A 115,160-nucleotide genomic window follows, 5' to 3' on the forward strand; every position below is an offset into this window, starting at 1 on the left:
ACAGACACTGGTTTGGTTTAAGGTTTCATACATGCATATTCACCTCAACAGGTGTTGTCACTACCTTCTCAATACTCTGTTTCTGTGTAGATTGTACCTGACTCTCCTGTTGAACGTCTGCTGGGGGAAAGCAACTTAACTGCCTTCATCATTTTTATTAGTAGGCCTACATGGAGTTTGGGGGTTTGTGCTATTCCTGATGTAGCTCCTTCTGTCTTCAGCCTGAGTAGAGGTTGAATCAACAAGAGAAATTGAAAACACCTGTATGGGTGTACAGGTACTTCAGTATTAATAGTGCGCGTTATTCCTGCAGTCTAAAAGGTAAACATGGTTTAGCTTTGAGCACACAGGACAAAACTGTGCAGCATACAGAACATGACAGCAGGTCTTTTCTGGCTTACATCATCTGTATGTTCAATTCCTGAAATTTCTTGAGAGCTAACAGCTCAAAATGCTTTTAAATTAGGCCCAATAAATCATTTTGACTCAAGCAAACCCAGAGCACGGCTAAGCAAGCCAGCATATACAGGTCAACACAAATAACAGCTCTGTGACACTTAAACCCCCTGACTTTTAGGTGATGGCGAGGCCGTGCATCACTCCATCAACACAAAGCTTGAGAGGAGGCCTGAAGAATTTTCCAATTAGGTGGCGTGAGCGTGTCTCAAAGCTGCAGATGAGATGCACAGCCACATCGCTGCAACTTAACATTCTTGACAGCCACTTGGGTGAACTTCCATCTGTCTGCTGTCCATGCACCAGAGGTTTTGTGACAGAGTGGCGACAGTGCAGTCACAGATGCCGTTGCGAGGAATGTCATCACTGGCTTCAGAATATCCACGTCCTGCTGTCTGCAAAAAATATAACTTCAGCCTAATGAGACAGAGGACGGGAAGGCTCAGGATTTGATTTGTGTCTGTGTGTATCCATGGTGTGTGTTTGTGTGTGAATTTACAGCCACTCTGTATCTTGGAGCCATCCTCATTATGTTGCCAGGTTCTTGTTTTGTTCCACTTAACAATGGTCATCATGCAATTGTATCTGAGTGGGAAACAGCTTGAAATGCATCTTAAAACGCTGTTTAGTTATTCACGATTCACAACATGAATAAAGTAAATGTCTAAAGTAAGTAATTGCTTTTTAACTACTTATCTACTTCCACAGTGGGAAACATATTGGCTTGTGTTGGAAACACTGTGCCATGCTATGGGCTGAAATGCATCCAGATTATCTGATTATCTTCCAGGAGGTTTTATCACTTGGTCATCATGGGGAATAGTCTGTTGGGGAATAGTTTGTTGCCCTCAGTTTGTTATGAATGTAACAAGTCTGACCCAAGAGCAAGGTGTAGGCAACAAGACAATTTACTTTCTTCTAAACAGTTCCAGTACTGAGGTCTGTTTTTTCAGCCTTAGTTGAAAATTCACCAAAATGATGAAACATGAGGCAATTTGCCAGACTTGGTGCTGACCATGAACGCCACAGTCTCCAGTCCAAATACAGCCAGGGCCCTTTGTTATATGTCTTCTCTACTATAAGCTCTTTATAAGATCTCTCTCTCTCTCTCTCTCTCTCTCTCTCTCTCTCTCTCTCTCTCTCTCTCTCTCTCTCTCTCTCTCTGTCTCTCTGTCTCTCTGTCTCTCTACCTTTCATGAGATATTCATATTTTTTCACCTCTAGACTGCTCCTAGATCTGTTCCTAAATGTGTTTAAGGAATCAAAGACATTGTGGTTTTCTTGCTCTCCAGTGAATCATATTAGCAACAGGTAAGCAATCAACAAAGACCAAAAAAAGGGAGTATGCAGACAAAACACAAAAACAAGGTGGGGGGCGGGGGGACACTCCATACTCACAACTCAAGACAGATTACATAATTGGTTACGTGAAGGTTAAAATATTGTCAATTGATAATAGAGCATATCCATTAAACGTAGGTTTATTTACTGAACAATAGACTATGAATAACAGGAGTCGGGTATATCAGAGTATCCCAGTCATACTTACTTGGATGTTGATGTGAGTGCTGCTTACAAGTCGGAGACCAATAATTGTGACTATATTATAACATGGACAAAATATAAGGCTGAGAAGCATGTACACTGATCCAGTGGTTATGAGAGCCAAATACTGAATGCAGGTAGGTGCTTTTCTGTGGAGATAATGCTTTAAACATCTGAATCATGCAAGATAAGTGCACACACATCATAACATAGCTTAGGTGTGCAGCACTGTGATGTGTTTCAATAATGCACCCTGTCATCTTCTCTAATCTGGGATTGACTAATCCCTCGATGTTCCTGATCCGGCCAGGCAGGCAGGCAGAGAGACACAGAGCAAGACCTGGAACAGAGGGTTGTGGACTCTGGGGACCATGTGCACCACCATCATGGTCCTCTCCACTCTGGCTCTTGTATTCCGTCAACATTTCTTCGCCCGAGCCAAGACGTAAGCTCTGTTTGTTGTTGTTGTTGTTGTTGCTGTTGTTGTTGTTGACCTTTATTGAAGCAAGGCTTTGCTAGTTGCCCATGCTGCTTTTTATGCTGCTGTAATTCAAGTTTATTCAGTTTTATATAATCAAACTAAACCTAAACAGTTGTATGTTGTTAACCCATTATCTCTACTGGAAATTGAAACCTTTTAAAGATAACACTTCATAACAGAGATGTTGACTGGAGGCTTGTGTCAGATTTGAAAGCAAAATTGTATCAGTTTTGAAACAGTAATGTCTTCTAAATTAGCTAATATGATTGGATATGGTTATGCTGACATTCACTGTGTACATACAGTTTGTGTTGTAACTTTTTACCATTTCAGTTAATAGTACATTTACTTATTACTTGCTGATGAAATTGTATGTTATCTCTCTGGTGATAATACAAAATTCCCAGTAGAATCCCATCCATCTAAGAAAAGTCACAAATTAACATTTACCCAGTATTTTATAATAATTAGCAAAAAAATCATTTTTTTTTATTATTCTAATCTATAATAATCGAAATTCTAATTAAATTATATTATCTGTCTGGAGCCCATATTCATTACATGGTTTTTATTTTTAATCATGCATATTTTTCCTCTCTAAAAAGTAAGCTAAAATATTAAAATCCATGGTTAATATGTGTGTAATTGTAGAATGTAAACTCATCAAACCCCCAAACTTTCCAGAAATATTACGAGGACATGACCTCTATGTAATGCTGGGCTGCTGCAGAAAGCAGAAATGATAACAAACAGAATTACTCTTTTCTTTTTATAAATTTGCTCCACAAAGTAAATTTAATGAACCTGCATTGAGAGCTTGTCAAAACAAAAACACCCCATCCTCACCAAATTTTGACCTTTTTGTGATCCATTGCAGCTTTAATGAGCACCCTCAGGCCTGTGCTGTGTGCATATGCTCTAACTAATTAAGACTAATAAACTACGTGGTTAAAATGTATCTTGCTTAATTGAGTCCGGAACCTAATAGTCAAGGACTTTGATTTAAATGTCTGATGTGTCTCAGAATGCCCACTCCTGATTTAATTTATGAGCTTTAAAGAAAACCTGCCCAATTAGTGTTGTTTTGTGATCACATGAGAAACAAAACCTTCACACTTCTCCTCTCAAGCCGGCTTTTAGGCATAAGCAGTGTTGAGGATCATTGATTTACGTTCCGGCTGGTACAACTTTAGCTCTCAGATTCAGGTTGAAAGTTTCACGTTTTATCTCTTTTTTTAAATTTAGTAAAATGGTTTTGCCTTCCTCAGGTGTTCTAAATGTGCAGGTGTCTTTATAATGTTTGAGAATAAATGGCTTTGGCTTTAGATGTCATCATGCTCAGTATGTCAGATATTGATCTCTGAACACAATTATGTGTAATGAGGTGAGGCGTCTCAGTTGGAGATCCATGTCTGATGCCAGAGCATGACAAAGTAAGGGCCACTACATGACTCATTTTCCAAGAGTCCTCCTTGCCTTCAGATACTCAGCCCGCAGGCAGGGTCTGTCCACGGATCTTAAACTCATTACAGCGCTCAGCATCTACAGATGAACAAAGCAATTATGTGGTGTGAATAACACCACGGTGTGGGGCTTGAATTGATTCCAAGGTGACTGTGTGCCGGGAAACAAGCGCTTATTACTGTGAAATGTTTTTGTCTCCCTCAGTTAGTCAGCCTCAATGTGACTGTTTTGTCACTGAGGGGAATCTCCAAGAGTGAAATGCTATTCTGGGCTGACTAGAAACTGGTAAATACTGATTGCAAATGCCAAGATTATTATGTTGAGAGCAGCGATAACAATGACAGCTTCAAAACGCTGATGCTGGGTTAAGATGTCCTTTTTGAAGTTGAAGGTTGTTTTACATAAATGCCAGAACAAACACTTTAATACAGGCTAAACCCGAGGCTGATATTTTGTTATACTACCTGTATAATTCCCAGTGCAGCATTATTGCATTTAGGTGTGAATCATATTAAAATCCCTCCACAGGCATTTTTCAAACACATCAAAATATGTGTAAAATAACTTTTAAAAAATGAGATTTCAGAACGAGCTTGACATAAAGCTGTGATGCTTAATATAGCTTGTAATTGAATGTTTGTGATGGACTTGTTTTTCTCAGGAACACATTTGCCAAAGATCCAAACTGATAATTTATCTAATTATACAGGTACGTGAGATAAGCAAACAGATAAGAAATGATTGTACTATAGTTATGGCTGAAAGCATAAATGCAGCATGAATAAGCTGCACTGTAGAACAAGGAACTATGAATAACAATGAGAGGGGAAATGAAGAAGAATTTCCTTTTTTTTCACAACAAACAAAACAGCTAACTAAGCTTATGAACAATCACATTTATAAATGGAGAAATGTAATACCATCCAGATTCTGTTTTTATCAACATACTAATGAAAACACATTCTCCAGGATAATGCTGGTGATACTGTGTATTTTTCCGACTGACTACAAATCCCACGAAAAGACCAAAATCAAAAATAAATCAATCCCTGACTTGTCTTTTAAGTCAATGCCTGATATTGCTTATTCCTCTGTGCCATGAACGTCCATCCAAAAAGAAATTAGTGAGCCACACAGTTGCAGTGGGTAACTGTTCATCACCAAATGTATATTAATCCACAGTTGAAAGTAGTCCAAAATTCCTGTTTACTATCTTAATGGTTTTATTTATAATCTGATCAGTCAGAATAATGCAATATTGACTGATAGATTATACTTTTAGTCTCAAGCAAATGTCTAGTTTTGTTTTTAATACCATGTTGAAATTAATGGAAACCAGTGGCAGCTTGGAAAGAAGACAACAATTATTAAAACTTGCTGCAAAATATATTCATCATTACACACAGATTGAGCTTTTACAAATGTTTCCAGTCCTGACTGGATTAAAAGACATCATCAAGGAATCTAATTTGTTTTGTGTGCACTCACACAGTAACTGCACTGAGTTCATTTTATAAACTGCAGTAACATCATCACTGCTGGTCCAGAGAGTGATTGTGTAGAGTAAACTGCTTTCACTTTGCATTTATATTCAAATGATGATGAGGTTTGTTTATGAAATGTAAAAATGAAAATGAGACACACGCACATTGATCCACATCTCTCCTTCATAATTCTTAATTGACAGCGGATTACTGAGCCTAACCTGGAGGGATTATCCCACCATCATCACTTCGCTCATCATCTACACAAGTGTTTCTCTCCTTCACCTCATGTGTTATAATGTTAATCATTGCTCTGACCACTCTGACCTCTGCTGACCTCCATCACTTTCTTTTCTCAGCCATCCAAAAGAGGGGGAGGAGGAGGCGCCTAATGTGCAGAGCAGCAACTCTGAGAAGTGACATGTGCTACCAGTCATCCAGCTCAGGTAAAAAGTAATAGATATAATGCCATCTGGTTTCATCAATCTCTCATAACCAGGTCACAGGTGCTGTTTTTCTGTTTTTGTGACAATCTGGGATGTCTGGGATGTCGACCCTGTGGTCTGCAGCTTGAAACACTGTTTACTTCAACAGAGGACGACGCCCTCGCACCATATCTTCTTTAGTGGCACATTTTAATTGTCTAGTGGTGACGCTTTTACTTTGTACTTTGTTTTATCTCTGAATCACCAACCACATCTCAAATATCGTTCAGAAAGGTCAGGTGTTCTTCTCTCGTCTAATGAATGAGGTGAAGAAACAACTGAGACAGTCAGTGTTTTGAAAATTAGACATTGTTATTTTTATTTGAGTACTTTTTAATTACAGGCAAAATATCAAAATCATCAGTGTGTACGGTCAATAAAGTTAACAGCTTGTTCAGTAGATCTGTACAATCTAATGCAATCCTGTACAACAACCCCTGCAATACATCCAAAAAGATACACTATTTACTCCTGTTTAGTAGCAATAAATTGAGTTGTTGTTGAGTTCATAGGCAGAAACTAGTGAGCATCTCCAGATGTGCCTCTCCAGCAGAGGATTTCAATGCAGTGCAAATGTTTATTTCCATAACAAATTCAGGAAAAAGGCAGTTATCCAGGGGTAAAGCAAATAGGAAATTATTTTAAGGTGTTTCTGTTTTTTTTTATTCAGGCCCTGTATTTACACTCTTACCTTTATCTTTGGGATTCTGTCTGTGAGTGGGTTTATATTTCAAAATGTAAAGAGATTCACCACAAATGCACTATAAATAAACTGCAGTTCTCCACACATGCACACTTAAAGCATTTCTGACATGTTCAGGTTTGACATAGAGCAAAATGGCTTAAATATTTTGGTATGATTTTAATAACTAGCTAATACAAAATTAAAGCCCCCATTTGGTCTAAAACATGAATTTGTCTTATCACTTATGTCATATCTCTATGTCTTATCTTTTCCCTTTTTAACTGTATATCATGCAAAGATATTCAAGCACAGCCCCAGAATATAAATGTAGCCCTGGAGATGTGCATGATAGATCTCCTTTAAAGATATGCTTTTTTTTTGGCTTTGCTTTATTGCTACAGGTACTATTGGACTAATAATGGGACGGTATTGTGGCCACAACATTTTCACTGCTACAGTTTATCTTACTAGCAGAATGAGTTTGTTCATGGTTACCACCCACAGTGTGGCTGGCTGTGTGTTGAAGAGTATCCGTTTCTAGAATCAAGTTACATTGTAGGAAAACTGTGTTGGACACTTGAGGGGGTGGACGTGGTCAGTGCAGTGACCCAGCACACTGGCTTGGTGACACACTGTGTGGAGAAGACATCATGGCTAGGAGGGGAGACAGCCGGGTAGCTGACGAATATTTGCCAGAACACTGGAGGGATGTGCGAGAGTGGAGCATAGAGAAGAGACAAAACCACAGAGTAAGATTGTCCTCACACACAACGGCCTGAACAATTTGTGCTCTTGTTTTCTAGGAAAAGCTTTACCTCAGACTGAACTCACAGGTGGTGTGCATTGTTTTCTCCCAGTGCAGTCAATACTAAGTCAATCTGTTATGTATTTTATGTACAATGCCTTTGGGTATTGTCCAGCAGATCAATCAATGCCACTGCTTATCTCTAGACTGTGCTTGTTTAATGACTCTATTAGGTGTGTGTTTTTTAAGAAATCACACATAACCTGAGTGAAAAAGGCATGATGAACAATTAATGCGAAAATGATAGTTTGACTTGCTGTGTCTCATTGGTTTTGGAGCTGTGATGATAAATGTATCTACAGGAGCGCCTTCGTTAGTCAAGGGATACTGAGCTATTTTCAAACTCTGAAAAGTATACAGGGGTAAAAATATAGTGCCTTTTTAGATTTCTTCAGGTACACCATCACATAAACAGTTATTTTGAAGTACAGAACAGGTGCGTATTCTGCACATAAAGTCATTTCAAGACAATAGAGGGGATTCCAGGTGGTTAAAATAACAAGTACCATTTATGTGAAACAAAAATGAGAAACAAAGAGTTGCATTCACGAGGAAGTCTGAACTAAATATTGTGAATCTCAATGGACGCTTCTTAGTAGATACTTCATCATACCTGTTCAGAGGTTTCACCACTCCAGCTCTTCCAGCTGCTGGGGAAAATGTAATTATCACTTGCTTTGGAAATGTGAAAAGTAGTAATAGTAGTTTTTAGTGTAGGATTTATACAGAATTGGGACAAAAAATAGCTTCAATTGGGACAAACTCCTTTTTGGGCCTCTATATTCATTATCTACTAATATATCACAAAATATAGCTGCAATTCTAAATTCTGCAAAATCTATCTCTTTCTGTCTGTCCTCCTTATTAACAGAATTATGTGAGATCAGGCCAGGTGGTCTGATAAAGCTGTATCTCTTTCTTTATGACCACAGTTTCTATTAAGATATTAATTACCTTTCTTAATGAACAACACAAATTGTTGTTTTTTGCATGACACCATTATTATGAGGCAATGTTACACCATGCTGTGCTCACAGTACTGTAAATATCACAGAAACAAGGACAAATCTGCCCGTGGGTACAGACCGGTCTCCAGCTGTGTGTGAATCTTGATATTAAAATCCAAAATTATATGAAACTTATTTCACCAGGTAATCTCACTTAGGTCAAAACCTTTTTAGTGAGAGAGATCTGAGAGAGATAACAAGCAGAGCCAGGACCAATGGAAGGAAAATCAGCTACCATAGACATCACTAAATAGACTTGAGGTTAAAAGTGCAAAATCCTCTAATGGGATGAGACATTCAAGTCTTAAAATAATATGTAATTAATGCCATTGATAAGGTTCAGTAGTGGAATGTCTTCCCAATTTCAGTATTTACCTGAGCCATAGGTATATCTAAACAAATATGCAATATTCAAATGTCAGAGTCATTGTTGAGTTATTGTTGTTACCTTACATGCTGCAACTTGATGACATCATCAGAGAGGACAATGTATGTTTCCATAGTGACGCGGATGATACACAACTGTGCATCTCCACTGAACCAAATGATGTATATGATATCAGGGAGGTCAACTTGCCAAATATTTTTAAAATGAAGCTAAAAACTACAGCCTTCAACTAGCTTTCTCTCAAGTCATCTTCACACTGCTGTACTTCTTTTAGAAGGTTGTCTTTTACTTGACTTTTTATGTTCTATTTATTCCATGTTTTAACTACTTTAATGTGACTATTGTACAATTATTACTATTTTGATTTTCCATCTTATTAATGTTTAGTTTTTTTCTTTTAATGTCATTTTCATGTGAAGCACTTGATGCAGGTAATTGATTTGGTTGTTATATAAATAATGTAATCACTGTAAGACAGACATGAAAATTGTGAACCCTTAAAATATAATAAGGAAAGAAAAGAAAAGTGTTCTGAGATTAAGAGTTATTTATATGTCCTTTGATAAATAAGTAGTAAAAAAATAAAATCAAAAATCAAACTGAACAACCTGTCTATTAAGGGTTAGTGTTAGGGTTTATAACATGCTTCCTGGAGATTACTTGATATTTTCTCAACCATAACTGGTTCTGCTGTTATCAGGAGGAACATGAGCCAATTCCACTTTTCAAAATGATGAAATACTTTTACTCATTTGTCACCTTCCCTTTTCTCCTTTCCCTCCCTTTCCATCTCTCTATCTCTTCCACACAGATGTGGGTTTTAGATGTGCAGGGTGTCCTGGGGTCCATGATGAGACAACTGGTAAGTCGATCAGGTTCCTGGAAAAACCCTTTTTGTTGTTTGAATTCAATGTAAACCTATGTCCTGTGTTCAAATATTGGTTGTAAGATGACTGGAGATCAGCTGATTCTAGATGACAGTAATATAATTAAATCATAGTCTCTTTGCCATTTATACAAGTGTTTGTGAAAGTGTTCCTATTTAACATATTGTGTGCAGTGAAGTGTCAAACTAACCTACCTTCTCTTGTTCCCAGAATGCTTCTATGGAGAAATATCCTCATTATGAATGTGGAAACAACCCAGAGTGCCCTCCTCCATCTTCTTTAAACCGCATCAGGTCTTTCTCCAGTCAACCAGCTGATCCATAGAGACGAATCACATTTCTCTGTCCCAAACGGACACTTTGAAGAGACTTAAAACTTGTCTTATTGATTGCTTTAAATGTTTGCTGAGCTTTTATTGAAGAACCAACAAAGATTAGGCACCTACAGCACCGCAAACTTGTCATGGGCATCAAAACTGGAATAGGACTCATGCCATGGCTGACAGAACTCATGGATCTCTTCTCTTAAGCTGTTGTTTGACATTCAGGAGAGGAAAGTAATTTCACACCAGAGAGTATAATTACTCAACTGTCCCTTTAGCAATAAAAAGTAGAGTAAAAGGAAACTGTTTCCAACCTCTCTGTAATTGACTGCTAACTTTTTTGTCATTACTCTGCTGCCAGACCTAAATTAAACAAATGTTTTCCTTGAAGAACACAGCCTGTTGCCTCTTTATTTGAGGAAATATCACACCCATATCGTTAGTGGCACAAAAACAGCAAGCAGGGTCATTCCTTTGTATCACTGGACATTTTCATTCAGTGGAAAAACCTGTGCACGTGAGTTCTCAAACATTTCTAGTGAAGACAATTACGCCCCTATGTGCAGGATCTCAGTAATTAATGCTGTTTTTCATCTTTTTATGAGTCGGGCCATTTCCTTTGTCGACAAATGAGATCTTGTTGTTTCCTGCCTGATTACATAAATGATTGGATCCTTGTTGATATTAAGGTTGTTTTCCTGTTCGTTGTCGTGGGGATACCAGTGTGCATTCAATTTACATTCCACTGGGACCAACATGCTACAGAGTTATTTTAGAGCAGAGACCAAAACCACCACTGTGACAGGAATATGGCCAATTGATATGCATCCCCTCTACAAAGAACTCTATTATCGTAAATGCCTCTGTTTGTCATCGTGACAACTGTATACAAGTCCCTGCAGCCGTAGTAACATACTGGCAGAAGCCGGGGGAGCTAATGTTCCTAATATGTCCCCAGGAACATCGCCTCTGCCAAGCATGCACTCTAAATTCGCCTGTGTAATCAAGGCGGTATATAGGACATGAATATCTGCTGATAGTGGCAGCCGCACTTCCATATCTCGCTGTTGCCTCCTGCCCTGATGAGCCTGTCTGACTCAAATTACAAGGTGAAAGCGGGGCTTTTGTGCACTTGGTGAAGTGGAGCAGCTTGGGTAATGAGTATGGTCTTCCTGCACACACTGGCAGACCATGGGAGTTAATCTAATGACGGGGAGAAAGCCATGATTCCTAATGGCATCACAGAGAGAGAGAGAGAGAGAGAGAGAGAGAGAGAGAGAGAGAGAGAGAGATCGGGACTGATGGAAACTCCAATACTGAGACCCTTTCCACCCCAATCTCACAGACATCTCCCCACAAGACTTTGAGATTCAAAATCAAATATACAAACCTTGAATGAGGATGAGGAAAAAATGTCAAAGGAGCAGTGAATTGATTGTCTCCTGAGATTCTGAATATAGTGATGGTTGACTGTTGGCAGGATGATGTCAACAGGATGCATTAAGCCATCAAGTCAATATTGTGATCTGTTTTAAAGTTATCTGTCATGATCATAGTAGCCTACAGGCACATTTTAATGTATATGTTCATGTTATGATATCATAAAGCAGAGGTCAGCAGCAGGCAACCATCTGCCTTTTTTTAATGCCATTCATTGGTGAGGGAACAACATCTTTACAAGAACAGTGGAAAGTTACACCTACATGTTTTATCAGTTTACATAAGAAAAGAAAAACATTTTAGGGCAGATGTTATTTTTAATGGCGCTTTACAACAGCAAATGTTCATTTGGCAAAAGAATGGCTCATATACATTAATGCATGTAACTGACACATAATAAATAGTGGTTAGTTATGGTTAAAAATAAGTGCTGCTGTTGTTGTTGTTTATGAAGATCTTTTAGACAAATGATATCATCAACGTTTTGTTAGGCTGCAAAGCCTTTGTGTTTATGAGAAACAATTATTTTTCATTGTCAAACAGGGTTTTACTGACATTTAATTTTATTTCGGCACCTGGGCTTTTCATCCTGGCACAGCAGGAGACTAAGTGACCTTGGTTTGTTTCTCCTCTGGTGATTATTATTTGATGTTATGTCATTTACATGAACACTACATTATTATTTACAGAGGATTTGTGAAAAATCATGTAAAAGCTTTTACGCTATGAAAGTAAAACATATGGAGGTGGTAGAAAGTCAAATGATGTGGCAAGGCCACATTAATTTTCGTAGTATGTTTTCAATTATCCTCAATCATTTGGAAAGTTGCCAATAGGCCGATACAGACGGTAGGACAATAATCACATTAGGACATGTTTTTATCTGTTTGGCAGAAATATACATACACATTGATACATTTTTGGAACATCTAATTTGCTTCTATTGTCTAATGGCTTGATATGATTTGTTCTGTTGTGCTCTGTTGTTATCAAAATGTCTACATTTGTCTCTTCTAAATATTAATTATTCTATTACTTCTCTCTTTTGTAGGTACCTGTGATTTGTGCATGTTTGCTTTTTATTTAATTGTTAGTTTGAAAGCATATGAATTTATGAGTGTAGCAGCATTCAAAGTTATTTTGCTTGGATTGTGTGTGTTCAAAACTGTTCGGTTGCAGTTCTTTTTAATGAATGTTGCATTTTATTCAGTTAAATTGAGTTAAATATCACTTTTTCGGTAAATGAAAACACAATTGTCATGTCCATGTAGAATTTTGAAGAAAAACTGGCAACGAGAAAGTAGCATTCAGAGATTTATTTAGTCTTTTTGTCCAAATATCACCTCTCTATTCTTCTGCTGTCCCAAATGCATTTGAATAAATGTGCTTTTGCAGTCATACAAACAGTCATCCTCATAATCAGCAGCAGGTGGATACAGCGAGTAGCGGCCTCCTGCAGTGCAAGCAAAAGTCTGATAAGATGCCACTCAGAGGCAATTAGTATGCACCAGCAACAATAATAGTTCTCCAAACTCTCAACCAGCCCCCACAGACATCCACAGTTGAAAACGCCCACATAAACACACACGCACACACTGTCTCTATAGAGGACTGTTTTATAGGTTGAGGTTTTGTCGGGAGGATTCAACGGTTTGGAGAGGTTGTGAGAATATTAACATGTTCTCTCAACCAGCATGATATGTTTGTTCTCCTCTCTCAGACCGGCAGGATGCCACTTCAGGTAACAAGCAGCGATATACAGAAGAGCTTCTTCTAACAGGTCACATACAAGCATCATGAGAAGTGACCCTGTGGTTGACACTGTGATGGAGGTAATGAGATGATGGAGAACCACAAAGGCATGCTGCCTGATAGCATGTAGCCACTGCAATAAATAGCTAACACACTATTAAAGATTTTGACCAGCAACAGAAACATAATAACTGTAAATATTTAAATATCTGTACATCTTTAACCTGATCATTGTAATAACATTTTTCTTTGATAGATAGGTTATATATCTCTTCATCTCACTGAATAAGGAAAACAGCTTTTGTGCTTCCATTAAGTTGGATGTCTAAAACATTACTGCATGCTGAAGCATTATGATTTCCATCAGTTTAAACTAAAGGCCGGAGCAGAGCTGTGTGTCCATATACTCTTGGCCTTGTAGTGTACCACATGTGGGTCAGACGACTAAGGGTTATGAATTCAAATAATTTTGTTTAGTGCAGTTTGTAAGTTTGTTCATGCATTCAAATGCACATCAACAAGCAATTTCCTCACTAACGCTGTAATGTCACAGCTTAAAAGTTTAGTCACAGTCTTGTAAGTGTTTAAAGAAGAATCACAGCTATGCTAACACACTAACACAGCCAGTAACAATAATCATTCAGCTCAGTCAATTCGGTTTGAGGATCCAACATTAAAAGCTTGTGTGTACACCTCCGCAATGACACTATAGAAAATCTTCATGTATGTTACTTATCAGCATGCCCGATGCTAGGCAATCTCTCAGCACAGTGTATATTTAAACAGACATGCTTTACGTGCTTTTGGGGCTTTTAGGAAATCCACTGGCCTAACAGACCTGTTGTCAGGATCTCCACAACCTCCCATGAAAAAACAATGTTTTGGTCAGAAATGATCTTTATGTAGTGGAACATGCTGTGAATATGGTTTTCAGGTCAGAAATGATTAATTAATCTTGAAGGGCATTTGCAGAGAAGTGACTTTTGCCTGCCAACACATTACACCATCTGCAGCACACAAGACCACATCGCAGTGAACGTGCTCCCTGGACACATATCTCATACCCACTGGCCGCAATATTCAATGTGTTTCTAAAACAACACTGCATTTCAAGGGTTACATGGACTCCCTCTAATCGAGTCAGGCAAGTTAGTTCAGTCATTTTGCAAGAATGCATATCAGCCTCTGTGACACATATCAGTGCTCATACCATCATGCTAATCCAGCTGCCTCTGTTTGAATCCCCTACGATCATGCTTCAATAACCAGGCCATGAGAATGGGGGTGACCCAATAAGCCATGTCCACTTACTGTATAATGAGGAGTGATTCCCCTTTTGCAGAGGTAGAGGCCGGGGCTTTCCCCTTGTCTGTACCTCTTGACATAGCTTCAGTTCAGCGAGTGACTCAGCCCTCTGGATGTCTCATGGCTGCTGGGTGGCAGCTGGGAAATTAGACTGAGTTGGATTGAAAACTGGCATAGTGGGTCCTCTAAAGTGCTTTTTTTTATCTGTCAAACTCGTCTAACAACAGTAAATTATTTGCAAGCTTAGTTATTACATGTTGAAGCCAAAATTATTCTATTGTCAAGTCTTCTACGGTCATAAATTGAGTTTCTTTGGGTTTTTAACTTCAAATCTAACATCACCACAAGGTTGACATTTATGGTCTAAGAGTAAAATTTCTGGACAACTGTTGGATGGATTACTATATATCACGACGACTTGTTATAACTTTAATACTCTCCAACTTTTCTTCAGTTATTGACTTCAGGTCAAAATCAATTCCTGCAAAACTACTGTAATGACAGCCAGGTTCAACTAAGATGGTGAACCTGGTAAACATTACACCTGCAAGTGCAAAATATCAGCATATTAGCATTCTTATTTTGGGCATGTTAGCATAACAACATTAGAATTTAGCTCAAAGCACCTTAATACCTAAATACAGCCTCAAAGAGCTTTTGTGGACTCTGTTTAAAATTACATTTTCAATTTTCTCAGTAGATAATCTTCAGCAAATAGAGAATATTTTTGCATGGAATTATACAAAATAATATGATTCTCCATGAAGCATCCTGGCAGCGACATCTTTATTGGTTTTAAATGATACATTTCACAATTTGTGGCTGTACATCCCTCATGGTTATCACCATTAAACCTATCATTTCAGAGCAAGAAATGTTTCATTGTTTGCCAGCAAGAGACAGGTTTGCATAACTCTTATATAATTATGGCAATGCCTTGACAAAGGGGGTGGGCATCTGAAGAAACAGAGCAGAATTAAGGGGCAACTGAAGGAGAGCCAGGCAGACAGGCGAACCCTTTCTGCAAGCCATCAGCGTTAAGCGACCCAGGCGGGGAATCTGTCATGTTGGATGCCAATGCTAACTAAATGCCGAGGTATATGACATTCCTTCCTCCCACTCAGTTATCTCTCTCTCTCTATCCCTGTGTGTGTGTGTGTGTGTGTGTTAAGGGTGTGGGGTGATGACAGGCCAGAGGAAGGCTCAGTGAGTTATATGTTATATAAGCAATAATGAGGTATTGACTATTGATATGCACTGAGTTGACATCTGTGGTGAACTAACAACAGATAATGGCTGCTTATCAGTTATTAAGTGTGTGTCAATGGTCTCATGTTTGGAAGATGAAACCAGATGGTTAGGAATGCCAGTGATGGCAATTAGTGCATACTGGGGCATGTGTGCAGAAAGTATGCTGTAAAAATATTGTTTTCATGGTTCTTTTGAAATGAAATCTCTCAAAATTATAAGCCCAAGTACATATGGGGTGGCAGCCCTGTCTCTTGAATCCTGTGAAAAACACCATATGCAAGGACGGCCTTCTTCCCCCCTTCAAGGCCAGGCAGCAATAGAGCTCACAGCTGGAGGTCGGTGGAAGTGAAAATCTACTGTCTCCATTCATAGCTCTCCCGCTCCTCAGCTGTGCCATTTTCAATCAATAGCTTTTAGGAAATCAGCGTCTACCCTGCAGTTTGAAATGAAAAGCCTCTTTTGTTGTGAAGGCTATAGTGTGTGTAATGATCTCACACTGAAAAAACATGCACATTTTTCAGAGGCTTTTTCTCCCATTGCAGCAAATTACATAATATGCTTATGTTCAAAGTAGAGCCTGAATGGCTTTGAGGAAAAGCTGAATTCACAACCCAAGAAGGAATTAAGGTGATGCCTACCTATCCTTTGGTGTGAAGTGGATAAAAGCAGTGATGTGTTCTGTGGCACAAGACTAGCATGTGAATAAGATCTCATCTTGTTCCCCCTCTGGCTCCAGGTGTTTACTGGGACCACTAATTCCCATCTGCATATATGCTTACCTCCTCCTCCTACTCCTCCCACTCTCCCTTTTCTTTTTTGTAGATCATGTGAAAGTGCCTGGAGCATAACAAGAATGCAAGAATGACTTTGATTTGACCCTTAGAGAAGTCAGACAACGACTTTATTATCTTCTCAAAGCAATATACTTGTCAGAGCATAAAGACAGAAGATAAATAGTAGTGCCAGTTATGGTCTTATAGTGGCACTGATAATGAAAATATAAAGGCATGCTTTCAATGTACATCATGCAAGCAGTGTAAAAGTAATCATATCCTTTAATTAAGTTAAAGAAGGATTATCAGAATCAAAACTAATATATCTTAAAGTTGTAGGTGCTCAATACAGGGCACTTATAATAAATTAAACCCCAAAATAGATCATATTTTGTCATGCTGTATGCACTTAAACCAAGTATTATAGCCAATAATACAAAGTCTAGTTTCACACACTGGAGTAAAAAGTACAACATTAGTAGTATAACATATATAACATCTCAAAAAATAGAAAGTAAAGGGCTAGTGCCTCAAAATTAATATTAAGTGCTTACAACATGTATTAATATGGCAGATATATTTTTCTTGAGTATGTCATTAGTGGAGATTGGCTTAGTGTGCAGTTTCTGTTTCATATTGCGTAATGTTTGGTCTGAGTATTTTCAGAAAAACATTCAGATTTCAAACCAGTGCATTGTGGCATGGTGGGCATTAGCTGCCCCTTTCTAAATCTAACATCGCCATCTGTTGGTGAACTGAAGTACCTGCTCCACTCATAACTATAAAAATGATCAATTAAACAGCAGTAGTGTTACACATAACACTTACTGCACATACATGGAAGCAAAGACAGTGTGAAGATGAATGCACAAAGCACTTAAGAACAGACTGCCCATGCTGAGTGTTGACTGTTTATTGGTGTTGACCATTGAAATTACAAGAAAATGATTAAACATTCATTGAATTCCTAGTTAAACATGTTCCCAGGTATATTAATGATACAAAACATTATTAGAGTTATGTTTTGTATCATTAATATAACTGCAGTGAAAAACATGTTTTAGATTATTTGTCATGGTGATGCTGCTCAGTGTGTATTAACTGAATTAAAGAAAACAAAAAACACATAAAGCATGACAATATACCAATCACCATAATACAAAAATATAATTTAATCACCACAACACATCTGTCTTATCTACAGCACTACAACCAGGCAGTGATTTTTCAAGAGAGACCTCATAATAACAAGAAACATTCATAATCAGACAACCAGCAATCAACAGAGAATTAATTACAACAATATGAGTCATAAAACATCAGATGATAAAGCATTATACAGTACATACTACACATACTAGTGTAAGTACAGACATTTCTTTTAAAAAGTATAAAAACAATAAGTTTGTTATCAATATTTAAATATTTTTTAGCACTTGAATCATTTATCATATGAGCTGAACTGCTATTATTGTTAACGCATAAGCAGTTTTTTTTTAGCTGTCCAGGAATTTTTAACTTATTTGTACAGTATGTTGCTGGTTAATTTAACTACACATGTTATTGTTTCCGCTGTTTTTTGTGTGTAAAATCTTCATTTAAAAAGTGTCGAAATATGGTGGAGCAAAACTTATAGTCTTTCCTTCTGAAATATAGTGCAGTAGATGTATAGAGAAAAGTTAAAATGGACATAAAAGCAAGTACAATGTACATGTACTTGGTTACACACTTCTATAACTGCATAGTACTGTTGGCTGTCTGTCTGAGGGTACTTTTTGAGTGGGCAAACTGCAGCAGCCACTTACATATACATATGAGCATCAATTTCAACTCTGCAAAGCAAATGTATTTTAATAAATCCCAAAATATACATTTGCTCGTCTCTGTGTGACACTTATAGTCACTCTTATCAATTCATTTTCAGTTCATTTGCTCTAGTTTTATGCCACACAGTTATCACCATCTCCATGTGAGGGATTGAAGCTAAACTAATCTAAAATTATTTGAACTATAATAAACTTATGAAACTTACTAAATAATCCCTCAACTAAGTATTTCTGCTTGCAGGCATCCTTCTGCCGAAATTTGTGTGGACAGATTTCCAATTATGTATTTAAGGACACCATGATAATCAAATTAGTTTTTATTAAAATACTGTTCAGTTGTAGTTAGCAGCCCATGTGTCCATTTGTAGGCATGTGGGGAAACTAATTAAACCCTGAGAGATACACGTTGTACTTCTGATCATCTGATATAATTTATTGCTTCAAATTTTGAACCAATACTCATAAATCATGCATGGCAAAATCCATTATAGAAGAGAAACTGCTTACTCAGACCAGAAGACAATTCAACTGTTATATTTGTGGCTTACTTAATTTTCAAAGTGTATTTTGTTCATCATTGCCTCTCTATATGTATTGTTATATATATTTTTACTTTTCGCTTGTACTTTTCAAAGTATTTATATAAGAATCCAGTCATGGCCAAAAATATTGGCACCCCTGCAGTTGACATCATGGTAGGAGACCATTACTGACAAAAAGAAAAGAACACTTCTGGCACCGGATGCCTTGACTGTGTCAATGGCATCATGAAATTTCATGACAACTAAAGATGTATTGTAATGTAGTGCCCAGTGTCACAAAGCTCTCTCTACCAGAGGTCAGAGGTCATTGGTCATTGGTCACAAAGTACTAGAGAGTTCTGAAATGGCCAACAGATCTGAATTCCAGAGAACACCTGTGTAGAAATCTCAAAACAGCAGCTGGGAGACGGCATCCTTCAAATCCGACAGATCTGGAGCAGTTTGCAAAAGAAGAGTGGTCCAAAATTCCAGTAGAAAGGTGTAAGAAACTCGTTTATGGTTACAGGAAGCAATTGATTTCAGTTATTTTTTCCACAGGGTATGCTACCAAATTATAAGCTGTGGGTGCCAATAATTTTATCCAGTACATTTTTGAGTTCTCTGTGAAATTTTATCAGGTTTGACTTATTTTCTCAGATTTTTGTGTTGTTCCAATGCAAACAAAATAAATACACGTGAATACCAAAGCATTTGTAATTGCAATGATTTTCTGGTAGACGTGGTGCATTATTTGACAGAAGTGCAGAGTGTCAATATTTTTGGCCATGACTGTGCATGTTAAACTGGTCATGGTAATAGTTATGTACTGTTCTGTCAAGAAATATTACATTTGTGGTAGTCAATATAACATTAGGGGAGAACGGGGTTGGTTGTCATATTCATCAGATCTCGGGCCTTAGAGGGCGCTGTTAAAAAGTTTTGGTACTGAACGTTTCAGAATTTAGGTGAGTTACTTCAGAGGTAATTTCTGGAGTGAACTGCTTGACATTGTTGTTGTGTTTTTCATGTGAAAATGTAAATATCCAACTCTTCAGTGTTTCTCTTCTGGGCTTTTACACAATGAGTTTATAATAAAACAATCATTACCATTAAAAAGTATGAAGAGATAGCCATAGTTAGATAGGTTTTTTTCTGAACTATGCCAAAACATGTGGTTGTTAGCTTTGCTGGTAGCAAAAATGTTGGCATATACATATGTGGTGTTATATATCTAGTTCTTTCTTTCTTTTAAGAAAGCAAAATGAGCAGGAACTTTGTCAGGAAGACAAACAAGGCCAGACTCCACCAGATGTGATGCTCAGAGCAGTCAGAGAGATGAAAATTAACAATATTGTCATATAAAGACAAAAAAGGCACTTAACGGAATGTTTTTTCCTGTTTATGTTCTCTTGGCGCAGGAGATGTGTTAGGTTGTTGTATTTCAATGAAACTAAACATTTTAAATATTTTTTTAAGACTCTATACATTTTTTATTTTTCTCCATTAAAATAACACAGGGGCAACCAACCCCATAGTGTGTGACAACCATCCCCATTGTGGGGTTGGTTGTCACAAGATATATTTAACGGCCCATATCTTTTGAACAGAATCAGCTGAAGGTGAGTAAGACCACTCTATCCCTACCTGACACTTTAGGCTTTCATTACAAATTAAAAGGGAATTTATTCAGTTTACAGTTTATGAGGAATTCAAAGGAAAGTAAAAAGTGTGACTACCAACCCCATTCTCCCCTATAATAGTTAATGAACACTTAGATTAAACTATTGTACAAAACAAAGATCAGTAAACAAACTTTTTTAATAGAAATTTTCACCAGGGACAGTTGTACATGTCACAGAAGGAAATACATGTAAATAATAAAATTAATGATGGCTGAATTGCATTTAGCTGCTTCAGTTTCAGGTTCCTGATATGGGGCCTGCCGGCAAAATATCATAAAACATTGCTTTTTAATGTGACATACACGTTTATAGCGAAGTGAATCATCACAGCAGCCACAGACAGTGTTGCTTCATGACCACTCAGCAGTTTTACATGTAGGAGAGAAGCCGTCCTCTCTGCTTGCAGCTTCATGACCAGATATTACTTCATGTAGCTGAAGTTGTCTAATAGTTTAACAGCATCTTCTAAATGAGTTCCCTTAGTAGTATATTATACTATAAATGTTGTACATAAGATTCAAGGATTTAATTTGTTCACTCAATTCACCACTAGAGGGAACTATAACACTTCACTTCAATGTTCTTTTCAATTAAAGTTCAATGTATACTCGAGCCAAGTGGATCTGCGTCAAGCAGGAAAAAACTTCCACAACAACTCCATGAAATTGGTCGTTTATGCCTTTAAAAATAAAACTATGGTGCCATCAGCAAGGGGATCATCAGCTGCAGCCAAGTGCGCAACACCACCAGCGCAATCGCCTTTGTTGCAGGGGAGCAACCCAGGGCAGGTCACAAGAAGGCGGCTGCAGGGATCCTGGCAACAGCCCAGGACTGGCAGCTCTCAGTGGACCTGGAGAAACAGCTGAGATTCCCACAGAACATTGTCAGCACCACCCTTAAGCCAGATATCCTTCTGGTCTACAACAGCAAGAAAGTCATCATTATGGAGCTGACAGTGCCATGGGAGGATCGCCTGGGGGAGGGTCACGAAAGGAAGAGGACCAAATATGAACATCTGGTGATAAACTGTCGAGAGTAGGCTAGAGAGGATTTGTGGGTCACTCAGTCCACAGAGCTGGGCATCACAGGAGGAGCAAAGAGCAGAGCTATCAAGTACATCACCGCACCCCCTCCCCCTCCCCCAATAATAAAAAAAAAACATGAAAACGGACAGTTTTCAGTGCTATTTGTGAATGACCTGATAAAGGAGAAAAATTAGACCCCTATTAACTGCTGACCTCCTATAAGCCCCCCTGATTCCTGTTGTTGTAAATTCACTAAATAACTGCTGTTCTAAAGCGAATTAAAAGTGAGTATGAAGCTAAAAAAGTTTAACATGTTTTAGTAGTTTTGCTAAAAAGAGTCATCAGCCTTTAAAAAAAAATCACTTAATGACAATCAAAATAAGATTGAGGATTATATGTTTTCATTACACTATCAGAAGTCATTTATTTTCCTATTGTTATTGTACAAACAGTAAAAATCAGGTTTTGCAGCCTGTGATGTACATTTAAAAACTCTGTTTTTTAAAAGTTGCTATATAAATAAAGTTATTATTATTGTTATTATTAATATTAATATTTAATAACGTATAGCCTATAGAATCATAATCATCTTCATTGGCCAAGTACAGTAGGCTATGTTTCACAAAAATACTCCAGTTTAATGTCATTCAATGTATTCACACAGAAAAAACTAATTCAGAAATATAAAGGAGTGTCTATAAACAGGTTAAACTGTTTCTGTGATCTGTGAGCACAAATAGTGCAAAGAGGAAGAAGGAAAACAAAGCTGTAAAATAACATTTCGCACATCACGCTTTTCCAACTTTTGTTTTACTATGAAAGAGAACCCGGTGTGCCTTTTATTCTGAAATGTGAGCGGATGTGGTGCGTTTGACTCTGTTGCGTTTGACACCGGTCGCAGGCTCGCAGCAGGCTGCCAGTAGTGTTGTGGTCCCCACTTGGCTCGCATCGTCCAGGCGGCCAGATATGTGAACGTGTGGCCGCTGCTGTATCCCGGTCAACTCCGTCCGCTTAGGATGGACCCGAGGAGAGCAGAACCGGACCGTGAAAGCCCTGCCACGCTGCACGGGGAGTTCACGGTCACCGGGAACCGAAAAGTCAGGTGTTCCGTGAGTCTAACCGAGAAGGAGCTCATCGTCCAGAGGCTCACCTCCGCACCTGTGGGGCGAAACAAGGTGGTACTCAGCCTGAAGGACTGCGTCGGCTGCCGGGCTCACCGGGAGGATGACAACGCGGACCCGGCGGCGTACCTGGTGGTGTACTTTTACCCGCTCAGACGGCGCTGGGTGAGCTCCGGGGTGTCACGGCAGAGAGTGGAGCACAGCTTTCGGCTCGCAGTGCTGCAGGACCCGAGAGACAACCTGGAGGAGGCGGAGAGGTGGGCGAGAGCAGTCCGGGAGCGCAGTGACCGGCAGCAGCACATAAGAGACGGTGAGAGAGGAGAGGAGGAGATGTCTGAAAGTTAACAGGGGAGGGGGGTGGGGGGACTTAAAGTCTCAGGACCCCCTTAACACAGTTACAGTTTACTTTGAAGAGAAAAGAGACTCTGTATCTGCTTGAGGAAGAGAGGTCCAGATCCATTGATCGATCGATTGATTGATTATCTTCATTCAGGAAAAAAAATCTTTATCAGAATCAAATTTATGCTGCATAATGATAATCAACAAACAGAAAGTAACAGAAAAATACAGCTGCCAAAATTTCACTATAAAGAAGAGGTGAAAATATGCTGCTCACATGTAGATTCTTAAGCCACGAGGGGACCCTGAAGGAAAAATTAGTTGTTTCTTTCACTTTCTCTTCATTATTTATTCATTTAAATTATTTTCTTTTCTTCGATTGACACGTTTCACCATTTTCTACCAAACAACTAATTGATTAATCAAAGAAATAATCGGCAGATTAATAGATGAAAATAATTGTTAGTTGCAGCCCTAGCCTACTTAAATAAATGATAAATGTTCACACAATCTATCTGGATTGAGCTAACATTGTGCTTGGAATCTAATCTAAGCTTCAGACCAGATCTTTGAGCCCTCTACTCTAAATACAAGGTGGGTCTAAAAGATTAGATACATGCAGTTGCTGCCTCAAGCCTGCCAGTTTATAGTGTACTTTAGTGGTGCATAGTGTACTAACAAACACATCTGCAATGAATGAAATGACCACACACTATCTGTCACATGATTAATCTGGAGCTTTTGGGCCTTTTAATGGTCTCAGGGCCTTTGAGAATGCTTTACTGGTTTATAATGCAGTGCAATGTGATGCTGATTTTACTACAATTATTACATAACTTATTTTTCATTAATGATTAATCTGCTGATTTTCTTGATTAATAGTCCAATTCTTTTCTAAAACCTCAACATATTCAGTTTAACATCTCATAAATCACTCTGAAGCTGGAAAGAGAAAATGTTTATTTTCTTAAACAATAAAGAAAATAGTTGGTGATGATTAACTTGATTAACTGACTGATGGTTTCAGCTCTGCTCCATTGTTGTGGCTGTTTCTTCAGTCACTTTACCTGAAATAACCTGAATGAATTGCGTGGAGAAGTGATCCTGTCAGTTCTCTCTTATGATTAAATAAATGTTTAACTACACTGTTGAAAGATAGGCTACTCTAGAAATACTGAAACTACCTCCAGGTACTGTACATAAAAATTTGGATCCTGTTGTTTTTCGAACAGTCCATCATGAGTCAGACATTAACTATTTGCTAGTCAGTCATTTCTCAAGAAGAACCAACTCTCTTCTGAAATCTGTTTCAATCTACGTCAGTTTATTCAAACTGAAAAACTTATTTGGAGTAACAATGTCACGTACAGCATTTCATCGTTCCTGTTTTATTCACATGATTTTGATTATTGATTTTGCCCTACAGCTATTTAATTAGCTAAAAGTTTCTGCTGCTTATTTAATGCTTCCAGCTTTATCTTTGTCAAAGGCTTTTTTCCCATTAGCTTGAAGCTATTCCTCAAATGAATAAAACAATAGCACAGGTCTGGTACAGTCACATTTCAGTAACCACAGAATACAAACAAACCATTTGAACATAAAAAAATACCTGAAAAACACGAAGTAGAATTACCACTACCTGTCAAGAGGTCTATCCTGTATAAACTGGATTCTTGTTTCTTATCAACTCTGCTCTGTAACAGGCTGTTGCATCACCTTTAACCTACTACTGAAATGAATAAAACAGTAGGATTGGTGTGGTATGTAGAGTCACGTTTCAGTAACCCCAGTAAGGCAAACAAACCTCTTTAACATAAAAGACACCTGAGAATGATAAGGCAATATTCCTGCTATTGAGTTCATGCAATGCCAAGAGGTATAATTACTCCGGAGGGAAACGTGCTATAATTGGAGATTTCTAAAGATACGTTATCTCGTTATTTGTCCTCTTCACCAAGCTGTCCCGTCTGAAGGAAGAAATATCCAATGTAACAAACTTTTTTTCCTCCACACAGCTCTGGTATCAGTGGCACAGTGTGACCCAGATAGCTTTTCCCAAACTGCACAAATGTATTTTTAACGAGACAAAATATGCTGCAATTCTACACTGCCTGTCATTATCAGTGGAGGAAATACCATACTTTTGATAACTAAAGCTATTATTTGCTTTGAAAAATGCTGTCAATCAGTCGCCCAGAGCTTAACCTGAGACACTCACCTAACAAGTTTTTACCTTTATAGTACAAAGATCCAAACACAAATGTCTCCATGGCCTAACCTGTTCTGTAGTCATGTAACGGACTTCTCACTCTACCTGATTTATTAAGACTGAAACTCACAACTTGTACTTTAGTTTAATTTAGACCAGAGGTGTGTGTGGTCTAATAAGGGTGCTGAGGTGTGGCCGCTCTTTGTAATTCCAATTGTGAAATACATATTTAATGTAAGATTGTTTTTGTTAATGTTGTGTGTGTAAATTCCAGTCCTTACTCTCACATCAATCATACATAATTACAGAAATGAGATGACTCATGAGAAAATGCTGCCTACGGTCTTTGTCTATGTGCCAAAGGGTGTACTGCTCTACGCCCGATGGTGGCATGCATGTAATATGTTTGGATTTTCCTGGTGGCTCCGTATTGGTTAACACCACACGCCTAAAATAACAGGCTTTGAGGAAAGTTTTACACCCAAGAAATTTTTCCAGTTTGGGTGATTTTCTGCCCAACTGGGTGGCTTTAGGATGGATTACGTATGTTGGTAAAATTAGCTCGGTGGGTTGTGGGTTTGTCATATTGCAGATGCTTTCTTATGTTTTTTCAATATATTCATAGTCTTTTATGGCTAAAAATGATGGTTTTGGACCAACCTGGTGACACTGCTCAAAAGACCACTGCTAGGAGGTTCCATTCTTTTATTTCATCTATTAAAAACTATCTCTCAAATGTTTGTCCAGAAAATGTATTATATCATAAAGAATCAATATTATAATCTAAAATGACATATATCATGATAAAGGATTTCATAGAGGAAGATACAACATAGACGAGAACCAGAAATGCTGAAGAAATCAACTAGTGAACCATACTAAATCATTTTTGGGAGCTCTGCATCCAAACCATTAGTCTAAATGAGGTCAGTGCTGCCTGTCTGACCTCTCTATCAATATTGGCGCTTGTGTCATTGGCTTGACGTCTGGTGTTCTGGGAGAATTATCCAGAAAGCATCTGTTTCCACCAGATCTACTTACTAACCTCTGACAGGTAGAAGATGATATGAAACTCCAGTCTGCATTCATCTGACTCTGCTTTTTCACAAACAGGAGTTGTGTATGTTTGATGTTTGTCACATACTCAGGTTGCACAGCACAGCATCTCTGCTTTAATAGACGATGCTGTCAAACTGTGTGACAGACTCCACTTTTCGGTTCATGTCATCAATACTACTTTGCATGATAATCATCATCCATCACACCAAGCATCTGTTAGGGTCACACAACAAACCTTCAGTTGACTCCCGGGTACCTCTGTAGCCGACCGTTGGTGGTCATTTTTGCAGTGGGTTTTGCAGCTCTTTGTTAATTGGTGTGGAAAGAAGTTGGTGAGAGAGAAAGCTGACCAAAGGCTACAGATGATGCTGCAAACTAAGTGGCAAGGATTTTACGGTTTCATTTTTAAAATCACCGTAATCATTGTTATATTAATCTGTTGTAGTCCAAGTTCATAATCAGACGGTAATCAGATGGTTGGTTAGTTTGGGTTGGTTGTCTTTCTGTGATAGTTTTTGACAACTGACCATCGACTAGTTATTTCCTTCCTTTCAGCCAGGAGCAGAATATACTGTACATGCATGCAATGCTGCATCTAAACATTATATTAGTATCACAGATTAATCAGTTGATTATTTTCTCAATGAATCAATTAATTCTTTGGTATGTCAAAACTGTGAAAAAAGAAAGAGATAAAGAAAAGCAGTGAAAAGTGTGAAGCTGGATCTGAGGCATGTTTTTGTTTCTGTTTGCTAGAATAAATGACTTCAGTGATTGATCAATTACCAAAACAGATTGTTATTTGTTAATCCACTAATTGATTGATCGGTTTAACTCTGCATGCATGTTGGCAGTCAGCTGGCGGTCAGCTGTGGTCTTTGTGGCGTGTTTATCTTTCAACAGCTGATAACAGTCAGTCCATCAGTCTTTGTCAACTCTCATCCTTTGTGATCAGTTGAGCATATCAGAGGCCTGATTTAAGTTCCCATCAGTTTTATCTCTGCTGTCAATTAAAATTGACACTTAAGCTACATTGCCAAGTATTTCCTAAATAGTATTAATTCCATGTTGTCAATAAATAGATTCAGGTCAGCTGTGGACAGCATTATCATCATCAGTCAGGTGATGACAGCAGCCAGAGAAGCTTCTAGTATTGATCAAATCAATCACTGTAGGTTGTCATCTGGCCTAAGTACTTGGCTGCCACTGTCCATTGACAATAAATTACAACACATTACCAACTAATGGGAGTCAATTAATTGGGGGTTGAATATATTAGATCAATCACCAACACTGTCACCCACAGATACAGGCTCACTGGGACTGTTGTTCAACCCTTTTCATTGTGTAAGATTTCTGTTTCTGGGTCAGATGCTGTAGTGTTTTCACTGCGTGGCCCTCGTGATGTTACCAGTTCTAGTAGATGCTGAGTCCAAGCTGATGTGAAGCTACAGTGACAAGCTGAGTAAATTCTTGGTTTTCTAATAGGTCAGTGAAGTCAGTAGCAGTATGATCAGCATGATTATTAATACAAATGTTCAATCAGTCATGACTGGTGATAGCCATTGAGGTCAGGCTAGACACTGGAGAAGGAAACAGTGGGTACAGGTAAATCAAAATAACAAAATATTTTAAAAAATAGCAGTGATCCTACCTCCTCTTATCCTATCTAATCATATATTAATAACATTGATCACATTCTGCATTCTCTGGACTAAAGTGGACATAATGTCATTTTTTGTGGTAGTCTTCATAGGAATGGTCGATATGAAACCACATTGTGGCCTTTAAGACTGATAGAGAGGGCCAGTCAGAAAAGGTTCACCCCTAGCAGACAGTATATATGTGTGATAGGGAGCTGATCTCTTCCATGGTATCACTGACAAAATCGGCTGCTCATTTTGAAGAGACGTCCCCAGATAGCACCATAAGCCGGGAGCTTACATCCATGCAGATTTTTTTTTCATGAGACTTGATTCATCCATACTAGTTTGAGGCATCATTCTGATCAATTTCTCAATATTGTCTGTGACACCAGGACATGAATCACAAACATTAAGCAAGGATGACACAACATCCTTCTCAGTTTCACTTTGTTCTTGTAGGCTGTTGCAAGAAAGATCTTAATGGCTTTTTTTTAAAAGTTTTTTTCTTTTGTAGTTTCAAAGCATATTATCATGTTCTTTGGGTGGAAATCATATCCTCTAACTAAGTCTCTGCTCTCAAATCAGATAAAAGCTGTTGGAGAGATTCTGTTTATGTCAAATAAAAAGATTTTGACTGTCAAATGAGCTAACCCAGAAGGCAGCAAAACTTCAGTGCTTTCTCAAAATGTTCAGAGCACTTAGCAATTCCCTGGACTGGGTTGCCTCAGCTGTTTGTAACTCCATCACTAAGTGATGTAAGTGTTATTAGTACTAGCTAGTTTCAAACTAGTGATTTACTAAATCAGGTTGCACCATTGAAACTTAACACTTGTATCTAGTAAACACATTACAAGTGTTGACTAGATAAGAGAAGAATTAGTGATGTGTAAATTTGTTGCTAGGAAACTTCAGTAGAGCTATTCAATAAGAAGAAATCAACTAAACAGGAAGTCATTGAAACATCACAAGCTATAACATTAATTCCAAAAATAACAGTTTTAGGAGCCAAAAGATAAAATAAACTTAAGTTTGGAAACACTTCCTCATTCAAGTGAATGGGAATGTGTGTCCAAACTTTACACTGGTACTGTAGGTATGAGTTTGTTATGTTTACTTGAATAAATATATGAATTTTAGAGTCAGGAGTATTCATCCAGTTTACAGTGAGAGGGAAATATTTGATTATGTTGAGCTAAGTGGTGCTAATTAATCATTTTGTTGTTGGCATAAAATTTTGTGATTTCAGGTTTATTGTATTTTTGGTGTTGGACAGACATTAGCGAGCTAACTATCTTTGTCAAATAGTGCATTCAGCTATCTTACGCAACAGCTACACCCGGCAGTTAGCAGGTTTAAATATGAATAACATCTAATCTCCACATTAGAACTAGCTTATGTGTGCAAAATGTTGTAATTTAGTGATTTGCAAATTTCCACATAGCAGGTGATGCAACTGGCTCCATAATCCCAACATGTATCAGCAGTTTTTTAATGCCATGGTGGCTCAGTAGAGTTATTCTTCTTTTGTAATTGCATCCCACTTCCATCTGGTCCAACATATAGCTTCACTTTTCTCCTCTTTTCTCCCTGAATGGCTTCACAATTCATGTACTAGATAAGGTCTTTGCTCAGCATCATCAGTGTAGTCAGCAGAATGTGATGAAATAGTAGCTGTGGGGTAAACACAGGGGCTGAGTAGTATCAGTGTTTTATGTCTTGACACTGTACATGCTACTGCTTGTTCGCTCTGTTTTTTGACCTCCTTTATAGTTGACTGTCCTATAGTTGGGTATTCATTATCATCAGTGTCAGTAAAATGCTGCTCACACAGCAGCTGCATTTCATCACACTGTAGATTAAGATTTTTATCCAGGTTGTGTTTCATTGTGGTTGGACAGCAGTGACACACAGAGTTTGATCTTTGTTCTAAAAGGCTTTTAAATCACCACAAGGATCTGCGTGGATGCAATAACTGAATAAAGCTGTTAATTCAATGTAAAACCATGGAAACAGAAGTGATGGAAGTTAGATGAGAAGCACCTTATTCAACATTCTCGGGGGAACTGGTGCTGCTCCTTTTAGCAGCCAAATCCAGGCCTCTCTCAACCAATCAATCCTGTTACTAATACATTACCTCTGGCGGAGTTGAGGCTGGGACAGTGGTTGGTTGGCTCTTTTAGACTCAAACACAAGCAGAAAGTAGAGGTATATGTGATGTGATTTGCATTTTATTATCATATAAGACATCTGAAATATCTGGTTATTTGTGATATTCAGAAACTGTCAAAACAACTTTTATGTTTAGTTTCGCCTGTCAAAAAGGAGAAGGCACTGTCATTGTCTGACGTTGCTTTGCAGATGTTAGGGTTACACATAATATAAGTATATATATATATATGACAGTTGGCCAAGCAGTCCATCATTTTTTATCAAGAGAGAAATGTGCTGCAGGAGAAGCGGGGAGACATGTCAGACAGTTCTCAGGCTGAAATTGTTGACTGAATGCAAAACAAGATGCAAAGCTACTTTAATAGTGTAATAAGATAAGAAATTGTTTGCAAATACTGAACACTTTTATACACATTTATTCTCTTTAAACTTGTTGGTAATAAAAAAAAACACAAAGATGCTGAGGCTTTTAATCAGTACTGTATTCATTTACTGCAGCTGTTCTTAGCTTTGATTGACCAGTGACGAGGCACAGATTTATGAAACCATTTTACATATGAGTAATGACATTCTGTTACAGACCTTAAAAATCCTAAAAAAACTAACTTACTGTAAGCTGATTACTCTAATTAATTAGGATGTTTGAGTACATGTGAACATGCTTTTTCACAAATTTGTCACACAGTATTTACTGTATGGGTGTTTTTAGAGACTTTAGTGCTTAAATGCCTCATGGAAGGTACTGTACAGTTTTCTAGGTGTGTGAAGCTTATAATCCCGTCAAGGATCACACCCTTGTGATTAATCAGACTGTAACAGACCAGACTGATGAAACCTCCTGATTCTTTTGCAATAGAAACCACAACCAGTTGTCACTCCTGCTAATAAAGGAAAAAACAATAATTTCAGGATATACTAACAGTCCCCTATGCATTTTGAACAATAGAGGTGTGTGTGTGTGTGTGTGTGTGTGTGTGTGTGTGTGTGTGTGTGTGTGTGTGTGTGAGTGTGTGTGAGTGTGTGTGTGAGGTCAGATAACAGTGGTAGCAGCACTCCTCTCCCTGAAGACTTCTCCTCATCAGACATACGCTGCGATAGAGCTTGACGTGCTGTCGAGACCTCTGATTCAGCCGCTCTTTCCCTCTCTGGAGGGCTTTGTGTTGTTCTGGGGGCTCAAAGCGGCTCTGTGTCAGTAATGACAGCGTCCTGCCCTTCCTCTTACCCAGAGCACATCCAAATGATGGAGTGTACTGGTAAAATTTGGCAAAATACACTCTGTCTTCAGCTTCCTTAAATAACAAATGCAACATGCTGGAAAGGAAATGCTTGAAACTTTGTCCATCTCCTTCTTGTAAAAAAAATCTTGACAACTATCTTCATCATTCAGTGTTTGCTATTCTCAGAAATGTTCTCAAGTACTTCTGTGATATGCGGATGACAACAGCAACCACTAAATGACCCTTCAGACTACAGAGCAGCTGCTTCACCTCAGAGAAAGCCAGTTTTGCCTGGTAAAAGAAACATGTGGTTATGTTTTTTATAGTGGGAAGTCCATTTCCTAAATACATTGGCACAAAACCCATTTTTTCATTTTTCACAGAATATATTTTGTCGTTTTTTAACAGTTTGCAGTTTTGTTTACTGCATGCATGTTTTTATTTAAAACTGACAGAAGTTAACATACAGTTGAGCAAAATGCATTGATTAAGCATTTGAGCTGCAGTTCCCATTCAAAGAAAACTTAACACTGAACACTAAATTAGTGGTGATGTAACCAGCAGACTTGTGTAAAGTTTGTGCTTTGGAGTTTGTTTTTATGCAGTAGTCTAACCTCCCCTCCCTCATCTGACCCTGTGGACTAAAATATCCACATGACACATCATTTCTTTAACAGCTAACAGCTCATCCACCTCTGTATATCAGAGATTTACATACAACTATTTGACAGACAGTGTAGGATGATTTTAATAAAAACCTCAATGTCATAAACTCTCAGCTTTTCTTAATATAGACCTATTGCTGGCTAACCACCAGCACCTCCTCCTCCTCTTCCTCCTCCTCCTTCCACACCCTTTGTGGTCTGGCTCAGCAGAAGTCTGCTAGCGTGCTGGAGCAGCCTCCTATCTTTGATTTACTCATGGTGTTATGGACACAAGTTATCACCTCACTGTACCTAAATGTTATTGCAGTGAGGTGCATGAAGGTGAGATGGGATGATGGTGAGGTGAGATTTAAAGATGCAATCTGTGATGGAGTTGTGAACAAACAAACAAACAGGTAGTCCCACCACCAAAATACAATATACAAGACTGGAAATTATATCATTCTCAAATTGATCTGATCAAATTGGACCTTAATGCAGGTTTTTAATGTTTTCTGGTACACTGAAAGGTTCACATCAGTACAGATTTACATTTTCATTCATGATAATGTCACACAGGAAGTCAGATCCTTTAATCATATTTGAATAAACCTGTAAATTAAATGGTACAAATGACTACTGATTGTATTATTAATTTGACTAACTCAATGACTTAGTGACATTAATTATTGTGGTAAAAATATATTCATCTTAAAGTTTTTGGTCTTTTGATGCTGTAAATGGTCTTTCAGTCTAGGTAAATATAAATACATATAAATAAGAAGGCATGTTTAATCACATGATCAAAACCAAAAATATATCCTTACATAATGTAAAAAGTGACACATGGTCTAAATCAGCTTGCACTTCAGTCTGGATCGAAGTCTTGCTCTGTGATGCATGTTACAGTGAATGCTTTGACATTTGATATATAAGATCACCAGTAGCAGAAAGGAACATCTATAATCGTGATGGATACACCCCAGTCATTGTTCTGTCTCTCTGGATTTCCATCGTGAGGTTACAGCTGGTATGTAGCTAACTACAGTACTCTGTTGAAGCTCGGTTTAGAGGTTGAACATTACGCAGCTATCAGATGACAATCTCATATCTGCTGAAGCTGAAACTAGAGGACGACATGGGCATAGCATAGAGTCGTCCCGCAATAGTATAGGTCATGTCATTTAGTATGTGTAATTGCTGTTTATTATTGTGCTTGGCCTTAGACTTAGAGACTAGTAGCTGACTCTTCAGATGGCCTGGGACAAAACTCAAATTTATTAGATTGCAGTTGGACCTATCTGTCATAATACAGGTGGCAGGAAGAGAATAAGTACCAGGTCAAATACATGTTAATCCATTAATCCCTTAACTATGGAAATGGGATTCCCTGCTAATGGGTGTTTAGAGCCCACATCACATCACCACTGAGCAATAGGCAGAAATATAAGAGTGGTCCTTAGTGACTAGGTGGACAAAAACATACTTTCAGTACCCATTTACTGCAAAGTTTGAGCTAACGTAGGAAAAAATTGCAGCACTGGATCATTTTCTTATTCATTTTCAGTCTAATGTCCTGTGCAGACTGAGAGAAACTGACTAGGAAACTAAGGGAGTGACACTGCTACAGACAGTAAACAGTAAACATGTCAGTCAGCACACCAGATGAGCTTTTTAGCCACAATAGTAACATAAATGTTGGTTGGTCCACCGCTTTGGTCCCAACATAAATAATCTCATCAACTATTGTGTGGATTGTCATACAATTTGAAACAGTTATCAAAGCCAGGCCAAATCTTCAATACTTTTGTTTTTGAGTAAATGCTTTGCGTTTAGTGCTGATTAGCAAATGTTAGCATACTAACATGCTAAACTAAGACAGTTAACATCAAACCTATTAAACATCAGTATATTAGTGTGGTTATTGTCAGCATGTTAGCATGTTGACGTTAGCTGTAACTCCTCTTGTTTACTGACTTAGTAATGGTTTGTTCCCACTGGGTCTCACAGTTAAGCAACAAATCAGCAGAAGAACTAGTTCTCAATAGTGACATCCTGTATATACTGTACAGTTTGTGTGTCTGTAACTGATTCAAACATACATCTGTAGTCTGTAGTTTTATGTGTGTTGCATAGATGTTGTGTTTTTTTTTTTAATGTATGCTGACATGAAGCAGGACACGTTGCCATCCTTTTCACAAACTAAAACACACATCTAAGTACAAGGCAAACAAACATGTCCTGATGTCTCTTCTCTCTATTTAAATCCCTAATGAGATAAAATCTGGAGGGGTCCCATCTGAGTGTGTAGTTCATGCCGGCTGAGCCGTCTGTTAGGCTCAGCTAAGCGTGACGGCAGTCTGGTGCTTTTGCAGTTTTAATAGAGATTGTTTCTCCGTTCCTTAATCACAGTTTAATGCTTGGTCAGGCTTCACTGCGGAAAGGAGCAAGACACCCGTAACAACTGACATATGCACATAATGAGTCAGTGTGAGTCGTCAAGCAATGACGACACTTTTGATAGAAAGATTGACCATGTAAGGTCATGGATAGTTTTATCTGTTTAAATAATGAATGTGCAATATGCTGACTAATGGTGACATGTTTCATTTCAATTATCTGGGCAGCCTAAATACAAACAATTAAAATATTAAAGAAAATGATTCTATTTTATATGTTGAAAAAATATAAAAACACACATTTAATACCTGTTTTATGGTGCTGTTTTTTGCACTCAAAGGAAAATTAGGAGAAGCGTTGAAGTTGTAGCTCAGGGAAACTGGCACATGGCTGAGTGGATGGGAGAGTTGTCAGACACAACTAAGAAAGTTGTCTATTCTCAGGCTCTATATGCACCCAGATTGCTATTATAAGGAACCTTGGCGGAAAATGTGTTTTTTCCGGCTTTAGGGTTTTTCCCTTTCATTTAGGCTGTTATTTCCTATGGCGAATATGTCAGTAGTGATTATTCCATTAAGATCTGGGACAGTTCCCATGCTCTGGGTTTGAAGAGAGCGTTTGAGACGTCTGTAATCACTGATCAAGTGAATGTAGTTGAGATGCAGAGCGGAGCGTTTGTTGCAGTTGTTGTTGTTTTTCATCTTTTTCGTTTTTTGGCTGCTGTTTGTGATGATGATGATAATGATGATGATGATGATGATGATGATGAAGGAGTTTGCTTCTTAAACTACAGTAGTGTCATTCATTTCATCACTTTATTTAACACAGTAACAAGCTTTTGTTCCTTAAATGATTTGTTTGGATGACTCCAATCTCCAGACTCAGTCATAACTGTTTACTGAAGTTTTATGTCAATTAGCAGATTACATAAATATACATGAATAGAATGAAGTCACTACAGGAATTAGTGAAAATAAGTGTCTAAATAAAATAAACAACATATATTATCATTTGACAATCAGGGCTACACCCATCCCTATACAAACAAACCAGACACATTATCTGCTGTCATAACCCACCAGTCTTTATTTGAAGAAGAATAACCCGTATTCGCTTAAAACATCCATCACAGAAAGTCCAGCCTGGTAGATGATGTATAATTATAGATGTGGGGGAGGTTTGTAAAATAGATTTTCTCTACGTTTGTGATGATTTTAGTATGTTTTATTAGACGCGTGTCAGACTTTGGCTCCATGCCACAATGCGACTGCGACTGAGCTAATGATAGAGGAGGAAACCCAGAGCGTGGACAGACAGAGACGAGGAGATAGATAGAGCCGTCTGGAATGCTATGAGAAGGGAGGGGTGGCACACAGGAAGTGGCATGGGGTTGGATTTAGCCAACAAGGTCTGCGTGGGTGTTGGGGGCACTAAGACAGCAAGGTCAGGGCCTTTCAGTGCCAGCTGTCATGCCCGCTGATTCATGAGGCCACTTATTTGGCCTCAAGAGTCCAGTCTCTCCAGTCTCCACAGTAATACTCATCCTACAGAGAGAGCAGCTGGGCATATGAGCAATGCAAGAAAATGTAAATTTCAGTTCTTTAGTGGAACTGCAATGATTAGTTGATAAATATACTGTCAGTCAATGTAAATATAATTGAAAACTAGTCATTTTTCCAAGCAATTGTTAGTTACAGCCCTATTCTGCACTTCTTACTGCTGCGTGACTTGCTGCAGTGCGATATTTCAGAAGTAGTAATGCTCCGAGTGCTCTCATGCTCCTGTTTTGATTTATATACTCATTCTTTGATATGTAGTAGCAATGATATGTAGTAATGTAGAAAATTAATCATCAGCAATTTTGATAATAAAATAATCATTTTAGTAATATTTTAAGGAAAAATGGCAAATATTTTCTTCTCAAATGTGAGAATTTGAAGCTTTTTTGTGTCATACATGCTGTTATTTGATATTTTATAGACAAACTGTATTATTGATCATGAAAATAATCATCAGTAGCAGCCCTAACATGTTCTGGATTCTGGATTTTCACCCACTGCTGGCTTGGTTTAGAAATTTTTCGCTCATGTTTAAAGCATTATGCAGCCAGACAATTAGCTACTGTGCCTAATTAACTGAGTGTGATGAAGATGATATCAGCTTTTCAGTTACATTCAGAGTTATGAGGAAACAGAAAGCCTGTCGGATTGAGGAGTTTACAACAGGACAGAAAGACAGAGGGAAAAGTGCAATAAGGTGTTTTTTTACATGCTTAACTGCATCCTTTTAGTTTCTGGAAGTGCGGTATCCACTAAAATTGAACCTGCCAATTATGCTTGTGAGCCAGTTAGATGCGCTGATCCCTGGAGCTTCTGCACTTCAGTTATTCCACCGATTGTTACTTATTCATCAACTGCCAGACTTGTTTGTATGGTTTGCCTCCCTCCATGCTCACAGGGTTATGATCACAGGCCAAAAAATCCATTGTTTGTGTGTGTTTGTTGACAAGACGTGATATAGAAAACAGTCTTACTGGAGCGTGTCGTTTCTTTCACAGAGAGGATTTTGTGTACCTATTTGTAAATTTATCCCACAGCTGCACTGTGTCCAATGTGGCTGATAGCTTCCTGTAACATTTTTCTCTATTTTCAGTTGATTTTTTCCCCCACCTGAGCTTTTAGAAAAACATGTCTCTAAAGGAGAGGGGGAAAGAGGAGGCGATGAATAAGCAGTTAGATCCAAATTTGATCAGACAAGCAACAGGTGGGAAAAGAATTTCAGTACTTAGAGATTCATGATGTGATGTGATTTAACATTTGAGATACTGAACAGTTTTATCCTCATGCTATGACCTCCATCACATTTCTGTCTCGTTTTACTTGTATCTCACACACATCCTAATTGAATATTTTGGCAAAACACAGTCTTATACTTGCAGCACTCAATTAATACTCTGCAGGCACTGTGGGACACAAGGCCAAAACCAGCTCTCCCAGATCCTCCCTCCCTTCAGCCTCACGCTGTGCCTCTGAGAGACTGTAATCTTTAAAGTGTTTAAAAAGATTCAGGATCTCTGTTTGTTAGATCTTTGAAACCCTGCATAACCCTCTGAAATCTGTTTGATCCTCAACATATTTTTCACATCAACCCTGCAGTTAAAATTTCACCAAAGAGACGGCCGCCTTGTTCATCTTCAGATGCAAGCAGAATTAGTTTTGTGTATGTGTGTACGTGTGTGTGTGTGTGTGTGTGTGTGTGTGTGTGTGTGTGTGTGTACGTGTGTGTGTGTGTGTGTACGTGTGTACGGTGTATAACTGACCATCTTTGTTATTGCTTCTATCCAGTCCACATCAGATTAGATGAAACCACAGCAGGGTTATTACAGTAGCAAACATGATATAATGTTCTGTAGTTAATAATAACTCTGAGAATTATGCAACACATAAATTAATATATTGGAAAAAAAGATCACATTTATCTCACAGAAAATATACTAAATAAACAGAAACAGGGTTTTCATTAATAGATATACAGGATGATGTGATCACACAGTCTGATGTTGGAGAAGATATACACGGATGTTTCATGGAATAATCAATTCACATTATTAGTGTAATTGTGCAGAACACCCAGCAGTACGTCTTCTCCTCCCAAAGTGCACCAGTCTTGTTCTGTGTTCCTTCCTTTCAAAGAATAGAAATAAATTAAATATTTTAGCACCAACAATCGTTGTACACCTTCTGCTTTACAGTAGTCTTCGTTGCCAAAGTCTGTTAGGAGAGATAAGGGTGTCTCCTACCAGATATACCAGTACACACAGATCACCCATGTATACCTGTCTGACTCTGTTCTCTGTAGAAATATTCAGTGCAGTCACTCTGTCCATTGCTTGTTTTTACTCCTCAAACAACACTATAAAACCTGATTATTATTGACTTTCTGTAGAAACAGAATTTACTTAAACATCATGTAAACAGGCCTGGAATCAGTAATTAGTACACCACCTTAATTGGATAACCTGATTCTTAATCTACTTAGCGCTACAACGCAGTTTGTTGCCAACAACTCAAGTAATCACCACCTATTTTGATAATTGATTAATCGTTAAGACTAAACTGAATAATTGTGGGTTGTTGACTGTCAGTTGGGACAAAAAAAGACAAGGATGTAATCTTTTTTTTTTTACCATTGTCAGACCAAATAACTAATTGATTTATCAAGAAAATAATCAGATGAATCTATAATAAAAAATAACAGGGTGCATATTGGTTGTCCAGCAAAAAAAAAGTCTCATCACAGTTAAAACCAAATCTAACCCTTTGCTACAAAACATAAAAATGCTAAAATATCCCTCATAGTTGTTGATGCAGCAATGTGTTACTGGATAGTGGACAAGCAACCTTTTTATTATACCAACTGCATGCAAATTTTAGTTGATAGTAATAAGTTTAGTTAATTAAATGTCAACATGCTGTACTGGTTAACCATGTTTCCTGTGTGCATGTAAAAAATGTAATGACTCACTAACATGCAGCGTGTTGACTGTTCACTAATGTGAGGTGTGATAGTCATTTGCCACGCTATGTTTGAATTACTGCTGATTAAAATGTTTCAAAGATTAGTCAACTTGTTTTAAGAATCTACTTTTAAAATGTGACTCGATGACTTATTTGATCAGTGCGTCTTTCCTGTTGTCGTAGCTGTCAATCATCACTGTGCTTTTTCTATGCAGGTGTGTTGATGAGGAAGTTGTCTCGTCCGTGCCGCATGATGCTGCTGGTGAATCCACAGAGCGGGAAGGGACAGGCTCTCACTCTCTATAACAACCACATCCAGCGAATGCTCAACGAGGCTGGGGTCCAACACACACTCGTCATCACTGGTGAGTTGGAGACGCAAGAATACATCACACACACATACTGTACACAGCATAAGAATATACACATTACTGTTCATCATTATAGAAGAGTCTGAAGTAGATACAACAGAAGACATCTAGGGACATCACTTTGGGCTTTGAGAAATGAAGATCGACATTTTTCACCATTTTCTAAGATTTTATCAACCAAACAGCTTATTTATAATTTATAAATAATCATCATTTATTCATATTATTGATGAAATGAAAGTCATCATTAGTTAGTCAACAACAAAACAAAATCCAATTATTTTGTTTTTGGCAAAATGTAAATGACAATTCTCTGGTTCAGTTTCACTTGCCTTTAATTTTGATCTGATGCAGCAATGAATGCGTTGGCTACAGTAGTGATGTACTGATACCTGTATCAGATATCAGATATGGGTCTGATACTCAAACTAAAATAGCTGAATCAGGTATTGGTGACAATGGGCTGATCTGTTATCCGTTATTCCCTTTAATTCCATACATGCTCAAGTGTCTTTGAGCACGATATTTAATCCCTTCTTGGACTGCAGCCTGGAAAGAAACTCGTCATAATAAATGAATAAATAAATAAATATATGTTAATCTTGGGATTTTGCATCTCTTGGTTTATTGATTGAGTTGCTTGATTGCCAAACGCAATAAATAAACCTTGAATGACAGAAAATATTTTTACATGCACTGGCACACACACACACACGTGCATCACACAAACGAAAATCACACACAGTATGGATCCCTTTTGATTGTAATCACGCTGTAATCATGTCATCATAATTATTCTTAAAAGCATTTTCAAAACTTTTCAAAACAGTCTCTCTGAAATTACTTTCCCACATGTAATATCAATGGATGATCACACAAGGGCACACACACACACACACACACACACACACACACACACACACACACACACACACACACACACACAATCATATAGTACACTGAACTCAACAAACTTCCCAGTAACAACATCAACACCTCCTTCCACATCCCTGTTTCTCTCTCTCTCTCTCTGTCCCAGTACCCCTCCACTAGTTTAAATCCTCTGCGTGTTTTTTAATGCTGTCACCAACATTATGCTGATCAACTGCCTCTGACCCACATGCATGCAGAGCTGTTACATAATAAAAATGTGTACACACAGTCAGACACACATATGGATAAAAACACATCCATGATAAACACACACATTCACAGAAAAGCCCCCTTTTCCACGATTAGATTTGATATAATCTTGTGTTTATAGTCATCAGTGTAATCTACTCTGGATGGTAATGATTACACAGCAGTGCTTACTCACATATATAGTATGAGGACAGATAGACTCCACAGCAGATGTGCTATAGATGCTTTCAGCCTGATTGTTACAGTTATTCTGTTGAGTTTTCCCTCATCTGTCATTTTGATATCCTCCCTCTGTCTGGGGCTGGTTACAAATCAGTGCAGCGTCACATAACAGACAAAAAGTATGTCTTTCATCGCAGTGGGAGGTGCACAGAGAGAGAAAAGAGGGCAGGCAGAAGGAGAGAAGCACAGTGAAGAAGAAAGACAGTAATCCTTGCACATGCAGCTCTGGTGCTGTGCTGAAAATACGGAAAACACATACTCTACACACTCAAAAGAGAGATTTGTGTGAGACACACTTTTGACAAGTTAATCTTGGAGAATATACAACAATAGATTTAATTCCCAAATCTGCATCACTGAAAGACAGAAACAGAAACTACTGACACAGAAATTTGGATACAATATCTTTGACTCGTAGATTTCTGAGATAAATCTTTCACTCTAATCTAAAGTTTTAAACCTTGAACAAACCTCAGTAAAAGAGCATTAAACATTTTGGTTTACATGCAGTCTAGTAATTCCTCAAGAAACCTCACTGATAGCCACATAATAAAAAGCAATCCCACATACACATAATCTTCTTTTATTGATAAATGTTTATTAGATTTGTTGGGTTTGTTTAATAAAGCCAAGCATAAATCTTTTAAAAGTTGTATCCTAACCCTATCTAATAAGGCGTCATTTTTAAGGGGTGTAGAAGCCAATAACATAATATTGACTGATAACATAATAACGGCCGATAACGTTATAAATGTGCCCGTTTTTTAATGTAACAAGACAATAATGTAATAACTTTCCAATAACGTAATAAAAGCCCTGAACCAATGACGTTATAACTTTTGGCTGATAATGTACAGTAATACGTTAGGGTTATAACGTTATGACGTAATAACTTAATAACTAAAGAAAGGGCAAATTTATTACGTTATTGGCTGTTATTACGTTATCGATTGTTATTGTGTTATCGGCTGTTATTACGTTATAGGCTGTTATTGCATTATTGGCTTCTACAAGGGTTTTTCTTTTTTTTTTTTTTTTTTAAGATTTTGTTGGCATAGACACCTTTATTTATCAGTAGACCGAGAGGAAACATAGGAGAGAGAGGGGGGTGTGACATGCAGCAAAGGACCTCCGATCGGGATTCGAACCGGGGTCGGCTGCGTATATGGCATGCGCTCTAACCACTCGACCACCTGCGCGCCCTACAAGGGTTTTTCTAATGCTTAGCCATTGATAATAACTTGGAGGTTGTGAAAAATCTCTTTTTCACCTCTTCCAGCGTAATTTGTCTTTTTAAGTCTTAAATTTGCCATTTGACCACATCTGGAAAAATGTGGTAGATCATTTGAGCTATTTGATAAAAAAATAAAATAAAATAAAATGTACTTGTGTTTATTAATGGTTATCAAGGGTTGTTATTAATGGTTATTGATGTTAAGAATATCGTTACTCTTTATACTTTCAGGGATTATTCCAAAGGGGATTTTCAGAATGTGGCAACCAAAATGTGATCATTAACACTTTAAATGATTTGTTAGTCACAGCTTTTTAACATTTTATAAAAGGTGCCTTATTGGGAAGGGGTACTGAAAAGATTTTACTCTATAGCAAACATTACACACAGAAAGCTCTGTATGAACAGCTGTTTGCATATTTTTCATATTTTAGATCCATTCGTGAGCAGTCTGGGAGTATTTAGACTCCACAGTTGAAGTAAAATGAATTAGTAAAATGAAAACCTCTGTGAGAGAGCACCTGATGAAACACACTGTACAGGAGGACAGATGGAGAGATGGTACTGTAGCTGCTGTTAAAGCTGATTAAATGATCAAACATAAAATGATGTTATGAACTGCTGGAAACCTGAAACTACATGAGTTCTTCTGCTTTTAATGAGCTGGACTTCTTCAGTGTTCAGACTGCAATGCTCATGTTTTAACAATTTGGGATCACACGCTGCTTTTTGGCAGGTGTTTCTACATCTGTTTCCAAGTGTAGCATCACTTTGTTTTAGAAAAGGGACATAATCAAGCTGTTACTGCATTTACTGAATAATGTAGTAAGCAGTGCCAGTGCGTAAAACTTTAATCTGAGTGATGCTGTGGTAAAAATGCAAAAGCAGGCACTTCTGATTTAAACATTGTAGACTGACTATTAATTCCTGATGTCAGATATTGAAACTGTATCACCCACATAAATCATGACAAAAACACTGTTTCCAAAAGTATGTGTCAGACCTGAGCATATATTTCAATTGTAACAGCACATAACAACAGAGTTAGCTTTTGATGCTAACTCTTGGCCCTGGAGTAATGCTTGGTTACCACTGCAGGTAGTGAGCAAGTTAGCCAGACATGCTAATGTTTTCAGATTACTTTAAAGAACACAGACACTCTATTTAATCCATTAATCACTCTTTTGCATTTGGTCTTTGTTCTTGGAAAGGCAATTTAAAAAAGCTACTACAGTACTATCCCTCTCACTGGTATCCTTTATGCACTTTCTAAGCTATGTTGCTATGTTGCTATGTTTGGCAATTGGCAGAAGGTTTTACTGAACAGACAACTGGGACACACACAATTTGACCGGCGAAAAATGTGTTTTATTCTATGTTTCGCTACAAACAATATGTTTTTCAGCATCTGTTCCTGTGTATATTGTGCATCGTTGGCATCTGTGTGAGCTGTATCGCTGGAAGTCTCTTGTATGCGGTTGCTAACAAAAGTGGACAGACTCATTATTGGATCCTTGGCTGTGTGGCAGTTGTGGGCGCTGCCAGGGGTGCAGGATAGATGAAGGATGACTGCACTGCTGGGGGCATCCTGCGCAGAGAGAGAGAGAGAGAGAGAGAGAGAGAGAGAGGGAGAGTGTGTGTTTTGTGTGTTTGTTAGTGAGTTTCTGCATGTGTCTTTGTGGCAGTTAAGACGGCACACTAATTCCTCTCAGGCAGTCTCCATCGTTGCTCAGGCATCTAAGATGTCTGTCAGCCAGTGTTAATTAAACGACAGCAACATGCTCGTCTTCCTTTCGTGCTCAGTCTCATCTGCAAAACACATTACAAATATTTGTCAGAGAAGGCAAACAACCCTTGAACCTCCTGCTCTGTCTTTTTCTTTGAGTTGTTTGTTCTGTCTTTCATGGCAACAATTCATATGCTTTCTTAAAATGTCTTGGCTCATTTAACAAGGTACTGTACATACTGTGATGATGCTGTACATACTGTGCCGTGGCCCATGTGAGGATGTGAAGACAATTACTGCATGGACTCTAGGAAAGGACGTGGCTCTTGGAAGCATCCAGGATCTTACAGTATAAGAAAATGAAAGTCATTAATTAATATATCAGTTTATCCTGTTAAAGCAGAATCTTACTGTAAAAACACACAAAAAATCCAAAAGACAAAACATTCAGAATTTCTAGTTGTCTGTGGATGGAGAAGTTGCTCACTACTGCTCTATTTCTGTGTAAAAGTTATGGTTTGTTACTTCATGTGGGTGGATTCAGGCAAATCTGGCCCAAAATACCTTTTTTATGAGGCCTCCCGCATATTTAGATTTCATTTTTACATCTGGCCCACAATTTAATTTTTGGTTTTTAATTTTGGTTTCCCAAAATTTTATTTTATTTTTTAGCAAGGTTGCAGCATTGGACCATAATCACTCTGTCTTAATGTCACATTAACATGTAATAGCTGAGCCAAGCTGTGTAATTTACCCTAAGGACTACTTTGACAGCTTTGACTAACAGCTGTTAAAGTTTACTGTGGTGCACCTGACCACAAAATGAGTTTTTCTTAACCTAAAAATAGTTTCAAGTGAGGTGGACAAGTGATTCCCTGTGAAGTCTAAATACTTCCTGTCTCATCTATAAGGAAATGCTCTGCAGTAATACAGATTTCCAAGTCACTTATGGATTTTGAGAGCTGCCCCTATAGGCCCAGGGTTTTTCCACCATCACTCTGTGACCCAAAGGGAATCATTTCCAGGATTTGCTTGTTTAATGTGGTTTTTACCGCTTTTGTGTAATTGCAGCTTGGTGAACTGTAAATATACTTTAGATTGAAACTTATCTTGATTATCACACAGTTTAGGTATTTTTTCCACTGACAGACCACAAAAGTCTTGTTAGCTGATTCTTCCATGGTTTGGGCTTCACAAGGGCATCGTCAGAACAGGAAGAGTCTGTCTGGCCTTCGGCAAAACCCATTCAAGTCCCTCTCTCTCTGGATCTGTGATGTGTGAGAGGAAAACCACTAAAAAAAACACATCATCAGTCATTCAGTGTTAGGACAGCAGGGTGTAAGTAGCCTCCTTTGGAGATGTTTACAGTGTGCGGAGCAGCATGAATATTAGAATATAAGATTTATGAAGCTACTTTTTATCTCTGCTACAGTAAACAGATTAAGACTCCACTTGTGTTTGTGTGTCGAGGGGTGTTGAGCGAAGCTGTGGAAACATGTACACAACCACAGCCTGTGCACAATGCAGTCAGACAAGGGCTGCAACTAACAGTTTGGTTGTTTGGCCTATAAAATATCAGAAAATGTAGAAGCATGTTGATCACTTTTTATCAAACCAGAACATTTGTGAAGCTGTAACCAGAGGATTTAGATATTTGTTTCTTTAAAATAAAATGGCTCAAAACAATTTATTGATTATCCAAATAGTAAACTAACTAACTAATAAATAAAGTGACTGTTGCAGCTTTATGTGAGGCATTTTCTTTTGCTATAAATTATGTAAACATGCCAAATACAGCCAGTCCAGGTGTGTTTAATGGCACCTGATGTCCAGCTTGATATCCAACTATATACTTTTTAAGATTCCTTTAAAGAGCGCAACATCTCCTCTGCCACTTCTCGCTCATCAGTATAGATGTGTCAACGTGGAGGTGTTTACGTCACAGTATTATGTGTATTAAGTTTTTAGCATGTTAGCATGCCTTAGCAAGCATTGTGTGCTTGGGAGTTGGGAGTGGGTCTTCACAGTTAAAAGACTCAACAACTGTTTGAGGTTTCTGATTTCTCTAATCCAACTTCAGTTTTAACTGCAGTTCAGTGTCATTTGTTAAAGACAGTCTCGTCTTCATTTGTAAGAGGAAACAGTTAGGGACATACCTAGAAAACCACACGTCAAAAATAATAATTAAGTATGTCAATGTAACACACCTCAGGCGCTGTGTGTGTGTGTGTGTGTGTGTGTGTGTGTGTGTGTGTGTGTGTGTGTGTGTGTGTGTGTGTGTGTGTGTGTGTGTGTGTGTGTGTGTGTGTGTGTGTGTGTGGCTACACCCTCAGCCTCCTCCCAGCAGCTGAGTTAGCTGTCACAGTGTTTATAATGTTTCCTTCTGAACCAATGCACACACACACACTCAATAAGCAGCGCTATTTAACTGTCATCATCTGCTGTCGTTTTGGTGGAAGAGCACTGCAGCTAGACTGTGTTGCTTGAAGAGAGCTGCAGTCAGGATGTGTGTGACAGCAGGGTGGAGGTTCATCTGGAGACAAGGTCAGCACAAGGACAGAGCTCAGCACCTCAGATGCACTCACCTACACCGCCTCGATGGAAGCATTTAAATCTGTCAACTCATTAGAAGCCAACGAAGCTTTTATTATGGTTTACACTCAAGGAGCTTTTAAATATGTGCATCTATTGCATAATGTTACTGTTGGGATATGGCTAGCAGTTATTTTAATTCTTAATTAATTTCAGCTCTGGTTTAACACAATACTCATACTCATATGTTAAAGTTCAGGTTTCTCTCCATGTGTGTCCTACACACTGAGAGATAGGGACAAGAGAAAGCATTTTACAGTTCAGTTTGTCAAATTCATTGGATTTTATACCAAAATGATTTTAGTGCTTAACTGATTTTATGTGTCCTTTTATGTGTCCTGCTACAGCTCAGCAGGGAACACAAACTAAGAGAATTTGTTATGAATAAAACAACACTTTTAAGAAGTCCTCTTTATTTAGACTTTCTGACTGTTTATTTTGTCCTCACTTCTTCTGGGAGGGGATCTCTTGCAGCCAGTATAGACAGAAGGAGGAATGATTACAGTGACCGTAAGAGTCAGTGTACTCCATTAGACGTGCTTGTCAGATAGTGGAATAGGCTAGGGCGGGTGTTAGGCCATTTTTATAACTTTTTTCCGAAACCAATGATCCAATGTTCACACCCATGTGAAACCAGAGATTAGTGAGCTGTGTGTAGTTGAGAAAGTCATGAGGGTTTTAGGTCTCTAGATCTCCTCTTTACATACCTGCCATAACCATTACAGTCACGTTTAATGTGAACAGCTGAGTGCAACCTTATGAACGTCGTCCAGGAGAGACATGCTGTTATTCTCAAATTGAAATAATATTAAGTCTCCCTTCACATGTAGCCATTTAGGACAACTGTAAACACATTTGATTTTGTACATCATACAAACTAGTTCTGATTGACCCCAATATGACTTAAACTCTGAGATGTGCGTACATGGTGCTGCTGCTACTTTTTCTACATGAACTCAACATTTACTCTTAGATCAAAAGCCACATGAGAAGCATACCTGTACTTTTATCTATTCTCATTAAGATAAAGTGATTCATTTATTGGGAGGTTGCAGATTACTCATCTTTGTAAACTTCTGAGGAAATTTCCTTAGACATGTCCTGTGACTAGAGGCCAGTAATAAAGCAGAGACCTGCATAACTGTAATGAGTTTACAATCCATTGACTCAACCCATAGGGACAAAACTCAGCTGGACAAAACTACAGCTCTCCTCTCCTCTCCTCTCCTCTCCTCCTCTCTGCAACCGCAGCTATAAAAGTCATTACAAGCACTGTGTAACTTATATCCATCCCTACGTCTCTGATATTTGGTTTTCCGTTTCCTCCCCTTCGTTCTACCCCTTCGTTTTGCGTTTATCAGTTTAACTGGAAGCAGAGTTGCATACTAAAAATTGGTGTCAGCCTCTTCTTCCACCACTGCAGTGTCCCTGCGCTGCTGTGTCGCTCATTTGGGCCCTTCAGTCCTTTTTAGTGTACAGCCTCTGCATAGATAAGGAAATGTGACGTGACTGGACTGATAAGAAGAAATCGATTCCTTCATTCTGCAGAGTTTAGGCCTAGAAATAAGATCCCTCTCCAGAGGACTCTGGGTGTGTGTGTGTGTGTGTGTGTGTGTGTGTGTGTGTGTGTGAGAGAGAGAGAGAGAGAGAGAGAGAGAGAGAGAGAGAGAGAGAGAGAAAGAGAGCGAGAGAGAGATAAGTATAATGGGAGCATTAAAGTACAGAGGAAGGTAGTTACATGCATGAGACACAAAAGAGGACATCTTATTTGTCAGGTCCCTGCAGGCTCAGGTCTGAAAATTGTGAAGTGAAATGTATCTGTGAACTTTTAAGCGGATTTCAAAAATAATGATTAGATATCAACTTAAATGTGGAATATTACATTTTAGATTTAGAAGTTGCATGATGAATTGGAAAGAGTCCTGACATCTGCAAACAGAAAAGCTTGTTTGACATTTGTGCAAATGTAATTATTTCCCTTATTGCTGAGAATTGGAGGAGAGGATTGATGCCAGTCTCATATCTGTCAGGTAAATGATGTTTAATCCGTACAAACATCATAAAAAGGCCAGTAAAATCGACAGATTGTCTTTTTGTTAACATTCAACAAAAATTCATGTTATAAAGGAAAAGCGTCTCATTTCATGTATGTTGTACATACAGTAGTGGAGGTTTGTATAGATCTAAAACTCTACTACTCTCTACTGTTAGTGACTCACCAAAATCTTCTAGTTTCAAATTCAGCTCACAAAAGCTTTAAAACAAATAATCCATCACCCGATGGGCCTGTTTTCCTCATTCTCATGCAGGCTGTGGCAGTAGCTCTGTAGATGGGTTTTGTTCTTTAGGAAACATATTGGATGCTTCATCACATCCATTTTTGTTTTTACTTTTTACACCCCAGAAAAGCACAGAGCTGTGACACTTTGTGTCTCTCAAAAAGTACAGAAATTACAGGAAATTCTATACTGTGAACCGGATAAATAAATAATGAAGAGAGGAAGAATGGTGTGAAGGAGTAGAGACAGAGGAGAACGTCTCAGCAGGTGAAACAATGGACAGAGTTGTGACTGAGTTTGATGTGACGGTCGAGTGCACTTGACTGGCTTCTCTTCACACCTCACAGCTCTTCTTCTGCCCTTTCACCTTCTCATGGAGGAGAGCCAGACTGAGAAGGACACAGACACAAAACAAAACAGACAGGAGTAAAACTTGATTCCAGGGAAAGCAATCTGAAGCTATGTGAAGATAATACAAAACTCTTTTTTTGTGTTTTGTTTTTGTTTGTTGTTTTCTGAGCTCAGAAACTCCAGTTTAACAGGAAGCAGATCTTGCTAAAGTATCTAATCTGGCTTCATCTTAATCTCACCTCTTGTCAAACGCAGACATAAAAACAACATAAAAACAGGTTAAATCTCAAACAGGTTCTCGGACTGTGGTCTTGGGGCTCAGACATCATTGAGAAGGTTTCAGATGAAGTCTCAATAAAAGAATAATTATATTTTATTTTCATCACACTCAAGAGGAGACTTAACATATTACTTGCTATATAGTAATATGTTGTACTGCTACTGCTGTTTTATCTATACTGATTATCTCTATTATCTTCCCACATACACTTCAGTTACATCAACAGTTATAGATTTTACGTTTACCTACAGAAATACAAAAATCTTCCTACATACTGAAGGATACTGAACATTTTGCATGTTCAGCTCTTCACTGACTATAGAAGAATGTCATGGTCTCAAGCAGTTAATTAGAAATAGCTACTAGCTGTACTACTTCAGCTATTTCCCAATAATTAGTACCAATTTATAGTTGTTGTTTTGTCTTTTTCCAGGAGACATTTACAACATTACAAGGAATTTCTGAACCTCTAAAATCAAATGTTTTTGTCACCACTTGAAGTCCTGTGTGTCTGTTTGGGGAGAACATGTGAATTAATAGTTCTATCAAAATCCAAATCTGCCACTGCACATTTGTTTTTTTGTGCTTGTCACATTTAATCCACAGTATTTTATTACACATTCTGTTTTTTGTTTTTTTTACAATGGTCCTGTTTTGCTGTGATTCAAAAAGTTTCAAAGAAGCTAGCTCTGTCACTAAGGCCACACTTCATGAGATTATCCAGCCCTAGGTTAATTTACAGGAGTGCTCCTGTGTACTTTAGTTGTTTCCATCTAATTGACAGTCTGATCAACGTGTCATTCAAGACCATATATCAGCTTTCCCTCCCACGGTGATACTTTAACTGGGAACTGAAGAGAAAAAGGAGAGAAGATTAAAAGCAGCACTAGGAACTTTGTGTTACCTCAGATATGTTTTACTATAATACAACCTACGTATTTGTGTCATGAGAAACTTGATCGCTTGTTTATGCGCACAGGCCAGGTTGTACTTTGAGTAACACAGGGGGATAAGTAGATGCTGACAGAGAACACTTGTTTTAGTGTAGAGCTGACCGTGACCTTTGACCCCTCTGTGGAAGAAGGAAGCTGACAGGACGAATTTCTCTTTTTAGATTTCTCATGTAAGAGCAACACCCCAGCATGAGCACGGTCGTAATATTTCCGTGTGTGTGTGTGTGCGTGTGTGTGTGTGTGTGTGTGTGTGTGTTTAACAGAGCGACAGAATCACGCCCGAGAGCTGGTGAAAGAGGCTGACCTGTCGCAGTGGGATGCTTTAGTCATCATGTCAGGAGATGGACTTCTGTTTGAGGTAAAGAGACTCATTCACTATATTCACACACTGTGCGGCTTTAAATGAATGTAGATGTCAATGTGCATCAGAGATTACAGAAAAAATAAAGAGACATCCAACATTGGCAGACTATCTAGCAAGTTACCAACAGTCTTGGCCTGTTTTAATAGAGCCGCCTTTCCACTCTCTGGCAAATAGACTCAGGTCAGTCCAGTTTTTCACTTTTTCTTTTTGTTTTTTGGTAGATGTTGATGAACATTGTCATCATCTATAGTTCTATAGTTAAATTATGTCCAAATATATCTTGGCATCTATTACTTTAAGGAAGTAAACTTTATTTCTGCAGTGCCTTTAAGAGTTACCAGGTGCTTCAGAGGTGTACAGAAAACCAACATAGACAAACATAAGGCAATAAAACGATGCATAAAAACAAGATAATAAAACCATTGGAGTAGAAATGATGAAAAATGCTGGTCTACACAAATGGGTTTTTAAAAGCTTTTTAAAATGACTCAGCTGATCTAATGAACTGTGATACTGTGGGGATGTTTGGAGTTAAAACAGTAAAAGTGTAATCCTCTTTCTCTTAAGCCTGGATGGACCATGGACCCTCTGAACCTTCAACAACATTTTGTTTTTGATCTGAGGGGTCTCAGAGGGGTAAAAAGACATAACATATAAAGCAGAGCTAGACTGAGTAGGGATTAAAAAGTAATTTGTAAAATCTTTAAATGAATTCTTCTGTATAGCTCAGTAATCTGTAACATCTGGATGGGAAGCTCTGCACTGTATATGTACTATTATGGCATTAATAAAGCTCATAAATATGTCTAAGACATTTAATTAGCCTTTTGTACATCTGGTGATGGTGGTCTTGTTGTTGATGACACAATGAATACTGCCCACAGTGGTGACAGTAGACAGACCACTCAACTAGTGTGTGAAACCTTTAAAATAGAGAGATTTATTTTATTTACCTTAAAGGTACCCAAGTGCTGTGGATACTTTAAATAATATGAACATGTTTATACAATGTTCATACAATATGAATATGTTTTATTTATAAAACCCTTTTTTTCATTTAACAAGTCAAGAATACAACTTTTTGAAATGTTAAATGTGTCTAAACACAAGCAGCTATTTGACATATATTCCTAAATAAAATATGGTCCAAAATTTGTATATATTTCAGATTATCTGGTTCAAGAATTAGTTAAAGCAAATGCTGGTAAATTTGTGAAAAGACTAACTACTTCACATTTTTCTGTCTGTCCACCTAATAATCAAAGCTGTGTTGTCTGTGCCTGCCAGGTGATTAATGGTCTCCTGGAGAGATCAGACTGGGAGGAGGCCATCCGGACCCCGCTAGGTATACTTCCTGGCGGATCAGGCAATGCTTTGGCTGCATCTGTACATTACTACTCTGGGTAAGTCACATACAGATTCATAGATAAAAGCAGCGCAGCACTGCAGGTAGTGGTGTAGTTATGATACTGTTTGCCTCATGGCTACACAAACATATCACTCATCTCTTGAAGGATTTACTGCAGCAAAGAACATTAAAAGTGTTGCAACCTCTGAAATATTGCTTCATTTAATCTCTGTTACTCTATAATGACTAACCCACAACATGGGTTAGTCACAACTTCACAGAAACCAGTCTAGCCAGTTACGTGACATACTGATTTTTGCTGCATCATTCCAGGCGCAGCACTGAGTTTCATTTGCGTGCCACTAGTATCTACATACAAAATCAGGTTACGCAATGTCTAGTTTCAGCCAAGCTGAGCTCCAAAAATACCAGTTTATCCCCTTCAGACTGAGCTTCCTGTACTTTATGAAGGTCTGGACCATTAGTCCTCCTGGGTCTGCTACTGTATAGGTCGATAGTAGTACTGATGGTGTGTGTCTACCATTAGTACTACAATCATGTATCAACTGTCATACAGTTTTTGTGTCATGTCATGTAGTGTTTTTTTTAGTATCATTATAAATACAATATCCTCATTATAACTGAACCACAGACATACACAGTTTCCCCTCCTGCTGAGTTTCTCTGTAAAATGCACTCATCTCATCTTAATTAATTATTAATGATTTCCTCATTTGAGTGATTGCTTGAGCTCATTCAACCAGAACAACAAAGAGTCAGGAGAAGGACAGAAAGAGAAGGAGAAAGATCAAGTGAGCAAATGAGCCGTAATATTGATAACAGCAGCTGATCACAATCAGACGAGGGAAAAACTGATTGATATGTGTGATAACACCTGATCTACTGTAAACTGCTGTCTTTTGTATGCATAAAAGAATGAACCTTTGTTCACCTGCAATGGAATGTAAATATTAGATTACATTTTAATAATAAAAGATTTGTTGCTCCAGATATGACAACACATGCGCTCATTTAAACACACTATGGACGCTTTGTCAACTAAATGTTTTTTCTTAGCCCTAACCCTTACCTTAGTACTAAACACAAGAGCAGCACACTGGACATACTGAAAGTTTGACCTGATGGTGGCGCTAGCGAAGACATTAGAGGAGCCCCAAAATGATTTAAGTCTATCTTTACGATTCATCCTCGGGGAACCATGAATGTCTGTCCCAGATTTTGTGCCAGTCCATGTAGATGAGATATTTCAGCAGATAAGTGAAATCATTGATTGGCTGCTGGTGTTAGAGGAAAATTCAGAAGGTCACCAAAGTAATCAGCATTCATCCTCTGGAAACCATGAATGTCTTTATCCACATGGTCATACACAGGGCTGTGCTGCTAGCATTGATACAAAAAGGGGGTGAAAAAAAAAAGTTCCTTCAGAGTAAGAAGGGCAGATAAGTCTTAATATGTGCTTTAATATCTCTGTTTGATCTTTATTGTCTCAGTTGTAACACCTCTGATAGCTTTTGGAGAGGTCATGAACCCTTATGAGAAAAAACCTTGTTATGGAGGGAGATTAATATTCAACCGTACATTAACCTTCTCTCTTCTCCTGATAAACCAGTGTAGGTCGTTTGTATGGTCTCACAATCGCTCTTAATGTAAACTAGAATTCTCATTAGTCATCAATGGTAGCTTTTACTCTGTGTTTGCTTTTGTTTGTGTTTCAAATGCCCTTTTTACTCTCAAGTCAAATTGTCTCACGTGGGAAAATTAAAAAGCTCATAAAGTGCTACACCTGCTTGTTTGTAGGTCACATTGAGCTTTATCTTAACCTTTTACTCTTTTACTTATTATGTAATCAGTCATTTTGTAAATCAGCGTTTGTTTGTTTTGGTTGGTTTTAGCAGATTTAATTTTTCCACGATTCAATAAAGGCCAAATTAAATAAAGTGGCAATAAAAGGATATTAAAGAAAACTCCTTACACTGAGGGTGACATTGATTCATCACCTGAAATGCATCTGCCAATCAGCTTCTCATCAAACAATGGTCTTCCAGGCAGAGCAGCAGCAACAATGAGAGGAAGGGACCAGACTCTGTATTGTTTACTCTCCTCTCACACTCCCGCCGTATCCAGAATATCTCTCTCTCTGGTTGCTGCAGGCTGTCCTGCGGTGGCGCTGGCCAGAATGTATTTGGTATTATTCCCAGCTGAATGTAGGGTTCACAGAGGCTACGTGCTGCATGTGGATCAAACGAGTGACAGCTAGAACATATCTGGTATTATGCAATGCTCTGAACGGGGTCTGCTGAGTGAGGGTTTAATGTGTTTCTGTACAACAAATATAATGAGCAGGAGCTAGAACATCATCTGTGAGCTTGCTGACGGTCTCTGAAGTGACAGGTGTGACACTTGGACGTGAGTGAGAGTCTCCCTCCCCTGGTGGTTTACAGATACTGCATAAATAAAATATTGCAAAGTGAGCTGTCTTTGTTTGAGAGGAAACAAGCTGCTTCACTTTAAACTTGATTTTCTGTTTCATTCTCAGCAGCTGTAAAAGATCTGCTATGGTTAAAATGACTCAAATTGACCCCTGTGACTCATCTATTATCATATTTGACGTTAAGATGATTAATACTGATCCAACTAGAACTGCAAATAATGCTTATTTTCATTATTTTCTCAATAAATTATGTCAGCTTAAGTGTTGAAAGTTATGAAAAAGCGGCATTCACAATTTCAATGTCTTCAGTTTGCTCGTTTTGTTTTAGAAATTGTCCAAAACCAAAATATATATTGAATTCAGCGTCATGTACAATAAGGAAAAACCTCAAATTTTAACATTTGAGAAGCTTGAAGAGAATTTGTGTCTATTTTGCTTGAAATATGACAGAAACAACAATTGATTATGAAAATAGTTGCAGATGAGTGTAATCAGTATTTTTACAGCTGGAGCTTGTTGAGGTTAGTTAGTAGTTGTTGAGTTAGTTTTACTAAATAAAATACAGTTTGGTAGTTTGATTCAGTGGCTCAACACCCAAATAACCACAAGATAAATCTGAGGAGGTGTGAAATGATTGATGAGAGGAAAGAAAAAAAATTCTGCTTCATAAATTTGTATTAATATCTTGGACTTTTTTTTCTGACAAGGAGCCTCAATCAGTTTATGTATAATTTGATCATTCTGTTTTTTCCTCATTAAAGGGTTTTTAGGGGAAGTTTAATGAATTGTGGGGTCTAAGAGGAGAGCATGTTGTCTGCTGCACAGTTTGTAAATCCCCCTGAGGCAAATTTGGGATTCAGCCATAAGCCGAAAAGGTTGGAAACCACTCATTTAATCTTCAACAATGTTTCTTCATGTACAGTCTTAATTTGAAAGAAACCAGTAACTATAGCTGCAAAATAAATGTAGTGCAGTAAAAACTACTTCTCTGAAATGTAAAAACTACTTCTCTGAAATGTAGTGAAGTAGAATTATGAAGTATCATAAAATGAAAATATAAACTTGAGTAAAGGGGAAGTACTTTCCACCAGTGATTCTGAGGTGCAGTAAAAGAGATGAAACAGCAGGAGGGAGACGAGATGTAAGTCATATTATTTTTTGACCTTTTTACTAAACAATGATTAGAAAGTAGCTGAGCCGTGGAAATGTAGATGAGACTATTTGGACAGACTGGAGGATAAATCCAGGATGATAAATATGGATATATCTGCCAGTGAACCCCACTGAGACGTCCAGTCATCGAAGTAATTGACTGTGGGTGGTAACAGCAGGCAAATCTGTGTGTGTGTGTGTGTGTGTGTGTGTGTGTGTGTGAGTGTGTGTGAGTGTGTGAGTGTGTGTCAGAGAGAGAGAGGCGTTATCTTGACCTTCCACCCCCCTGTCTCCATTCTTCCAGATGGGGTTGTCTTTGTTGTCTCACTGGCCTGTCATGTCTGAAGGCCCATAATCTGATTCTGTCCCACCCCCTGTTTGTCCCTCAGCCTCCTGGTTTTATTGGGGGACCCCCCCCCCCCCCCCTTACACACACACATACACACACCACATCTACCTGCTCTCTCCCCTCTGTGTAGTTACGGTTATGAAATAAGGTCACAGTTATCCCAGGATTGTATAACACTCCTCTTCAGACACAGACAGCCTCAACCCACTTCCCAACCCAGAAGCATGAAGTGCGCCTTAGTGTTTTTATTTTCATTTCAACATCTTACTTCAGGAACCCGGGTGTGGCGCGAAGGTGGTCAAGTGGTTAGAGCGCATGCCGTATACGCAGCCGACCCCAGTTCGAATCCCTGTCGGAGGTCATTTGCTGCATGTCACGCCCCTCTCTCTCTTCCATGTTTCCTGTCTGTGTACTGCTAAAATAAAGGTGTCTATTCCAGAGAAAATCTTAAAAGAAAAAAAAGAAACGGGGTTCTTAAGACTGAAAAACACTCACGGATTGTGTCATGTTTGATCATAGCCTATTTGTGATTTATCGAGGAAACATGCTCAACATACAGTATGCTGTTTCTTTCTTAGTCTGACAAAACTGGTGGTTGTAAATGAAGCCTGAACAGCTTAATCTTAAAAATAATTGACTGCTTAATTGATAATGAAAGTAATTGTTAGGTGCAGCCGTACACCGGTGTCCATTTAGAATTTACTGTATCTTTAGAGGCCTTTGCCCATTTAGGTTAATGAGAGCAGAGCTACTGCTGCCTTAAATACAAGCTCCTACTGCTAAGCCTGAAGCTGTAAACACTGCCTGTCACACATTCAAGTGCTTCTGGTAAGATATATTGAGTAAATGGACCCTGAGATGGAAGCAATGCTGTGGTGTTTGTTTTATTTTAGAAATTAAGTGGCATGCTGCTACTTTGTGCTGCTGCAGCAGACATAGCAGGAGTTTCAGTTTAGCTTCCTTTCCGTCATTCTTTCTTCAGGTTTTTTTGTTAATAATAATTAATATTAATTTTGATATGCTAAATGAGCTTTATAAGAAACTCTTAATCATATCTCATGATCCTCGTCATCATATGCAGTTTTAACTATTAAATAGATGTGGAGAACGTGAAGGATTTATGCTCAGCAAAAAAGGGAAATTTAAAGATCTTCAGACTTGTGATCATGTGAAGATCTATCTTACAGTGTACTGTAACTGATATCATGATAGTTAAGTCTCTTTCGAAGCCGCAGATCTCTGAAGTTAGATGTGTTCAGGAGGTCCAGCTCTGTCTGTTCTGACTAACTCATTGCTTTGTTGTCCTTGCAGATCCTCACCGGTATCCAGTGAGGACCTCCTGGTCAGCTGTGGCTTCCTGCTCTGTAAAGGTCTAGTATCCCCCATGGACCTGGTCTCCATCCATCTCCCCTCCAGCCCCCGGCTCTTCTCCTTTCTCTCGCTGGCCTGGGGCTTCGTTGCGGACGTTGACATCGAGAGTGAAAAGTACCGTCACGTCGGAGCTGCCCGGTTCACCGTCGGCACGCTGGTGAGGCTGGCTTCTCTCCGCGTTTACAAGGGCAAGCTGGCGTATCTGCCCGTCACCGAGGACTGCAACAACCGACGAGGTTTGAGAAATAATATGAGACCGCACCGCAACAATCAAGCCTCCTCCCTATGTCCAGCATCTCCCCCGAACTGCCCGTCCAAAGACTCTCCCCTCCGCAACACCTTCCACAACTCTTGCCACTCCAACAACTCCTTCAAAGTGAGGAGGACGGAGAGCACGCCTTCCAGAAGTGCCACCAAAGCCCTCGCTGGCCCACCTGACTCGCTGTTGCTGCCTCTGGACCAGCCGCTGCCCAGCGACTGGGTGGTGGTGCCAGAGGAAGACTTTGTCCTCATGCTGGCCATGTACCAGTCCCACCTGGCAGAGGACCTGCTGGCAGCACCAGGTGCCATCTCGGATGACGGCGCCATCCATCTATTCTACGTCAGAGCGGGAATATCCCGTACTGCTTTGCTGAGGCTGTTCCTAGCTATGGAGAAAGGTGCACATCTGGCTACAAACTGTCAACATCTGGTGTACACAAAGGTGCGGGCACTCAGGCTGGAGCCGTATTCACCCAAAGGGATAATAACAGTAGATGGGGAGGTTGTGGAGTACGGGCCACTGCAAGCAGAGGTACACAGAGGGCTGGCGAGATTAATCACTGGATGAACTGAACAAACATCAGCTCTGCTGTTAAAGGCCGACGACGTGGAATCAAACAAACCCACTAAACACATTTTAGAGTTACAGGTATAGGAGCAAAGTGAAGGATGTAACACTGATTCACTTTTAGCTGCTGCTGTTCGACTCTCAGCGGTATAAAGAAAACTTGTGGTGATGTTGGCTGAAAGTGTACGGAGAGCCAAAGTGTTAGTATTAAATAAACAAATAAATAAATAGATGAATAAATAAATGACATTTTAAAAGAAATCATCTAAATAAATGATGATAAACTAAAGAATAAAAACACAAAACTAAAATAATAATGAAATACATTTTTCAAACTTAGCTCTTTATTATGAAATGTGATTTCATCCTATTCAGCACGCAACCATGGATGTGCACGCGATGGGTAACACATGAACTACACTCCACACAGCTAGATATAAAAGGCTTTACAGTGACTTTCACATGGCTATACCGTACCTAGAAACTCAGAGATATGAGCTTGACCGAGCTGAGGAGGAAGGGGGAGGGGGCTGTGTGCGTGAGCAGTGATCGACAGCTGTCAGACACTCCATCAGACACAATCCTGGCTCTGATTGGGTCTTTCTGTCTGGTCGCGATGGATTCTGGCAATTTGCAGTAGGAGCAGTAGTGGGGCTAAATGAGCCTGTTTTTGTTTTGTTTTTTTACAGATTACTAGTTTCATGTAATGCTGTCTTTACATAGTGACAGTCTTAGCAAATATGACAAAAAGTTACTTTTATAAGACTTACCAACTGCAGCTTTAATGCTTCATGCTACATGATAGTAAACGTTATAGGATATATTTCAGACTGTTGATCAGCTGAAACAAGACATTTCAAAATACCACCTTGAGACAATATTGTTGACATTTAATCGACAAAACAATGAATCCAGAAAATGATCAGCAGATGAATCAATAATGAAAATAATCTGTAGTCACAGTTTTGATCGGCTTTTGATTTTGTCCCACTGAGCAGGCAGCCAATCACATCACTGACTGTGTTTGTCATCAGAACATACTGGCTGTAATATAGCCACAGAAGCCAGTATTGCTATTTAACATGTTTACTTAATAATAATAATAATAATAATAATAATAAACTTTATTGCAGACACAGGTCCATATAACACAACATAACCTTTGATAACAAGTTACAGTCATTATATGAGTTATTATAGTAAATATGTTACAGACTGGTCCTCTAAAGCTTGAAATCAAAGAATGTGTCTATATAATTAAATATTCATGACCAAAGAAACAACTACCAAAGTTTTAGTTAGTCAGTTTTACAGCTGTAATCGACACATTTTTGATTCATTGGTGATTTATTGGTGAAATTTCTCCTGAAATAACCAAAACTTAATGAGAAAACATGTTTATGGGACACTTAAAAAATGATTTATTAAAGGAAAAGGCAGCAAATAAAATAACCTCAAATAAATGCAGTTATTTTGGAAAGAAACAGGATGAAATCACATGTCATTTCAGTGAGCTTAGATTTAAAGATGAGTTGGTGGCATAGAAACATTGGATTTGCTAATTCAGAAACTCAAAGCAAAGAATTTATTGACAAACTTGATCGATCAATGAGACAACAGTTACTAATCAAAGACAATAAAATGTCACATAAAGTCTGCAGGAGAGTTGTCTGCATGCCTCGTTAAACCTCTCATCTGTCCAGATAAGGACTGTCTGCTTTTCTCCCTCCATTTAATTTTCATAATCCTATGTATGAAACCTCCTTCACAATTGGATTCATTCCTCTATAATTTAATATTAAACACTTTGGGTCTCCATATCCATTATTGACCATACAGCATTAGATACATCAGCATCACTTTACTGATAAAACACAAACACATACAGACACACTTTTCAAGCGTTGAACCTCCACTGAAAGTAAATCCATCACCATTTTTAGCCTCCAGTATCTCATCTTATCGCTGCATGGAGAGTATTACTTCTTTGTGCTGAAGCTGACATATCAACATGAATTACAGCATCTTATGCAACAGGATTTATGCTTTCATGGCTCCTCTGCAGTAGGATGCAGACTGTGTGTGTGTGTGTGTGTGTGTGTGCTGTCATTGCCCTGGTTTGGACAGAGGTGATCAGGCTTTGCTATTGTTAGTTTTTCTCCAACAGACAGAGCCTCAAACTCTCTGTTAAGGCCAAAAGTCTTTAACTTGAATTGTTTATGGGTCAGTATGTCGAGTCTGGGATGATGGTGCTCTTCTGATCCAACATGGCACACAGAAAATAACTCGGATCCCAACAAAGTACATTGCGTAATTCATTGTTAAATCGGACCACTTGTATAGAATATTGGCATTTTATTCGTCATATCTGCACTGTTGGAGATCCTTCAGGTTCTTTAACTTGTCTGCTCTCTGATCAGATTTTGTACTCGTGTATTTGTTTTGTTTTATATATTTCTGTGGTCTCTCATTAGAGCACCAGAGTTCCAGATCCAGACTGTTTCATATTTTTTGCCTTAAAGCCTTGCTAGCTCTGTCTTGGGTTCCTAAACCGATCATGTTACTGTCATTTCACATGTAAGCAGATTCATGTCTGTCAGATGATTTAAAGGGAAAGTCTTAATGCAGATGACGTCTTGTTAGCAGTACCATAGCAAATATCTGTGATGGAAAAATCCCACCAGTTAAAGGGTAAGTTCATCCAAATTACACCATTATGCATATAAACATATTTTCTCTCGTACCTATTGTGGATCCAGATTTTACTTGAAAATGTTTTGATTTATCAGTCTGAGCTTTCTCCCTCTATTCCCAAAACAATAGAGGTGACTGACGGATTGGCAGAAAAATATTTAGTCTAATTGTACAGTGACATGTTGCTCATGTATTTTTTTACATAATTGTTTTAAAAGACTGATATAACAATCTCAGAAGTTTCAAATTGGACTTAAATTTTGTTTTAGCATTTTTAATCTTCTTTTTTGCATTAACGCATAATTAAGGGGAAAATTTCAATTCTGTTACGACCACAAACAAAAAACTCTTTGTCTCGGTTGTGTTGAACTGTCTGCATGAATGGATTCAGTTAAAGGTAAGAGAGAAAAATATGTGAAATTTGGGTGAACTCACCATTAGTTTGTTTTGAGGTGCTTTCTCTTATTTTTGTGTTTATCAGATCAGTTTACAGTTAGGGTTTACAGGGTGGTGGGTTTCTGGTCAGGTGATTGATGGGTTTTAGTGCGTCAATGTTCTCCACAGCTGCATCTTCCCTCTCTCCTTCCATCCCAACAAACCACAGTTCCTCTTTCTCTCCTGCTTTTATCCATCCATCTGCTGCTTTGAGCACTGCAGTGCTCTGCAGAGCAGTCCCAGCGTGTCCCTATGGGAGATTTATTACTGTTCATCACCTAGGTGTCCTTAACATTAAGCTTTAAGTCACAGAGAGGAAATGAGGACTTAAGAGTGCAGAAGTCAGATTTTTAAATGTTTCTGATCCAACTTTGATTATTTTTAATTTATGTTGAATGTGTTTATTTAATTCACAAAGATCAGATCTGGACATGAAGACGTTAAAAATCAATGCCTGTGTGAATCAAGTGAAATGAGCTTTGAGTAATCATGCCTTAAGAATAATGGTTTGAGAGGTCGAAGCTGGTTAAACAGCACGTTGATGAGTGCAGGGTGTAGCTTGAGAAGGAAGGGTAGAGGAGGAAGAAGGGAGGGGGGGGGGGTGGTATTGACTTGTAAATGCTGCATGAGGTAGGCAGCATTGTGTTTCCTGTCAGGGTGCCTTTCTTCCTCCTCCTCACTACAAGAGATTAGCAGACAGTCCTGACACTGTGAGAGGAAGGGTGTGTTTCATACCTGCAACATCAACACACACAGCAGCTGAGAAAGTGGAGGGTGAGGTCTTTTTGGTCATTTTAAGTATGTAGAACAACCAGAAAGGTGGGATTTTGAAAGTAATAAAACAGTAAAAATGCTTTAACCATCATGCCATGACTACGATTGACACTGTTCAATTAAATAAGAAAACACCTAAATGTATTTCCTTTAAAGAAATACTCCTCTGTTCATGTCTTTGCACATTCTGTCAACATTTGGACAAAGTACGTTTGTTGCCAACGTCCGTTTTTACAGCCTTGAAGGGACGAAGGAGGTTTAAGTTACACATGGGCTTCTTTAGTTGAAACGTTTACTCATGAGTGACTCTGCAACAGGAATTCAGCGGAAGAGTGAAAAGTACATAAGATGGAAACAGTACTTGAAGACACGCTTATTTCATTTTTTCACTGCGGTTTTTGGTCTGAAGCAGCACAACTTGAGGTCAGGCACTCGACTGTTTAAAAAATGGACATATATCCAACGCAGCGGTTCCCAACCTTTTTGACCTGTGATCCCTTAAAACAAATCCATTATGTTAATTTATGATTCGCAGGTTGCAAATATCACTGAGTGGTGGTCAGAAGAGATTTTAAAACCCCTGAGATGTAAAATGATCCAGTAATTCAGGAGAAAAAATATACATAACTTTGTGCAGCAGAAACATTTTTCTTTGGCCTGCAGGTTGGGAACCACTGCTCAGCTTATTTGATGCGAGCTCAGACCACTTTCATTGGTTTCTTTCTATACATAGTCAGTTTGCCTGTGAGTGATGCAGTGGTCCTTTTCCGTTTGATGTGCCTTGACTGTGCTGCCCCCTGGTGGCTTGAACACGGCGGTGCGCTCACTCGTTTATCATTTCACACCACCATTTCTTTTTTAAAAACTTGAATGTGCTTGGAAGAAATGGGCAACATCGACCAAACTGAAGTTTCCGTCAAAATATTTTGGTATGAAAATATAAAGCATCTGTCATTATGTTAAGAAATATGATATTCTGTGTAATTAATGTTATTCTGGCACTGTGCTTTTCTGTGAATATGCATCTCTATCGCCATGGTGCGACCTCATCATCAATATGAATCAATAAATAACTTCTTTATTGCTTGTGGGGGAGAAGAGAAGAAATTGGAGAGACAGCCTTCAAAAACAGAATCCAATTTCTGTGTGTGAATCAGTGTCATTGGAAATCCAAATGAGGGTCAGTCGGGCTTGTCCCAGTTTGATCAGACTAATAAAAGTCTCAGATGATGAAGGACCCGATGTACAAAAGGAGAGACTCCGACTGTTGATTTTAAGTCTTTACCTGCTGCTCCTCAACTGTTGCCGTCGTTGTTTTTAATTTTCTTCTGGCACACTGAAGATTGAATGATTCTGTATTCAAAGAGATATATATCTATTTTTCCATTAGACAAATGTCTGTAATTTTCTATTATTAGTGTTTTTGATCGAAAAAATAAAATGAATGATGAGAAACAGCCTGTGTGCTTTCTGACATCATCAGCTGCTTTTGAAATCTGTTTTTTTTTTCATTGCAGTTCACACAACAGCTAATATAGGGATCCAAATAATTAAAAAGCCACAATGTTACTATGGTACTGCTTGCAAAGTTTAATACATCACTATACAGTTGTCTTAACGCAACAAATGTTAACCAATAAAAAATGAAACCATAAGTACAATACACACTTAGTATTTTGTTCATATACTGTTTGCTCCAAGCGTCCACGTGACTCGTTAGAACTTAAGTTTGTGTTAAATATATACCGTTTGTATTTATAGATTTCAACATAGTCATGATGTCTGTACAGAGGGAATCAGGCTACAAATCATAACTTTATTAGTTCTTTTTTTTTAATATATCAATAACAGGCCACTGTGGAAATGTAGACATCATACAGTCAAGTCTTGTGTGTAGCCCATTCAAAAGGCTTAAAGCAACATGTTACATGCTTTGGCTGTAAAACAAACTTCTCGCAGTAATAATAATAATAATGATATCATAATAATAATAATAATAATAATAATAATAATGGTTTGAATCTGAATAATATACACACATACACAGAAAATTGTACATAGCATCATGTGCTTAATATCCTGCCGGACTTTGCTTCCAGATCTAGCGAGATAGCTTCACATTTTCTGTTTCTGCGAGTGTTAACAAAGGAGGCTGAAAAACGGGGCAATAAAGTCACCTCTCAATTCTTGGTGGAGCTGTGTGTGTGTGTGTGTGTGTGTGTGTGTGTGTGTGTGTGTGTGTGTGTGTGTGTGTGTGTGTGTGTGTGTGTACTTTCCAAAACACTGTCACTCTTTGGCCCTTACTTTTTTCTGAATATTAGGAGAAAAGGTGGAAAAAAAACACACTCCTCCGAGAATTGAGACGGTGACATTTTACAAACAGCAGCATGTGGGATGGGGGAGGGAAGGGGGAGAGGGGGGCAGAAAAAAAGAAAGAAAGACAAGAAAGCAGACAAGGCTACATGCTACAGCTACAGCAGCCAGTGAAGAAGACGACACATCTTCCTCTGTAGCATTAAAGGCAGTGAAATAAATGAAGTAAAATCCAGGAAGAGGACAAAATGTCATGGAAGCCTGATTGCCACATCTGGTACAGGAATGCCAGTTTAGGAGTGGATAGTGGGGATTTTGGGAGGGGGGGAGGGGGGCTGGAAGACAAAACAAAATACCCTCATTCATGACCTCTTTTTGTTTTTTTTTAAGTCTCTTTAAAACGCAGCAACTTTTGGCTCATGGTTTTTATCCTCTCCCATCACTCATAGTTTCACAATGGCACAATGTGCTCTCATTCAGAAACACTCTTCAGCGTCAAAGTTCTTTGTTCAAGTAAAATACCAGACATCTTCGTGGGATAAGGAGCTGGAATCAGGAAAAACAAAAACAAAAAACAAAAACACAGAATAATAGAAAATAATAAATCAATCATAATTATAATCAACAAATCTTCAGCGTCACACTTGCTGTGGTTTGTAATGTGATTAAACTCTGCACGTGCAATTTGAAGAAAAGGAATACAGCAATGGCCGCGGTGTGAGAGACTGATGATTAAAATCTGCACTATTGGAGGAAAAACACTGGAGCGCGCGGCTTTAGTGGTCTTTAGTGGTCTTCTAGTGTGTGTTTAGGCCTGTGTGGGTTAATGTCTAAAGCGTGACACAAGCAGCTCTATACACGATGGTCTGAGATCATTAAGAACAATTCAAGTAAGGCAACATGTTGACATGAGATGACGGAATGGATGCAGGTATCTTTTTTTTTTTGTCGTTTTTTTTTTCACTATTTAATTCTTTAAATTGTGTCATTTGCAGTGATGTGGATTCACCTCCGTCGCCCACCGAGTGAAGCCTGGAGGGAGGAGTGGAGCATTGTGGGTAAAATTCCAGTCTGAAACCTAAATTTCAGCCTCTGAGCGTAATGACGTCTAAACGCATCGAAACACCACCGACTTTGCTAACTTCCTCAGAGAGCGATTTTTAAACTTTTGTACATTGGAGGCGACGGCTTTGTGAAGCTTCACGTGACGCCACCTGACTGGCTTCTAATACACCAAATCAGCTCCAGCCGTGTGACCTCCAGAGGTGATCCGTGTGTAAACTTTGTCACTCGATGTTTTGCTGCGTGGTTCGGTTGTGAGTGATTGGCGATGGGAAATACCAGCAAGTGTCGTGGAAGAAGTGGCGAAGCTGTCGTGGTTGGCAGTTTTACTGACATTCAGTACGTTCTACTTGAATATTTGTGTGAGTGTGTTTTTGTGGAAAAAAGAGAATTTGGCAGAAAGCGTACAACCAGTGATTTCTATTTAAAGAGTCCTTCTGGTCGGCATATTTATTCATACGACGTCACAAGACCAGATTGTCCGTGTGTTTGTTGTAGTGCAGGATGGTACAGCAAGTGTATCAGTAGTGCTACAGATAGCCGCAGTTGACCCAGCAGTCAGGAAAGCTCGGCTTTGCAGTTTTTTCAGTGGAACCCAGCCATCTTTGAACTCGTCTGAAATATAGCGAAAATCACCAGTCTGCGTGACGTTTTTCAGCCTGATTGAGATGGCGGTGGTGATCCAGGAAATCCCCGCCCATATGATGGAGGCTGCTATGTGGATGAGGGAGGTGGAGGAGGATTCATGGCACTGATTTTTCATGTCATTCATTCCTTTTTTGCATCCACATCACTTGGCCACTCAAGAGAGAATCTGCCTCCAGGAGAAGCTCTGTGTGTTTACCTGCGTGAAGCGTCCATGAGAGATGAGCGTTTCTGCGTGACAGAGGGTGTGAGGTCCACCGTTCTTTATCCGTCGCACATATCTGCAGGGTAACTGAAGGAGAACAAACACATTATCAGGTCGCATCCAAACCAGGACTTGCTAACTCTCCTGATGGAAAGGTGCTGCTCTCTCCTGCTGTCATGGTTTGATCGAGAGGAATTTTGGGGGGGGGGGAAGGCAAAGCGTTGTGGAGTTGGGGCAGCGGGGGCAGTAAAGACTTAGAAATGGAGGCAAAGAGCAAAACTGGGGGCAGTGCTGGGGGCACAGTGCAGCTCTGAACAGGCGTACAGAAGAATTAAAGTCGTAGCCCCCGCCAGACAAGTAATGGATCCTCCTCTACAGCTTGAGGCAGATGAAAAGGTAGAAGAGGAGGAAAAGCGAAGGGAACAGTGCAGGGGTGTGTTGGGGAGCGGGTGAGGAGGCACTTACTTGTCCTCTATGTGATCGGGGATGGCAGCGGTGGCCAGCGCAGCTCGGTACTGCTGCAGCACACCTCGAACACTCTTCACAAACCCTTTAGAGAGCGGGAAGAGCGGAAAGCCGATGTCCGGGTAGCCACTGCCCTCTGGGAGGAAACTCCGGTAGCTCTTTCTCCGTTTCTTTGGTCGCACCACTGGCTGGCTTCCTGTGGAGCCCGTCCCTCCTGCCCCAACTGTGGCAGAACCTGATTCTGACGTCCCACTGCGGACGACAGAACCAGAGCCCTTATTTTCACCACTCAGAGAGGTGTTTCCCTGGGTGCTGTCGCAGTCTGAGTTCTGGCTCAGCTCCTGCTGAGAGGCCGCTGTAGTTGAGGGGCTCAGCCCTGAATCCTCCAGCTCCTCCTCCATAATACTGGTGACAACTGCTCCTGTGACCCCCTCCTCCCCAGGCTTACAGGGGCTGCTGTGGGCCACTGACACTGATCCTAGAGGCAGCTGCTCATCCAAAGGCTCCACAGATGAAGGTCGCTCCTTCGAGTGGTGAGGCCTGGAGGACACGTGTGCTGCGTGACTCCTCTCAGCAGCATCGTTCAATTCAAGCCACACATCCAGGCGGTGGACGAGCCGCCAGCCGTTCAAAATAAAGTGCTCCTGGATCTCCTGTTTGAAAACGTCCACGGGATTCTGGAGGAGCTGTGTCATAGACTGGACCATCTTGATCAGGGCCATCTCATTGTAGCAGCGACTGTTCTCATATCCCTCCTGTAGGCCTCGGTCACTGTCGAAGCCAGCCTCATTGTAGTAAGGCTCATTGACGAGGATAAGGCCTGCAGAAAACATACATGCAGTTTATTATCAAAGCCAGGCTAATATACATGAAAACCTGTTAAACCAAGACAGAAGAAACAAAAGTCAAGATACAGGTTGTGAAGCCAGTTTCAGTGTTTTAAGTCAGTAATAACTGAACTTAAAAACTGGCCTGGGGTCTTTCCACCACACTGACATCACACATTCTTAAAACTAAGTAGATTTTAGGGTAGTATCAAAGGTTCACAGTTAACTTTGCTTGCATTTAGGGACCATAAAGGTTCAGTGCGATGCTTGTTGTTTTTGCACTAATAGTGATTAAACAATATGTTGATGACACTCTAATCTACAACCACTCTAATCATCCCGATCGCACACAAGTCAGAGTTGTAGAAGTTCATCTGTGGTTAACAATTATATTAAGGGCAATGCAAGAGATGATGCATAGAGAAGCACGTCATCGAGGGTTGAAGTGTCGTGCCACTGTCCTGTTTATCTACCTCACTGCTCCAGAAAATCTGCAATATTTGCACATTAGCGCCACGGACGGACACATCCTGGTTACTGCTGACAAACTACTTTTCCTGTTTTCAGTGTGTCCAGTGTGAGTCAGACATTAAATGACATGAGTCTACATGATGCAGCAAGTGTGTTTTATCTTCTATGATCCACATACACAGAGTGGTTTTATACTATTAAATTATCCAGGTTTGAAGTTTTTTCTGTCCATAAATTATAAATGCCATGTTTATGATCAAAGGACTGAATCTGCTTTTATTTTACTTAGTGTTACAGCCACTGAGCTCTGCTTGGTTAGGTAGGCTGTTGTTCTGTTCCTGCACACTGTCTGATTTGTATCCCTTATTTCAGGTATTATATCATTAAAAACAAAATGTTGATCTTCTTTTTCTTTTCCTGTTGATTCAATAGATTAAACATTCACTTTCTGTCGTATGAGATTGATGCCAGAGGAGTCAATTTAAAACCAACCGTGTGAACAGATAGTAGCGGTATGTTCAGAGTCGTTATTAAACTGTGTGACCGTGTGCTGAAGGGGATTTGAACCAAATCTGGTCGGCAGATGAAGAACATGAACCTGAGTGAATCCAGCACGGTGCACGGTTTAAAAGACACATTTTACATGCGAGAATCTGATAATATAAGTGAATTCAAATCTGGGCTGAATATGTCGGCCAGATAGCAGATAACTTTTATGAAAGTGTAACGTCTGTCTGTGAGGCAGATGCATTTAGCTGAATGACTGTGTGAGACTCTGCGCTTCTGAGCAAATGAACACATGAATAAAACATTTTGTGCCGCAGAGAAGAGAAGGGTAATGGAGGCGTGTGCGTGTGTGTGAGAGAGAGAGTTAACTGACCTTGTATGGAGATGAGGACTTGCAGCAGACTGGACTTGCTGGTCCACCTCTCAGTGCCCTGTGGATCACAATAACACAAAACAACAATTCAGCACAACGTTTTGAGAACAACAGGAAAATGGAGGTGTGATTGAACTGCAGATTGCTTAATGAACTGAATGTGCTGCTGGTGCTATGGGAGACCTCCCTGAAGCAGCAAGGCACGCTTATGAGTTATAGTCCAAACATAGATTCATGGTCACATGTGCATTGCTCTGTCAACAAAAGGATACTAATGAGCAAAACCATAATGTATAAATACTACACAGTTTATAACAAGTAATGCGGTGTACTTTCTGCTTACTTTATATTAACACTTTTTATATTTTGATTAATGGATTTACTGTTTAGTCTTTAAAAAGAAAAAAAAACATTGCCTATCTATATCTAGTTTTATCCAACCAACAGTTCAAGACCACAAAGAAGAGACAGTATAATGATGTAAGAACAGAGAAAAGCAGCAAATCCTCAGCTGCATTCATTTTCTGTTTATCAACTTATTGATTAACTAATTGTTTCAATTAGTAAGTCAATCATATATACACAGTTACAATATGTGCCACATACAACTATTCAATCTTCAATTAGTTACTGTCATTAATTTTTTTTTAAACACAAAAACACAAGAAAAACTTAACTGATGCAAATAAACACTGAATGTGTGAGGGGTTCTTTTTTTTTTACGTCTTTCAATACTGGACTTGTAACTAAGACTAATTCAATCTGGTTGAAAATAATGGGTACAAACTGGTTCAGGTAGGTGTCACACTTCAGCAATGTTGCTTTGATTAGAAGTCAACAACCAAAAATGTAAAACTAAAGTTAAAAAGACACATTTGTCCACATGAACTGAAAGCTGTCAAGTCAGTGTCACTTCTGTACACACATTAACCTGCAAAACACTCACCTTGCCGATCCAAGTGCCCAGCAGACTCACGCACACCTTCCCGTTGTCGTAGAGGTTGGGATTGAGGCGGCCGCTGCACTGAGACAGGTAGCGAAACAGAGGTGGCACAGCTGGGTAGATGTTGGGCAGCTGGATGTCAAACAGGAAGAGACCGTCCTCGTAGGGTGTACGAGTCGGCCCTTTGATCAGAGCTGAGAACAGGTCCTATATCGGAGAAAGATATAGAAATGTGAAATGAGAAAGATCAAGATGTACATTATAATCAAGTAAAGCCCTGTTGACAGAAGAGTAAACAGGGTAATATATTAATACATTTGAATATGAATACATTTCCCATAAATCCTTTTTCTTTTCTTAAACATCAAGGACATTATTATTAATAATGTCATATTAATAACTGGAAACCCACCATGCGATCTTCAAAGGTTTTGACCATGATGCCGTCTGGCAGTGATGTCGCTAGCAGAGCCATTTCCTTCCTCACTGTGCTGAAGAACTTCTTGGCCTCTGCCGGCTGAAACTCCATTTTCTTAAAAGAGTGTGTGTCTGCAGCAGAGAGAGATGTTGATTGAATTGCAATACGGAGAGAAACTCAATTTTACAAACAACTTGACATGAATGGTCAGAGAATTCATTGTGTTGAAGGATGTGTGAGGTCTGTGGACGAGTTTGATTACTGAATGGAAACGGGAGGCAGCTGCTGTCAGTCATGATAATGAAGTGTTGAAGAAAATTATCTGGTAATATACATAAGACCCTGTGAGCATAGTTCAATGACTTATCTGGTTTAGTTGATTGTGTTTTAATTCATTCAATTAAAGTAGATAACACAGACTGACAAAAGACTTTCAAAGAAGGAGAAGACAGCGAAGAGAGGAAAGGAAAAACAAATGGAAGGTTCAAAGAAGGAAAAATCGATAAAGAGAGATAACATGAAGGAATGGAGGAACAGAGGGGAAGATGAAGAGAAAGAGCTGTACATATACATCCCTATTTCTCACCTGGTGCCCACTCCAGCACAGAGAACACCTCTCCCTTGGCACTGGTGAAGGTGACGCCAGGTTTGCCACCGCTCTGTTGGCACAGTACAGGCGTGTCGCTGAGAAACTCGCTGGGCCATTCTTGTCCACTCACTGGTGTCTGTGGCTCCTGCTGAGGCTTCTCCTCTCCGACTCTCTCGACCTGAACAGCAAGACCAGCATAAAAGACACAATCAATGACAAGATACATCAACTATTGAGAATCACTGAGCTCACTCATGGTAACGGCTGATGCCATGTTGAGGATTTATTTAAGACGTACCTCCGTTCCTGCTCCTGCACCCCCTCCTGCTTCCACCACAGCCTCCATCTTCTCCTCCTCCACGATGGCCACGTTATCCAGCGTCTTCCTCAGGTTCTCCTGTAGCTTCTTGATGTCGTCTAGGAAGCGTTTCTCCTTGGTCGGTTTCTCGGGGGCCGTGGGCGTCACTGAACTTGCTACATGAGTTGTGGAAGCGGGTTCGGCAGAGGTCGGGGATGTTGGAGAGCCGCCGGTCCAGAGCTGCTCCACAGTCATGTTCTTAAGGCTCTCCAGGATCTTCAAGGCCTCTTTCAACTCCCTGAAGCCTCGAGAGGCGCCATCTTTACAGGGCTTCTCCGCTCCATTGACAGCTCCTCCTGGAGTGGTTCCTGAGCAAAACGTTAAATTAGAGACACGTCAAACAACCATGTAAATCAGTCTGATCAAAACAAAATGCTCACTTCACATGTCAAGCTACATTTTAAGGCAATTATAAACTATAGCAAGTACTTCTACCATACTTATATCACTTTATTGTTTTCTCTTCAAACTTTCTTCTTTCATCCATTCTTCCATTTTGCAAAAGCACACAATGATAGATCTTGTGTGGGTGTTTCCAAGAGCAACTGATATTTTGGTTCATGTATGAGCAGCAGTGCCAAGTGTCAAAGGGGCTGTGTGAAGGTGAATATAGATCATAGCATGTGGTGATTAATAACTTCCCTCTCAGTCAGTCATATCTCTGGTCTCATAGCTTGGAAACAGCTGAGCCAATCACAGTGAAGCATGGCAACAATAACTGTTACTCAAGGAGATGACACTGTTGCCTGGATGGTCTAGCGTTTCACAATCTGAACACATAGAACCACAAATCTGCTTTGGCAACACTATTCCAGCTCAAATTCTACTGTATCTCACTTAGTAAATATATGTGTATATGAAATGTTGCAGCCTAAAGAGACAGACTACCAGACAATCCTGTAAAGCTTTATTAACAAACAACAGGAAGTGAAATGAACAATATTATAAATATTGCAAAAGCTCAGCTCCCCACCTCCTCCAGCAGTAGGACTAGCGGCAGCCACAGACGCTTCCCCCTCCTCTCCAGATACTGCTTTAGTGGGGCTGGTGACCCCTGCTTTGTTGCCGTCTTGAGGTGGGATGATGAACATGGTGGTGCCAGTGGGTGTGGGGGTCGGGGTCACAGTGTCAGCGACATCTGCATTGTTGATGTGGCTGTCATCCTCAGTGGTGACACCATTGTCCGTCTCCCAGCTGTCGCTCTCATCCTCCCACTCCTCAGTGGACAGGACGCTGCTCGTCTCCTCCACCGAGTCATAGTCGGTCTCCTCGATCTCAGACTCCACGTTGTAGAGGTGCTGTGTGTGTGTGATTATACAAAGATTATCAGCCACTGTTCAGCTCCAAATGTAAATCCAAACGCTTGCTTTGTAATATCAAAAATTAGGTTGTTTCATCAAAGAAAACTTTTACCTGTGGCAGGACGATAGTCATGGAGTTGTCCGCCCACACCACCTCCACTTTGCTGCTCACATCCACCCTGGATACCTGGCCTACCGACGTCTGTGGGCAGACCAACAACCAACAACCCACGATAAAATGTTTGAGGCTATTATATAAAAACAAAAACAAAACAACAAAGGCTGCAATGTCTTTTTACACCACAGTTAAATACAGTTGGATGAAGAGAAGAAACTGATGACTGATATTCTTAAAGCCTTACCAGGAGTAGAAAAAAATAAATTTGCTTTTTCCCTAAACATTCCCCTGAAGGAAAAGCCATGAGATCATTACAATCAGAACAATCTGTGCCTATATATAATCTGCTAGTTGGATTATGAAACAGTTCATAGGCAAACTTGACATTTTTGGCCTGAAGATGGCACAGAGAAAAAGTTAAATGTCCTAAACAAAACTAGCATGACTGTGTCTACATTACCGTAGTTACCGTAAAACACAGCAGATAAGTCGCAAAATATTACATGTGACCATATGATACAAGTGAGGCACATGAAAATCCTCAATGTAAAGGACTTGACAGCTTATACATGACAGACAGGAGAAAGACAGGTTTTCAAAATTGTTCTCACCTCATTTTCGCATTCGTTCTGTCCGTTCTCCGAGTTCCATATTCTGATGACAATATCGGTGGTACGGAAGTGGAAGTCTGGGTGATCCGAGATATCGTACACGCTGACATCCTCCTCTATACCGATAACCTGGATAAAACCAAAAAAATAAAAGAAGCTCAGGCTCATTACATTTCAAGCAGGTATCGCTACATAAAATCTGCTAGTCAAGTTGCTATGGCTACCAGAAAACTGCTCTCCCTACATGAATTTAAGGCCCATTCCTCCCTAATAATAGTATAATAGTACTGTCTTATTTTTTATTTTTCTCTCTCACACACTAACACACACACACACATCCAGTATTTCATTGTTCTCTTGCTTTCCTGACTGACCTCCACGTCGTCACTGGAGGAGTTCAGTTTGATCCATTTAACAACACATGTTCTGCCCTTGTGATCGCCAGACTGGATCACACCATACACCCCTGGGTCCTGGAGGGCTTGGGCTGAATTGAGCACACAAACACATACATGTACAGATAAGAGAACAAAACCGAGAACACAAAATACAACACCAGAAACCTCTACATGCAATGATTTAAAGCAATAAAAAATGTGTATGAAGAAAATGCCTGAAAGAGCATCCGCATAAATCTGTGTATTTTCAGTCCACTTTTACTGACCGACACAAACTTGGTATAGTTTCAGCAAATGACCTAGATACTATAGCACTAGGTTGCTGAGTGGCCTAAATAAAAACACCTCATTACAGTCTGCAGGGACAGAAATCGAACACATGCTGCATCTTTCCTGGTCTAAAACAGTACAATGGAACAAAGTGAAATAATACAACAAAAACAGAATCATTAAAAAAAAATAAAAATAAAATTCAATTGATTTTCCTCACGTCGTTTGTCTACTACAAAGTCCCCTGGACAAAACTCGTGGCTGTCGAGGTGCTGGATGGGGATAAGGTCATTTGATCGGATCCCTTTCTCTACTCGTCCGTCCTTCCACATCACATCGGCCGTGGTCTTTGTGGACACAACTTCCACTGCAACCCTGCACAAAAGCACACACACACACACACACACACACACACACACACATAGAGTCAAGTCACATGTTTCTTTTTTCATAAAGCCTAAAAAAATTCACAAATATGTCTCAAGGAGCAGCAAAAAAGTTTTCTCTGTTTCAGTGTAGAGTTTAGAGGCCAAAAGTTAAAAGTTTTTTAAAACTGTTTTGCATTTTTATTATTGAGGACCATTTTTTTCTTGGTTAGCTACATTTCACTGATCACAAAAGAAGAGGATAACCACAGAGGGACATTTTTGCCATTCTGACATTTGCTCCTCATATATCTTCACTCAACCACTACATATGTCTCCCTCCTCGGCATGTTGGGACTTCAATTCTGACCCTCATTCTTTCTTTCCTCTTGTTCTGAATCCTTCCTCCCATCATTGTTTTCATGCTTCGCTGCTATCCGGCTCCTTCGATCGTTTGTTCCTTTACCTCAGCGAGCAAACTGTTGCTGGAGCATCAATCAAAACCAAACTGGTGGAAAATGAAAAAGCTACTAAAGAAATGTATTTGTATTGATTAACACAATGCATCAGACAGGAAACTATGTTTTTATAGTTGTCCTGTCATTTAAGTGTACAAATCATTTCACCTAGCCTCAAACTGATGCCTTTGTTATTATTTAATATTAGAGAAAAGGAATGTACATTTGAAATCTGTCCAATACACAGTCAGGAAAACCATTCATGTAAGGCAACTGATTCAATTGGGTAATAAGCACTTTTGATTTGAATTCTAGTTTTCTGCCTCTCTCAGCATCAGACATCACTCCACCAAAAACACAGAGGTCAAAAGAACAATGCAGATCAAAACTAAAATATCTCATAATTGAATGTGAAATGCATTTTAGCTTTTTGAAAACCTTTAATTTTATTTGTAAGCAAAAGAACAGAAATTGTGCAGATTGTGTGTTTACTGTAGAAATGCAAGAATGACTGTGTGCAGCGTTATGTAAGCTGAGGATGTGTGTGTGTGTGTGTGTGTGTGTGTGTGTGTGTGTGTGTGTGTGTGTGTGATTGAGGATATGACACCATCAGTAGTCTGAAAGACTTACTGTGTGTTGGTGCTGTCAGGCTCCAGTGTCACTGTCTGTCAGATTGACACTGTACACGATGAGCCCTTTGACAAACAAGATAGAGGTTGGAGCGACAGACAAACAAACTGTTGTCAGATTTTCAATAAGGGAAAATGTTTGTTTAACCAGTCAGTAAAACACATGATGTCATTGGTCTAATTTTGACATCTATGTCCTGCCAGAGCAGCAGGAAGGGTTACTAAATGCGTATGAAGCACCATCATCACACCTATCTGTTCTGTGACAGGGGATTAAAGCTGAGATATGGTATGTAGTCATATGGACTATATTAGAAGCTGACTGTGTTCATCTCCAGAGGCCTGTTCAAGACCCAAAGATATTATACAGTAACAAAGAAGCTACGTGGGCATCTGTTTTCCAATCTCCTGGGAATGAAGTTCAAGTTAGAGACAACTCACAAACCATTAGTGCAACTGCTGAGTACCAAGGGACTAGATGAGTTCCCTCTGAGAGCACTGCGGCAGTCAAAGTTCACGTTTTAACATTGTGCATGTGCCCAGTCACTGCTTAATAACAGCAGATGCATTATTCAAGGGCCCCTGTGAAACACGTGTTCACACAAGCAGAGAAGGATGAGGCAGATGTCAAAGTGTTCGTGGATGCAGTCGTTCAAAGACTGAAAGAGATTCAGGAGAATCAAAGATGACCCCGTGTGTGCAAAGCTCAACTACTGTGAGACTGAGTGGCCTGAAAAACGAGTCCTCTCACCAGAGCTGGGGCCGTACTGGCCTGAAAGAGAAAGCTTCACCTTGTCTGGAGGGCTCCATCTGTGATGCCCCAATGCATGAGAGACAAAATCCTCCATAACGTCCGCATTGGTCACCAAGGTACTGTCAAGTGCAAGGGGAGGGGGCCCACCAGTCTATCTGGTGGTCAGGACTGTCTGTACACATCAGTCAGCTGAGAGAGCCAGTTCTGACCTCTGGAGCAAGAGGGACCATGACAACGGGTCAGTACAGACTTATTCTTCTGGGAGAAAATCCTCTCCTTCTTGTAGTCAATTATTTCTCATACTACATTGAAGTAGCACTCTTTAATGTTGCCTAAGCCAACACAGTCATTGCTGCTATGACAGAAACATTCAGCCAACATGAAATATCAAAGACAGTTATGTCGAATAATGGATCAGAATACGGAGTACTGGTTTACAGATATTACCCCAGCAGCCCACCATATCTGCAGGTGAAGGAAAAGGTGAGAAAATAAAAGCTTTGACCATATGTAACTTCAGGCTGAGTGTCACGCCCTCCAGAGCTTTTGGATTTATAATAGTGAGTAAAGACTCTATAAATGTCCTGTAAGGATTGTAATGTTCTGCAATGAGGTATCTGTAAGCGTGGGTTACCTCTATGAGGATTTTATAAGAGAGGTTCCTACTTTAAAAGGTGAGGTGAATATAGAAATATTGAAATACAGGTATAACTAAAGAGGATACAGTAAGCAAAAAGACACAAAAGGCAATGGTGGTAAATTGTTGTATATATGGTAAAAACATGTTGAGAAAACAAAGAAATGAAGAGTAGAACAGGACAAAGTGGAAGTTTTGTGTGCTGGTGTGTTGCCTGCTGTTAACTCACCGGTCACCAGGCTTGAACTCGCGGGAGAACTTGGTCCTCTTCTTCTTGTGCTTCCTCTTAAGGTTGCGGATTGAGAGCGGGATGCTCTTCTTGCGGTTCGTTCCCAGACCGCCACTCTGAGAGGAAGCCGTGGAGCTCGCCGATGATGTGAGAGAGCTGCAACCAAGTTACAGTCACAGGTTATTCATCCACAATGTTACAGATTTGAGCTCCTTAGTTTTAGTGTGTTAAGACTGAACTGCACTAAATGATGGACTGCCAGATATTTTTGCAAACACAGGAAGAAACAGTAAAACAATGACATGCAGTAACAATAAACCTGCAACAAATACCACATTTATGACGATTTCAAGGTTCACATTTTGTCGGGGTTGTGTTTAAAAAGATGCTGATTCAGCTTTAGGGTTACTTTTGGGACTGAACAGGCTCAGACTGTAACTTTTAAAATCCAAGCCTCAGCCTTTGTTTGCCAAACTGACAAAATGTATTTCAATATTTAATATCTAGGGGATAATTCTCCTATCTAATTATACCCCATATTTCAGTAAAAAATGATTAAGAAAAATTAATTAAACATAAACTCAATACTGTTTGTTTGTTTGTTCCTGCCTCTCTCCCCATTAAACAAATAATCAGATCAGGCATCATTTATAATAAAAATAAAACTAGTAAATCAACAATGAAAAGCTAATGTTATTAAACTTAAACTGCAAGTCATTTTGCCTGATGAATAACATACAGATGAATTAGCACAGACTGCTGAAAGCCTGGTGTAGAGGGGTCATTTGACTTCTCTCAAAATCCAAACACTGTAGACCTGTCCGCAGCAACTAGACAATGGTCCTAAAACTATCTGCTTTAGAAAGCTATTGTACTAAAGCCAGCTGTTCAAAGTTAGTCTACATACAGTAAAAGATTTCACAAAAAGGAGACATCATTACACTCTACTAGCAGTGTTAATATAATTGTGACAGAATTTTCAAGTGACACATGCGTACACACAAATGTGTCAACACCATTCATCCACAGTGACCACCACACTAAATGTTACAGACCTGGTGTCGTCAGTGTCCTCTGCTGCCTCGTCGTCAGCGTCCTGCTCCCCGTGTTCGGCAGAGGTGTCAATGTTTTGGGAGTCGGGAGTGTTCTGCACGGCTGACACAGGCCCATTGTTGTTGGGATGAGATGAGTCTGTCTGCTCTGATTTGTGCTCGCCTGGTTAGAGATAAAAACAGAAGAGGATGCTTTAGGATTTAAAAATAAGAGGTGAAATGAAATTGTATATAATAAATAATTCAGACATCCTGAATCATTCAGACTTCAGAATAGAGTGTCACTGAAAAGAAAAATACTTATCGATCGTTCTGCTAAAACTGTAAAAAAAAAAGAAAAGAAAAGAAAGAAAAAGATATCTCACAGTCCAAGTACTTGATGTTTCATTTTGTGATGGTCTGAGAGAAACACAGTTATCATCTACTTTACTGGATCATGCAAACAAGTATATCTATCTGGTGAAGTGAGCTGCTCTTCAGCACAATTTCCATTTAGTCTATTTTCTCTGTGCTGAGTCCCATTTGTGGAGAACTCTGCCTGATGTCTCACAGGAACATTAAATCATCCTGCCACTGCTTTGCGTTGAGACATTTAGTTTGCAGTTACATCAGGGAAGAAGTCAGCAAAAAATGATGCTCATTTTTCTGACAATGATCAATCAATAAGCACTATTAGTATGTTTGTGAGAGAGAGATGAGAGGGAGAATTTATTTTATGCTCAATTCAGATTTAATATTCATTTAAAACTCATTCATCTGCACTCGTTCTCTCTCCTGTCTTACTGTGAATAGTAGAAACTGACTAATGGCCTGTTTGATAAAGGAAATGATCATGTTTTTGACAACATGCATTCATTTATACACTGTTCATAATCTTTATTGTTGACACTTTTTATTTTTTTCTGCTGTAAAAAGCAGAAAAAAATAAAAAAGTGTCAACAATAAAGATTATGAACAGTATATGGTAAGGAGAAGCATGCATGGATAGTTTTAAAAATCCGATGAATAATTCATGATCACACATCAATAGCACACTCCTCTTTATGATCATGTGATCATGTGTCAGCCATGATTGAATTATAATCCTCAAGACGTATTTTCAGGATGTTTGAAGTGCACGTTCTTACATTTAGTAAGCTAAAGCTTTTTGAAGATTTACTAAATTTTGAGAATCAGTACAGTGAGAAAGGAAACAGAACAGAAGAGAGAGAGGGGGGTGACATGCAATGCAGGCTCCATGGCCAGGAATTGAGATGGGGACATTGCAGTTATATGGTTTGCACATTGACCATTAGGCCACTGGGGTGCCCTGCAGTAAAATAAAGTTGCCTGATGGCATTGTCCCAGATGATAAATTAGTCAGACTTAAAATTCCTAGTTGCACATCTGCCTTCTCATTCGCACATCTCTATTTTTAGATGAGTGAGATTCTTCAACAGCAGTCTTGCGAAGTTCATGTCAGAGGCGACAAAGAGGCGACAAAGAGACACAGAGACGTGTGGGTGAACTCTGAGTTCCTCTGAATTCTGCATTTTCCCTGTAGAGTTGTCTGGCACCTTGTGTATCTGCGTTCTCCGTCTTCTTTCCTGAATCCTTCTTGAACATTCTTTTCAACTGCAGGAGACACACACAGACACAGACACACAAAGTGAGAGTTTGAGAATGAGCAATTCACATGTACTGTAATACCACGGGGGTGTCCAACAATCGAGGTCAATATTCTCTTAATATCATTTCCTGTGTATATGTTCTGTCTGAAACTGGTGATTTTAAGTGTCAATATAGTCCAAAAGGAACATTTACAACAGTTAATAGATAAAGAAATAAAGCCTTTCTCATACAAGAGCACAATTAAATATGTTATTTATCCACACCCTTCTGGCCACAGGGTCCTCTGGCAGGACAGGGGCACCCTCTGGTCCTTCACATGTGATGCGTGTGGCGTCCCCCTTGGCAGGGAAGATGTATAGAGCCCTCTCTCCGAGCTGCCTTTGGGTGTGGTCATAGTAGCCTAGACGCCTCACCCTAAACCCAACCAGGAGAGTAATGTTACCCAGTGTCAGTTTGGATTTGATCTGTATTTTTTTGTGACTCAGTCTTACACACAAAGCTGATCTGTAGGAGGAGCAGTGTAAAAACACAACAATAACTGCTTTATAAGATGACTTGAAAAAAAATCACGACAACAGTTGTAAGAAAGAAGTACATATTTGTGAATGAGGTGAGAGCACGTGGGTGGATAACAGCACCGACCTGCAGAGATTCTCCTGTGTGATGGTGGAGGGAGGTGGATAGACGCTGTCAGAGCCTTTGGGAGAGTAGCTCTTGGTGATCCACGTCACCTTCAGTTCAACCACCTTTACCTGAGGAAAGCATGACACCATGGAAACCAATTAAACAATTTAAGATACATAATTACACGTAAACCCAATTTAATCAAGTATATAAATCCAATAGTTAGTAGAAAAGAGAAAAACAGAGGAGCACTTTGTGTACTGCAGAGCTTGAGGAGCTAGAAACTGAAAGATGTTTAAAAGAAAAGATAAAGTGATGTAGTGGTTTAATTAACACTAATAAGAGTAATGTGTTTCACTAAGGGCTTTGTTAGTTTGTGATTAATCTACGTTCCACCCATCTCACCTAATTCTACCACAACTGCTTTAGATAGAAGGGACTGAACCATTCAAAGTGTACGTCAGTCGCCGTTCATAAGAACTCTCCTATTACAGCTGGAAGTGATAAATGAAAGCTAGATGAATAAATTGATACAATGACCGAATGCATTCTCTCACACTGATGACTGAAGATCTGTGTTATTTGTGAAGAGGAAAGGACTTCTGTCATTTTACCTCTTCTACCACCACCCTGAACTTGCACTTCCTGCTGAGCACAGGTTTGACCCCTGACAGCCACTGTACGTTAGAGAAGACTTTGGCCGGACCAATCAGGACCTGGCCTGGGTAGAAACCATACGCCTCATCGAAGAACAGACCCTGAAAAAAACAAAACGCAATAACAAGGGTTTAATATGAGAACTGAGGACTGAGTTAACTTCAATATGTACAACTGTAACAATTTCACTTTATCCTCTTTGTTTTCATACAAATGAGACCAATAAACATTTAAATGTCCAACCTTTTGAGTCTAAAGCTGGATGATAACATTTAAATACCTCAGGTTTTTAAAGCTGCTATCTTGCTTTTTTTCTTTTCATGTGAAACAAAACTAGATAAACTACACCTTTTTACCAGTCACTGATTATGGTAATGAGTTGTACATGTCTTTGCTCACCGTCTTCACATACTGGACAGTGTGTAGCATGGGGCTCCGAGACCCCTTACAAACTGTGGGTCTTACTCACCACTGTGTATTATACTCAGAACTGAACTGCCCTGCTTTATGTACACTTTAAGTATGTGTATGTATTTACGAATCCATTCTTGGCAAAAGTTTTACTGACTTAACTTGAAATATGCAAATTACAATCTCCGTTCTCAGGATATTTTTGTGATTCTTTGTTCCTAAAGTCTGAACAGAACTGAGATTGAAAGCTTTCAGGTTTTCTGCACCTGCTGCATGAAACAATCTGCAGCATGAACTTTGGATGGATTTTAAAACTGAGTCCAGGTTGTCTGTATGCAAATATTTTATCTGTTCATTTTAAATCAGTCAATTAAGTTGAGAACTAGGACTGACAACATTTACTTTAATTATCAATCTGTTGAAACCAAAAATACTCACATTTAAGAAGCTGGAATGAGAGAAATTTAGTTTTTTTTTTTTAAGAACAAAAAACAGAACAAAAAAAAGATCCATGTACAGCCAAAGAAATCATGTTGGTTTTAACTTTTTCAGAGCTGATGTGACACAGCTGTTCTGTTCAACTTGCAGGAGCAGAGAACAAAGAAAGCAAACATACCAGAGGTGACAGATAAGCGGTGATAGTTACGTACCGAATCGCTGACATGTGGACAGACGTCGTAAAGCTTGGCACCGTCTTCCACACTCATGGAGCACCTGGAGGGAGGTGAGAGACGGGAGGTTGACATTCACTGGCTTTGGCACTGATGGCTCTGTGCCAGCATGCAGAAACAGACAGGCTACCACATGGTCACAGTATGTCACACACACCCACACACACACAAAGAGTCTACCTGGCTCCATTGGAGAGCTTGAGGATGATGTGATTAGTCAGGTCGTACACTTTCCCCAGCCAGAAGTCATAGGCGATGTAGTCACCGTACATAAAAGACTAGAAACAACACAGTGACAACAGGATAGCTGTCAACTTCACATTGAAATAAAGTCTTTCTCTTCTACACACACATTAGAAAGGGACTTTCTTTTGTCACAGCTTGTGGGTCAGTATCATTGTGTAAAGAACTCTGATGCACCAAAGCTGCCAGAGCTACACATTCAAAACACTCTGGATCACTGAGACATTGTACTGCAGTCTGTTTATCTGGTACAGAGTTACAGATGTTTACCAATTATTCACACCAATCCTGTTAAAAGAATATATTCATTTCTTCCCATGAAGCAAATACATAATGCAAATTAGTAGGATCAGCCAATGGTAGATTGTGGGGGTTTTTTTTCATTGTATTTGCTGATAAAAAGAACCAGACTACAGTATCTCTAGACTTATCCTTTAACATGACATCAATGACTCATTTTCCTTGAAACACACAATGTATGTAATTCATTGAACATTAGATTATCCTTAACATACTGGAACAATAAATAATAAAACAATAAAACACATTTCTTACATATACTGAATGTCAGACCATACAATAAAAAGCTGTATTTTCATCATCTTTACACATTTTGAATCACATAGAATATTCATTAAGTAATTAATAGTATTGGTTGTGATATCAGAGAAATTCATGTATTTATATTATTTTATTTAATGTATGTTTGCTGTAATGCTGATAACAGACTACACAGTATGTTTTAGTACTGTGTATACAGTTATAGTATAAATGTTTGCTGTGACCTGGAAAGACTACAAGCTGGATCCTGATTTGTTATGTGACGCCGACAGTGAGTTTATGATGGGAAAATACAAATCTCTTATATTCATTTTGCATTCCTATAACCAGTAATACCTTATAGTCTTATATTCATTCTTACATTTGCATTATCAGTTGCAGCATTATATCTAGCTTATTGGTGATTGTACTTTTATGCATTATATTAGTATGTGTTAGAATAATTAGCATGACTATTCTTATGACCCTATTAATGATTCAAAATGTATGCGTTATACTTTGCATTCCACACTTTTAGAGTAGAGTTATTGTGCTTGTGATTGTAAGAGGCCACAGTGCTAGAAGGCCAAGAAGTTGATACTTGCTCTTTGTTGCAGTAAATTTCCATCATGTGTTATGAACCGTTTTGACTAAGAGAATGTGAAGGTCGCAGTAGTGGTGGGAGACACGGCGCGGAATGGCCTCCAGAGGGAAAACAGACTACCACCTGGCGCACCGATAACACTTGTTGATAAAGATGATTTGTTACTTTTGTTAGGTATAAAGCTTGTACTCAGAGAACTGCCCTCTGAGCATTCTCTGTCCGCTGTTGGTAGCGGTGGATCTGTTGATTTGCTCCTTCTTGCAAGAATAAAAGCAACTTTGACTTTTGGACTTGGTTTCAGCCTCAGTCTTGTATTTAATTTTTCTATCAGTTTACATACAGTATTTAATCATGATTATATGAATGAATGTGATCCTGGTCTCACTCACTACTCACATCGTCACTTTTTCTTACCAGTCGGTTGAAAGCGAGTGCTTTTAAAGCTGTGAGTGTATATGTTAAGAAACAAAACACAGATGGTGTCAAACTAGATGAGAGAAGGCTAAAATATTCTGACATGCTAGCCGGGACGCTGTGAGCTGTAACAGAGGCTGCGTCATTTGTAATTCACTGTGACACGCTACAGGGGATAAGTTGAGCAAGTTCCATTTCTAAAATAGCTTCTTTGTGGGTTCAGGTCATTATTGGATATATTGTGTATCCTGATTTCAACACTGCAGTGATATGCTCTCTTACCCAGATGTGCTGCAGGTCTTTGCTGTTAACTGGATATAGTACGCAATTTGTTCCCACCAGTTTCACCGCACACTCGATGTCGATGTTAGTCACAATGCCACACTGGTTGTCCTGTAAGTACAACAAACAGAGGTTCAAACATCTGGCTCCTTTGGCTGCGAGCTTCACTGGTTTGATGGTGTGTGAACAAGAACACACTGAATTTCAACCAGAAGACAGTCTCATTAAAATGCAATGTTGTATTCATAATCAGGGGCTGCTTTAAAACAGAGAGTCTCCTTTTACTGCTTTGTAAGTGTCAACCTGTAATAATATTCCAGTCATATCCCATGCAGCAGATGGAACAGAGCGTTGAATAGTGATATGACTGACAAAGAGCACAACAGATTGAAGAGGTGAAGTGAAAAGAAGAAAGAGATAAAGATGCAGGCCGAGGACTTCACTTACGTTAGAATTGTTCCGTCGCACGATGTCTCGGATGACGATAGATCGGTCTTCAAGTTTCAGCTGGAAAAGAAAGAGTGCACAAGTTTAGAAAATGGTGGCTAACACAGCTGGCCTCATCACCTCTGTTGAATCATCATTTTCTTAAAATAACCCTCACTGCAGAGGGGAACTGTAACCCTGTGATGAACCTTTTTTGAAAAGAACTTGGAAATTAACCAACTGGGAATAAATCACATTCACACTTAGACCATGACAACATTAACGGATGTGATTTGTCACACCCTTTGCCCGTCCCTCGCTCAAAGCGACGAAGACATAAACATGCACAGTCAGCGGAGCCGTGACGCCCCCCCGAGAGCAGATTAAATGATTTTGTCGTCTAAACAGAGACACATTTCACTGAGCTGGCCGGCATGAGCCTCGAGTGTGAGAATCCAGCAGTGTGACGACAGGCCACACAGACACTGAAGGAGTCAGCAAACATATTTCACCATTAATTATTAATCAACATGGACATAAAAATAGGATCTGGATCAACTGTATGGCCTACAAGTATAGGACAGATGGGCTGATGAAGCCAAAATAGTATTGATCAAGAACCACAAGCCCAGAGAGACACAGAATAGAGTTCAGAGATCAGGAGACACTGAGCTATACTTGGCACAAACTCAGCTACCCAGGTCGCAGTGGGAAACCATGTTCCTGTGAGACAAATTCTGCTGTGTCACACTCCGACTGTTACCATGCATTCAGAACGAAGAGCCCTGTGTTAAAAGGCTGTGCTGGTACTGGGGTGTTGTTTCAGGTACAAGTCAGATGATGTACAATCCAGGAAAAATCTTGTTTAAGTGACAAAGTGAGACTCTGAGGGCTTATTAGACTCCAAAACTCAGTTCAGTAGTTTAAAATACTCTACCATGTAAAAATAGGTGTCAACATTAAAAAAACGACATACTAGAATGTGTGCACATATGTCATTGGCCAAAGCAGCGCCTCGCTGCATGACGACACATCACATTTTGGCAAAAATAATGCTACATTAAACGTTTTAGCTGAATGACTTGTTTGTGGTTTTTTCCTTGAATCCTCTGTGGCCTCGTTTCAATTAAGGCTGCGTTTTTTTTCCATGCAGTGATGTTTTCATCTCATCACACCATCCAGCACGTCTTTTGTCCTGTTGAACACATGTCCATCTAGTTTTTTTCTAATTTTTTCTGTCTTTGTTTTGCAGCACAATTTCTTTTCTTTTTTTTTTTTTAAAGAAATGGTTTTTAAATAAATAATGCTCCCTCAAATTGCTGGCAACTAATTTGAGAAAAAAGAGCTCAAATCTAAGTCCATTTTTTTAGCTTTTTTCAGCCTCTGGAGTTTGCTCATACTGAGCTGAGGTGATGAAAACTATTCTATCTCCATGACAACGCAGCAAATCCCTGATGAAGACGTCGACCTGAAGTCAAACTACTGTTGCTAAGCTCAGGAATGAACTTCCACACTCAGCTTATAACTAGTAACACGTAATTTTCTCAGATTGAGAGAGGCTAGCTTAATGTGCTACATGAGCAATGTGAGTTAGCAACCAAAACAATGTACTATCCTATAAATAAGCTCAGTGATCCTGATTATCTCTGCCTTCATCTGTTACTACAAGAGATACAGAAAACAGAACAGCTGATTCCTTCAACAACACACCACTGATCTACTTTACTTGACCCATTTCTAATTAAACAGCGATAACGGCAGAACACCACAGTGTTTCCTGTCCAATGAATCAGACAACATTTTACCATGATAGACAAAGTGTTGTGAGGTAAATGTATCATTTTATTCTGTTTCAGTTTTTTTCTTTTCCAAAAAAACAGCTCCACGTTTCATGAAGCTCTCTGCAGTGAAACACTGACAGTCATCCAACATTCACAGCAACATAATCCATTTACTATTCAGGACAAGTAGCTGCTGCTCTTTATTCCTCACAGTGTCTCTGCAGTTCTTCAGCCCTCATTATCTTCACTGTCGATCCACCAGATAAACATGATCAAGACACTGAATTTAAACGCCTGCGCACAGTCCTGAGGAGCACGGAGATCACCTCTTAAACACCACTGCAATGTTTTATGGCTGATGTGCTTGTAAATAAAACTGCAGTAAATGATACTTAATAAGTTTGAATTTGATTAAAAAAAAACATATCATGATTTTAGCTAAGCAGTTAATATGAAACATTAATAGAGCTGCAACAATTAGCTGATTGATCATTTGACAGAAAACTAATCTGCAACTAAAAATGTCCAAATTCTCTGTTTCCAGCTTCTCAACTGAATATTTTGTGGTTTCTGTGACAAACTGAATATTTTTAGGTAGGTTGGGACAAAACAAGACATTTGAGGATATCACGTTGGGGCTTTGGGAAACTGATCATTTTCATCATTTTATAAACAAAGTGACTAACTGAGAAAATAACTGACAAATTAATGTAGAATGAAAATAATAATTGCAGCCTAATCATTACCGCAGTAGATTTCATGCATAATGAAAAAACATTATTGTGTTGTTTAAATGAGGAGAAATTAAAAAGTAGTGGAAGTTATTTTTTGCAGTGTGGAACTACAGTAAAGATGTAGTAATATAGCACAGTACAGCGACTTCCTACTCTTTTTAGGTTTTGGTTTCTGTGGTGTCAAAGAAACTAGCCTAACAACAGCTTAACAAACAAATAATACACAACAGCTGCAGAAACTGAAACGTCATCTACAGAAACTCTTGATGGATATCCGCTTTAAGACGATGACTGAACTCAGGAAACATCATCTCTCTGTGATATCTCCTGATCTGAGATGATCACATCTGGCAGGAAGTGAGCAGTTAAAAAAAATATATATGTACATGAAATTGCTCACAAAAAGCTACCTGAGTGAGGCCCAGCTCTAATCCACACGCTAAAACATAAGAAGGTGCTCTACTGGCAGTCAGCAGACGGCAAAGTGGCGGCCAACCGACAGCCTCAGAGCTTGGACAGAGACAGATGGAAGTAGAGAAGAATGTAATTAGGAGTAAGGAGAGCAAAGAAATTAGGAAAACTGGAAGAGAATTCAATTAATACGCTGGCTGCTGATAAAATCTTATAGCAGGAAAGATTAAAGGTTAAGTGTGTACAATGTAGGGGGATCTAGCAGAGCGGATGTGTCAGAATATTTAGAAGTATGTTTTAATTAGTGTATAATCACCTGACCGTAATAATGATTGTGTTTTCATTACCTATAATCAAGCCCTTTACATCTACATAGGGTGCAGGTCATCTTCTAAAGAGGCTGTCATGTTACACCACCATGTTTCCATGGTAGCCCAGAATGGACAAACCTCGCTCTAGGGAGAGGATTTCACATTTTTCACACTGTAGGTTCTCCTGATTCTTTAAAGCAGTTGCAACTCAGAACTGAGGACGAACTGTTCTTCAGGTAGAGGAGAGGTAAATATAAATTACAACTGGGACTGGAACTAACCATATTGTTTCCCAGAGGCTACTTTTTTCAAATCTCCTCCCTTTTGTTCAACCTACAGACCCAAAACTAAAAATTATGAAAGCAAAATTACATAAACAGCATTTAGGAAGCAGCAAGTAACATCCATGTATACACTCTTAAATAAACAGAGTGATGGATAATAAATATTAAAACACATATTAAAGTCATACAGCACATCTTAATCTTACAATGATTTAGCATTTCAGTTAGACATGTTTCTACCATACAGTGCTTTTCTATACTTGTAAGAACGATCCATTAAAATCAGTTTAAATGTTCTGATATAAAGTAAAATATCAAATCCTACCCTTGACTTAAGCTATATAAAATCTTGCGTACACACACACACGCTCCAGGGCTTTGCAGTGCTTCAGCTTTTTCTCCTGCTGTAACCCTACCCCACTGAATTCTGGGAGAGAGACAGAGAGAGTGTGTGTGTGTAGGGGATACGATCGATGGGTCGCCATGTTCCCTTGTAATCTATTAAACAGCAGCCTGTCTGCTCTTCATGTCTCTACAGCTGGAGGTTAGAGTGTACTCAGAGACACACACACAAACACACACACACACACACACACACACACACACAGACACACACACACACACACACACACACACACACACAACTGAGCTTCTCTCAGCTAAAAGGTTTAGATGAAGAGGGAGGAGGGGTATAAAGTATGAAACTTTTTTTTTTGGACAGACACACATACACCATCCTCCTCATTAATATTCTTTTAGTGCATCATGCTGCAGTGCGCTGCTGTGCTAACACACATCCTCAACAGTTCAAAAACACTGTTTAAAATCAATAGCATGCTGTAAGAGAGAGCGAAGACACAATGAAACAACAACTTAGGTCACTCTGACCCCGACCTTAACTTCTATTACAAATCATGACCAGCATGTGAATGTACTAGTCGACAAGCTGGTTATTAATGGCTGGTTGGAAGAGTTAAATAACTCTTAATGCACGTGTGTTTTTTAAAAGATACACCACCATGCAACAACTGTATCAGTCAGTTACACAATTTGTCCTAAATTCTGTTCCGCTGCACCACAGTGGGCCTGATTACTCTCCAGGAAACAAGCAAAAGGAAGGAGAGTAGTTATCTCACTCATTATAGTAACATGAACTTGAAAAAAATATCTTTCATACCCCTCATTAGGCTGCTACTTCCCCATGAATGATAGAAGTGTTGTGATGCTTGAACAGGTGAATGGTGAGGGAGCAAGAGAGAGAGAGAAAAAATAACTGAGGAGAGATTTAAACAGGAGCAACTGCTTTGCTGCATTAGGCTGAATTATCTGAATGTGGGTAGAAAACATTTACAGTTGTTTACAGGTTTGTGTTTTCTACGTCAAATGTGTACTGTTGAGTTTCAAACTGTGACAGAGGATTAAACAATTGGGTGACCTTTCACTTGAGAAAAAACCCATTGTATCACAGGTTTGATAAAATAGAAATGCTCTCTCAGGTTGTAGTTTGGTGTATTTGGTCCAAACCGAGGAACATTACTTTTAGTTTTGGTTTGTTTTATTGCCACACCTGGACGCTATGTGGAAAAATCAGATGGAAAGCAAGTCACACAGCAGCTGTTTGGCTCTTTTTGAACTTATTGATGCTCTCTGGAGTCATAACGAGCTCACAAAGAAGAAACTCAGTGTGAGCATCAGTGTAGACTGAACTGGACTTCATATGTTATAAATAATGATGAACAGGTACACACAGGACAAAGAATGGGGACGTCTAGTACTGTAACATCATAGGGGGATGCTTACTTACTTCCTGTTATTAAATTATATTTGGGACACTTTCATATCTCGCTTTATATTTTTATTCTTTTGTTTAATCTGATTTATTCTGAATTGCCTTGCTGTTGAAAGCTGCTATGAGAAGAAAGTTCACTTGACTTGCCTACTGTGCAGTTCCTCTCAGTTTTAATGAAGAACTTCAAAAATGCACACACAACACGACACATCTTTTCACTTTAAGATTGATCGGGGAAATTCCTGTTCCTCAAGTGTGTTACCGTGGTTACAAAATGAGTTGGCGTTTTCGGGTTGTGAACTGTCAAGAAAGCAATCAGTAGATGGATTTTAATCTTTTGAATTTAAGGTAATTTATGACATATGTATAATAAAATCCATCTTTTCAAGTGGTTTCAGTTTCATTGTCAGCTTTCGAACCACCAGCCTAAACAAAATAGGACCAAAAAAGTGAACAGAGTTTGGTGGAACCGTGACAAACTGATAAGGTGTGAACGCAGCCTCAGTGTGTGAGTGGATGTTGACAAAATGCCAAATACAATGTTACTAATGTGAAGCACACAACTCCTTAATGCACCTTGAAATCAAAGCTGTGTATCTGACTTCAGAAATCACACACACACACACACACAGTATCTGCAGTGATTTATGTATTTCTTCAGTGACACAGTCTCAGATACATGCATGTCCATACTGCAGAGTGTATAGCACTCATTAGAACAAGACTGAGACACTTTCCCTCTTCATCTCATATGCACACACTCAGTCTCACATGCTCACTGCAAAATTATCAGAAAACCAGACGGCGAGGTTAGAAACAAAGCAGCAGCTGACTGTTGCTATGGCTCATGTAGCGAGAATGAGAGGAGGCCCACTTGCTCATATTAGGTGTGTCTGTGTGTGTGTGTGTATGTGGCACCTGGTTGATAGAAGACAACACTGGCCACCTCTTGATCCAGGGCAGTAATGTAGAAGAGGCCTGACTGATTAAATGTAATCGATGGAGGACAGTAATTGCTCTGACTCCCTGGCCTAATTAACACTAGTCATTATTTAGGTGCTGCACAAGGAGGAGGAAGAGGAGGAGGGGGGGGGGGGGGGGGGGGGGGGCACTGCAGAGGACTGCGGTTCAGGCTCAGGGGCCACGCCTTTTCTCCACTCTGACGGCTTTTCTGTACGAGGCTCTCTCATCTTTCATCCTCATCTAATACTGCCAAGAGATGTGAGCCGCAGGAGGAAGCCAACTAAACACAGGTGGCTTCAGTAGTAACAGGTATACACACTCTTCCCTGTACTATATATTCAGACGCTGCTGAGTATCGATCCATGATAAAGAAGATGTGGCTCCATACAACGCTACATCCTGCACCTCAGCTTTCAGCCTGCTGCATCGTCACAGTTCTTGGGTAATATAAAATAATTCAAATTATTCTGGAGAGAGGCCTCACCCTCAACTCTGCTGTTTTTTTATAGCCAAGATCTCCAACTTCCATATTTGACGACTAATGGGTTTTTAATGGGTACGACTTTATCAAACCGTATAAGTCTTATTCCTTATGTGAGCACATTTATAGAGCTATGGTGGACTTTTAAAGACTCCACGCATCCATGCAGGTGTTTTAAGTTCAGTTTTAAGTATCTTAGTTCACTGACATAAAGCATATTTAACATGTCACGGTAGAAACGTGTAAATAAAGAAATTATTATGGCTGAATTCCATTATATTTCCAAATTCATCCATCCAAATTTTAAGAAAAATTAGTAACAGATGCTTTTCTTCTGGTGGGATGAGGCAAAAAATGAAAAAAATACAAATAAACAGCAAGTCTTTGTAGCTGCTGTTGATGTAGCAATAAACAAATGAATAATCAATCATCTTTACAGCCTGATACCTTCTGCTCGCTGCCACAAGAGAGTGCTGACTAACTGGAGGCTATAGATCAGGACACACAGGAAGGCTGCACACAGCTCTATAAAAGCCACAAGGCTTTTTACCCACACAGACCACTGTATAGCACACAGCATCTATTAAAGAGCAGTCTCCTTTACAGTATTGTTTGATGCAGATTCAATGAAAAAGGGCCAACTGAAAAAGCAAGAACAAAAGAGAGGTATCGAAAAGGGAGGAAAACAGGCAGAATATTAAATGAGAGACAGAGCCTCAAAGAGGGAGCGAATATAAGATGGAGAGACAGAGAGTCGGATATGAAGGATACTCAAGAGAGTCAATCATGGAAATGGAAGAAATAAATGGAAAAATTCAGAGGAAACAGATGAAAAAGATGGCGATGGGAAGGAGGGTACAAGGAGAGGCAGACAAGGGTGTGACGGAGAGAAAATCGAGATTGAGCAGCGAAGGAGGTGCAGAGGAGACAACAGTCAGCCCAACAAGTGGGAGATCGAGACAGATCCCTGGAGAAAGAGAGGAAGACAGAGAGGCAAACAAGAAAAGCAAGTGCCAGAAATAGACGAGAGCACAGCAAACACAGCAGATAGTGAGACAGAAAAAAAAAAGGACGGGAGGGGAGGTAAGAAGGGGTAGAGAGAGAGAGAGGGAGAGAGAGAGAGAGCAGACAGTCTCCCCACTGGGCAGGGCCGATACTGCGGAGCGAAAAGGGGAGGATGAGACGACAGGAGAGACAGGAGAGACAGGAGAGACAGGAGAGACAGGAGAGGAAAAAGGGCTGGTGGGATGGATGCAGGCAAGTCACTTTAGAGTCTGTCTATTCCCCCGTGTGTGGTGCGTGTGTGCGTGTGTGCGTGCATGTGTGGTCTATACAGCGAGAGAAAGAGAGGATCAAATGAGATCCATTATCTCAGGGCAGGAGCCGGACGACCATCCAGTCAGCACCATATTACGTCAACATTCTCCAACACTGGTCTACTGGGACCACAGAGGGAGGAGTGGACTGAGGTGAATGGGGGGTGGGGGGTGGAGTCATTGGGGGGAGGGGGAGAAAAGAGGATGCAGGGCAGGAGAGTAATAGGAAGAGGAAGAGGGGCTGAGGAGAAAACAGAGATGGAGGTGAGAGAAAAGAGAAAAACAAATGAAAGGTGGGGTCGGGGGGTAGGTGGGGAAGAGACTATCATGTCAGATTTACACTAAATACACCAGTGATGTCACCCCCACTGTGGTACATGTGGGAATTTTTGGGCAGGCTTGGATGTGTCCGACACAGACATGCATCAACATAAACTCTGCTGTCAACGACCTAAAAATAACCAGTGACCAATAATCACTCGTTGATAATAAAAGTAAAGAAACCTCACAACCATCCATATCTCACGTGTTTGCTTTATTGATAAACATGTGAAGACTTGTAGGTTTTAGCTGCAAAATACTACATTAATCATTTCTCATTATTAAATATTTAAAAGGTTTAAAACAAGAGAAAGTGAAAACAGTGTGGAAGCAAAGGTGCAAAAAAAAGGGACATGAAGGACAGGACAGAGGATTGGAGATGAAAGAAAGTGATAGACAGACAGAAGGTGGCTGATAGAAACTGGTCTGGTTAGTAGTGAAGCAGAGGAGAATGATGAGGTGACAGTTGTCCCGTTTCACACGGACAACAAGTCAGTCTCGCTGTGAAAGCTCTGAACCACAGGAGGGTTAGAAATGGTCAGAGCTCCCCAATGCTCCTCAACCTACTGCCATAGATGACATCTTCCAAATCCCCTCCAACCCAAAAGGTTTTATTTCAAGAATTTACTCTAACATTTCATTTATCAAAGTAACTCCTCTCAATAAAATTAAAGAGAATTGGGAGAGAGAATTTGGGGAGGTTATACCTGAGGAGACCTGGACGGAAGCCTTAAAGAGAGTTAACAGTACTACCTCATGTGCAAGGCTGGGTGTTATTCAGTTCAAGGTATTACACCGTGCCCACCTCTCCAAGTCTAGACTGGCCAAATTTTATTCTGATGTTGATGGGACCTGTATTAGATGTCGGGCGGCTGAAGCAACATTAACACACATGTTCTGGTCGTGCCCCTCTCTCTCAGGGTACTGGTCGGCAATATTCAGTATTCTTTCACAGGCACTATCTCTAAACTTGCAACCCAACGCTTACACTGCCGTCTTCGGTACGGTGCCAATGGTAGAGCAGGTTTCGACCAGACATAAAGACATTATTGCATTTGCCACCCTTCTTGCTCGCAGAAGGATTTTGTTACTCTGGAAGTCCTCCAAACCGCCCAGCATCTCCTTATGGTTGAGTGACATTATGCTTTACTTAAGTCTGGAAAAGATAAAATACACTCTTAGAGGGTCAAAAAATCTGTTCTACACCACCTGGGATCCAGTAATTTCTTTCATTAACGAACTGAAAACCCTCCCCGACAGTCCATGACACCATGACTATTATGGCTTTTGTGGGATGATTATATATATATATATATATGTACATGACAACGCGTGTCTAGTGCAGCCTCCTCATCTACTCCCCTTTTATTTCTTTTATTTCCTTTATTTCTTTTTTCTTTTATTCCTACATGACCTCCATTTTATTTTGTATTCTTCTCTCTGTTTAAACACTTGTACAATTTGTTTTCCTAAAAACACTGTAACTTCTATTTATATGTATCTTACACTACTCAGGTTTTTGTTTGGTTAGGGGTGGGGGGATGGGAAATTTGTGTTCACTTGTGTTCTGTAAAAGAAAATGTTTGTCTTTTCCTATATGATTGTCCTCGCATTATCTTCAATAAAAAGATAATACAAAAAAAAAAAAAAAGAGACAATTTAGTTCAAAACTGAATTTGATTTATGTAACCCTTGTGAATGAAACAATAAATTATAACTTGAATTGTTAAAAAAAAAAAAAAAAAAAAAAAAAAAAAGAAATGGTCAGAGCTGTGTTTTACCCTCCCCTCTTTCTGCTAAATTTGCACCTCCTCCTTCACCTGCTAGGAGGCCTCATCGCCTACCAAACATCCTCACGCATGCTGGCTCAATTAAAAAAAAGAGTAGATTCAGGATTTCTTGTGATACTGATGAAGATGTTTTTGGTTGCTGTACTTGATGCAGCGTCAGTGCTGAGTTTCACCATCCTCCATGCAGTAACTTTACCAATCTGATACAAGCACGAGACCTCACATACACCTTACAATAAATCCTTTATCACAGTGAATTTGAATATAATGTCACAGTATCGATATTCATTGTGATGTAATAAATGTTTGGGAGTGTGTAAATGGATCAAAAAGTGTAAAAATATACTGGACCCTATACAAGATTTAACTAAGAAGGATGAAGGTCCACACACTTTGATGCAATTTCATTTGCGGATGTCTCATTAAATTGCGTCTAATGGAGCTACAATGTGCGGACCCTCATCTTTATTATTTAGTTTGTAAATGGATAAAATCACCAGGCGGAAATATCTGTGTGTGTTAAATCCAGCTAATTAAATGTCAAAGAAATCAAGATCTGTCCATCACATTGATGTAGAAATCACAATATTTTCATCAAAGTTACCACGCTGGCTGTTACCTGGAAGTGTGTGTGTGTGTGTGTGGGGGGGGGGGGGGGGGGGTGTATCTGTACTGAAACAACCAGCAAACAAAAAAAGATGTTTCAGTTTCTAACAATTCAAATCGTACAAACATTTATTTAATCAAATACTCATTTTATGTGGGCCAAACACAGCTGTGAGTAAAGAGCTGTGGATGCAGCTCACAAAGATAGATTTTGAACAGTTTCCTGGAGGTCTACTTCTTCGGGTCACAAACTGGAGCCACTGACTGAAGTGCATCTGTTGTGTTTTTGACAAGACGCCTGAAGTCCAAAGATATTTAGAGGAAGAGCTTCTGACGTCGTCTACTTTTCAATCCAAGCAACTAAATATATTTACAGAGAGCTGCTGGAGAGGCAAAGTAAGAACGTGTGTTGAAATGATCTCAGATGGTGTGCATAAGAGATACAGAAACTCAAGGCTGGTCCAGCGTCTGGTCTACATCCGGAGATTCAGGACTTTCAGACAACTGGAGGAAGACCTGGCAAAATCTATCAAGACCCTTGATGGGATGGAGGAAAAGATGGAGTATCATCGTTATCGATGGTATCCCTGAGGAAAAAAGGTGATAACTGGGAAATGTCAGAAATGAAAGAACAAGAAAAACCAGGAAAGAAACTGGGCCTGAATGTGAAGGATACTGATATAGAACAAGCCCACAGAGTCGGGAAGTCAGATAAAAGTAGGGCGAGACGGATCATAGTAAAAACTCCTGCACTACAAGGACGAGCGGATGATACAATCGCAGGCTTAGAAACTTAAAGGAGCACAGATTTACATTAATGAAGACGACTCTGAATTTATCAGGAAGAAAAGGAAGGAGATGATGCCTGAGCTGAGAGAGGGGTGATTCTGCCACGTTGAGGTTTCAACAAGCCAATCATCAAAGCCAGAAAAGAACTATGTATGTCTGACTTTATGAACCAAAGCAGCTTCTTCTCACAAATAATGACATTGAGTCCTTTAAAGCTACTAGAACGAGCTGCACCTTTAGAGAGAATATGCAGATCATCCACTTCTATACAGATGATAGACTGAATAGTAGTTTTTAATATGATTGTCATGAAATCAGCTAATGGGGATCGTTTAAATAAAATCAGTAGCATCAGAGGGCCTGGAGGTGTTTGACAGCAGATCCAGGGACTTTGTGGAGAAAGAAACTCCAGCCCAGAAACAAAAACTGCTTTTGTACTTTGTAGAGGAAGCGTTGAGCCGCTCAATGGCTGATGAAAAAAGCCTGATGGCCAGTGTGTCTGGTGGCGCTCTGGTTTGTTTATGGGCCTGCTGTTGGGCGGGCCTTGACCTGGAACACCTGCAGGTGGCTGAGCAAACAGCGCTCAAGGATGCATATCAACCGTCATAAACTCATTTAAGGATGTTATGCTGCTAATTTGGATCCGCCTGTACTGTTTGAATTATCCAGCAGTGACTGTTAGTAACTGTAAACCATGACATCAGCTTCAAAAAGACATAATACTACTGTCGAGATTAGCTAAACCAATTATTGTAGTAATTTAGAGAGACACCTTACTATACCATCACTGCTCACCAGTGACCATATTGGAGGGTTAACACAAGCACACAAAAGATCAATGTGATTATTTAGGAGTGAAACGTGTGCATATGGAAGCTGACGGAGTAAATGGCTTCACTGCTAAGTTAATTAGAGTATGTGAGGTAAATAACTAGAAGTAGCGAATGTGTTGGCTCCAGTCTGCTCTGTGGGGAGCTGCTGTAGCCTCTGAACACCGCCGAAAGCCACTTCAAAACATACTCTAACCGCTCATTTATAAACTCATGGGTGTAGATGCAGAGCTGCAGGACGAGTTAAAAAGTATACATATATGTTGTGATGTGTTTCTAAAAGTGGTGAAACTGTCCAACTATGTGACAGAGAAAACAATAATTTAACTATTTGACTATCTTGAATGCATTTTGGTAATTCAGAGTCCACTGTAGTCATCATAATCAGGAGCAGAGGAAGGATGGGAGCTGAAAGAAATGTGTGTGAAGACGTATGTTATTCAGCTCCAGTCAGCGGTGATGTTTTGGTTTTTTTTAGACTTGTGCAGTTGGATGGATGGGGGGCAGGGGGTAGGGGGCAGGACCAGGCTGAAAAATGGGAGTCACCCTGTGGCCACATCATCCAGCACCTGCAGTGCTCTTCCTATTTAAAATTGATTTTCACAGCCTCCCATATATCACCAACAGACCTCAAAAAAAAAGAAAAAAAAAAGAAATCAGCCAGTTAACCACACCCGCCTTCAGACTAGGGTGGGGAAACTGATCCTGATCCCCCTCCCCCTCCCCCTCCCAAAAAGCCTGTGTGACACATGTTTTTACATCCACTGTTAAAAGGGCAATAAAAGATACTTTAAGTGTTTTTTAATTGCAAAAAGATTTACCTCCAGTGTAAATAAAACCAAGGAGTTTCTACACAAAAACCCTCTGACAGACTTTATATGACTCTTCTGCTCCTGCAGCTGTCACCAGTTCATTCTGTATACGTGTATACAATGAGCCAATGATGTGTACAGAAAGCTCCTCAAACTGACTCATTACTTTCAAAATCGGATTTGCTGAGCAGGTGGCGTCTCTGACAAAAAAAAAAAAAAAAAAGCCCAATAAAAAGGTAAAAACAAGCCGGGAGTCTCTGCTCACTTCATAAAACATTATGTTCAACTAAAATCAACTGTCCATGACATCGTTTGATAGTTACAACTAAATGGTTGCAGCATGAAATAAGATACAGGGATTTCTTTTAAGCAAATGTGACAATGACGCGGAGAAGTTCAATGTATTTAACTTAAAATCAGACTTCAGAAAAGTGCCTCTGTGTGACGGTGTACAGTCACGCTGCTAACCTGACGGCTCTGTAACAGCAGCAGGACCAGGATAGCATGCTAAGTCAGCGCTCCAGAACAGGCCAGGAATTTAAAATGGCTCGGAGAGCAGAGGGTGGGCCCTTACCATTTCAAGGACTAAAAGCCGGCACATTACCATAACAGCCATCTGCTACCAGACTGCCTGCCTGTCTCATTACTGCCTCTCCAGACACATTTTTGTTTTCTTTCTATTTTTCTTTCTCCACGTCTGTGAGTTTGAGATGCAGGTGACATTTTCATTGGTATTCAGTACTTGCCTTTCTTCATCTCTCCCTACCACTTCCTCACTTTTTCACTCTCTCTCTGCAGCACAGTCAGTCCTGACTGCTGCAGGACAACAGGAAGGGCTGTTGTCCTCATTACCCCCCTGGACTCCTCCACCCCCTCCACTTGCTACACCCCCACAATCATAGCAGCTGCTTCCAGGGGAGGAGCTCATGGTCGGGGGCGTCACACCTCACCTCGACCCCCTTCTTGCCCTGACTCCCACCTTATCAAGGAGCAGAGCCTTAATTAAGGCAGCAGGGCAGGCCAGACTTGCTGCATCACCACACAATGCACAGAGTTAGTGTACAATCCATCTGGAGGTCTCAGCAGCGCATTAACACTAGGGATGCAACGGTACTCTGTAAAATATTGAACCGTTCGGTCCGCTCTGCATGGAACAATGCGCCCTTATGGACCGCGAGTGATCGGTTTTGCAATTCATTTTGCATTGATGTTTTATAGGCCACTGTGTGTGTGTGAGTCTGTCCAGGCAGGTGAAAAGCCCTCCCCACGACTTAATGTCCAATCACTGTTGTGTTGTGCCTCCACCTATTCACCCCCTCTCACACTGTTGAAACTGGAGCCAGGTTCAAAGTGCAGCTCACACACAGAAGCAGAAAAAAAGAAAACAAAGAGGTATGGCCAGTACTAGTGGAGGAGTTGAGAGGCAAAAGTCTGAAGAAGCACCGGCTTCATTCAAATCTCTGGTATGGGTTAATTTCGGTTTCGCCGTTGAATACAATGACGAGGGAGTGAAAACTGTCTGCAAGCACAGACATCCCAACTCTCCTGGAAGTTCCGGGAGTCTCCCGCATATGAATAGCGGATCCCTGACGCCCGCAAATGAGATACAAACAAGAGTGCGCGCTAGAGAGTGACTGCGCTTGTGCGTGTGTGTGTGTTTGTGTGACTATCAATGCAGAGTGTGAGAGCAAAACATCCTTATAGCTCTGTGTTGCTGCTTATTAGACCAATCTCACCGAATGGTGCTTGATGAAATCTCGGGCATCCTCTGCATCCCACCACTTCCTATCTGCAGCAATGCACTTCTGTCCTTTGGTGGAGACCTGAAGGTTGCACTGCAGCAAGTGTTTGGTTGTGTGATGGTGAAGGGCCCGGCCGCAGTAGGCAGATACTCAAGGCGTACCGTGAAAGTGACAATTCTGGCTTCTGATATTCTTAGAAAATAAAGAGTGGGTTCTCCTTCAAAACAAAACATAAAAATGAACCTCAAGCATCAAAATCACAAGTGGTAAAAAAAAAAAAAAAAAACATCTAACCGGGTGCCATGGCAACCAAAGAGTAGAAAATCCTTCACTGCACAGGCTTCATATTGCACAAACTCACAAAACTATCAGGACACAAGACGTAGTTCATCAAGACATACAGCTATTAAATTTCATCTCAAACATCTCTGCACTCATCTGATGTTTCAGCTCCTCCTCGTAACCATCTCTCTATCTCTCTACTCGACCCTGAAGAAGAGCACAGCGTCTGACTATCATTACAAAGAAATCAAATACACAAAAGCATATTTAATTCATGCCTCCGTCTTCTAAGTATTCTGAGTCTGGACACGCTTTGAGAAAGTCTGTCTCAAACTTTTTTACTGATACTGTAGTTTTGAGGTCAGTGAGGAAAATAATAATCTTGACCTGAATCAGTGACAACGCGGTGTCCTTGTGTTTAAGCGATTATGTACAGTATCTATTACCAGAGACATTATAATAAGAGGAGACATATCACTCCCATTGAAATGCATAGGGAAACTACGTAACGCCAAGATGGCCGGTGTTTGCACATGTCCCGCCTCTTCTGGTGCCGTTGCTCCAATCATTTTGCTGGTCCTACGCGGTCACGTTTTTGCGACACTTGGAAGTCATTTTCAACAGCGACATTTTAAAACACATGATCAGCAGTTTATACTACTTTGTGTACATATATTTTGTAATGCTTTATCCAAAATTGTGGCATGATGTGGGAAAGTGTGACTGTGAGCAAACTCCTGTCTCTGCTGTGAGCGTAAGATGACGTCTTGCTGTCAGTGCCTGCCGTAAATGAAGACTGTCGTGAAGTATTGCGCATGCGCAGTCCAAGATGCCTGTAAGGAAAAAGGCTTTTAAAACGTTAATTTGATACCAAACCATCAAACCCTTTCAGTGATTATAGTTTGATTTTCATCGGGATTTCAAAACATATGTTTTTTATGTCCCTTAGACCTCGGAAAATGGAGATACAGCTCTCTCCCTATTCATTTAGATAGGCGGTTGGTCTTCCTATGGCCAAATAGCTGCCCGGAGGCGTGGCCAATTTTGCCGCCGAGTGAGTTGACTTGCCTTAGAAGGACTTTGCTATTACCTTCTGATTAAAACTCACAGGAGGTTCAGACACACTGAGCATCTGGTCTCATGCACCTCTGCAGTAGAAAAGTAGCACTTAAGGTGAAAGTTGTACTGTCAGTGGCCAAAAAATGGACAAAAACATCAGACAATCATAGAAATTGATGTCATGCTTTTAATGCTTACTGTATAGATAACAAGCTGAAGTTATATAAATTATGACTTCGCTACAGAGTGTGCAATGTAGCACCTGAGATAGAGAGCGAGAGAGCTAGAGTGAGAGGAGGAGGCTGTCAGTCTGTTGTCCCTTCCAGCTAGTGTTAGCACAGTGATTCAGATTATTAGCATCTACCATGATCAGGTTAGCTGATAGTACACAGATGAAGTAAGTACCAGTTTATAGCGGACAACGCGATTGATCCACGATTCTCTGGATTGTCCTTAAATTGGTTAAAATACAGGACTTAGAGACACTGAAGCCTCATTCATTAACAATGTGTACGGCTGAGAAACCAAAGCAGAGTGCAGTTATTTAAAACCTTTAACTTCAGGTTTGTAGTCGGGCAGAGTTTGCTGCACATATTTCCCCGTTGTCAGGCTGCTAACTTAATCCCGTCCCCCTTGTTTCTACAGTTTGACTGATGGTGCTTCATTTGTGCAAATTTGATTACAGGTGTAGTTTTGCAGTTAATTTACTTTCAGCTGACAGTGCAAACATTTCAACGACTACTAACTATCAGCTGCACTAAAGACCAGCGTCCAGTGTGTTTGGGTGACTGCTCAAAATTTACAGGGACTACAGTCTAGTCATTTCCCTCAGGCCTTTCTAATGCTCATGAAGGGGAGTCACAGTAGATAAAACCCTCTGTCAAAGCTTATTTTATTATACGTTACCTACTGTGATAATCCTTAAGACAACATTTTATGGTAAATCAATTAAGAAGCTATTAATGGATAAAATAACCAGTCAGGTGTCTGTTTTTGGTTAATCCTCCTTATATAATAATATCCTCAACTGATGAACATAATTATGAATAAAATCCAAATTCTGCCATAAAGCTGCACTGACACACCCAAAGCTTTTAAAGTAACAGCTTTCTTATTATTTCTGTCAGGAGACAAATATATATTGTGCTATTTGTATCAGACAGTTGTTTTAGCCTGTCTATGTATATTGTATCTGTCCCTATTAAATAAACCATGATGAGAATAATAATAGTAATAATAACGTCTCTAAGTACATATGGCCATATCAACACTACACAGATGCTCCAGTGATTTCATTTGTGTCGTCTTGATTGAACTCACATCTGTTTACATCCATTCACATCTTTCCACCTACTGAGTGGAAAGATGTGTAGAGTGTGATAAATGATGACACATGTTCTATATAGTATTACAATATCATGCGATATATTATGATATAAATTCATATCTTATTAAAGTATTTTATTAAGTACAACCAGATAAAACTAGAGTTGACCCAAATGCCTCAAAGCTTTGAAGCACAGTAGTCAAAATCAGTATTCAAATATTTGATTCATCTACCACACAGGATATGTGACTACAGCTTTGGCAAAAATGTCCAAAAAATCATTAAATTGTTCGTCTGCAATAACTAATAAATTATAAAAACTAACTATATAATTTACTAACTCATTTTTTGAAGATGACCCCCAAAAAGATGAATGCCAGATGTGCAAAAAAGAAAGTGGCACATCGCAATGGCGCACATTAACTCGTTTTTCTATGGAGGCTAATGTTAGCATGACTTATACAAATGAGCAACTACGTTTTTACAGTCTAAGGCTGTCATTTATTTAATTGCATTGCGGCGGCCATGTTCACAGGTTGGATCGGCCACACAGCAGCGCGGCTCGAGCAGTCTCCAGAGAGGGCAGCTCTCCTGTGCTGGTTGTGTGTTTTACTGATAGTTGTTAGAGAATCTGGACGATGCAGATAAACTTACACGTTGACCTCGGTTGGTCATACGTCTTTTAATCCATCTTGTCAAAATAATACCAGTAGATGTGTTCAGTGCATCATGCAGGCCGACACGACTTTATTAAACTTGTATCATTTCTAACAAACCTGCACCAGCAAGGTTAAACATGAGTTTGTTCATTATTCCTTCTGGTGTCACTTTCTTTATTATTCAATATAACGAAGCAACAATGATAGTAGGAATGGCATTAGTTAGTTAGGATGTATCCTCATCGCCTTGACTCATCAATAATTTGCATCTAATGGCTGCTGCTGTGTGACAAACTTCTCTAAAATCCTGGTTTTACTCTGAAAACCGATTTTATTAACCTTGAGAGAAAGTCTGACAAAAGGTGGCTGGTTTTAAAGCGTCGGTTCTCTCTTGTTTTAGCTGAGGTGCATCCCTTATGAATTATAAGGCGAAAGATTTTGTGGAAATATCATCTTGAAAGATACGCAACTTTGCATACTGCAGGGAGTCGTCGTAAATTATTGATTAGAGTCTTTGCTGTGCTCTCAGGATATACAGAGATATCGACCAAAAATGACCAATATGTCGTCTAAATTAAGCAACCAAACACATGTGACTCCTGATCAACACACACACACACACACACACACACGCGGGCACACTAGCACACACTAGATTGTTTGGGGACACAGGCGAGTAATGACACAGCATTAACAGGCCGTGTGGTGGGCAAACATCAGTGTCATTGTTCAAACTGAGCCTTTTTTGTGACAGTGGCTGAATGACACTCTGGCCAGAACTTTACTCATTTAGCTCAAATGACAAAACAAGGCTATAGCAGCACCAAAAATAGGCTTCTTCTGGTCCCATCCTCTGCCTCTGAGCTCAGCTTGTACAGTACGAGCTGTTTCCAGACCAGTCTTCCTTTAAAACCATGTGACCCCCTTTTTCCACACGGTCCAGGAGGAATCTGGATGTCGGTGACAGCAGGTTCAACGTTTCTATGCTAATTAAGAATTGGACTCATTCTTGTTGCAGCGTGAAATAAAAAAATCGAGCCATAACTCTGAAATCCTACAGCTTTAACTGATGACTTGCACATTCAATGATGAATTAAACAAACGTTGCCAAACTTGCAAGTGCTATATCTGGCATCCAAGAAGCAGATTAATTAAGCGACTGCAAAGTTACTCAACATTTATTGTGCTCAGTATCACCCTACATAGGTGTTTTTACATCATGCTTCATTTTTGAGTCAGGGGCTTCAGCTATGGCTGTGTACGCAGGTTAACCAGCCGAACTTTAACACCCATTCACTCCAAAACACTGTCACCTGCTTTCAGCCTACCACCGCCATGTTCACTGTGACTAATAAACTCATCCAGCTGGTGTGAAGTGATGTGATTAAACAAACACCAGAGGTTACACTCACACCTGCTTTGGGCTGAGATTCGACGATATTCCATGAGATCAAAGATTAATTAATTGGAAGCTATTCTAATAACCCTATTTTGATGAATCATCTTTTAAGCAAGTCTACCTTGAATTCAGCTTGTTTAATATAAATGGAATATTAATATATGTTTGGGGGTTTGGGGAACACTGTGTCCAAATATCACCTTAGGCATTTTTCACTGTTTTAAAGAGCTAACTCACAGAAACTGAGGAAGAGTTTATAGTAAATGGGTCAATGACGTGACGCCTACATTTTAAGCCAAACTGCATTATTTTCAGTTAGAAAAAGGTTTAAATGGATAAAAGAAATACCATATATGTCTAGTACCTTAACAATTCAAAACCTACAAGTTATTAGTAATGTTTCTGTTATTTAAAGTGACAAAATATCATGTGGTGCGACCATTGCAGAGTGTTTTCAATGACAGATATGTCCTAGATTAGCAACTTTTATATTCAGTCAATGATTTATTTGCATTCATTCCTTTATTTTAGTATTTGGAATATATTTTTATGAAATTTGAGTGATTTTTTCGAATATTTCAGAAGCAACAGTTTACGTTTAATTTTTGTAAAATATCATGAGAAAAATACACTTGGCAATTCTGCATTTATTAGTAACGTATTATTTACTTCTAACTGTTATAAATCTATTTTATCAGATCACACTCCCATGCAAGGTAAAAACTGCTTGCCATTGGCAGTGTGTTAATTCTGACCCTGCAGCAAGTATGTATGTATGTGTGTACCCTGCTAGGAGAAGAGAAAGGTAAAAACTGTAAAAAAATTAAAGCTAAAAATAAAGCATCATGAAGTACATATCACTCTTGTATGTTTTTCATTACCTGAAAGGATTGCAATTTTTGTATGCATGTTCATCTACACTTTATAGAGTATAGAGTATTGGACCATGTGTCCATGACACCTACATGAGCATTCATGATATCCCTTTTAAATCCACAGGAAATAATATGGAGTTCCCCTTTTGTAACTATTACAGCTTCCACTCTTCTGGAAGGCTTTCCACAAGATTATGAAGAGTGTCTGTGGGGATTTTTGTCTGTTCATCCAGAAGAGCATTTCTGAGATCAGACATCAATGTTAGATGAGAAGGCCTGGCTCATAATCTCAACCCCATCTTTGTGATGAACTAGATGTGGTCTGCCACTTCACAGCTGAGTTGCTGTTGTTCTTAAAACACTTGCACTTTTCAATAATACCACTTACAGTTGACAGTGAAATATCTAGCAGGGAACAAATTTCACAAACTGCCTTAGTGTGAAGGTGGCATCCTACAGTACCAAGCTTGAATTCATTGAACTCTTCAGAGCAACTCATTCTTTCACAAATGTGTGTAAATGCAGACTGTATGGCTAGATGCTTGATTTCATACACCTGAGGCAATGGGTCTGAATGAAACACCTGAATTCAATGATTAAGAGGTGTATATCAATACTTTTGTCAATAAAATATATCAATAGTTCAAAGTAAAATAGACTATACACTATAGATTTATGGCATGACTTTGCATTTCTGTCTCAGCTACCAATGAAGAAAACAGTAGGGAAAGATTCAATATATAAAATAAAGTCAGCTTTATATCACTAGATAAGTATTTCTGATCTAAATGATTGAATAATCAAAATTGATTTATTCCATTGTCAAGTTAAATGAAATGTTTGTTCATGACAAAGCCATGAAGGCGTGCTGCACTTATGTTTTAAAAAATGTTTATGAAATGCTTGAGTTTATAAAAATTCTGTGAAATTGTTATAAAACCACTGTTTTAATTCTATTTTGTATTGTATTGAAGTCATTGTTTTTTTTTGTTTTTTTTCCATGTATTTTTAATGATATGGAGGTCATTTGGTGCGACCATTCATCATGTGGTGCGACCAATAACACCAATATCTGTATTAAATTCAGAGTAAAATATCACTTTTCTGTGGCAGTAATATTAATCACTGATACAGTATGCTTAACTGAATTGTATTTTGACATTTTCATTTTCATTTCAGGAAAAATAAGTCCTACATACATTTAAGAATTCAACTGTGACATTATACAACATAAATATGACATTATTTACAAAAACTCAAAAGACATGCAAATAATTTGTTTCTTAACACTCAAAACTTGTAAAAAAAACAAACAAACAAGGAAATTCATTAATTTTAAGATGGATCATGGTCGCACCACATGACTTTTTTTTAAAGGTCAGTTCTAATTCATCGAGATGAAAACGCACATAAAACACCTAATTTAGTATGTTCATATGGATGTATGTGTAGTCATCATTCTTAATGTATGAACTATTGCAATAGATATTCCCATTTTTATTATTTTAAAATTGACCTGTTGAAAATCCTTATACGTCATTGACCCAAATGTATGTTATCAGGGCTGCAACTTACACAAATGTGTTGATTTGTCCGACCAACAGTGCAAAACATAGAGATCTTCAATTTTAATTATATAAAACCAGAGTAAGCCGAAGAGCTTCATATATGAGGCTGGAAACAAATGTCTAATCATTTTAGCCCCTAGTCAAAAGTTAAAGCTTCCTCCACCCTGTCTGTCACTTATTATGACAGGTCAGACTGGTTTGAAATGAGTGGCAGGTGTATTAGAGATGAGGAACTGAGATATTATTAAAATAATAATAAAAACAATGGCTGATCTGACACATGTGTGTTGTTTCTCAGGCCAAGTCACACCCAGCTGAGGATCCACACTGACTCAGATCAATAGGTGTAAGGTTGCTGCCACAGCCTGTAGTTACACCTCTAGATAGAGAGCCGCTGCCCGGCCGGTCACTCCTGTCTATGTGATGCATTAGCTGGACGCAGTGAGTCGGAACAAACCCTGTTCAGCCTGTCAGCACCAGCTGAGAGACATGAGGGTGTGATGAGCTAACCTGCTAACTAGCATGTGTGCTAGGCAGTCAGCGGGCTAGGATAGGTAGTGGGTTTCAGGCGGCAGGTGGATTAACGTAAAGTGAACTAGTCTCATAATCTCCTCCACACAAAATAAAACACTATAGCAATTTAAAAACGGGCCGGGGTAAGCAGACAGTGTCGGTGTGAACAGGTGACACCGTGGCTGCTGTGTGGTACCTTTGTCTCTCTGATGTCCTGCTTCCCTCCTTCAGGGTACCACTGGACGCGGACAAACCCCCTCCCGAGAGGCCGAGTCAGGGTGTCCACTGGGCTTTCCGTGTCCGAGCCACCGGGGGCTCGTCCTCCGCCTCCACCTCCACCTCCTCCTCCTCCACCACCGCCTCCGCCTCCTCTCCCTCCGCCATCATCGAGGTCCGAGTCCGAGTTGAAGTCCTCCTCGCCGTGAATCATCCGTACGAGGCCGAACCGCACCGAGCCGCGATACCGCCCTGACACCAGGTCGTGGGAGAACAGCAGCCGCTGGGAGCCGTCCGCCGTGGGGGAGAGAGCTAAGGATGGAGGCTCCGAACCCGGGCTGGCTGCGGGAGAGAGGCCCGGGCTCCGGGGGGGTGATGCTGCTGCTACGGGCTCCGCCATCGCTGCTGTTGCCAGGGAGTGATGCTGGAGCTCGAGGAAGGATGACGGTGTATGAAAAAAAGAAAAACGTAACCTGGAAGCAGTGCACGTGTTTACGTAGCTACGGAGAGCTGCGTACCAATGTGAAAGCGTCATCACGCAGGACCCTCCCTCCCTGTCTCTGTATCTCCACTGAGCGGCAGTGTGAGCCACAAATCTGTTTATTAATGAAAATGACTTATTACCCTAAAATTTGTGAGGGACTAATTTTTCCAACAATCAAAAAGAAGCAACGTGACTTGTCCCATTTGTTATCCACAACAAACTGAAAGAAGCACACAAAATTCTGCATAATAGGCTATATTATAGGGTTGGGAAGGTTAATTTGGAAATGTAATGTGTTACACTGACCAATTGAAAGTGAGGTCACACCTGTTATATTATCTTTATTTCATTATGATAAGCCTAAGTGTACTCTGCTATTCTCTTATTGTCACATGCTGTAAGTGAATAAACATGAAAAAAGGCATATTTTACACACCTTATTGTCAGTTTACAGTGAAAGTCATTTTGCATCTGTTGGCAGCTCTGTTTCTGATGTTTAGATTAAATATAGACTTACATATATGAAACTTGCTGTAGACAAAAAGACAAAACACACCAAAGACATCCCATTATATCTTCAGGATTCAGATCTCACAGCAGCACACTTTGTTTAACAGCAAGACAAACAATTCTTCAGCCTGTTGTGTTTAAATTGATAGATTTCAAACATCTGTTAGAGGGCAGAAGTTGGTATTCTCCATTATGCAGCTGTTCAAATCAATTAAAACAGGTAAACAGGACTGTATGTATTTTGTTGTAACTGTGAGTGGGGTAAAAACTACGCCTGAAAGTCATATCTCTGAATGTGTTATTATTCACATTCATACAGTCACATTAACCAAGCAAAAGTTTCCCCTATAATATAAAAAGTTTTTTGATATAATTTAACCTAAAGCTTATATATTTGAATTAACGTTTAATTTCACAATAATGCACTTTGTATCTGGCTGAAAGATAATTTTGTTCAAGAAAAATAAGTCGTGTGTGTGTGTGTGTGTGTGTGTGTGTGTGTGTGTGTGTGTGTGTGTGTGTGTGTGTGTGTGTGTGTGTGTGTGTGTGTGTGTGTGTGTGTGTGTGTGTGTGTGTGTGTGTGTGTGAGAGAGAGAGAGAGAGAGAGAGAGAGAGAGAGAAAGAGAGAGAGAGAGGGAAAATTAATCTGAAAACAGAATTTATATGTCTTTCTCTGCCTTTAATTGAATGACTTAACACACAATAATAGCTACATTCATATACATAAATAGAAAAAGATAAAAGCAAAGAAAATGAAAAAAACCAAAGATGATGTTCAGCTATGATGATGCTCATTAAATTGTTCTTTCATCTTCTCACTCTAAAACAGGGCCAGTTGGGACTCCTAGCAGAGACTAAAAACAGGTTTCTTACTAAGATGATTCATTCAACAACAACAACAAAAAACAAAGAAAAAAAACAAGAGTCTGCCTCCAATGAGACAAAGATTCAACAATCTTTTCTCATATCTCATTATATGTGGAGATATAAATAGAAAACGTATTTTCCTTTGAGATAAACATTCTAGTTTTTGTTCAGGAGTATGTTCTCCAACATGGTGACATTTCCAAAACAAACTGTCTCAGGACAAGAGCTGCTGGATACACATGATGGTCAAAGGCTGATATATCTGAAAGCTTTATTAATGAATGTATTGATTCTGTATTGATTCTGTATCTCTAATCTAATCCGCCAAGCAAGAGCAGGAAAGGTGAAATCGGATGTCCTTGTTTAATTCCTGAATAAGAAACAAGACAAACCTCTCATTTTAAATAGAACATGTGTTTTTATTCTGAGCTTGTGATTTACGTCTGTATATTCTGAATGAAGAGATATGAGCAGGTAAGTTTCAATTGTTCAGACAGCTGATTAAACCTATGGGAATCCTGACATGAAGCTTGATTACAAGAATATCGTATTCAAACAAAGCTTTAAGTGCTGAGCTCAGCGTTTATCTGGAGATGGAGTTTATTTCCATTTAGTTCTGTTCCTGATTTTTCAGATTTTTAAAAGTTGGTTATCTTGCTAACTAAGTTTAGTTTGAATTATTGAGATACTGAGATTATTATTTTTTTTAAATGCGACTTGAAATTCTTCACATATGTAGAGGTGACAAACAACCCCCTCCACACCCTGTAATCCTCTTACAGATCTGGAAAATAAAGCGTGGAAAAATCGTGAAGTCCACCTAAATGGACAATGGACAGCCAGTGGAAAGTCTCCCTTAGTGAAATCACATGAAGAGTGGTAAGTCGAGTCTTTAAGATGGCCCACTTAGTGCAATAACATTAATTGACTCTGACATTAAATGATTAACCAATCAGAATGACTCCTGTTTTACTAGCTCAATCTATTTGTATTCATCTACTAACAATCCCTGTTGTGGCCGAAGTGAGTCACTCTAGTTACAGTTAGACCTGACTGAGGTATTCTTATAAAAGTTTGTTATGTGTTTTGGTATGAAGCTCAACACATGATCAGTAAAATCCAAATCTGGTTTGAGGGTGGCATGACGAGGATAATTCTCAACACACGAATATCCCTCCTGACCCCGAGTAAATATGTTTATTGTTCCACTTACTCACGGGGAATGAAGGGTTTGGTCATCCAGCTCGCTTCAGGATTATAACCAACCACCCCTGCGCACTGTGGGTATAAATACTCAAGGTGCGCCACTCTCCGCTCAGTCTTGACCAGCAGTCCCGTTACGCATCAGATCAAGCTTTCAGAAGAGGAGAAACTCGTGTTAAAGTAGAGACCAACTGACTGTAAAGAGAGCCAAATCTCAGCACAGTTTTCTTTACTACACTTTGAAGCTTTTTGGGTAAAATAAGATCATGTCTCTGGTGAGCGCAGTGCATTTCATGAAGCCGCTCCACATGCGCTCCCCGGGGCCACAGGGACGCCGCCACACGCTGCCGGCCAGCGAGTTCCGCTCCCTCAGCCCGGAGGACGCCATCAGTGTGTTCGAGATCGAGAGAGAAGGTAAGATGAGTCTGTCTGCTTTACTTCATTGAGTTACATCACTTGCTGCCACTGTCTTAGTGAGGCACACAGGAACTTCATTCATTCATTTACTGCCACAGTTTCATATTAAGTCTAATACTAGCCTATATGTTGGTCTATATATCCACTGATTGATGATTGATTGATACATGAAATGTACAAAACAATACTTTTCTTGATTTTTTAAAATTAGATCATATCAATGGGTATCATGTAGCCTATATCTCATAAAATGAAGTTGCTATAGTAACCCCTCTTTCCCAAATGCAGTGGTAATTTGAGTTAAGGTGCATTTACCCTCTATAATATCTAGTTTATTCTTTCATCATACTTGCATATTTGTTAGAACCAGAGAGAAGAATATGCCTCTTCATGTGTCATGTTTGGTGGGGATCTCACTGACTCTTCTCCTTCCCCACACAGCCTTCATCTCAGTGTCAGGTGAGTGTCCTCTCCACCTGGATGAGGTGCGTCACTTCCTCACCCTGTGCCCTGAGCTGTCTCTTGGCTGGTTCGAGGAGGGACGGCTGGTGGCAGTCATCATCGGTTCACTGTGGGACCAGGAGAGGCTTACCACGGTAAGACAGAGCGGAGGACACCTGGACAGTGACTTAAAATGCAAGACTAGGTTCAAAACAGATTAGTGGAGGAGATTTAAGTGCATATTTATGGTAGAATGTGTCAGGAAATAGTAACAGACTCACCTACATCTGGTGGGAATAAGCTTCAGCACCATTTCCTCCTCTTCAAATATCACCACAGCAGTGAGTCTGTAAATCTACAATGAACTTTGGTACATTTTGTGTTCAAGATGTCCTAAGTCGCCATGAAAAAGATACTTGCATCTAGGTTTTCTTAAAACTGTGACAGAAAATGTTACAATGTAGTGTAACAACAGCATCAATAATGTCACCAAACTCATTTGGTGATGTTATTTATATGGGAATATTTATCAAAGGTTTGCTAAGATTAAACACCATGAGACTTAAACACTGAAATACAAACTAGTTCCTAAACAGTGGTGAGTAACTGGACTTCCTGTTGTTAAAACTAATCAGTAACACTGCTTCTTCCTGCCATTCAGGTTTCTTCCTGCACCTTTAAATGTTTTTGTTGTAACCCAACATGCTGTCCAACAGTATAATGCACTCACCTGGTCTAACAGATCTCTTCTTCTTCTCTATTTTCCAGGATGCTCTGACTCTCCATAAGCCCCACGGGACCACCGTCCACATCCACGTCCTGGCTGTCCATAGGACTTTCCGTCAGCAGGGAAAAGGCTCCATCCTGATGTGGCGGTACCTCCAGTACCTCCGCTGCTTGCCCTATGTCCGCCGTGCTGTGCTCATGTGTGAGGACTTCCTGGTTCCCTTTTACCAAAAGTCAGGTTTCAAGGTGCATGGCCCCAGTGACATCACAGTGGGGCCCCTTACCTTCATTGAAATGTTCTATCCGGTCCAGGGCCACGCCTTCATGCGTCGTAACAGTGGTTGTTGAGGACTGAGGGATTCTTAAACGTGGATTCTCCCCGGCTGTTGGTGGTGGTGGTGGGACCCCCCCGCCCCCGTCCTCCTTGGAAAACAGGACAAGGGGACAATTGAGCTGCTTTGTCGTACACAAGCTGCCAGCGCACCACTCGTGTTAGTGATCATCACTGTGAGTGAGACTTGTTCAGCAGCAGTGAGGTGTGTGTTCACACTGTGAGAGGGTTGGAAAAAAACAACAAACTGCCATACAGCTGCCAACAACAGCTGTGCTCTGAAACAAAAAACATCCTGATCTGTAGTTTAGTGTGAGTAGAACACAAATGTACAATAATTTATAAAGTTGTGAAAGAATGTAAACACTAATATCAGTTTTGTATTTTGTAAAAAACTATTTTACTCTTCTACATGTAATGTTTTGATAAATGCTGGACATTTATTATCATTCTCAATAGAACGCAGCTGCCTTGTTTCTTTTTTTTCCCCGCTTTTTTAATATTTATTAAACCTCTAACAGTTTGTCTCGCTATAAAAAAATATTTTTTGTCAGTGAATTTTTAATCATCTCCCTGTTATTATCACATCCAACATCTATAAGTGTAGTTTCATGAACAGTTTGCCTTTCACAGCAGTTTTTAGACGATTGCTGCTCATGTAAAACGCTGCACAGCGATAGTGATGTTTAAAACTACACAGTAAAATGCCAAAGTAAACTATTAAACTTCAGCAAATATTGAATCACACCATCTACAAAGCAGGGATACAAGCAAACAATGTAGTGTGTCTGACAATGTGTCGACACACTGACTTGAATGTGTTGTTTTAAGACTATAAAGATGTACGTGGTCCAGTCTCTCTGTCAGTGAATGTTACAGCTGTAAATTTATTGGAGCATGTTCATGACTCATTTTCAACATGCTCTGTATGTCTGTCAAGTGTGTACAGTATGTGATGTATTTGAATGTCTTTTAAAGGGCTGAATATAATCTTTTGTAGCATATAGACAAAATATATTTAAAGATTTTTCCTTGATAGCATCCTCTTGCCTTCTCCCTTGTAGACAATCACCACCTTTGCCTCCCGAAGTCTTGAAGAGTTTTTTTTTTAAATGTTTTGTTCTTTAAATAAAAAAAGTTTTATTTTATAACTTGTCAGTGTTTACATCTTCTCATTTACAATCTATTAGCAATGTAAAAGTTGTTCAAATCTCACCACGTGGTGTTTTCAGTAGCTGTTCTGGGGCTTTCAGTCATATCAGATGATGTTCATCAGCCAGATGTGGTTTACCTGGTTGTCATGGAAATGTAGATTTTCAAGTTTCAATTTTCTAGCAATTTAAAAAGGACTTAAATGTTGAGGGTTAAGGTTCATTCTTGATCTTTTAAAAAGCAGTTGACAAAGTCTCACCACAAGGTCTATTTAGTAGCTGTTCTGGAACTTTCGATCATATGAGAGTAATAGTTCTCTGACTGATACGTGGAAAAGAGAGCTTTTTGTAAAGTTTGCACCCTAAAATCACAAAAAAAACCCAAACAGAATATGCAACCGTTCTCAAAAATTCTTGTTGAAAGTAAAGACATTTTAACAAGTTGAAGATGCCAGACATGAACTCAAGCAAACTTCACAGACAAACATACTTTATTATTACTAGAGTGGTATTTATTTGGACATGATTGCTTTAACAGACATACATTTTCACATAAAACTGAAGAAAAACAGAACAGTACCTTGACTATGACCTGATTATTGAACTTTCCCTTTTCTTTTTTAAATTCCAATACATAGAAAAGATGAAATCATTGGTCCCAGTGCAAACGCAGCAGTGTGACGGCTGCGTGCAGTCATGATTGTTGGGTTGTCGTGGTTCAGATTGAACACTCACATGTCAAAAGGCACAGTGAAGAGGTTTCCTAAAATGAGGCAGATGGCATGGTTTACATTTTGCCCACCTACTGTAAGAGGGCAGAGTCCTATGACTTGAAACAGATGACCTTTACAATCCAAAACATGGTGGTGTTAAAACTGATTAAAATATTTCATCTGTCCAATACAACCTACTCTGTTTTGTCAATAACTTGTGTTTTCAGCAACACCAAATAACCAGTGAGTCAGCCACAGAGTCTAACTAACATAATCTTATAACTCACTTGGTAACTCACATAATCCTCCACACACCAGTCATTACAGAGGCTTTCCCAGCAGCTGGGTATCAACACATGTCAGAGTCTTGGACAAAAACAAACCACATCCAACACATTGAAGGTCAGCAACCCATGTGTTAAATGTTTCAATTTAGGTGTCAGTGCCTGAACTGTTACACTTGTCACATTATCAGGGACCCACCAGAACAGCGACAATTTAACGTGGGAAATGGAGCATTTTCCAAGCAATCAGCTCTAAAGGACAGACTGAAAGAAAGGGGGTTATAAAAAGCATCCAGGTTTAGTCTCAATGCGTGTTTGAGAAAAATTGCTATTTCTGCAGACAAACAATAATTTTAAAAATCCTTGGGTTGCAAAGCTTGCATTGTTTTCAACCAGAGTAAATGGTAAAAACAGAGCCTTCTGTGGTATATTTCAAAAACATATTAAGGCTCAGGTGAAACATAAATGACATCTTATGATTAAGTGACCACTTTCACCAAGTCAGAAAATACAGTAAAAAAACAGACACCTGTTATACTTAATTTCAGGGTAAATATACAAAACGGTTTAGGCACCACTGTGTTATCTGACAGACATCATATAGGAAGTGAAGCTTGACTAAGAACCCTTTGAACTGTTTGTGTCAGTGACAAATACAGAAAAAAACATGCAGATACAGTATAAGCAGCTTTTGGCATTGCTTTGGTAGGTTAGGGTCAGAAATGTATTTAGTATCATTCAGTGAGTTGATCACAAGCTAGATACCAAAAGGTACAATGACACAGCTTTGTTAAATAGCCTAGTCTGTTTAAGGCATAGAGTGGTTTTAGATGTAATTTTTTGCCTTAGTCGACCACTGGTTCTCTTTCA

At 39.4% G+C, this 115,160-nt stretch overlaps 3 protein-coding genes across 3 annotated transcripts; 2 read left to right on the forward strand and 1 right to left on the reverse strand.

Annotated features, from left to right (window-relative positions):
• Positions 1–22,600: 22,600 nt before the first annotated feature.
• LOC128364649 (sphingosine kinase 1-like) lies at positions 22,601–57,921 on the forward strand. Its single transcript, XM_053325221.1, has 5 exons — positions 22,601–23,015; positions 39,121–39,270; positions 50,320–50,414; positions 51,708–51,823; positions 57,033–57,921. The coding sequence occupies exons 1-5, from the start codon at positions 22,601–22,603 to the stop codon at positions 57,919–57,921; spliced, it is 1,665 nt and encodes a 554-aa protein (XP_053181196.1).
• Positions 57,922–66,168: 8,247 nt separating this feature from the next.
• ube2o (ubiquitin-conjugating enzyme E2O) lies at positions 66,169–107,622 on the reverse strand. The gene is made up of 22 exons (XM_053337164.1): positions 107,144–107,622; positions 84,327–84,386; positions 83,880–83,990; positions 81,977–82,074; positions 81,776–81,839; positions 80,672–80,815; positions 80,076–80,185; positions 79,697–79,847; positions 79,379–79,436; positions 77,826–77,985; positions 76,771–76,926; positions 73,919–74,073; positions 73,405–73,517; positions 73,031–73,159; positions 72,414–72,503; positions 71,974–72,298; positions 70,941–71,308; positions 70,640–70,820; positions 70,048–70,184; positions 69,639–69,842; positions 68,693–68,750; positions 66,169–67,334 (listed from the first exon to the last, which is right to left on the reverse strand). Exons 1-22 carry the CDS (start codon positions 107,561–107,563, stop codon positions 66,511–66,513), a joined length of 4,116 nt encoding a protein of 1,371 aa, XP_053193139.1. The 5' UTR covers positions 107,564–107,622; the 3' UTR covers positions 66,169–66,510.
• Positions 107,623–110,493: 2,871 nt separating this feature from the next.
• On the forward strand, positions 110,494–112,159 carry aanat1 (arylalkylamine N-acetyltransferase 1). The gene is made up of 3 exons (XM_053332353.1): positions 110,494–110,641; positions 111,086–111,240; positions 111,854–112,159. The coding sequence occupies exons 1-3, from the start codon at positions 110,494–110,496 to the stop codon at positions 112,157–112,159; spliced, it is 609 nt and encodes a 202-aa protein (XP_053188328.1).
• Positions 112,160–115,160: the final 3,001 nt, after the last annotated feature.

This window comes from Scomber japonicus, chromosome 2 (assembly GCF_027409825.1).
Source record: "Scomber japonicus isolate fScoJap1 chromosome 2, fScoJap1.pri, whole genome shotgun sequence".
Lineage (NCBI taxonomy): Eukaryota > Metazoa > Chordata > Actinopteri > Scombriformes > Scombridae > Scomber > Scomber japonicus.

Excerpts from the sequence above, each read along its gene's own strand:
- LOC128364649 (XM_053325221.1), top strand. The coding sequence starts at position 22,601 with ATGGACCCGAGGAGAGCAGAACCGGACCGTGAAAGCCCTGCCACGCTG. Across the intron at positions 23,016-39,120 it reads GCAGCAGCACATAAGAGACG|GTGTGTTGATGAGGAAGTTG; the intron begins GTGAGAGAGGAG and ends TTTTCTATGCAG. Across the intron at positions 51,824-57,032 it reads TCTGTACATTACTACTCTGG|ATCCTCACCGGTATCCAGTG; the intron begins GTAAGTCACATA and ends TTGTCCTTGCAG.
- ube2o (XM_053337164.1), bottom strand. The coding sequence starts at position 107,563 with ATGGCGGAGCCCGTAGCAGCAGCATCACCCCCCCGGAGCCCGGGCCTC. Across the intron at positions 76,927-77,825 it reads GAGGACACTGACGACACCAG|CTCTCTCACATCATCGGCGA; the intron begins GTCTGTAACATT and ends ACTTGGTTGCAG. Across the intron at positions 72,504-73,030 it reads AGAACGAATGCGAAAATGAG|ACGTCGGTAGGCCAGGTATC; the intron begins GTGAGAACAATT and ends GTCTGCCCACAG.
- aanat1 (XM_053332353.1), top strand. The coding sequence starts at position 110,494 with ATGTCTCTGGTGAGCGCAGTGCATTTCATGAAGCCGCTCCACATGCGC. Across the intron at positions 110,642-111,085 it reads GTTCGAGATCGAGAGAGAAG|CCTTCATCTCAGTGTCAGGT; the intron begins GTAAGATGAGTC and ends TTCCCCACACAG. Across the intron at positions 111,241-111,853 it reads ACCAGGAGAGGCTTACCACG|GATGCTCTGACTCTCCATAA; the intron begins GTAAGACAGAGC and ends TCTATTTTCCAG.